Source organism: Chlorocebus sabaeus, chromosome 21 (genome assembly GCF_047675955.1).
Source record: "Chlorocebus sabaeus isolate Y175 chromosome 21, mChlSab1.0.hap1, whole genome shotgun sequence".
Classification (NCBI taxonomy): Eukaryota; Metazoa; Chordata; class Mammalia; order Primates; family Cercopithecidae; genus Chlorocebus; species Chlorocebus sabaeus.
Window position 1 is genome coordinate 15,467,953 of NC_132924.1, and position 144,179 is coordinate 15,612,131.

Consider the following 144,179-nt stretch of genomic DNA (forward strand, 5'->3'; position numbering starts at 1 on the left):
TGTTGTAGTCACAGAAATTATGATAACAGTTTAAACAAGGTTAATCATAGAAGAATGAATATGAGATGGATTTGGGGGAACTGTTAGAAGGCATAATGGACAAAGTTGGTGAAAGAGAAAGGGCATAGTCAGGCAAGGTCCCCAAGGAGCTGGTGTGAGAGAGTGAGCAACTGGTGCTCTCGCAGGAAAACTGTGTGTCCGGGAGAAGACAGGAGTTGAGAGAGACAGAACAACTTCTACTTTGGACAAAGCAATTCCAAGAAGCCCATGGGACTCTGAAGCAGACTGTCCACACACAAATAGCCTTGGAGGATTAGTTCTTTGAAGAGGGTTGGAAAGTATGTGTTGAACATTGAGAGCCATGAGCAGGTGGTAGCCCAAACCAGCCCGGCTCTATGAGGTCTTTGTTAAGAGTCCATCTCTGAGGGGCACATCTGCTTTAGCACACAGAGAAAATTAGAGTTTGAGTCTGAAGAGTCCTGGCACAGATTGTAACCTAGGTTAATTTGACCTAAGTACTGCCTGCTGCTGACATCTTAGTAGGCAATTTGCTAGTGTCTTCGGGAAACACCTAGATTCATAATTTTGTTCCAAATTTGTCTTCCAGATTTTGCAAGTGTCATCTGCTCGTCATCAAAGGCTTGTAAGCAAATATATTTAAGAAACATTACCTTTCTTTACATATCCCTAATAGATAGTAGTTATGTTTCTGATAGGTTACGTGCAAATTAAATACCTATGAATGGGAGAATTCAAATACACTAAGGAAATCTCTAGATAATAGGTATGGTGTTATTTTTGGAAATGTAAAAGCAGTCACAAATTGTACGAGTTACTACTAATTGGTACAGAAATTTAATGAAACTGTTTTTTTTTTTTTTTTTTTTTTTTTTTTTTTTTTTTTTTTTGGAGTACCGCAAATAGGGGAACTGAGTTTTAAGTTTGGATTTTTTGGATCACAATCACTAAATATGAACTCAATTCAAATTGGAGAAATTTAAGTTTTAGAATTAAAAGATTTCTTTCTACTTTTGTGTAAGAAAGTAGAATTCTTTCATCATTACTGTGCTTTTTTATTATTATTCTTTAAGTTCTGGGGCACATGTGTAGAACGTGCAGGTTTGTTACATAGGTATACATGTGCCATGGTGGTTTGCTGCACCCATCAACACGTCACCTACATTAGGTATTTCTCCCGTAACCCCCCAGCCCCCAACAGGCCCCAGTGTGTGATGTTCCCCTCCCTGTGTCCATGTGTTCTCATTGTTCAACTCTCATTTATGAGTGAGAACACGCAGTGTTTGATTTTCTGTTCTTCTGATAGTTTGCTGAGAATGATGGTTTCCAGTTTCATCCATGTCCCTGCAAAGGACATGAACTCATCCGTTTTTGTGGCTGCATAGTATTCCATGGTGTATATGTACCACATTTTCTTTAACCAGTCTATCATTGATGGACATTTGAGTTGGTTCCAAGTCTTTGCTATTGTGAATAGTGCTGCAATAAACACACGTGTGTATGTGTCTTTATAATAGAATGATTTATAATCCTTTGGGTATATATCCAGTAATGGGATTGCTGGGTCAAATGATATTTCTAGTTCTAGATCCTTGAGGAATCACCACACTTCTTCCACAATGGTTGAACTAATTTACACTCCCACCAACAGTGTAAAAGTGTTCCTATTTCTCCACATCCTCTCCAGCATCTGTTGTTTCCTGACTTAATGATCACCTTTCTAACTGGTGTGAATTGGTATCTCATTGTGGTTTTGATTTGCATTTCTCTAATGACCAGTGATGATGAGCATTTTTTCATGTGTCTGTTGGTTGCATAAATGTTTTCTTTATAAGCAGAAACTGAAACTGATCCCCTTCCTTACACCTTATACAAAAATCAAGTCAAGATGGATTAAAGACTTAAACGTAAGACCTAAAATCATAAAAATCCTAGAAGAAAACCTGGGCAATGCCATTCAGGACATAGTCATGGGCCAAGACTTCATGTCTAAAACATCAAAAGCAATGGCAACAAAAGCCAAAATTGACAAACAAGATCTAATTAAACTAAAAAGCTTCTGCACAGTAAAAGAAACTATCACCAGAGTGAACAGGCAACTTGCAGAATGGAAGATTTTTGCAATGTATCCATCTGACAAAGGGCTAATATCCAGAATCTACAAAGAACTTAAACAAATTTATAAGAAGAAAACAAACAACCCCATCAAAAAGTGGGCAAAGGATATGAACAAATACTGTACTACTGTTAATAAGAATCATATGTAATAATCCAAAAACATTTCATTAAAGGGCTGGTTAGGGTAGCCTTTCCTTTATGAGTTCCTCTTCTTTAAAGGGCAGAAATGGCAGTGGATTGCAAGTCTCTGGTAGGAGACAGCCCAGGTGCTCACTCTGGGGACACAATTGATGACACAATGACCCAAATCAAACAAAGTGAAACATCATAGAGGCAGGAAAGTTCTGCCCCAAACCCTACAAGAACAGGGACTTAGAAAAGCTTAGACATTCATAGGAGTAAGACCTCCAGCTATTTATTGATTGATTACAAGCTTGGTATGATTCAATTGATAATTAGGTAGTAAACATCACCTGTAACAGTTGGAGCCCTGCAGCCAAGCGGACGCCTGTGAACGATTTCAGCTGATTAGGCTAGCGCTGGGCTTTTGTGCTTGGGTAAGAGGTCATGCTTCTCCAGGACACGGGCGGCAGCCTGCTGAGAGGAGTCTCAGAGGGTAATCCTGCTCTTCTCAAATATGGAGAGCTCCTATGTGGAAGGGCAGTGGGTAGGATTTATCTTTTTCTGGGGATTCCAGATGGCAGAGAAGCGAGTTACAAATAAGCAGTGGTCAAGGATTTGAATTGAGAAAGAGGAGCACATGTACTTCCCAGTTCTTCCCATGAAAACTTTTGGGCATGACACATAGTGCTTCTCTACCTGCCAGTGTCTCTCATGACCCCCCCCATAAAAAGACACTGACAGGCAGAGAGAAGGCAGTCCAGCGAGGGACCTTCAGACCCAAGGCCTGGTGTGGTGGTGAGTGCCTTGGGTGTTTCCTTTTGCCTTACATGTTACAGACTTGGATCTGAAGAAGTGAGCAATGAGGAAAGGCCAACAGGCACAGACAAAATGAATAAATGCAATCCCCCAAGAAAAAAACTCGTTCTGTCTAGCCAAAGCACCAGGAAAGGGGCAGTCTAGCAAGACAGGAAAGTTTTAGACAATAATATCCCCACTCCAGCCAAATACCAGAGAAAAACTGTGACCCCACCCCCACTCAGGCTGGGAAAAGCCAGGTCGGGACCCCAGACTTCCACCCTCACTGGCCAGAACAATAGGCTGCAGGGAAGTGTCCCAACCCCAACCTGCAGCTGAGGAGGTGTCAGGGAACACAGAATAGGGACATGAGACTCACATCCTCACCTAGTGGATGCCATCCCTGTTCCCCAGTGTAACAGAAACCACACAGATGTGGGGCAGGGCTTCCACCACTACTAGGCTGTCCTCATGCTCCACCAGAGAAATGTGAGAACTTTCACCTCTGCCCAGCAGTAAGCAGGCCAAGCCCCCTTGCCGGGTGTCTGTGAAGGCCTCTGGGGAAGCACTAAAAGGCAGAACCACTTCTCCTGCCCAGGGTGGTAATAGCAGAGGCCTCATGGATTTTAGGAACCCCGGCCTCTACCCAGAAAAACTAGGAATCTCTCCCCACACTCAGTGTAAATAGACCCAGGTGGAGAATCTTGACTTCTACCCCATCTGGCAAGGTAGAGGCAGTGGGCCATTTCCCCAGCTGGAGAAGTGTCAGAGGAAGCCACTAAAACAGGCACAGAGTTCAGTAAAATCCAGAGTTTTAGAACATAATGCCCCAAATGCTCAGGTTTTAATAGAAACTCACACATAATACCAACAACCAGGGTATGTTGGACAAAGTTGCCAAGAAAATTCCTTTTGTTCAGTGATATGTGAAGCAGAGGTGGAACTGGCTTCTTGAAGTTACATTGTGAAAAACCCTCACAGGGTTTGGGGTTCGTATAAAATTTAGATTGGGACATCCCTTATGACTTGTGATAGTACTGTAAGAAATAGCTTTTCTATAGTTGGACTGGGATATGTCACTTCTAATTGGATGGTTATGGTGACCCTGGTATTAACTTCGGCTAAATTATCTGATGATAATGGTAGTACTTCCGTCAATAGTGATTCCAAAGTCCAAATGTAGCAAGAGGTTAAGGTGGTTACTTTCACTCGTGTCCGTGTGAAGAGACCACCAAAAAGATTTTGTGTGAGCAACAAGGCTGTTTATTTCACCTGGGTGCAGGTGGGCGGAGTCTGAAAACAGTCAGCAAAGGGAGATAGGGGTGGGGCCGTTTTATAAGATTTGGGTAGGTAAAGGAAAATTACAGTCAAAAGAGGCTTGTTCTCTGGCTGGCAGGGGTGGGGGTCACAAGGTGCTCAGTGGGGGAGCTTTTGAGTCATGATGAGCCAAGAGAAGGAGTTTCACAAGGTAATGTCATCAGTTAAGGCAAGAACAGACCATTTTCACTTCTTTTGTGGTGGAATGTCATTAGTTAAGGCAGGAACCGGCCATCTGGATGTGTACGTGCAGGTCACAGGGGATATGATGGCTTAGCTTGGGCTCAGAGACCTGACAGTTACTGAGGCTGTGTTGGATTTAAATAAATTTAATATTTATAGTTTTCTGCCTTTTAAAACATATTTCATATTACATGTAGCTAATTAATTACATAATTAATGGTAAATGGCCATGTAAATTGCATCCAGTTAGGCTCACACTGCTGAGTGGGATTTGAGTGTGAGAATCCAAGCACAGAAGCTGAATTTGGGAAGATAGTCTTGCTAAAGAAAGGTAACCAAAACGGATATTCATCTTGAATCTAATAAGGATCTTTCTTTAACTATACAATTATTTAAACTTTTGTATTTTATCTTTATTAGGCATTGTTGTTTTTTTGAGATATGTTTTAACAGTTTTTCTTTCTGCAAAAAACGTCATTTGCAGATTTCAAGTAATACAGTATTCATGAGAAATCCTTGCTATTCTAATTTGTGTGAATAAATTCAGTGAGTCTAGGAGGAAATTTCTCACTTAAGTGTCCATTTGTTTGAACAGCAAAACAAAACTTTTAATGGAAAGAGAATCCGTTTGTTGAAATATAGGAAATAAAACATAATAATAAAAATCCGTGGCCGGGCACAGTGGCTCACGCCTGTAATCCCAGCATTTTGGGAGGCCAAGGTGGGCAGATCACCTGAGGTCAGGAGTACAAGACCAGCCTGGCCAACATGGTGAAACCCTATCTCCACTAAAAAAAAAAAAAAAAAAAAAAAAAATTAGCTGGGAGTGGTGATGGACACCTGTCATCCCAGTTACTCAGGAGGCTGAGGCAGGAGAATTGCTTGAACCCAGGAGGTGAAAACTGCACTGATGCACTGAGCCAAGATTGTGCCACTGCACTCCAGCCTGGGCGACAGAGTGAGACTCTGTCTAAACAAGACTAATAATAATAATAACAATAATGATAATGTGGAAAGGGGTTCCAATATAACTTATTTATTTATTTATTTATTTATTTTTGCAAACAGAGTGCCATTTAATACATGTAGTGATCACATGCTTTTTTAAAGTTGCCATTTTTATTGAAACATTATAAAAAATATAGAAATATAAAAATAATTTTCATAAGAATAATAAGTAATTATCTATAAGCTGATTATGCTGTCAGATCAACTTTCAAAGTTCCCAATTATTTTTATATGCACACAACTTTTTATATAATTATGATATGCATAAAATTTTGTTGTGTTTTCACTTAACATTGCCTAAAGATTTTTTTGTATTTTGCTGAGTCATTAAAAGTTTAATATTTTATTATTTATTTATGTATTTATTATTATTATTATACTTTAAGTTCTAGGGTACATGTGCATAATGTGCAGGTTTGTGACATATGGATACTTGTGCCATGTTGGTGTGCTGCACCCATCTACTCGTCAGCACCCATCAACTCGTCATTTACATCAGGTATAACTCCCAATGCAATCCCTCCCCCCTCCCCCCTCCCCATGATAGGCCCTGGTGTGTGATGTCCCCCTTCCTGAGTCCAAGTGATCTCATTGTTCAGTTCCCACCTACGAGTGAGAACATGCGGTGTTTGGTTTTCTGTTCTTGTGATAGTTTGCTGAGAATGATGGTTTCCAGCTGCATCCATGTCCCTACAAAGGACACAAACTCATCCTTTTTTATGGCTACATAGTATTCCATGGTGTATATGTGCCACATTTTCTTAATCCAGTCTGTCACTGATGGACATTTGGGTTGATTACAAGTCTTTGCTATTGTGAATAGTGCCACAATAAACATACGTGTGCATGTGTCTTTATAGCAGCATGATTTATAATCCTTTGGGTATATACCCAGTAATGGGATGGCTGGGTCATATGGTACTTCTAGTTCTAGATCCTTGAGGAATCACCATACTGTTTTCCATAATGGTTGAACTAGTTTACAATCCCACAAACAGTGTAAAAGTGTTCCTATTGCTCCACATCCTCTCCAGCACCTGTTGTTTCCTGACTTTTGAATGATCGCCATTCTAACTGGTGTGAGATGGTATCTCATTGTGGTTTTGATTTGCATTTCTCTGATGGCCAGTGATGATGAGCATTTTTTCATGTGTCTGTTGGCTGTATGAATGTCTTCTTTTGAGAACTGTCTGTTCATATCCTTTGCCCACTTTTTGATGGGGTTGTTTGTTTTTTTCTTGTAAATTTGTATGAGTTCTTTGTAGGTTCTGGATATTAGCCCTTTGTCAGATGAGTAGATTGCAAAAATTTTCTCCCATTCTGTAGGTTGCCTGTTCACTCTGATGGTAGTTTCGTGCAGAAGCTCTTTAGTTTAATGAGATCCCATTTGTCAATTTTGGCTTTTGCTGCCGTTGCTTTTGGTGTTTTAGACATGAAGTCTTTGCCCATGCCTATGTCCTGAATGGTACTACCTAGGTTTTCCTCTAGGGTTTTTATGGTATTAGGTCTAACATTTAAGTCTCTAATCCATCTTGAATTAATTTTCATATACGGAGTAAGGAAAGGATCCAGTTTCAGCTTTCTACTTATGGCTAGCCAATTTTCCCATCACCATTTATTAAATAGGGAATCCTTTCCCCATTTCTTGTTTTTCTGAGGTTTGTCAAAGATCAGATGGCTGTAGATGTGTGGTATTATTTCTGAGGACTCGGTTCTGTTCCATTGGTCTATATCTCTGTTTTGGTACCAGTACCATGCTGTTTTGGTTACTGTAGCCTTGTAGTATAGTTTGAAGTCAGGTAGCGTGATGCCTCCAGCTTTGTTCTTTTGACTTAGGATTGTCTTGGCGATGCGGGCTCTTTTTTGGTTCCATATGAACTTTAAAGCAGTTTTTTTCCAATTCTGTGAAGAAACTCATTGGTAGCTTGATGGGGATGGCATTGAATCTATAAATAACCTTGGGCAGTATGGCCATTTTCACGATATTGATTCTTCCTATCCATGAGCATGGTATGTTCTTCCATTTGTTTGTGTCCTCTTTTATTTCACTGAGCAGTGGTTTGTAGTTTTCCTTGAAGAGGTCCTTTACATCTCTTGTAAGTTGGATTCCTAGGTATTTTATTCTCTTTGAAGCAATTGTGAATGGAAGTGCATTCATGATTTGGCTCTCTGTTGGTCTATTACTGGTGTATAAGAATGCTTGTGATTTTTGCACATTAATTTTGTATCCTGAGACTTTGCTGAAGTTGCTTATCAGCTTCAGGAGATTTTGGGCTGAGATAATGGGGTTTTCTAAATATACAATCATGTCATCTGCAAACAGGGACAATTTGACTTCTTCTTTTCCTAACTGAATCCCCTTGATTTCTTTCTCTTGCCTGATTGCCCTAGCCAGAACTTCCAACACTATGTTGAATAGGAGTGGTGAGAGAGGGCATCCCTGTCTTGTGCCAGCTTTCAAAGGGAATTTTTCCAGTTTTTGCCCATTCAGTATGATATTGGCTGTGGGTTTGTCATAAATAGCTCTTATTATTTTGAGGTGCGTTCCATCAGTACCGAATTTATTGAGCGTTTTTAGCATGAAGGGCTGTTGAATTTTGTCAAAAGCCTTTTCTGCATCTATTGAGATAATCATGTGGTTCTTGTCTTTGGTTCTGTTTATATGCTGGATTATGTTTATTGATTTGCGAATGTTGAACCAGCCTTGCATCCCAGGGATGAAGCCCACTTGATCATGGTGGATAAGCTTTGTGATGTGCTGCTGAATCTGGTTTGCCAGTATTTTATTGAGGATTTTTGCATCGATGTTCATCAGGGATATTGGTCTAAAATTCTCTTTTTTTGTTGTGTCTCTGCCAGGCTTTGGTATCAGGATGATGTTGGCCTCATAAAATGAGTTAGGGAGGATTCCCTCTTTTTCTATTGATTGGAATAGTTTCAGAAGGAATGGTACCAGCTCCTCCTTGTACCTCTGGTAGAATTCAGCTGTGAATCCATCTGGTCCTGGACTTTTTTGGTTGGTAGGCTATTAATTATTGCCTCAATTTCAGAGCCTGCTATTGGCCTATTCAGGGATCCAATATAACTTTTTTAAAACAAAACAACTGTAACAACATGACAGTACAACTTTTCAGCATTTCCCAAGGGCAGACATTAACATGTTATTTAAGTTGTAACTTCAGTAGAATAACAATTTTAGGAAATGCTAGATCAAAGTTAAGGTGATTTCCTTCCGGGAAAAACTTGTCAGTTTTTACTGTGGCAGTGGTCATAGGCATCTCAGGAGGAGGACATGGTATTGCAGGAACCAGCACTTCTCAAACTCATACAACATGGAACCACCCCTGCCCTTCCTTCCTCCCCTTTCTCTGCAAAGCAAATTGCACCCTTGTTCCCATTTTTCACACAGTGACTAGTGACTGGGGGGATGTGCTAGACTTCAAATTAGCGTCCTGGGTTCAGGTAGGTGTCACCGATGAGTTGGTTTGGAGAATTTGACACACTAAATTTCTTTTGGCATCCATTTCCTCATTGTTAAACAGGTGATATTACACCTTCCTTGCAGAGTATTTTGAGAGAGTGACTTGTGATATATGGGGACATATTTTGGAACTTTCATATGAAAAATAATCCTTAATGCCTGGTGTACATAACTGGGTCATGACCTACTGGTCTCTGTTGGCACTGGCTTCGGTGATTACTTTCTTTTCGCATTCATGCACACATGGCCTTGCAGAAAGCTCAGGTCAAAGTGAGTCACATGCTGTCCAATGAAATGCTTTTAAATGCCCTGCTGGGTCCGCATGTGGTTAACCACAAGAGAGCATACAGTAACTTGTAGTGAATGGCAGCAGGGAGTGAACATGACTTAACTCATTTATTTCTTTCAAAGCACATGCATTGTGATTATCTCTGTTTTTCAGATAAGGAAACTGAGGCTTACATAATTGAGAATAAGTAACTCTCTCTATCAGTCAATGACATGATATAGGTAGGTTTCAAGTCAGGTTTCTCTCTCCCCATTCTGTGAGCTGTCATTTTAAATTATCCTATTTTTATTCTTTAACTCCTCTCTTTTAGTGGCAGATTTTCCTGATTCCACATTTTGGAAGTATCAAGAGCTGTTTCAAGAGACAAACTGGCAAGAGGAAATAGACTACTCTTGTAGGAAACTAGAGCAGCTGGGCAGGAGTGACTTTCCTCTTCTCTTCCTGTTCCTCATACCCACCAGACCCAAGATCCCCTACCCCTCTGCTCTCTGCAGCCCCTGCTAAAGTCTCAAAGTCCTTGCAAAAGTTGCAATATCCTACCTTCCTTCTTCTTTCTTAAAGGCTCCAGCTTTCCTGGGCCATACCTTTCCATCTCCCCTATCCCATCCCCACCTCCTCTATAAGGTTCTTCCACTCAGGGCTGCTATTGGCCTTTCTTCGTTACCCTGGGACCAGGTGACAAACAAAAGCCGCAGTCAATACTCCAGACCCTGCTGATATTACTCAAACTAGCTAATCCTAAGCCCCTTGTGGTATGTCATGCCTCCTGCTTCCAGGGAACTGTGAGTCTGAACTTCTTCCATTATGATAGTCATTTCCGTGTCTGTGTGTTGTAAACAAATCTTGGGTATAATTAAAACAGCATGCATCTCTCCTCTGACAGACCTTCCACAAACTCCAAGAAAAACCAGGATTCATCCTCTTCTGTGCTTTTTCTGAGCACTGGTCAGACCCTAGTTTGCACTTCCTTGGTATGATCTAAGCTTCCATATCTATTTCTCCTGCTAATCTGCCTGCAAACTCCTCACCGGAGGTGATACTGTTTTATACACCTCACTCTTAATATACTCTCAGCACAAGGGGATGTTTGATAAGTGTTTACTGAATCTGAGATGAGATTTATTTTGGAGGAGGTGCTCAGAAATTTATTTCACCTCTGATCATTATATCATTCCCTGTTTGTACTAACAACTTAACTAAATTATTACAAAGAAGTTAAGTATTTGTTGGGCACTTCCTGTATCCCAGAACCTCAAATTTCCTTTACACCAAAAAAAAAAAAAAAAAGCAAACTATGATTTGCTTCCAAGTGGTGTCCTATCAGGCCCTCAATCCTCCAAAACGGGAATAAGGCCCATCCTATTTCTGTATTTGCAAGTTCATCCAGACCCATCTGCAGTGATTCCCAGCAGAAACTAGAATATGAGTGTAGAAAACGATCTTTTATTTATTTCATATGTAACATCTGAAAAGTTACTTGTTTTCCCCACAAACAATGCCCAGCAGCAGAATGAAGTTTGAGATCATCCCAAAAGATGTATGTCTGCACCACATTTTTCTTGACAGAAGAAAAAGTGAGAGGAGCTAATTAAAGGAAAATAAAATGTTCTTTTTTGATGGCCCAACAGATAATTCTTTTCAGTCACACTTTATTATTATCAGTTTATCACTACCCTATTTCTTTTAGGTGTACTCAAGGCAGCATTCTCCCTACTTCCTGGTCTACTAGCTCAAGAAAAATGTTTGTTTTGAGTGCCACATGGCGAACCCGTTTTAGAAGTGTTTGTATTACTAATAAATCATTGGCATATTTGGATAGTAATATGTGTCATTCACGGCTTACTTTAAAATGATTATTTCACCATCACATTTGTAAAAGCTTTCCAGTTAACAATTCCTGTTTGCACTCGTGTCTCCTTTTATCCAGAGAGATAGTCACCTTGTAAGTAGGTTGGGATTGTTTTCTGGGATTTTCTTTAAGGACACCTGAGTCCCTGAGACATTCAGTGGGCCCTCCAACAGCAAACATGAGACAGTGGGCTGGACTCCAGGGCTGTTGCCATCAAATTCCACCTTCTTTCCTCTCTGTTAATTTATTGCAAATAATTCATATTTTGTCCTTCACACTTTGAATATTTGAACTGTCATTATGTGTTCAATTTGAGAAAAACTGTGACTAGGAAACAAATATTGCTGGCTTCTAGTGACCTTGAGGTTCATCCTCTACTTGCTTTTTGTGGTTAGTTTGCCTTTATTTAAATTTATTCAGTTCCTGACTTGCTACTTGTTTTATTTATTAATATTTACCTTCATTGAAGTACCCAACCATCATAGACACATTTACTCATTTCATTCAATGAACTGCACTTAAGCAGCTACCACTTTTCTAGGGCCTGGGACCATGTGAAGGGCATTAGGTTGAATTACAATACCAATGTACTCCTGCATGGAACTTCATGTAGACCAAGGGGGTCAACGTGTAAGGAGGGTGAGTGGACCCAGGGGATCAGCCTGTTACCACACAACAATAGCAACACACCCTCTTGCCTTGACCTCCTTGCTCTGTGTGGCCAGCAGTGAAATCTGTTTAAGGCTGTTACCTGGTTGCGGGTCTTTACTGATTTTCCATCATGCACTCGGTCTGTTAATCTTGTAATCTTCTGAGAATCTCATAAAAGTTATGATCTTTTAACCAAGGAAATACACACCAGGATATATACCCAGTATTTTGCAAACACTTCTCAGGAGCTTCATGGCCCCAACAGACATCCACTGAGCCCTAAATATCCCCTGCCTAAAGCTAAAGGTCCAAATTCCTAAAATCAGCTTGTCGCCCCATCGTGACTTGCAAAGCCAACTCACATCCCTATTTTCTCCGACAAAAGAAACTTATTCTCCCTGTTGCTCAGACAGACTCATGCCTCCCTGGTCCCCACTGGAGCCCAAATTGTTGACTTACGTGGTATGTCTTTCTCTTCCTGAGTGCACATCTTCCTTGCTGTGTCATCTTACCTGAGTCAGTATCCTCATTTGTAAAATTAAAATAAGAGAACCTACTCGAAAGGTTTATTGTAAGAAGGACATTAGCTTATGATCTTTAAATGTCTCTAACCCACATAAATGCTACACAATAAATACTCTCGTTGTCCCTTAATGCATCCTTAACAGTCTCACTGGGTTGCCACCTTCTCTACAAAGTGTTCTCTGATTCTTATCCCTAAGATGTGAATTGGATGAGCCCCTCAATGCTTCCCCACATCCTGCACCCATTGGTATTACCAGACACCAGTGTAGAAATAATTCCAATTAGAAATTTCAACATCTCAAGTTCAGAAGTGCAGTCTCCCTCAACCTAGTGCCCAGAGTACGCACGGATACACAGTCCTCACTCAGTAAATGAATATTGACCGAAGGAATGACATGGAAGATGCACATGCTTTGCCAATAATAAAGAGCTCTTTGCAGTAAGCAACTATGAATGTCAGAACAGGTGACTTGCCAACCTAAGATATTCCTGCCAGTGATGATTTCTCCCTAACCATTTTTATTCTAGTTTATATGTAATCTAGCAAACAAAGAATGGCAAATGTTAAAAGTTATTGACAAATCCAAAAGTGAATTTTGCTTTAATGACCCTGTTTGGTTACAAATATTAAAATTTAAATACAAACAAGCAATGGGTATTACATATATTACAGGAATAATCCTATTACATGAATATACTTTACATTATGAATATAATGGACACAGATTAACTTTGGCCTGAGCTCTCTTAACTCTGTTACATATATGGGGACTATTTATGGGCTTGAGGTTGGTATAAAGAGAACTGTGTTTGCATCATCATTGTCACTATCTAGTTGAGGGATGAGGCATTTGCTACTCCAAGTCTCTGTGTCCCTATGAATAAAATGAGGATAATTCCATAATCCCATAGTTCTCAGAGATTTTGTTCATTCTGTTTTGTTCTTTTTTCTGTAATCATGTCTGCCTGCCTTATTTCAGCAAGATAAAATACAACACATATACACCATGGAATACTCTGCAGCCATAAAAAGGAGTGAAATCATGTCCTTTGCAGGGACATGGATGGAGCTGGAAGTCATTATCCTCAGCAAACAAAGGAACAGAAAACCAAACACCACGTGTTCTCACTTATAAGTGGGAGCTGAACAATGAGAACACATGGACATAGGGAGAGGAATAACACACAGTGGGGCCTGTCAGAGGGTGGGGTGGGGTAGGGAGAACATTAGAAAAAATAGCTAATGCATGCTGGGCTTAATACCTAGGTGATGAGTTTATAGGTACAGCAAACCACACACCACATGTTGTTACATATGAAACAAATCTGCAAGTCCTGTACATGTACTCCACAACTTCAAAATTAAAATTTAAAAAATGAGGGTGATAATAACACTGAAGTTAAAACATGCTATCTTAATTCCAAAGATGGCTATGATTTAAAAAAAAATTAAGCTGGATCCCTATCTTATTCCATATATGAAAATTAACTGAAAATTGATCAAAGAAAAAAAAGTAGAATCTAAAACTAAAAATCTTAAAGGGGAAAAGTTTCATGACATTAAATTTTGCAATTATCTCTTGGATAGGACACCAAAAGCACAGGTGACAAAAGGAAAAAATATATATAAAGTAGACTTCATCAAAATTCAAAACTATAACACTCTCATCAGAGTAATAAGCAACTCACAGAATGACAGAATATATTTACAAATCATATCTGATAAGAGATTAATATCCAAAATATACAAATAACTCCTATAGTTTGACAACAGAAAGCCTGATTCAAAAATGAGAAAAGGCATTAAGACAGTTCTTCAAAGATATAAAGATAGTGAATGATCATATGGAAAGACACTGAATCTCACCAATCATCATGAGAATGCAAATCACATCATAATCAGATGCCACTTCGTGCTCATTAGAATTGTTGTTATTAAAAAAAGAAGAAGAAAATAACAGATGTTGATGAGCATGTGGAGAAATTGAAACCGTTGTGCATTGCTGGTGGAAATGTAAAAATAATACAAACACAGTAAAAAATAGTTAGGTGATTCCTCAAAAGTGAAAATAGAATTACCATATAATCCAGCAATTTCACTTTTAGGCACGTACCCAAAGGAACTGAAAGGAGAGATAAAAACACATGCTTGCACACCAATGTTTATTGTAGCATTATTCATAATGGGCAAAAAATGGACCATTGGTGAGTAAATGAGTAAGCAAAATGTGGTATGTACATGTAGTGGAATACTATTCAGCCTTAAAAAGGAATGAAATTCTAATACATGTTACAACATGGATGAAACTTGAGGACATCATGCTCAATGATATTAGTTACAAAAAATACTGTATGATTTAACTCATAGGAGGTACTTAGAGTAGTTAAAGTCATAGAGACGAGAGGCAGAATAGTGGCTGCCAGACGCCAATGGGGAGAGCAAAATAGGGAATTATTGTTTAAATAATAAATATACTACAGAGTTTCATTTAGGGAAAATGAAAAAATTCTGGAGACGGATGGTGGTGACGTTTGCACAACAATGTGAATGTACTTAATGCCACTGTATACTTAATAATGGTTAAAATGGTAAATTTTAGGTTTTGCATACTTTATTATAATATTTAAAAATATGGACATGCAATTTGTAAATGTTTTAAAAAAAGGGAAACATAATTTATCTGCCTCTCACAGGAGTGTAAATATAATGAGTCAAAGTAACATGTTACATAAAAGATATATCATTAATCCCAGGCTCAAACATTTATTGCCCTGTATCTGGATGGTGACTAACCTTTTTCCAAACTTAGAACAAATTCTGGATTCACTATAGTTTTCAATATCATAAATATCTGTCCTCTTCCTTTTATGGTCACAAAAAGAATTACTATGGCCCATATATGTTTATATTTGAAGACCCTAGTAGATGGCATTAATTAATACATGAGGGACTGAAACAGAGGCAGGCACCCAGGGCACATCCATCCCAAAAGACTATGCCATTTTATCACACCAAGAGCTGTTTTACTTTTACTGAAGAGTATAACAAATCATGGAGTTGTGAAATCTTGTAGATGTTCAGGCTATGAAATCTTTTGGGGCTAATCAATTTCCAGTACTTCATATCCACCATCATAAAGGCTCCTTTCCAGCTTTTCTGTTTACATCCTTTGGTGGCTGAACCTAGTTAGAGAATGGTAGAGAAGGAGAAGCCTATGCAGTTTCCAAATAGGAACAGTTCTGCATCGGGCAACTGCTAGGTGATGATGGTGCCCCAGGGGGCTTCACATGATGCTGCAGCCTTTAAAAGAAATGACAAACCACGGTTAGGCCAAGGGAGTTTTGGGAGAGGTGGTGGAGTCAGGCTGAGAGACCTATTATTTAGATACTGTTTCCTCCAGTTAAGGGGCTGGTGATAGAACTGGAAATGGTGAAACAATCATTCAAGTGGGCAATTGCATCCTGAGTTAGGTGATGATAGAGAGGGATCGACAGCTGAATATTCAATTCAGATTTGCAGGTCTGGTTGGCTTTTGCTAAGAAAAAGTAAGGAACCAGTTAGGCAGATAGTTAGAGCAAGGTCCCCCATAAAAGTCTTTCTAATAAAAAAGCAGCCTGAAAACTCAAACTGCAAGCATAGATAAGGAAGTAAGGTCCAACATAAAACATCTTTGTCTTTTGTAACTGGCAAGTGTCACGTACATACAATGGGCTTCAATGAGTACATTCTTTTTCTTTTTTGGACGTACTCAGATAAAATAACGTACATAGGGTACTTACCTAAGACACGTTTGCAGCTGCACAGATAAGAAGCGTTACACAGAACCAGACTTGTCTGCAAGGGAAAATTCCATCTCCCAAAACATGCTCAGTAAGGGAAATAAAACAATATGGAGTGACTCAGGCTAAGGGCCTGTATGCGCACTAGAGGGACAAGGTGGAGCTGCCAAAAATGTAAGCTTTATGCAAATAAGACACCAGCCCTAACCGTTTCTTTGTGCCTTATGCTAATGAAACACCCCACCCCACTAGCTTGTTCATAAAAGCCTTTGTGTTCAACTGTAAAATGACAATCATCTTTTGGGATGTCTCTCCACAGTGGAGAACTTTCTTCTGTCACTCATTAAACTTTTGCTACAACCTCACCGTTGGTGTCCACACTCCTTAATTTTATTGGTCATCAGACAAAGAACTCTGGGTAATACCTTAGACAATGAGATTTCTACATCTGGGGTTCAGTGGAGGGGTGAGTAAGAGAAGACCTCCAACACTGTGCTTTAATTTTTGAAGCTTCTTGTTCTCAGTTTTCTTTCTCTAGATCAAACAATACACTAGGCTCCTGTCAGTCCAAAAGTGGGAACCACAGCTGCCAGCCTTACAAGAGTCAGGAGACAGCCTTACTGGAAAGGAGTTTGTCAATCCCCCATTGCCCTTGGGTGTTGGACATGTTGGCTCTGTTACAATCTGGTTTCCTTTCATGGTGGACCTAACCATCGCATTGGACTGGAAAGAGGTCCTGGGGCAACTGAAGGTTTCTGGCTGAGGCCCCTGTACTAACTCTGGCCATTGACCACCTGTCAAGGCTTTGACACCGGGACTGCCAGTCTTTCATATTTCCTTCCTTTCTTTCCCCTGTGGCAATCATGTCTCTTATCCCTTTGTTGTAGGCCATGTAGTGGGTGTTTTTACAACCTGGGGATATCATCTTGTTGGGTAAAGTCAGAAAGTGCTTTAGTAATCAGGAATGTAACTCAAAGAATTGTTGTCTCTGTAATTTCCTAGAAACATGAGCACTTCAAGATTTCAGTCTAAACTTTCACCAAGTAAGAGCCTTTTTGTCCCCCTGTAGTGAGAGACATTCATGGCACTACTTCACCCAAGTAGAAGTGAATACCCTCCACTCCATTTTTTTTTTTTAATGTAAAAGATCAGCACTGCTCAATGAATCTGGAGAGTTTGTCATGAGACCAGTTAATTTTCTTTTTCTTTCTTTTTTTTTTTTTTTTTCAGTTGGGATTTGCTTTTTTTTTTTTTTTAAATTCATTTTTTATTATTATACTTTAAGTTCTAGGGTACATGTGCATAACGTGCAGGCTTGTTACATATGGATACTTGTGCCATGTTGGCATGCTGCACCCATCAACTCATCATTTACATCAGGTATAACTCCCAATGCAATCCCTTCCCACTCCCCGCTCCCCATGATAGGCCCCGGTGTGTGATATTCCCCTTCCCAAGTCCAAGTGATCTCATTGTTCAGTTCCCACCTATGAGTGAGAACATGCGGTGTTTGGTTTTCTGTTCTTGTGATAGTTTGCTAAGAATGATGGTTTCCAGCTGCATCCATGTCCCTACAAAGGACACAAACTCATCCTTTTTTATGGCTACATAGTATTCCATGGTGTATATGTGCCACATTTTCTTAATCCAGTCTGTCACTGATGGACATTTGGGTTGATTCCAAGTCTGCTATTGTGAATAGTGCTGCAATAAACATACGTGTGCATGTGTCTTTATAGCAGCATGATTTATAATCCTTTGGGTATATACCCAGTAATGGGATGGCTGGGTCATATGGTACTTCTAGTTCTAGATCCTTGAGGAATCGCCATACTGTTTTCCATAATGGTTGAACTAGTTTATAATCCCACAAACAGTGTAAAAGTGTTCCTATTTCTCCACATCCTCTCCAGCACCTGTCGTTTCCTGACTTTTTAATGATTGCCATTCTAACTGGTGTGAGATGGTATCTCATTGTAGTTTTGATTTGCATTTCTCTGATGGCCAGTGATGATGAGCATTTTTTCATGTGTCTGTTGTCTGTATGAATGTCTTCTTTTGAGAACTGTCTGTTCATATCCTTTGCCCGCTTTTTGATGGAGTTGTTTGTTTTCTTCTTGTAAATTTGTATGAGTTCTTTGTAGGTTCTGGATATTAGCCCTTTGTCAGATGAGTAGATTGTAAAAATTTTCTCCCATTCTGTAGGTTGCCTGTTCACTCTGATGGTAGTTTCTTTTGCTGTGCAGAAGCTCTTTAGTTTAATTAGATCCCATTTGTCAGTTTTGACTTTTGTTGCCGTTGCTTTTGGTGTTTTAGACATGAAGTCCTTGCCCATGCCTATGTCCTGAATGGTATTACCTAGGTTTTCTTCTAGAGTTTTTATGGTATTAGGTCTAACATTTAAGTCTCTAATCCATCTTGAATTAATTTTCATATAAGGAGTAAGGAAAGGATCCAGTTTCAGCTTTCTACTTATAGCTAGCCAATTTTCCTAGCACCATTTATTAAATAGGGAATCCTTTCCCCATTTCTTGTTTTTCTGAGGTTTGTCAAAGATCAGATGGCTGTAGATGTGTGGTATTATTTCTGAGGACTCTGTTCTGTTCCATTGGAGACCAGTTAATTTTCTTCTGTTGGGTGGCATACTATGAGCATAGCCTTTTAAGCCCCAAACCTCTTCTTTCCTTCCTTCCTTCCTTCCTTCCTTCCTTCCTTCCTTCCTTCCTTCCTTCCTTCCTTCCTTCCTTCCTTCCTTCCTCCCTTCCTTCCTTCTTTACTTCCTTCCTTTTTTTTTTCTTAAATGGAGACAGACTCTCACTGTATTTCCCAGACTGAGTGCAGTGGCACGATCTTGGCTCACTGCAACCTCCACCTCCCAGGGTCAAGCAGTTCTCATGCCTCAGCCGCCTAAGTAGCTGGGACTACAGGTTCCCACCACCATGCCTGGCTAATTTTTTGTATTTTAGTAGAGACAGGGTTCACCATATTGCTCAGGGTGGTCTTGAACTCCTGAGCTCAGGCAAGCTGCCTGCCTTGGCCTCCCAAATTGTTAGGATTACAGGTGTTAGCCACTGCACCCAGTCCCCAAAACCTCTCTTTCTAACCTCTGCCTGGAAAGAATTTGGAGCCATGGTGTTTACCTAATGCTTAAGGTCTTACCAATCCACCTAGTGAAGTGGGATTCTTTCTCTGTGGTGGGCCCTATCAGCCTTTTGCCATAACCTCTAATTCCCCAATTTATTTCTCTCCTACACCCCTCTATCAGCAATCAGGCCCTGTGCCCTATTTGTAGACAGATGAACTCCATTTTCAACAGCCAGAAGAAGTCATCCTGGCAAGACAGATTCTAGTCTCAGTACTGTTCCTGTCAAAGGGAGGACAGCCATTCGACCCATATGTTATTTTGAGACATTTGTTCTGCATCCAGCTACATTGGTATTTAAACAAAAAGGATTTTATGTTTAGAAGTCAATCAGTTCCACTCTCTGGAAATCCAATGCTTTGCCAGGGCCGTAGCTACTGAAGGTAAAGATAGAATTAATATACCCTCCACTCCAAGTACTGTACAATCTCTCCTGGGCCCCTGTGGTACCTTGGGAGCCTTTTTGGTCAATTGGGTCTAGGAGAGCAATAGGTAATCCCCAATGGAGAGCAAGAGCATTGCAGAGGTTAGAATAACTAGGTAAGCATGACTATTGCCAACTAGCTCCTTGGGATCCATGGATGAAGGTCATGCTTGCAATCCATGGACAGCACCTATGGCAGTTGCTGGGACCCAGAGAATACAGGGAGGGAAGGAGGAGAAGGGGGATGCCCTTTCTATCTTTCCCTGCACCCTGGGTCACTCCAAGAGAAGGAAGGTGACAAAGGGATGCATTTTCTCCCTTCTCTTTCTAGATGGGTAACAAACCATCTTCAGCCTGCTCTCCTCTCAAGTGCATTCTGAAAAACTGGAACTCCTTTGACCCTCAGATTCTGAAGAAAAAGCATCTCATATTCTTTTACACTCAGGCATGGCTGACTTACCTACTGCAGGATGGGGAGGCCTGGCCTCCTCAGGGAAGTGTTAATTTCAATACTCTATGACAACTAGATATTTTCTGTAGACAGGAGGTCAAATGGTCTGAGGTTCCTTATGTGCAAGCCTCCATTGCCCTGGGAGATAATCCAGATCTTTTCCAACATTGTAAAATCAGCCTGGCCTTCTTAGCAGTTATATCGGACAAACCCACGGTAGACAATTCCCCAAAATCAGAGAAACAAGCCCCTGGGGAAGCCTCACATGCAGCTTGTTGATTCCCCAGCCCTTCCTGTTCTCTCTATTCAGGACCCTCTCTAGCCACATCATCAGTTCCTCCAGTTTTACCACCCCTCTCCAACTTCACTCTTACCCCTAAAGGAAATACTGATGGCCTGGTGCTACTGGGGTCCAGGTTCCTTTTTCCCTTCAGGATCTTAGACAGATAACGGGTGACTAGACAACTTCTCTGATGACCCCAATGAATATCTAGAGGCTTTCCAAAACCTGACCCAAGTGTTTTACCTTACATAGTGAGATGTTATGTTGCTCCTAAATCAGACCCTAACTGCTGCTGAAAATCAAGCAGCTCTGCAGGCAGCAGAAAAATTTGAGGATGATCAACATGTCTCCTATAACCAGTCAAGAAGAAAAGAAAATGAGAACGAACCATAATTCCAACACCCCATAGGAAGAGAGGCAGTGCCCCTTGTAAGCCCTAGTAGGGACCCCAGTGATCCCTTAGATGAATGGAAATGAAAACATTTTTAAATGTGCATATTAGAGAGCTTATGGAGGACCAAAGTCAGACCATTCAATCTATGCTTTTCGTGATAAATCAAAAACTAGATGCAAATTCCTCCACTATTTTGGAAAGGTTAAGAAATTTAGTAAAACACATCTCTCTATCTCCTCACTCAGTTGAGGGACAGCTAATTTCAAAGGACAAGTTTATTATACAGGCAGCTCCTGTTATTAGAAGGAAGTTACAGAAAGAGGGCATAGGACCACATAGCACCTTAGAAAACCTCAGCCTTTTACAATAGGGACCAGGAGGAAGCCCAGGAAAAGTAAAGGAAACACAAGAAAAGGGCAGTGGCCCTGGTGGCTGCATTGCAGGCCAATAAAATCCAGGATCTTTGACATGAACCTGCCAACTGCTACCATTACAGCAAGCCAGGACACTTTAAAAAGTACAGCCAAGGCACCAAAAGAAAGTTACCTCAACCCTGTCCTGCCTGTGGTGGGGACCACTGGATGGCAGACTGCCCCCAGGGGCACAGGCCCAGTGAGTCCAAGAGCAGTCTCCCACATGGTCCAGCAGGACTTATGGGTCCCAGGGCTCAGTTCCCCAGTTCCAATGGCTCAGACTGCCATCACCATCCAGGAGCCTGAGTGATTCTGGAGTTTGAAGGGAGGAAAAAAGACTTCTTTCTGGACACTGGATCTGGTCTCTCTGTACTCTTCTCCAATCTAGACTTTCTCTCCTCCCATAGTACCACTGTCATGGGTGTCTCAGGAGAGACTTTAACCCAATGTTTCCTTCAATTCCTTAGTTATACTTGTGGAGACCTATTGTTTACTCATCTCTTTAATCATATCCGAAAGTCCTACTCATTTACTAGGTGGAGATATTCTAGCCCATATGGGGGCCATCATGCTTACAGATCCAGAACAAACCCTTTGCCTCCCCTTAGTGGAAACCAACATTAAATCAGAGGTTTGGACAACCCAAGGAAGAATTGGCCAAGCTGTAACTGCTGTATCAATCCAAATCCACATTAAGGATCCTATTTTCTTCCCTAACCAGAAGCAATATCCCCTAAAACCAGAATCTAGAAAAGGGATAGAAGCTATTATTAATAACTTAAGAACACAAGCCTTCCTCAGATCATGCAAGAGTCCCTGTAACACTCCAATTTTAGTGGTGCAATTTTAGGGAACCCAATGGGGAATGGAGACTAGCTCAAGACCTCTGCTTCATTAATGAAGCTGTGGTTTTAATTCATCCAATAGTTCCCAATCCCTATACCCTGCTAACTCAAATACCTGAGAGAACCAAATGTTCACCATTATGGGCATGAAGGATGCTTTTTTCTGTATACCACTGCACGCTGACTCCCAATCTTTGTTTTTATTTGAAGATCCCTCCAATCAGACCACCAAGTTATCCTGGACAATACTGCTTCAGTGCTTCTGAGACAACTCTCACCTGTTCAGACAGGCCCTGTTGAAAAATCTATTTGATGTCTCTCACCCTCAGGTTGAAATTTTATGATATGTAGATGACATCCTCCTCTGTGCCTTAACTGAGGAAGCCTCTTTGGAAGTCACTAAGGCTATTCTTAATTTCCTACCTAACAGAGGATATAAGATTTCAAAGTCTAAGGCTTAGCTCTGTCAGAATTCAGTAAAGTACCTAGGTCTAGTCTAGTCAGTAGGGACCAGAGAAATAGGAGAGGATTAAGCCCATTTACCCCTTCCCCTTCCCCAAATCCTCAAAGAGCTGACAGGATTATTGGGCATTACAAGTTTCTGCAGGCTATGAATACCCGGTTATGGTGAGATAGCACTTTCTTTATATCACCTTATGAGAGATACTCGGGCAGCTAAAACTTACCTCCTGATCTGGGAACTTGAAGCTCCAAAAGGCTTTAACTAGCTAAAACAAGACCTCAGTCTTCCCATAGAAAATATATTTAATCTTTATGTCTTGGAAAGGAAAAAAAAAAATAGCCTTGGAAGTTTTAACCCAGGCTCAAGATCCAACTCAACAACCAATTAGTTACCTAAAAAAGGAGTTCAACTTGTTGGCTAAAGGATGCCCAGCTTTCCTCCAAGCAGTTGCAACAGTAGCCTTGATGGAGCCAGAAGCCACTAAGTTAACCGTGGAGAATGACATAACTGTATATACACCACATAATGGGGCAGGACTGTTATCCTCTAAGGGTAACAGGTAATCCTCTGGCTAACAGATAATTGCCTCCTCAAATATCAAGCTTGGGTGTCAGAAGGATCTGTAGTTCAGTTAAAACCCTGTCCCTGCCTGAACCCAGCCACTTTCTTCTGGGAGAAAGCTGGAGAACCTGAACATAACTGTGAATATGTAGTGGTGTAAACCTATGCAGTCAGGGAGGACCTCAAACTCCCCTGGAAGTCACAGACTAGACTTTATTTACCAATGGGAGCTCTTTTGTAGAACAGGAAATCCATGAAGCAGGATATGCAGTGGTCACTGAAAATAACTTTATTGAGGGTGCACTTCAGCTCAACTAGCTGAGCTAATCGCCTGAGAAGCACTTGAATTGAGCAAAGGAAAGTAAGCTAACATTTATATGGATTCCAAATATGCCTTCCTATTTCTCCATGCCTGTGCCACTATCTGGAAGGAAAGACACTGCTAATGAATCTCCCATCAAATATCATCAGAAAATCAACAGGCTACTACTCTCTGTTTTTCTCCCACAGGAAGTGGCAGTAATACATTGCAGGGGACATCCGAGGGGGATAGAAAGAGACCAGATGGCTAAGTCAGCCAAAAGAAGACCCCAACGTTCCAATACATTTGAAGTCCCTCTAATCTGGGAGGGCTCCATAAGAAGAATAAAGCCTTAGTATTCCCCTGCAGAAATAGAATGAACCACCTCTTGAGGATACATTTTTCAGCCCTCTGGATGGTTACAATCAGAGGACAGTAAACCACTTTCAAGCTTCCTGTCAATGGAAGATTCTTAAGCTCCTTCACCAAGCCTTTTACCTAGGAGAGGATGAGACATCAATGCACCTAGAAATTGCTCTCAGAGGAAAATCTGCTAAAAATGGTCAAACAGTTTGTCAATGAGTGTGAAATCTGTCTTAAGAATAATCCCTTCAACAGGCAGCTCCTCCCACCATGAGCTCAAAGATAGGAAGTTTTCCAATGAAAGACTGGCAAATGGAATTCACCCATATGCCAAAAGTAAAGGGCATTCAATATCTTTTAGTATGGGTAGATACCTTCACTAACTGGGTAGAGGCATTTCCATGCCAGACAGAAAAGACCTCTGAGGTAATGAAAGTATTAATTAATGAAATAATTCCTTGTTTTGGACTCCCCAAGTATCTCCAAAGTGACAATGGCCTCTCATTTAAAGTGGCTGTTACACAGGAGGTCTCAAAAGTGGTAGACATATAGTACCACCTTCACTGTGCCTGGAAACCACAATCCTCAGGAAAGGCAGAGAAAACAAATGATATGATCAAAAGACACCTAAGAAAATGTTCCAAAGTAACTCACCTGCCTTGGGTTACCCTTCTTCCTGTAGCTTCACTAAGGATAAGGGAACACCCCTTCAAAGTTATTTTTAAGCCTGTTGGAAATTATGTATGGGTGGCCTTTCCTCACCAATAACCTTTTACTAGACCAGGAAACTTCTGAACTAGTTAAACATATAACTTGCTGACTCAGTTCCAACAAGAATTAACGTAGCCAACAGAAGCTCAACCCCAGAAAATAGGACCACCTTTATTTAACCCAGGAGACAGTACTGTTGAATTCTCTCCCCTCACTTTCCCCATCTCTAGGCCCCAATTGGGAGGGACTTTACATTGTTCCCCTCTCCACCCCTTCAGTGGTAAAAATTGCAGGAATCGACTCCTGGATTCATCACATTCAAGTCAAAGCTTGGAAAGCAGAGGGAGCAATCTCTAACAGCCGAGAAAAGCAACCCAGACATCAATGTGAAAAAGGAGAGGACCTTAAACTGAAAATTACACGAGATAAGTAGATGAGTGAGGACTACTTGTCCAGCTCAGTCCCACATTTACCCAACCAAACTGTTTCATCTATTTCCACATTTCCTTTCAAAATCTGCCATCAAGTATTGCAACTTCTTTGTGATGCACATTTACAGGGAGACTTTGTTATCCATGGGACCAAGTTTGTAACTTCATAGACCCCCAGAGGGAAATTCAAAACTTTAATGGATAAAACCTCAGATGGAATCATTCACTGTACCATATTACAAGGATTATTTCGTTCAGTCTACTTATTGCAGTAGGGTCATCCACCATGTAGCAACTTCTGAGTGGAGTACCAAAGAACCTTAATTTCTGTAGTATTTTGCTTAGGTACTATCCTAATAGCAGGGATAGTAGTTGCTGATGAAAGACAAACATGAGGATTTTGTTACCAAAGTACTTTTTTTCCCTTCCTAATAAGATGGTTTGATCCCCTAAGCCCCGTTATACAACAAATATGACACTTGACCTCAATAACCAACTTAACCTCTTGCTACATTTGGACTTCGGAATCGCTATTGGCTGAAGTACTACCATCATCATTAGATAATTAGCCAAAGTTAATACCAGGGTCACCATAACCATCCAATTAGAAGTGACATATCCCAGTCCAACTATAGAAAAGCTACTTCTTGCAGTACTATCACAAGTCATAAGGAATGTCCCAATCTAAATTTTATATGAACCCCAAACCCTGTGAGGGTTTTTCACAATGTAACTTCAAGAAGCCAGTTTCCCCTCTGCTTCACATATCACTGAACAAAAGAAATTTTCTTGGAAGCTTTATCTAAATTTTCGTATGAAGCTTTTCTTAGACAACCCAAGAAATACCTTGTAACTCCTCAGAAACAAAAATCAATTTATACCTCTACCAAGAAAAACAACACCAATTCCTTCTCATTAAATATCTAAACCCAAGAAGACCTCAATATACCAGCAATGAGATCACTTCAAATATTTTCACAGATTGGTCCACAACATTAATAAATAACTCATCTTTGCTCTTAGCTCAAATGTTGCCCAAGGGGTACAAAAGATGTTTTTAAAATTTTACCCTGGCACAGCTTTTCATTCCAACCTCCAGGCACAACTAGCTGCAGACAGGTCTCTTATCTCAGAAAGACTCACTGGAACCTCTGGGAGCTCACAGAATCTCCCTTTGGAACTAGCCTCCTTGTGGTATGAGGTATCTTTAGACCCCAAACAAGGGCTAGACTTCAAGTGTGGAGTCTCAGGATCTATGAGTCTTTCAAGCCAATGGAGGGGGACTTGTGGCAGTGTTGGAATACTTCCAAAATTGTCTTATGCCAATGCCACTGCAGCATTCCTGTTTCTTATAAAACATATCTATGCCATGGTAAAGACAGCAAGCCCCACAGTATTACTTCCTTTGCTGCTGTTGTGTCTGAACTTTTGGGGATCACTCCTGGGTCCATTTCTCTTAATCTTTCCTTCCAACAAACTCAGGTCCTAGCTGAAATAATGGCTGCCATTCACAAACTACAACAATTAGATTTACTTGCAGGTGTTACCTTACAAAACTGTAGAGGATTAGATCTCCTTACAGCAAATCAAAGAGGAATATGTGCTTTTCTCAAAGAAGGATATTGTTTTTACATTAACTCCTCTGTTAGGGTACAGCAACATCTAGTAGAAGCAACCAATATTATAACTCATCTACAGAAATCCAACCTATCAGAATGGCTGGCAGCTATCAAACAAACCTTACTGTCATAGCTATGGCCAATAATACCTCCATTAATAGCGATGATCTTAATACTCATATTTAGGCTCTACGTACTAAATCTTCTTGCAAAACTTACCTCTTCCTGCCTAGAGACTATCAAACTCCAGATGTTACTACAAATGAAGCCCAAGATGGAGACGCTTTTCTTCCAAAGACTTTTCAATCATTCCCATGAGAAACCCTGACTACTTTCCCCACACAACGTCCCTCTCCAGCAGGAAGTAGCCAGAAAGATCATCACCCAACCTCCCTAACAGCAGTTTGGGTCTCCATTTCTGAAGGGGAAATGAAAGGGGAGAAAGTAAGAAAACAGTTAGGCATATATTTAGAGCAAAGTGCTTGACATAATTCTTTCTAACAAAAGAGCTGCCTGAAAACTCAAGCTGCAAGCATAGATAAATAAGCAAGGTCCAACATAAAACATTTTTGTCTGTTATAATCAGCAAGTCTCACATACACATAGTGGGCTTCAGTGAGTACATTTCTTTTCTTTTTTTGGACATGCTCAGATAAAAGAACTTACACAGGGGGCTTGCCTAGGATATGCCTGTAGCTGCACAGATAAGAAGAGTTACACAGAACCAGACACGTGCACAATTAAAATTTTCCTCTTCCAATAGATGTACAGTAGGGGAAAGAAAACAATATGGAGTGACTCAGGCCGAAGGCCCACATGTGCACTAGAGGGATGGGGTGGAGCTGCTAAAAATGTATGCCTTATCCAAATAAGAAACCCAGCCCTAACTGGTTTTTTGCACCTTATGCTAATAAAACACCCTGCTTGACTAGCTTGTCCATAAAAAGCCTCTGTATTCAACTGTGAAACAGCAACTCTCTTTTGGTCCTCCTCTCCTCATAAGAGCATTTTCTTCTTTCACTCGTTAAACTTTTGCTCCAACCTCACCCTTGTTGTCCAGGCTCCTTAATTTTCTTGGTCATGAGACAAAGAGCTGCAGGTAATACCCCAGACAATAAGACTGCTACATTGCCATGGCATTCCAGAAAGTTCTGTGAGATGACAGTGAATAGTGGGTGAAAAATCATGGAAAATGAAAGTGTTTTAAAATGGGAAACTGAGTTTTCAAGACAGATGACTATAGATTTCTGAAATTATAAACAACAATGAATGAATATCAATATCACTACACCAATATATGATTACTACTTAGAAAAAAAATATAGCTATCTTCAATCCTGGGCCATACTAAGATAACTTACTAAGATAACCATTATCTTATAGGGCATGTGTATTTGAGGGCTCCTTTACTTTGCAGGTGCTTCACTTCATCCCTCTTGGTTTAGAGATGCAAATGTGTCGGGTGAAGAAGTAGTTCATCTTAGTGGATTTCAATGGCACATGGTCCATTTTCTATCTGCTCTAAAATATACTGCATTAATAGAAAAGAGAAGTATAGTGAAGCTAACAGATCAGGAGATAATTGCCATTGAAAAGATAGTTTGTTACCCAGTTCCCATGAGGAGAGGCACCACACACCATTTAGGGACCTGGCAATACCAGGGTGAGTTAGGAGGCAGAGGGAGAGAAGGCCCACATGGGTACAGCCTTTGTTGTGGTTTCTGCAGGAACAATTAGGCAATACCAATGAAGCAGGCTTAGGATAGGCTAGTTTGAATAATTTCCAGGCTCTGGGGCAGGGGAGCTGTCCCTAGTTGCCTGGTACTTGGTCCTGGAGTGATCAGGGCAGGTGGACAGTAGCCCTGACTGTGAGAGTCCCACAGTGGAGGTTCCTAAAAGTGTGGGTTTGGATTGACAGATTTGTATTTGAAGGTGTGTTCCTGGGCAAGCTGTTATCTATCTTTAGGAATTAGCTATCCTTAAGGGTCAGCAAGGCCCCAGAAGTCAAAGCATCAGATCATAAAAAATAAAAGACATACTTAATACACATCTGATCTTGTCAGAGACAGTCAAACTAGAGAGATTCCATATTGAAAAGGGGCTGGGTAAAATTACGCTGCGGTCTACTGGCTGCATTCACAGGAAGTTTGACATTCTTAGCTACAGGATGAGATAGGAGGCTGGCACAAGTTAGAGGTCATAAAGACCCCACTGATAAAACAAGATGCAGTACAGAAGCTGGCTAAATGCCCCTGAAGCCAAGATGGCAAGAAAAGTGACTTCTGGTCATCTTCATTGCTAATTGTATACTACTTATAAAACATTAGCATGCTAACAGACACTCCCACCAGTGCCATGGTAGTTTACAAATGCCATGGCAATGCTCGGAAGTTAACCTATATGATCTAAAAGGAAGAGATGACCTCCACTGAGGGAATTCCCTGCCTTTTTCCCAGAAACTCATGCATAACTCATGCTTCATTTAGCATATGAGCAAGAAATAATCATTAAAATAGCCAGCCCAAAGCCCTCAAAGGTGCTCTGCCTATGGGGTAGCCATTCTTTTCTTTCTTTACTCCTCTAATAAACTTGCTTTCAACTTACTCTGTGGAGTTGCCCCAAATTCTTACATGAGATCCAAGAACCTTCTCTTGGGGTCTGGATTAAGACTGCTTTCCAGTAACAACTGGACAGCAGATGTACTGTTAAATTAAATTTAACCTAATACTGTCTTTTTACATATTTGAAGTTCAGCCTAAAGGTTTCTCCATACATGGTTACACCTAACTAGATGTATAAATAGACTGGAATCTACTCTCTTAACAAATAGCTAAGTCACAATCACAGTGACTGCATTGCATCCATTCACAGTTGACCGATTTTTCAAACCATGCTCAACTAAGACAAACACCGAGATATCACCAGTCCAGCTGTTTCTGTACCTCACTTCCATTTTCTGTAATGTCTCTTTCCTTTTCTGTCCATAAATGTTATCTGATCACTTGGCAGCCCTGGAGATGCTCTGAACCTATTCTAGTTCTAGGAGCTGCCCAATTTGATAATAGTTCTTTGTTCAATTAAACTCTGTTAAATTTAATGTATCCAAAGTTTTTCTTTTAACAATGCAAACTGAGGACCTTTGCCAGGCCAAGAAGGCAAGATCAATACAATCTATGCTGACTCTCATGGCTGCAAGTCAACCCTCTCCCATAGAGCAGGCGAATTCAGATTTTATTATAAAAACTCAATTTTGTTTCTTTCACTTTTCTCCACGGGTGTGGAGCACAACAGTGCATATACACACTTTTATTTATTTATTTTTTGCCCCACAAACTTCTTCATTAAAAGTCATCTAACCAGTTTTTGCCCACATGTTTTGTAAATCTTGTCTAACACATTACTTTGGAAATCGGTATCTTTCTATTTCAGCCAGAAATTCCATTTTAACATCTTATTACACTCATTCTAGGGCAATTTTTGCCTTTTCATAAAGTATCAAGAATAATATTTGGCTACAATTCCCATATCTGCAAAGATCAAGCAAACTTCTCTGTAAGTTAGTAACTATTATTATTATTACTGCTGCTACTACTAGTCTAGGAGTTTTTAATGGTCCTAAAGGAAACCAAAACTATTTAACCCCAAAATATACTTCTTTGACATATTTTGAGATGGCTGTTCAGAGGTCCTGCAGATAAAAGTAGCCTTGCAAAGCTGTCTTTTGTGGGGGAGATTTACATCAGCAGAGGAAATAAAGTGAAATAAACAACGGATGCAAGTAGGCTTTCTCTGAAGGCCCCCTTGTCTGGATCTAGAAAAGATTAACTGAGAATCTGATACTCTTAATGGTCTAATGGAAACCATTACCACCGATTACCATCTGCTCTCTCTGAGGGCTGCTACCTGAGGTTTCATCTGCATGAAGTTTCCAACTGCTTTTGTCCTTTGACTTTCCTTTCTTCCCTCTCCCATAAACTGTCTTGCCCCGCTCCAAGTCCCTCTTCTTTCTGTAACCTCAGGATGGATGAAACTTGTACCGTCTGGTCTTTTCTTTGAGTTTTCTTATTTTTTATGACTTCCATTTACACATGTGCATGTAATATATTTGTATGCCATTTTTCCTGTTAATCTGTCTATTATCAGTTTGTTTTATATATTCAAATTATCCAGACTTTGAGAGGAAAATTTAAACTTTCCTACAGTCTCAACACACATCCGTGAGCATTTTTAAAGCTCCTGGGATGAAACTACCTTTGCCAAAATTATAACAGTGAGAAAATTATGACAGTGAAAGAGATCTGATCTAGCAAAGCTCTGTCTTGCCTTTAACCTCTTAACTACCCTTAATCATTCCTGGGTTTAGGCCAAGATAACTTTGGAAGACATTTAGTTTATGGTTTAAATAATAATACTAGTCCTTCCCTAAAACTAAACTGACTTTGTAAAGCTAGTGAAAAACGATCAGGTTAGGTGGATAAGGAGCCTGAATTCTGCCAAGGTATAGACTTAAAAACAATTACCAGTCATTATTTCGGAGGTCACAAGATACGAAATTTCACCAATTACTCCTGCAGATAAGATCAGTGTTATGGAACTGAACCTTTGAGATGTCTTTTCCAGTTTTTGCATTTCTAATGATGATGGCTCCACCTGGACCCACCAGCCATCCTGTGACCCCACCCAGAAGAGAACCACTTTCCACACCCCCATTCCCCTGCCCGCCAAACTCTTCTCAAAAAACCCTAGCCCCCAAGTTTTTGGGGAGTTCATTTGAGTAATAACTTTGTCTCCCAGTGGCATGGCTGGCCTCATGTCAATTAAAGTCTTTATCGAAGTGCTGTGGTCTTAGTCAATTGGATTTGTTTGTGCAACAGTCAGTAAGAACTCATTGGGTGTTTACAGGGAGAGCACCAACTAATACAATAGTTACAATGAACACTCAAGATGTGAGATATAATAATAAATATTTTATTTGTGCTTCTCTGCCTTCCCCTGCGAGTCACCATTGTATAAGTCTCTTTATGTCTTTGAATTTTCTGTTTTTCTACTTTTTACTGTATATTTTTCTTGATTTATTGAGATAATACATGCTCTTTAAACAAAACTCAAATATTATATAACTAAGAAAAATAAATGTTTCCATAATTTTATCTGAGTTAATAATATTGATGCAAATTATTTCACATTTTTCTTTTACATATGTCTCCCTTTAAGAATTAGCTATTTTATTATTATTAGCTCCTTTGTACTAAATAATGGAATCACTGAATATCTAGAAATCAACAAATCCTTTCTAGATACCATGGCTAAGCATAGCTTGGCTTGGTAAGCAAAACACATATTCTGAATACTTAAAACCAAAACCTTTAGGATGTTTTTTTCTCTTGGCTTATGTGCAATTCCATAACCCTGAAACATAACATTCCATTAAGTTAGATGCCACTGGGAAAGTCTCACGTGACTATGCTGCAAGTTCTTTCTCTAGATACACTCTGTCCATGTCTGCAGCTGAGCCCTTCCCTTAAGTGTTTTTCTGACCCTGGACACATCTGGTCTCCTGCCAAGTTGTGAGCATCTCACAGGCCCTGCCCTTGTTCAGTCTATGTCTGTACCTCTAACTCCAGGCACAGTGCCTGGGCTCAACTGAATAGATTCTCGTGAATTCTTGTGAAGCACAGTAATAAGTACATTTTACAAGGAAAGCCAAGAAGAAATGCAAGCTGATATATATCATAAGCCAAAATTTAGGTGTGCAGATTGGATCCAAGAAGTGTGTGAGTCAAATGGACTACAACAACTGGCTTCACTCCAGCAGCTTGATTAGAGCCCTGGGCAAAGAAGTATCTGGTACTCTCTGCCACACCACACACCTTGGCATGCTTAGGTTCCAGGGCACCGTGGGTAGTCCTTGGCACTATTTTTTTTTTTTTTTTTTTGAGACAGAGTTTCACTCTGTCACCCAGGCTGGCTGCTCACTGCAAGCTCTGCTTCCCGGGTTCACGCCATTCTCCTGCCTCAGCCTCCCGAGTAGCTGGGACTACAGGTGCCCACCACCACACCTGGCTAATTTTTTCTATTTTTAGTAGAGACGGGGTTTCACCGTGTTAGTCCTTGGCACTATTTTTATATGGTACAGCCATAAAATGGAATGAGTTTGTAAAAGTGAGACCCTATGATGAAGCGTTTGTGGCTGTCAAAACTGTGGATGATGTTAGGGTTAAAGGGAGAGATACTATTTTCCAGTATCTAAATAGGGGTCATATAGAATTGAAGACCCCACTCGTTTGGACTGACTTCAAAAGATAAATTTATAACATGTGACAAAATAAGATTTAGTGTATTATGAGGAATGTTCTATGTGATTCTTCAGGTGCGCCCTGTCCAGTTGAATCCCAGTTGCCTAGAGGGATGACCCACTGATTAGTACACTTTACAGCTTTCCTTCCTCCCATGCCTCACCTCCCTATTCTCTCTCTTGTGCTTCTTGTGGAATCACCTCCAAACGGAACCTCTTGCACTTAAGATCTTGCTTCAGGATCTACTTTTAGGTAGAATCCACACTAAGACATCTATTCCTGCAGGTGTGGGGCTAGGTAATGGAGTATATCCTAGTTCTCACTGTGGAAGAGCATGGTCTATTTGGAACACATGGATGTTAAAACGAAACAGGACTGTGATAGCGTTTGCATAAGGTCATAAGACACATGAAGCAGGTGGTAATCAATTCCACTCAGGATGCTGAAAGAAGACTCGTAGAAGTGTCCCCTTGAGTGGGAACTTGAAGAATGAGCAGAAACTGACTAGGCTTATAATAGATTAGCAGTGTTTCTGGCACAGAAAATGCCATGTGCATAGAGAAGGAGGCTGCAGGCAACCACAACACAATCAGGAGTGACTCCAGGAAGACAGAATAGCAGTCTGGGAAGCCACAGGAGAACAGAAGGAGATGGAACCGCAGAGCTTGAGCTTGTCAGGAGCAGAATGTAGAAAGCCAAGCTCTGGACTATGGGAATTTGGTTGCTATAGTATGAGAAGTGGGGGGACTTTTGAAGATTGAAATTAATATAATAAAACAAATACAAAGAGAGTAACATAATCAAATGTCATTTTATAGAGAGAGAACTTTATTTGCAATGTGAAGAATATGAATTTTCAGTAGGGAGTTCAGAGAATAATGTATTAAAATTTTACCCCTCAGAAATTATTAGTGTCTTGTCCAGATTAGGGACTGTAGAGGGAGAGAAGAAAGAAGGGTTATGAAGAATGTATTGGAGATACAATCAACACCACGTAGGATGGATTGAAGGAGTGTGTGTATAAGTGCATGCACATCTGTGTGCAGTGATGCATTGATAAGAACTATTAAGGCAGACACCTCGATTTTGCTCTTGGGTGATTGCAGCAGTTGGGAGATGTGAGTAAGTAAACATGTAAGATGAGATAACTCTTCTGTCATCTGTTAACTCTGAACTGGAAATGTCCAGGAGACAGTTGGGAACATCTCTGCAGCCCAAGGGAGAAGTCCAATCTGTGCACATGGATTTCTTCATCCTCTGTACAAAGAATAACCCTAGAAGAATAGAAGAGGAAAAAAATGCCAACTATGAAGAACATAATTAAAATAAATTTGAGATTTTATTTTAATGACTCCATGATTTTCTATTACATGGCTATTAACCAGTCCTTAGGAAATGGACATTTGTTGTCAAGTATTTCAATTATATAAAGAACACAGAAATTAACACACTTGTTTATATGTCTTTTTCAACTTGTAAAATTAGTTTCTTGAGATAAATTTATAAAATAGAGCTGTACATGTTAAATTCTTATATGTAGAGTAATATCAATCAGGATTTTCCAGAGAAACAGGAACAGGATGTATATATTTTTTCAGTGAGAAAGAGGTTTTGTGTTTTATTTATTTATTTATTTTTTTGGAGGGAGGGAGATTTAAGGAGTTGACTCATAGGATTGTGGCAATCCAAAACCTCACAAGTCTGAAACTTATAAGGCAGGACAACAAACTGGCAACTCAGGCAGAAATTGATGCTCGAGTCTTGAAGCAGAATTTCTTCTTCCCCAGGAAACCTCAGTTTTTGCTCCTAAGATCTTCAAATGATTGGATGAGGTTCGTTGACATTATAGAGGGTAATCTCCTTCACTTAAAGTCAACTGATTGTAGATGCTAACCACATCTATAAAATGCCTTCACAGCAACCGCTAGATTGGTGTAGGATTAAACAGTTGTCTACTGTAGTCTAGCCAAGTTGACACATGAGACTAACCATTACAAGTGCCAGCATGCTCACTATAAATTTCTACCAATTTTACACCCCCACTATTACTATTGTTTGTGCATTTCTGCAAAACTTCAAAACTAAGATTGTCTTTTGAAGTTTTAATCTTGCCAATTTGATACATCTTCATGTTTTTGTTTTATCTGGTTGCATTTTATATTTATTGCCAACTTTGACTCTTCGTTTGTAAGATGCCTTATTTCATACTTTCTTGTGGCATTTTTATGACTTTTTCTTGCCCATTTACATTTCTGAATCATATAAAAGTAATGATATAATGAGGGGAATAAGGATCCGGCTTTTTGCCCTAAACATCTAGCCAATTGTTCTAATGATTATTCAGTAATCCATCCCTTCCTTGTTGTTTATTATAAGTCAACTTCCTAAGATACTCTGTAACGTGTTTCTTTTCTTCAATCGGTTTGGACATAGTAACAATTTTATCAGCACCATATCCCATGAAATAGATGTCATAATTAATGTAAGTATTTTTCCATAATAAAGCTTAAGATTTAACTTCTATAAATTTTATATATAATGATATCCTTTGTTAAACATTTTAAAAAAATTTAATTTTTTAAAAATTATAGTCTTGTTGTAATATAGTCTTGGTATGTTGCCCAGGCTGGCCTCAAACTAGTTGACTCAAAAATCCTCCCATCTCAGTTTTCCAAGCAGATGGAACTAAAGATGCATCCCACCACAGTAAATAGTGATATTCCAAAAAGATTTTTTTATATAACTTTTTCTTAGTCATTTAAATTGGGTCAGTAGTGAGTACCTGTGTTTAGATTTATATAGCAATACTAAAATTTCCTTAAGTCATGATAGTTTCTTATGGGTGAACATAGTGTGCATTTGGGGAATTTCAGAGCATTGTAATCGCTACCAATTATTACAATACCTGCTTACTCCCTGCCCTGCTGATGGCTAAATTCACATTAACAGGGTCAGAAATGATACTGACCCTGTTATTTCTGGGGTCAAGTTGTATACTGCAGTGGCCAAGTTGTATCCATTTGTCACATATGTAATGAAAATCCTACACATATCCCCTGTCAATGCTCCCTGATAATGTAAGAGTTTCCTATATTCTTTCATTTTCATTTCACATTCATTTACCTGGAAAGTCTTTCTGAGCTCTGACCTCAACATGTTCCTGTTCTGGAGCCTCTCATGACTCTCTACTGCTCACCTAATAACGAAGTCCCTAGCAGCTCTTTAGGTTATCCATCTACCTTTCCGAACTTACTTTCCACTATTTATTTCCCTTCATATATTCTTGCTCCAATCAAACTGGCCTATTCTTCACTGCCTGAGCAAGCTCCTTTCCTTTCCTTTAGAGAAAGCTCATGCTCTTGCTTCAGGTATTTTCCCCTGTCTAATGGTCTAATATGTCTAACCGTCACACGTCCATCTTCACTCCAAAGTCACCATGTAACCCCACCTCTTCATTTAATCTGCTTAGGCTTTTTCACCAACTGGCTCAAACTAGGTCTCTCCAGGTCTTCTAAACTCCCAGTGTGCTTGCTTTACACATTTCTTGTGGACTTCATCTTGCCATCATAAGATCAAAGAGATTTGTGGATTTCTGATATTTTCCACCAAGTATCTTGGATACTTCTTGAATGCAGTGACTAAAACTTAGTCATGATTTCTTCCTTTTTTAATGACAAACACAGATGCTAGTATAACTATTGAACTGAGTTTTAAAATTCAGTAATCTTCAGGATAGTATTTGTTCACAATAAGACTTAAATGACTTTATCTAAAAAAAGTTATAATAAGAAGAATGAAAAATAACACGCAAAATGTAAGCAAGTAAAGGAAAAAAGAATGGGAATTAAAAATGAAGTGCCTCAGTTCTTCTGTTGACTATGTTAGGTAGACAGACAATCTCCCATTAAATTGACTATCAGAAACCAGCTTCTCCATAGCTGATATTGCCATCTTGTTGGAAGAGATAATGTGAAAATTGTGGACCTCAAAAAAGCATTCTAGGATGTGTATCCTTTCACACTGTCTGATTTTGGAAGGTCAAAGTGTGAACTCTACCTACTAGCATGCCTGGCTTCTAGAGTGCACTAAATATGTTACTTTCGTATTTAGAGAGAGAAGATAAACATCTGCTTACATCAATGTGTTTATAAACCAGGGAAATTGTACAGTGCCATATTTATGATCAAGTCTTATAATGATCACATATAGCTACTCGGGAGGCTGAGGCAGGAGAATGGCGTAAACCCGGGAGGCGGAGCTTGCAGTGAGCCGAGATTGCGCCACTGCACTCCAGCCTGGGCGACAGAGCGAGACTCCGTCTCAAAAAAAAAAAAAAAAAAAAAAAAAGAATAATAGTCATCATTGGTTCAATCTGCTTGACTAATGAATAGTTTAAAGCTAATTTTATGATCATTTACTAATAGCATAATTATTTAAAAGTGAAATAAGCTACTAGTCCTTCTCTTAATATTTGTTTTCCTTAAAGTCTTTAAATGATTATGATCATCAGTAAGTTAGAAAAGATGATTTGTTCTAACACTTTCCTTTTGGTTTTGGATTTTGGAAGGTCACATGATTCAGTGTCACACTAAATCAAATTGACACAATATTAAAAACACATTTTCTAAATGGATTTTTTTAGCTAACATTTTACTTGGATGAAGATTATCAATATTACCTTGAACTTCTCAGAGCCAGGAAAAGAGGCAAAATAGAGTGTTTTATTTCTCCCTTTATACTTGTAGGACTGTTGCCCAGTCCACCTCCAAAAGTCAAGCCTTTCTTGGTGGAGTCTTATTTACTGTGTCAAAAGGCATAAATATTGCATCTCATCCTGAATTTGAGGGATTTGACACCTCTTAACCAATACCAGCCCTTAGAATCATGACTAACACGTAATGGGCACATTTTGTGCTCACTGCATGTCTTAACTCGCTTAACTTTCATGAATATCTCGAGAGGCAGGTACTATCATTATACCCAACTCACAGATGAGTGAAGCAAGCCACAGAAGATGAAGTTAATGCCTGGCCTGGAAGGCTGCCTTAAGGAATTTGGTTTATATTCTGGGGGAAATAAGAAGCTACTGTAGGATTCTGAGTCTGAAAGGAGCACAACATGATTTAAGCATCATATGCCCACTCCAGATGCTTCGTTGAGTCTGGACTGTGGTGAGCTGAAGAAAAAGGTAGGAAGACTAGCCAGGAGATCATCAAAGCCTGAAAGAATGATAACTCTGATCAGTATGTAGGTGGTAGGGCTGACAACAAGAGGTTGTCTTCTGAATATATCCTGAAGCTAGAGCCAAAACGACTTTCTGAAAGATTGGATGTGGGATATGTAAAACAAGATAAAAATGTGACTGACTCCCAGGACTCACCAATGCTTCTGAAAACAAAGAGTTTCCAGAACCTAAATAAGAGTAGACTGTGATTGCCACAAGTGTGGGTGGGTTCTGAAGGGAACATGTTCAGTGGGAAGCACAGATTATGTATCCAATCAGATATGTTAAATGAGTGATTGGACATATGAGTGGATTTCAAGAGAGGGCTGAACTGGAGATTAAAGTCTGGGAATCTTTTCCATAGGAATAATATTTCTAGTCAAGAAGCCAGGAGAGATTTTCAAATGAGCATTAGAGATAGAGACATGAAAAGCACAAGTCAAACCCTGGGGTGCTCCAATGAGCAGGTGTTTCTATGACAAGGAAGTGATGAGATCTACCAGCTGCTTCAGACAGGGAGATTATGGCACAAAGGGATCCTAACTCAGATGTATGCATGTTCTTCCACACCTTCTCCCCCAACCCCACTCCCAGAAGCTACCTTGGTGTTGGTGGCCTGAGCTCAGTGATATGAGGAAGTGAAACTGGACAGGCTGACTCCAGAGCAGGTTCCAGTCTAAGTGCAGGTCAGTTTAATAGAATGGAAGGCAAAAGGTGTTCTTTGTCTTCCCGAAATGGCATTGATACAACCCTGCCTACTTTATCTCCCAGTGAAATTTGCCTATTCCCTTAGTGATCAATTAAGTCTTATTGTGACTTTTCAAGAACTTAGGCCTCTAGGGAGGATACATTTTGGGGAAAAGACCCTAGTCACATGGGTCATACGGTTCACAGCTCACATAGCCAAAGAGCCTGAGTGTCATTGCATGAAGGAAAAGATGCATTGAACAGATTGGGCCTGCAAAGATGCCTGAGATGGGATTCAGGAATTAGGAGATCAGATGTTCATGATGAGAAGAGGCGTACCACAGTTGTAAGTTTGTTATTGTCATATGCCTAACTCAAATTCACGAGAATACGTATTTGAAAAAAAAAACTATAATAAGCTGATTTGCCAGTGTTCAGAGGAAAAAAGCTTGGATTTTGTTAGACTAAATTCCATGATGATCCAAATTCCAGAGATACTAGTACACTGTGTGCTCATCTGTCCTAAGACTCAGATTTATCACCTCTGAAATGATAACCTGTTCACCTTAGGAAATCTCCACTGTTCTGGGTCAGAAAAGAAAGGGACAGTGTTGTAAGATCTTGTATTTTAGTTACTCATTAAACTAAGATTGCATTTAAACTTGCCACTTTGACGCTTCAGATTACACTGTAAAAGAAAGACCTTCTTAACCTGAAAGACAACAATTCTGTATTTGATGGATTAGGACAGGTACAGATGCATATGTGTGGCCAGCAGAGGACATCTGGCCTGGGGGGATCCTGAATCTTAGGGGAACCAGAAACATGAGGGCTTTAAAGTATAACAGTGAGACCTTAGAGGAAACTTCCACGGTGTGGCAAGAGCCTGGAAAATATACTTGTCCTTACAACATTGTATGCCACAGAATTTTTCCTCTTCTGAAGACATAGACAAGGCACAAAGTAACTCTTGAAGTGTCCTAAAAAGAAACTATAAAAACCCAAGTAATTATCTCATGTGGTTACCATGGGCCCTTTCTTGTTTGCTATTTTAAAGAGTAACTTCAAATCAATGGTATCACTTCCAAAGAACTGTTTAATATATGATTGGATTAATATGTTTTTTCTTTCTCAACTTATAATTTGATTAAAGTGGATTTCGATTTTGCAATTTTTATTTAAAAGACTGAATACCTGCTGCTCTGAAACAACATGTTGACTCTCAGTTCAAAAGCTATTAATTGCAACATTTTATTTGCTTGTTTTTCCAGGAAGCATCCATGATGCCCAAACCTTAAGATGTGAATAGAATATTCGCCAAGGTGAAGAACTAGGTACTCAGTGGTAAAATGACGTTGGTACCGCCTGAAGTTTGCCTTTAATCAAGTCCATTGAATGACACGTGAGAATTTTTTTTTTTTTTTTTTTTTTGCAATTTCTTAGCATCAGAAAAACTATTTTCTGCCAAAAAGATTTGAAAACTCAGAGCCATGGAGAAAGGCAAGCACTTTAATCCAGTGCCGACTTGGCCCCTTTATTGAAGAGTGACGGGAAGAGAGATGACAGACCTACTGCAGATCACCAGATTGAAAGCCCAAGGGGAGATTCATTCTTTCCCAACCTAGTGGACTCCTCTGAAAGCATTTAAACTTGCCACTTTGAAAGCAAAAAGTCAGCCCAGTGTGGGTTATTTTTGATCTGCATAAAGTACTGAAAGTACACGCTTGCTCTCCCACACTCTCATTTTTGTAAATACCAGATCACTTACCTGTGGAACACTATTTCTAAAGGCGTCAGCTAATAGTATTATGAGGTTATTCCTGTACTTGGAAAGTTAAGAAGCAAGGTTAGCCCACCCAACGGTGAGGTACTCAAGTTATGCATTGAGTTTTTTTAGTATATTTTTAAAAACTTCAAATGTGCCTACAAAAAATATTATTGGTGACACCCACGTATTCTTTGTTGGGTTTTTAAAATTATCCTTTTTCTTCCTTACCCAACCTCATACCATGTTTATGATCATTTATAGGGACGTAACAAATAACTAACATGCTCTCTCTCCTTAAACTGGTTAGAGTTTTGGGAGCTCTTCTATGTTCCATGTCACTCACTTTCTGTCCACCTCTCCAGCCCACTGAGCTCTCTGGTCCCCTCCATCGTACACACCACCATTCATAATGCCACTCATTCATCTAGAATGTGATGAAAGCCTGCCTCATGCCAGAAACTGCATTAGGCACTCAGGAGACCCAAGGGACAACCATCCCTGCATGCACTTGCTGAGATTGTACAGATCAGGGAGGCAAACAATGGCCAACAAATACAACTCACCATATTATTTACTATCTAGGTCAGAGGTATGTGCTGTGCAGATAAAATAGAGAAGGGTAATTTCTTCTGAGTCAATCCAGGGCCAGGAGGGGTGGCCAGGAGAGGCCTCACTGTGAAGCAAAGGACGGATCTGGTAAAAAGGATACACATCGTGGGACAGCAGAGCAAAGCTCTTACCCAGAGGGTCCGGACTGTCCAGAAGCAGCAGGCAGGCCAGTGTTGTTGGAGCCCATGGACAGGAGGAATCACTGTAGGCAAGGGGTAAGGAAGGGAGGTAAGAGCAGCCAAAAGAGAAATACTGAGAATGGAAGGTCGAACAGAGTAGCACGGAAATCTTCCCTTAGCCTAAGGGAAGAAGAGTTTCTGCAGACTTGTGGGGACAAGAGCGTGGGAGGAGTGGGCTCGACAGCAAATTGGAGAGGAGACAGGAATAGTGGGCAGAGAGGCCTCAGAGGTAATTCCGCTGTGAAAGGGGGCTAAGAAATGGGTCCTCAGTGAAGACAATGGGGCCAAGTTAGTTCTTCATGGAAAACTGAGGGATTTCAGGGGTATGCCATTAATTAAAACCAGCACAGAGGAATAAACTTGTCCCAATTTAATGACAAAGGGCTTAGAAAGCATGCCATCTGTGTGGTTGAAACAATAGAGATGTGAAGATCCAGTTGCCTTTAAATGTTAAAGCTTACCTGCCTATAATTTTAGAAGGCTTATCATTTGAAGGAGGGATTAGGCTTTTTCTGCTGGCAAATCAAGGGAAATAATATAGTGAGAAACAGATTTTGGCTCCATTCAGTGGAGACTCTTTGATAAACAAGCCCTACTGATTCATGCTCTGGGAGGGACTCCCTGTCTCCATCACGCTTGAAGGCAGTTGTAAATGGTGTTTCTGCACAGTGTCAAGGGATAAAGCAGTGATTCTGCAGGTGACCTCCAACTTTAAGTTTCTAAAGAGGAAGTGATATTTGAAGAATGTGCTCTCTGTGTAAATCTATTCTGTTCCACGATGAAGGGTCAGAGTTGGCTACTTTCTCCCAATGGGAGAAGTGAGACTGCACGGGTTTCATTTAGTCCCTGCCTCCTGCTGTGCCACCTTAATCAAATGCTTATCCTCCCCAGGACCTCAACAGATGTGTGTTACTAAAACACTTACAGAAATTGTAAGTCAAATAAAGTAATTTACAGAAAATTAACTCTCTGGGCCATGTATATTTCCACAAGACAAGATGGAGAACTCTATACATAGTCTTTCATAATCAAGGACATGGCTTAGAAAGAATCCCTAATTAGGATCAAGGAGATGAACTGTTTTGAACAAGGATAAGTACCATGCAAATATCAGACAGAATCAGAAAACAGGAGTGTGAAACTAATTCCTGCTCTGCCCCTTCCTGTCTAGTGGAGCCATTGCCGTAAGGATACAGATGAAAATGCTCAGGCTACACCATGGCATGTGCTGTTCTCAGAATATGGACTATAACAATAGTGCTTCAGGAACACAGAAGACAGAGCCAGCTCCTGACTGCCAAGGTTATGTCAGGGAAGGATTTGGAAAAAACAGGACAAAGGAAAGATGGGTGAGAGTTCCTTAGCAAAGGAAAGAGGGTGTTTTCACCCAGAAAGAAATCCATGGGCAGTGTACAAAGACCACCTTGGGCTTTTGGTATGGCTCAACCTCAGGATCTGTTTTTGGGAAAAGATGACAGATTTGACTGGAAGGAAATTAAGACCAGGTCTTGAAGAGCTAAGCTATTTGGACTTTCTTCTGGAGTCATCGAAGGATAATCCCATCTTCAGGTCACATAGATGATCCAGATGGCATGACTCAGACACACTTAGTCACCACCTCGCCCTGAGGACACTCCACCACACTGTACCATCATCTCTCACCTCCATTTCTATAATTGTCCTTTACTTGGTGGCCCTGCTTTTCCCTGACTGTGCTCTGTGATGCATTCTCAACACAACAGCCAAAGTGGTCCAATCAAACACTAAGCAGAACTGCTCCTGATCCTGCCACACATCCATCTCATTCAGAGAAAAAATTCTAGTCCCTACAATGGCTAACATTGGAGGAATTTTTCTGAGCTCAGAAATTACCACGTCTCTGCTCTAGAAGCTCTCATGGCTCCCTATGGCTCACCTAATAAGGAGAAGCTTCTGCCAGCCCTTTAGACTCACCATCTACCTTTCCAAACTTACTCTCTACTATTTACTACTTTTTGTATATTCTTGCTCCAATCAAACTGGCCTGCTTTATGGCTTGAGCATGATCCCTTTCCTGTCTTTTGTTCATGCCATTGCTTCAGGAACTGTTTCTCTCCTCAAACTGCCATACACCCACTATAATGCCAAAGTCACCATGGAAGTCTCCACGTCTTTAACGAATCTGCTTTGCTTTTTACCAACCAGCCCAAACCAGGCCTCTTCAGATCTTCTAAACTGAGGACAAGGATCTTCTAAAACTCCCAGCTCTGAACATTTCTTCTAATCTAAACTTCCTTCTCTGAACATTTCTCATGAATCTCCTCTTGCCACAGCAAGGATGCTATAAGCTAGTTGTAGATGGGACTTGCACACATATTTGTGACAATATAGCAAAACCACTACAGTGATTAATACATGTTTCTGGGGAGATACTTTGGGGCTATGCAAATATTCTCCTCCTTAAAATGTCACTCAATAATGTTACTGTTGTTTGGTGGATCTCGCCTGCAGAAAATGTTACCATGGTTTGCTAATGGCAATTTTGTATTTCCCTCACTTCTACATTTATTATTTGGGATTATCCTCTAAGGACCATTGCCCGCTTTCCCTTATTTATGTATTCAATCATTTATTTTTATTAGTATAAATTTATGGATATTTATTTTATTCTTAGAGTTATAATCCAATACATTCATAATTTTTCTTGTTCTTATTAAAATAGTTTCAGCTTTGGCCATTGGGAACTCCTTCAGGATGTTTCTGTGAGGTTTTTGTTTGTTTGTTTTGTTTTTTTGACATGTTCTCATTCTCTCTCTCTTCCTTGCTCCTTTCTCCTTCCTTCCCTTTCTATCTGCTATCTTTTCTCTCTCTTCTTTTTCTTCTTTCTCTCTCCCTTCCTTCTTTCCTTCCTTCCTTCCTTCCTCCCTCCCTCCCTCTCTCCTTCCTTCCTTTCTTTCTTCTTTGTTTCTTTTTCTTTCTCTCTTTCTTTCTTTCTTTTTCTTTCTTTCTTTTCTTTCTTTCTTTTTCTTTCTTTCTTTTCTTTCTTTCTTTCTTTTTCTTTCTTTCTTTCTTCCTTGCTTCCTTCCTTCTTTCTTTTCTTCTTTCTTTCTTTCTTCCTTGCTTCCTTCCTTCTTTCTTTTCTTCTTTCTTTCTTTCTCTCTCTTTCTTTCTTTTTCTTTCTTTCTTTCTTTCTTTCTTTCTTTCTTTCTTTCTTTCTTTCTTTCTTTCTTTCTTTCCTTCCTTCCTTCCTTCCTTCCTTCCTTCCTTCCTTCCTTCCTTCCTTCCTTTCCTTTCTTCTTTCTCTCTCTTTCTTTTCTTTCTTTCCACTTCTTTACTAGGCCTATAAGATACTTCAGGCTCTTCTTGTATTTTCTATTCTTCAAACCCATACTAAAGTTATTCAGGAAACTTTGTTTTTTAGTATAGGTAAATGGCACCAAAAAAGATCTGGGTAATAGGTATTTTAATTGCTTCAGGAATATTAGTGCTTCTAGGGTCCTCAGCAGACAGAGATAAGAAATTATATATATATATATATATATATATATGTATATATTTATAGTGTTAAATACTTTAAAATTCTCAAACTATTTTTCTTGCAAATAATATCACATTAGGAGACAGAAGGAATCAATGGTTCTGGTATTTTCTACTCCTAATTTTATTGAGAAGTGGCAAAGTCTTCAGAAGTTTACTGGATACTCTGCACATTTCCTGCTTAAAGGAAAGAAAAGATAAGATGATAAGATGACATTTCCTGCCTAAAGGAGATGACACACACTCCCCATGGGATATCTTCACTGTGACTAAGGAAGATATTTTTCTCTTCAGTGTGAGAGAGGTGAACCTAATATATATTATATATAATAATATATAATATATATTTTATATATAACAATATGTAATATATATTATATATATTTATATATAATAATCCATGAATATCCACATATCTATATTTCTATAACAATTATCCTGTGTATATATATCTTGATATCTCTGACTGTAATCTAGCTGTAATTTCAATAGAACATCACCTGTGTGTTTATTTTATCATCATCATGGTTTCATCTTGCTTAGAAGAATGTAGGCCAGATTTAGGAACGTTTTGAAGTAAGCTTGATTCTCTCTTTAATAATGGCTTATTTTGTATGTTGTTAAATTATATCTGCCACTATAGAGGAGATTTTGTTAAGTTAATGGATAACCCTAAAATCACATTAGCTTAAAAAAATAAAAGTTTTATTTCAGGCTAAAACAAAGGCTTTTGTGTGGCCAGAGAACATGCTAGTAGAGCTTTTTTTCTTTCTCTTTTCTTTTTTTTTTTTTTTTTTTTTTTGTTATTATACTTTAAGTTCTGGGATACATACATAGAATGTGCAGGTTTGTTACATAGGTATACACCTGCCATGGTAGTTTGCTGCACCCATCAACCCATCATCTACATTAGTTATTTTTCCTAATGCTATCTCCCTCCCCTGGCTCCCCACTCCTCAACAGGCTGTAGTGTGTGATGTTCCCCTCCCTGTGTCCATGTGTTCTCATTGTTCAACTCTCACTTATGAATGAGAATATGTGGTCTTTGGTTTTCTGTTCCTGTGTTAGTTTACTGAGAATGATGGTTTCCAGCTTCGTCCATGTCCTTGCAAAGGACATGAACTCAACTTTTTTATGAGTGCATAGTATTCCATGGTGTATATGTGCCACATTTTCTTTATCCAGTCTATCATTGATGGACATTTGGGTGGGTTCCAAGTCTTTGCTATTGTGAATAGTGCCACAATAAATATACGTGTGCATGTGTCTTTATAGTAGAATGACTTATAATCCTTTGGGTATATACCCAGTAATGGGATTGCTGGGTCAAATGGTATTTCTGATTCTAGATCCTTGAGGAATCACTACACTGTCTTCAACAATGGTTGAACTAATCTACACTCCCACCAACAGTGTAAAAGCTTTCCTATTTCTCCACATCCTCTCCAGCATCTGTTGTTACCTGACTTTTTAATGGTCGCCATTCTAACTGACATGAGATGGTACGATCTTTGACACACTTAACAGAAGCAATGGGGAAAGGATTCCCTATTTAATAAAGGGTGTTGGGAAAACTGGTTAGCCATATGGAGAAAACTGAAACCAGACCCTTTTCTTATCCCTTATACAGAAATTAACTCATGATGGATTGAATACTTAAAAGCAAGACCTAAAACCATAAAAACCCTAGAATGATACCTAGGCAATACCATTCAGGACATAAGCATGGGCAAAGACTTCAGGACTAAAATACCAAAAGCAATGGTAACAAAACCCAAAATTGACAAATGGGATCTAACTAAATGAAAGAGCTTCTGTACAGCAAAAGAAACTATTATCAGACTGAACAGGCAACCTACGGAATGGGAGAAAATTTCACAATGTATCCATCTGTCAAAGGGTTAATATCCAGAATCTACAAGGAACTTAAACAAATTTACAAGAAAAAAAAAACCACCAAAAAATGGAGCTTGCTTTCTTAAGATTCTCAGCATCATTTTTCCTTGATATGATGTATGTAAATCATGACATACAAAGAAAGAGAGAAGTGAAGAGCTCAACACCTGCAATTAAATGCTTTAAAGCAGAAGAGACACAGGGTCCTGTTGCTCACACTTTATTGTCAAAGCATATCTTATGACCATAATGAACTTCACACAGGGGCTGAGGAAATGTAGCTTTTCCACATGTCCACAAAGCCAACATTGCAAATATTGATGGACAATAGAAAAATTTGCCCAAAACACTAAGTGAGGTATTTTTTAAATTATTCTTAATATTACTACTTACCTTTCTATTTTAACTTGTTTTTTTATTATTTCCCTTACATGGTTTTATGTAATATTGTGATGTTCATAAACGTTTGAGAAAATTATCATTTTCTTATATAACCTACATTTGTTGAAAAAAGGATGAAAAACTTGCTCCTTTAATGGTATTTCCATGGAATGGAAGGATATATATGTATGAGGAAGGATGGCACCAAGTGAAAAGCACAGTAATGGAATTACAATCCACACTGAAGTTTTCTGCTACTGAGTGAGATGGAGGATCCACTCAGCCCCACTTTTCACTGAAAACAATCTGAAAGCTGGACAAATTCCCAAATATATGACCTGTCCACATATAGGTATCAATATAGATGTAGCAACAAAAACTAAAAGAAGAAAATTCTGGATGAGAAGGCATGGTTGTAGGAGAGTCCCAGGGTCCCTGGAAACCCTAGTAGCATATGTTGGTTTTGGGAAGGAGCCAGAGCTGCAATATTGGGCTTGAGTGGAGCCAAGGGCAGCTGCTGAGGGGCAGAAAGGTTAGACAAGCAGAAGGGGCTCAAACACAAGGCAGTTTCTCCCTTCAGGTATTTGGTAAACTCCAAAGCTGTGTAGGCTGAAAGCCAAAGAGCTAAATCACAAAATCTGAAAAGCAGCAGGGAATGTCCTTCTACCTCCCAGTGTTTGGATGCTCACAAGACAAGGACCCAAGAGAAGAGGAGGTACTGGACGCACTGGTGAGAGCTGCAAGCCTGGAGTGGGTGAGGAAGTGAAGTGATATGGAAAATCTGCCACCCAGATTCTCTCTGGCCAATCTGGGCAAAGCTGAAGGCTAAGTAGCTTTTTATTTTTATTTTTTGAAACTGTGGTTGGCATTCTACCAAAATTTACTAGCCATGAAAATAGATGGGATTATCTGAAAACCAAAATAAAAATCAAGGCAGACCTACAGGTGATTATAATTACAGCTAGCAGTAGACTTTAAAATATTATGACTATTTTAAGAAAATAAGAAAAGAAGAAGCATAAAATAGGTGAAAAGCTATGAACATTTAATAGAACATTTTATTATATGAAGTAAGATAAAATTCATATTTAACAACTGAAGAATAATGACTGAAATTAGGAACTCAATGTATGCATTGAACAAAAGGCTGCAGAAAAACACATAACTGATGACATAGAAATTAGATTCATAGGAACTACACAAATAGAAATACAGAGAGAGGAAAAAATTTTTTAAATATCACAAAACAGATTAGAAGTGATATATAGTACGTCATCAGAAGGCCTAATATTCATGTAATTGCTGTCCCAGAATAATACGGGAAAATGGTTAAAAATAATGTTTTTTACAATGGTAAAGAATTTCCCTGAAACTGATGAATAACATTGAACTGTACATTTGAGAAGCTCAGCCAGCTCAAGCAGAATTTTTTAAACAAAGAAAAGAAAAAGAAAAAAAAAAACACACACCCAGAACCCAGACACACAAAGTTCAACTATTGCAAACCAAAGCAAGGAAAAAATGATAAAACATCTAGAGAAAAAAGGGCACATTGTTTATAAATTTACAAGTAATATATGCACAGCTGACTTCTCAGAACAATGGGAGAGGTTAATACTTGAGAAAATACAAAAGAAAACTTACTACACAGGCATTAACAGTAGCACCCTATGGATTTAAAATGATAATAATTAAAACTTATGATTAACATAAAGCCAGAGTTGGCAGTAGGAGATATATCTATCTATCTATCTATCTATATATCCATTGCAGGTGTAGACCTATGTAACAAACCTGCATGTGTGTGTGTGTGTGTGTGTGTGTATATATATGTATTTCCAACTCCAAAGTCCTGAGATTATTAGAAAATAGTAAAAGTAATACTTTGGTTCATACTTTATATTTTGTAATATCCAAGATGACAACAAAAGTATACTCAAAGATGAAAGATAGTGTGGGCAGAGCAAGATGGCCGAATAGGAACTGCTCCAGTCTCCAGCTCCCAGCGTGAGTGACACAGAAGATGGGTGATTTCTGCATTTTCAACTGAGGTACCAGGTTCATCTCACTAGGGAGTGCCGGACAATCGGTGCTGGTCAACTGCTGCAGACTGACCAGTGAGAGCTGAAGCAGGGCAAGGCATTGCCTCACCTGGGAAGCACAAGGGGAAGGGGAATCCCTTTTCCTAGCCAGGGGAACTGAGACACATAACACCTGGAAAATCAGGTAACTCCCACCTCAATACTGTGCTTTACCAAGGATCTTGGCAAACGGCACAGCAGGAGATTATATCCCACACCTGGCCCAGAGGGTCCGACGCCCAGGGAGCCTCCCTCATTGCTACCACAGCAGTCTGCCATCTAATGGCAAGGCAGCAGCAAGCCTGGGGGAGGGGTGCCCACCATTGCTGAGGCTTGAGTAGGTAAATGAAGCCACTGGGAAGCTCGAACTGGGTGGAGCCCACAGCAGCTCAAGGAGGCCTGCCTGTCTCTGTAGACTCCACCTCTGGGGACACGGCACAGCTAAACAACAAAAAAAAAGGCAGCAGAAACCTCTGCAGACACAAATGACCCAGTCTAACAGCTTTGAAGAGAGCAGTAGATCTCCCAACATGGAGGTTGAGATCTGAGAAGGACAGACTGCCTGCTCAAGTGGGTCCCTGACCCCTGAGTAGCCTAACTGGGAAACATCTTCCACTAGGGGCAGAATGACACCCCACACCTCACACGGTGGGGTACACCCCTGAGATGAAGCTTCCAAAGCAAGAATCAGACAGGTACACTCGCTATTCAGTAATATTCTATCTTCTGCAGCCTCTGCTGCTGATACCCAGGCAAACAGCGTCTGGAGTGGACCTCAAGCAAACTCCAACAGACCTACAGCTGAAGATCCTGACTGTTAGAAGGAAAACTAACAAACAGGAAGGACACCCACACCAAAACCCCATCAGTACGTCACCATCATCAAAGACCAAAGGCAGATAAAACCACAAAGATGGGGAAAAAGCAGGGCAGAAAAGCTGGAAATTCAAAAAATAAGAGCGCATCTCCCCCTCCAAAGGAACGCAGCTCATCGCCAGCAATGGATCACAGCTGGACGGAGAATGACTTTGATGAGTTGAGAGAAGAAGTCTTCAGTCCATCAAAATTCTGAGAGCTAAAAGAGGAATTATGTGTCCAGCATGAAGAAATTAAAAATATTGAAAAAAGAATGCAAGAATGGATAACTCGAATAATGAATGCAGAGAAGGCCATGAATGAACTGACAGAGATAAAAACCATGACACGAGAAATACGTGAAAAATGTACAAGCTTCAGTAACTGACTCGATCAACTGGAAGAAAGAGTATCAGCAATTGAGGATCAAATGAATGAAATGAAGTGAGAAGAGAAGTCTAAAGAAAAAAGAGGAAAAAGAAATGAACAAAACCTTCAAGAAGTATGGGATTATGTGAAAAGACTAAATCTATGTCTGATTGGGTTGCCTGAAAGTGAGGGGGAAAATGGAAACAAGTTGGAAAACACTCTTCAGGATATCATCCAGGAGAACTTCCCCAACCTAGTAAGGCAGGCCAACATTCAAATTCAGGAAATACAGAGAACACCACAAAGATACTCCTCGAGAAGAGCAACTCCAAGACACATAATTGTCAGATTCACCAAAGTTGAAATGAAGGAAAAAATGTTAAGGGCAGCCAGAGAGAAAGGTCAGGTTACCCACAAAGGGAAGCCCATCAGACTAACAGCAGATCTCTTGGCAGAAACTATATGAGCCAGAAGAGAGTGGGGGCTAATATTCAACATACTTAAAGAAAAGAATTTTCAACCTAGAATTTCATATCCAGCCAAACTAAGTTTCATAAGTGAAGGAGAAATAAAATCCTTTACAGATAAGCAAATGCTTAGAGATTTTGTCACCACCAGGCCTGCCTTACAAGAGACCTTGAAGGAAGCACTAAACATGGAAAGGAACAACTGGTACCAGCCATTGCAAAAACATGCCAAAATGTAAAGACCATCGATGCTAGGAAGAAACTGCATCAACTAATGAGCAAAATAAACAGTTAATATCATAATGACAGGATCAAGTTCAGACATAACAATATTAACCTTAAATGCAAATGGAATAAATGGTCCAATTAAAAGACACAGACTGGCAAATTGGATAAAGAGTCAAGACCCATCAGTTTGCTGTATTCAGGAGACCCAACTCACATGCAGAGACACACATAGGCTCAAAATAAAGGGATAGAGGAAGATCTACCAAGCAAATGGAGAACAAAAAAAAAGCAGGGGTTGCAATCCTAGCCTCTGATAAAATAGACTTTAAACCATCAAAGGTCAAAAGAGACAAAGAAGGCCATTACATAATGGTAAAGGGATTAATTCATCAGGAAGAGCTAACTATCCTAAATATATATGCACCCAGTACAGGAGCACCCAGATTCATAAAGCAAGTCCTTAGAGACTTACAAAGAGACTTAGACTCCCATACAATAATAATGGGAGACTTCAACACCCCACTGTAAACATTAGACAGATCAACGAGACAGAAAGTTAACAAGGATATCCAGGAATTGAACTCATCTCTACACCAAGTGGACCTAATAGACATCTACAGAACTCTCCACCCCAAATCAACAGAATATACGTTTTTCTCAGCACCACATCGCACTTATTCTAAAATTGACCACATAATTGGAAGTAAAGCACTCCTCAGCAAATGTAAAAGAACATAAATTATAACAAACTGTCTCTCAGACCACAGTGCAATCAAACTAGAACTCAGGATGAAGAAACTCAATCAAAACCACTCAACTACATGGAAACTGAACAACCTGCTCCTGAATGACTACTGGGTACATAACAAAATGAAGGCAGAAATAAAGATGTTCTTTAAAACCAATGAGAACAAAGATACAACATACCAGAATCTCTGGGACACATTTAAAGCAGTGTGTTGAGGGAAATTTATAGCACTAAATGCCCACAAGAGAAAGCTGGAAAGATCTAAAATTGACATTCTAACGTCACAATTAAAACAACTAGAGAAGCAAGAGCCAACACATTCAAAAGCTAGCAGAAGGCAAGAAATAACTAAGATCAGAGCATAACTGAAGGAGATAGAGACACAAAAAGCCCACAAAAAAATCAATGAATCCAGAAGCAGGTTCTTTGAAAAGATCAACAAAATTGATAGACCGCTAGCAAGACTGATAAAGAAGAAAAGAGAGAAGAATCAAATAGATGCAATAAAAAATGATGAAGGGGATATCACCACCGACCCCACAGAAATACAAACTACCATCAGAGAATACTATAACACCCCTACACAAATAAACTAGAAAACCTAGAAGTAATGGATAATTTCCTGGACACTTACACTCTCCCAAGACTAAACCAGGAAGAAGTTGAATCCCTGAATAGACCAATAGCAGGCTCTGAAGTTGAGGCAATAATTAATAGCCTCCCAACCAAAAAACGTCCAGGACCAGATGGATTCACAGCTGAATTCTACCAGAGGTACAAGGAGGAGTTGGTACCATTCCTTCTGAAACTATTCCAATCAATAGAAAAAGAAGGGATGCTCCCTAACTCATTTTATGAGGCCAGCATCATCCTGATACCAGAGCCTGGCAGAGACACAACAAAAAAAGAGAATTTTAGACCAATATCCCTGATGAACATCGATGCAAAAATCCTCAATAAAATACTGGCAAACCGAATCCAGCAGCATATCAAAAAGCTTATTGACCATGATCAAGTGGGCTTCATCCCTGGGATGCAAGGCTGGTTCAACATTTGCAAAACAATAAATGTAATCCAGCATATAAACAGAACCAAAGACAAAAACCACATGATTATCTCAATAGATGCAGAAAAGGCCTTTGACAAAATTCAACAGCCCTTCATGCTAAAAACGCTCAATAAATTTGGTATTGATGGAATGTATCTAAAAATCATAAGAGCTATTTATGACAAACCCACAGCCAATATCATACCGAATGGGCAAAAACTGGAAGCATTTCCTTTGAAAACTGGCACAAGACAGGAATGCCCTCTCTCACCACTCCTATTCAACATAGTGTTGGAAGTTCTGGCTAGGGCAATCAGGCACGAGAAAGAAATAAAGGGTATTCAGTTAGGAAAAGAAAAAGTCAAATTGTCCCTGTTTGCAGATGACATGATTATATATTTAGAAAACTCCATTATCTCAGCCCAAAATCTCCTTAAGCTGATAAGCAACTTCAGCAAAGTCTCAGGATACAAAATTAATGTGCAAGAATCACAAGCATTCTTATACACCAGTAACAGACTAACAGAGAGCCAAATCATGAATGAACTTCCATTCACAATTGCTTCAAAGAGAATAAAATACCTAGGAATCCAACTTACAAGGGATGTAAAGGACTTCTTCAAGGAGAACAACAAACCACTGCTCAGTGAAATAAAAGAGGACACAAACAAATGGAAGAACATACCATGCTCATGGATAGGAAGAATCAATATCGTGAAAATGCCATACTGCCCAAGGTAATGTATAGATTCAATGCCATCCCCATTAAGCTACCAATGAGTTTCTTCACAGAATTGGAAAAAACTGCTTTAAAGTTCATATGGAACCAAAAAAGAGCCCGCATTGCCAAGACAATCCTAAGTCAAAAGAACAACACTGGAGGCATCATGTTACCTGACTTCAAACTATACCACAAGGCTACAGTAATCAAAACAGCATGGTACTGGTACCAAAACAGATATCTAGACCAATGGAACAGAACAGAGTCCTCAGAAATAATACCACACATCTACAGCCATCTGATCTTTGACAAACCTCAGAAAAACAAGAAATGGGGAAAGGATTCCCTATTTAATAAATGGTGCTGGGAAAATTGGCTAGCTGTAAGTAGAAAGCTGAAACTGGATCCTTTCCTTACTTCTTATACAAAAATTAATTCAAGATGGATTAGAGACTTAAATGTTAGACCTAATACCATAAAAACCCTAGAAGAAAACCTAGGAAATACCATTCAGGACATAGGCATGGGCAAGGACTTCATATCTAAAACACCAAAAGCAATGCCAACAAAAGTCAAAATTGAAATGGGATCTAATTAAACTAAAGAGCTTCTGCACAGCAAAAGAAACTACCATCAGAGTGAACAGGCAACCTACAGAATGGGAGAAAATTTTTGCAATCTACTCATCTGACAAAGGGCTAATATCCAGAACCTACAAAGAACTCAAACAAATTTACAAGAAAACAACAAACCCTATCAAAAGGTGGGCAAAGGATATGAACAGACACTTCTCAAAAGAAGACATTCATACAGCCAACAGACACATGAAAAAATCCTCTTCTTCACTGGCCATCAGAGAAATGCAAATCAAAACCACAATGAGATACCATCTCACACCAGTTAGAATGGCAATCATTAAAATGTCAGGAAACAACAAGTGCTGGAGAGGATGTGGAGAAATAGGAACACTTTTACACTGTTGGTGGGATTGTAAACTAGTTCAACCATTATGGAAAACAGTATGGCGATTCCTCAAGGATCTAGAACTAGAAGTACCATATGACCCAGCCATCCCATTACTGGGTATATACCCAAAGGATCATAAATCATACTGCTATAAAGACACATGCACACGTATGTTCATTGTGGCACTATTCACAATAGCAAAGACTTGGAATCAACCCAAATTTCCATCAGTGACAGACTGGATTAAGAAAATGTGGCACATATACACCATGGAATACTATGCAGCCAGAAAAAAGAATGAGTTTGTGTCCTTTGTAGGGACATGGATGCAGCTGGAAACCATCATTCTTAGCAAACTATCGCAAGAACAGAAAACCAAACACCGTATGTTCTCACTCATAGGTGGGAACCGAACAATGAGATCACTTGGACTCGGGAAGGGGAATATCACACACCAGGGCCTATTATGGGAAGAGGGGAGCGGGGAGGAATTGCACTGGGAGTTATACCTGATGTAAATGACGAGTTGATGAGTGCTGATGAGTTGATGCGTGCAGCACACCAACATGGCACAAGTATGCATATGTAACAAACCTGAACGTTATGCACATGTACCCTAGAACTTAAAGTATAATAAATAAATAAATAAATAAATAAATAAATAAATAAATAATAAAAAGATGAAAGATAAAATGCAACTACAGCAGTAATTCAATTAAATGCAGAAGGTCTATGTACAATTTCAAACAAAAATCCCAGCAGATATTTTAGTGGAAATTGGCATGCTGATTCTAAAAATGTATATGGAAATGCAAAGGTAAATATATATTTAAGAAAATATTGAAATAGAACAAACTTGCATGACTGGCAGTTCCAGATAATAATGTTCATTGAAATTTGGTAGTAATCAAGACAATGTGGTAGTAGAGCAAATATAGACACATATACCTAAGGTGTATCTCTTTTCTATTTCAAGACAACATTTAAAGCCCATATTGGAGGTATAAAAGAGATGGAATTCAAACTGTGGAAAATCCAATTAACAGATTTGGATGAAATACCTGAAAACCTCTACCCAGACTTCAGGGATAAAAGAGAGACATTAGAAAAAGTGTAAAGTGGATACATCTTTGAAATAAAAAAAAAAAAATGAAGATTGCCACATTGTAGGCAAATTCCCTGAAGAGGAGCAAAACCTGACCACACTCTTACAAAACATTTAAACTAGGGAAATAAAGAAAAAAGTATTCTACCATTCAAGTAGGAGAAAATACCAATTTTGACCCAAAGAAATAAACATCTGCCTAGCATTAAGCTATTCCTAGCAATGCTAAAAATAGAGCAATAAACAAAGATTTTAGAAGGCAAAAGTGGTAGACATATTCACTTTTATTATTATATATGTGCATGTATGAGTGTGTGTGTATATAAATGTATATGTACTTGTGTGCATGTATGCATTTATATCTATCTATGAAGAAATATTACCCCATCAAATGAGGAATGAAGAAAAGTTAGATATTAAGATATGGAATAACCAATAGTGAATTACAAAATCATTTTAACAAGAAAAGGCCAAATAAATATTGCCAATTATTTTAGACCACCAATGACCAGGGAGTTCTCCTGCCACATGAACTGTTTCAAGAATACAAAAACAGAAAAAGTTTCCTTTTTCCTTGTATGTTAGCATGCTCCTAATTCTTCATTCATTCCATTTTCTGACTCCCCAAAAAAGTTTTAAATTAAAACTGCAAGCATAAATTATTTAAAACTAGAGATGAAACATGAAAAACCAAGCAAGTATAATTCTCGAATATAAAATCCAAAACTAAGCTATGAGCTGGCAATGTATATTCATGGATGAAAGAAAAATTTCATTTTGAAAGTATGCATGAAATAATAAGCCCTAAAAACAGAAGGAAAGATGTAGACAACTAGTAGGCATTTGAAAACATACAAATTTCACAGGTGGTTAAACTAACAATTATGAAATGGAATAGCAGAATCCTTCTTTAGCATGACAAACAACATCCATCTTAAATCAAAGGGACTTCCCGTTTCCAGTTTGACATATAAAGAGCTTGGAAGTCATCAACTCTATCCTCACAACAAGAAAAAAGATAAACAAGATGAAAATCAGCACTTCTATCTGTCTTGGAAGAAGTTGAGGGATGGGAAGAACACCTTACTTACAGAGAAGTGAGGATTGGAATTACACTGGACTTCAGAAACAAGACCAACAAGAAGACAGTGTAGTAACATTTTTAAAGCTTTGAAAAAAACTAAGCTAGTATTTTATGTCTAGAGAAATTATCTGTAGAAAGTGAAGAAATAGTTTTTTCAAACAAAAATTGAGAGAATTTGTCACCAGTAAGTTCACCATGCAATAAATTTTGAAAAAAAAAATTAATTTCAGAAAAAAGGAAAAATGTGCTAAGTCAGAAACTTGGATATAGATACAGAAAGGAAGAGTGATAGAGAAGGAACAAATGAAGGTAAAGCATTATTTTCATTTTTCTAATTCTTAATTGATGTAACAAATAGAAGTTTGTTCAAATTAATAACAGCAACAATGTGTTCAGTGATTATAACGTAGATAAGCATTGAAATGAATGAAGGAATGTTATTAGGGATAGGTGGAAGATACTGAAAATATTCATTTATAAGGTAACTGCACTACTTGTGAAATGATAACTGTTTTTCAAAAGTGGACTTGGATTAATTGTAAATGTATATTGCAAACTCTAGGACAATCACCAAATAAAAGAGAAATATAATTGATATAAGAGAAGAGATAAAATGGAGTACATCATCTGATGATAAAATAGCAAATAAAAAATAGCTCAACTAAGTACAGGAAAAGCAGAAAAGAAAGAAAAAGGGAAGACAAACAATAAATATAAAACAGTTATAATTATATGCATGTTAATACTATATCACATTAAATGTGAATGGCCTAAATACACCAATTAAAAGACAGAGCTTGTCAGAGTGGACTAAAAAGAAACAGGAGCTAAGTATAATTGTCCACAGAAAACTCATTTTAAATATGAAGACCCAGGAAAATTAAAAGTAAAGGGATGGGAGAGTACATACCATGATAGTATTAATTGAGAGAAAGCTAGACTAGCTATATTAATTTCAGAAGAGCAGATTTCAGGGCAAGCTAGTTTATTAGGGGAGACATTACAAAATGACAAGGGAGTCAGTTCTCCAAGAAGATATAACAGTCCTTAAAATGTATGTACCTAACAACAAAGCATCAAAATACATGAGGCAAAACAGGTAGAACTGCACATCGAAATAGATGAATCCACTATCATAGCTGGAGACTCCAACACTGTCTATTAGAAATGAACAGACCTAGTAGGCAGAAAATCAGTGAAGACATAGTAGAACTCAACAGCACCATTAACAAATTTAAAGGAGTAGAAAAACACCTTAATAAATTTGAAGAGTAGAAGTCATATGAAGTATGCACTCAGACCACAATGGAATTGTACTACAAATTAATAACAGAAAGATAAATGGAAAATCTCCACATATTTTAAGTTTAAACAACTCAGTTCTGAATAATACATGGATCAAAGAAGTCTCAAGAAAAGTTGAGAAAAGATCTTGAACTAAATGAAAATGAAAATATAAACTCTCAGGCTTGGCCTGGGGGCTCACATCTGTAATCCCAGCACTTTGGAAGGCTCAGGCAGGTGGGTCACTTGAGGCCAGGAGTTTGGGATCAGCCTGGCCAATATGGTGAAACCCCATCTCTACTAAAAATACAAAAATTCCCCAGGTGTAGTGGTGTGTGCCTGTAATCCCAGCTACTCTGACATGAGAATCACTTACACCCAGGAGATAGAGGTTACAGTAAGCCGAAATTGCACCACTGCACTCCAGTCTGGGCAACAGAGCAAGACTCTGCCTCCAAAAAAATTTTTTAAATACATAACTTATCAAAATTGCAGAATATAAGAAAATAAGCACTTAGATGGAAACTCATAGCATAAAATACATATATTAGAAAAGAATAAAAATCTAAAATTAAACCAATTGTCTGAGATGCTCAAGTGGTATGATACAATTATTTTAACACCTGTCCCAAGTATCTTAGAATCCCAACTCACTATTGTCAGAACAAGGAATCATACGTACAAAAAATGAACAAGGACTAAAATTTTTAAAAACTGTAAAGGACAAAAAATTATCCTAATTTAATTGTCATTTTGGAAGGAAAAAATAAAGAGAAACAACTACAGTCAATAACAAAATTAAATAAAGTAGGTGATTAGAAAATAGTATACACTTACCAGTAATAACTCACTATATAATAGATTGATATTGATATTTTCAAAAGCAATAAAAAATATAGAAATAATTTAACATGATTTTCAAAAAAATTCTTTTCTAACATCTATAAACAGTTTGAATAAATAAAAGTCAGTAGAAATAGTGTTTGTAAATAATATGAATCAATGGTTTAAAATTGAAAACTATTTCCAAATCAGCTCATATATTGAGGTTTCATTTTGTTTTGTTTGTTTCTGTTCTTGTTTGTGACAACATCCCAATGAGATATTTTTGTAACTTTATAAATTCATATTTACCTTCCTGTAGAATCAAATTCATAAACGGAAAACAAAGGAACATCTGAAAAAGAAGTTTCCTTAGGGAGAAAATGCCATGTGTAGGCTTTATGTTATAAATCTGTATGTGATAAACGATATTGAGCTAGATTGATAAAATCAAACTAATCAATGATAGAGACTAACACTATAGTGTACTATAAGATAAATTATAAAAAGGTGAATGCCAACAAATTTTGCTCAAAATGTGATACTCTTACATGCATGCATAGATGCACATATGTATTTAGATGTATGTATTTAGACACCCATCAACCCATCTAACACCATTAAGCAATTTTCACATATGCCTTATCTGTGCATTTGTATTACTTTCTAGCTTTCTACCAAAAATAGATATGATAATGGGCAACATTGTTAGACTCATCTACTAAAGTAAAAATCTACAGGTCAAAGATAATTTAAAATTAAAATAATATAATGAATATTTGGACCACTTTTTTTTCTATATGAAGTGGAGATCTTACCCATTATGAATTAAGAAGAAACCCGACAAATACACAAAGGGCACATTGCAAAACAGTGTATGCCATATATGTTCATCTGTTTTCACACTGCTATAAAGAGCTGCCAGAGACTAGGTAATTTACAAAGGAAAGAGGTTTAACTGACTCACAGTTCTGCATGGTTGGGGAAGCCTCAGGAAACTTACAATCATGATAGAAGGCGAAGGGAAAGCAAAGCTACCTTTACAAGGTAGCAAGAGGGAGAATGGCCGAGCACAGGGGGAAGAGCTCCTTATAAAACCATCGGACATTTGATGAGAACAGATATTTGATATGAGAACAGATATTTGATATCTCACTCTCATGAGAACAGCATTGGGAAAACCACCGCCATAATTCAATTACTTCCACCTGGTCTCTTCCTTGATACACAGGTATTATGAGGATTATGGGGATTACAATTCAAGATGAGATTTTGATGGGGACACAAAGTCTAACCATATCACCATATAATCTCTTTTATGTATGTACATTTACAAGTATGTGGAAATTAAATGTTAAACATTTCATGTAATAGTATGTATATTAATGTGTTATACATATATGTAAGCATACGCAAATAGCAAATAAACTTTGTTGTTATCTTTGGGTGGTGGAATTACTCATGATTTTTATATTTATACATGAAATGGTATCAGTTCAGTAATAAGAGAAGTAGATAAAGACTACAATTAAGGTCAATATATTTTGTAGTGAAAATATTTAGCTTTTATTCTTCATCAGTGTGTTTACTCAAAGATGTTAAGATCTTTCTGGCCTACGTCTGCTCCAAGAGCATCATTTTGCATAGATCTTTATGGGGATTATTTCCAACCTTTTGGGCAATATTTTATGTCTACTGCTGAGAAAATCAATAATTTTATACACAAGGCTGTATTTTTGTTTTTGTTTCCGAAATTGTTTATTTGCTTAAGATCTAACCTAGCCTTGGTTACCCTTACAGCTTGTGCTATGTTTAAAGAACACCTTCCAAGTCAAGGTCAGCCCCTGTGGAAGACTCCTCAACAGTCATGGACGGGATGGAGGAGGGAAGTCACAACATGTTTCTTGCTAAAAGAAACTGTAAACCGTAAATCACTTTCTCACAGAAATTTGTTCATGTTTATTTCCTAAGAGGATATTGAGCAATGTTGCCCCCTGAGCCTGGTAAATATGTTAATTTAAGATGTATATCTAATAGTTCCATGATGCATTTGACCACAGTGGTTACCTGAAGGGTGGAATGAGGGAGCTGTCTCCAAAGGAGGGATGAGGAGAGGAGTGTCCTCTGACATGATAACTGGACGTCACCTGAGAATGAAAGGCAGGCATGAAGCAGACACCCAGAGCTGAGTCAAAGATGGGATGGTGAGGGGAGCAGAGAAATGCGTTACATGGTCATCAGCATTATCAGTTGCCTATAGGGTGCCTGGCACTATATTAAGCATTAAAGCATAATTTCTCAGCAAGCCAGGCATAGTTCTGGAATCTAAATTACCTCCCAACCAGAGCGTCTACTCCATTCTCTTTTCTAGCACTCAATAAACCTTAACATTCTAGCACTCAATAAACCTTGACATTCAAGGTGGAAAGACTGCACAAAGTAAAATTAGACAGATCCAAAGCCACTGTTTTGTTCTGTGTTTGTTCTGTGAATCTGTTCCCCATCTACATACTTAGGCTGTTGATGCAAAGATCAGTGTAAGCCCTTGATGAGTTTATGCAAAAGAGAGTATCTCAGCATCAGGCCCATTTAGCACCTTCAGATACCAGTATCTTTTATTCCTCTCTTTTCAGGATACTAGATCAACTTCAATGAATTGTAGCAATGTGAAATATAACATTCTTTGAACACTGCTAAAGTTAAAGGAAATTAGGATAATATCATTATGTAGTTTGGCTTGAGAAATTGCTGAAACAGAAAGAATCAGAAAACTGTATGAGTATGATACAATGTGGAATGATAAATTGGAACAATGCTCAGATGGTTCTAGAGAAGCAGTGTGAAGCTTAGGGTGACAGCTTTTGCGTGTGGCATAGGGAAAATGACAGCATGGCAGATGACCAAGGACCTTGCATACTAAGGTCAAGGGCTTTGGTAAATACTTTCTCTAATGCTCTCCTGAAACATCAAAAATTCAAGCAAAAGAGTGGTTTTCAATTTGCATTTGGAAGGTACTTTAGGTAGAACTTTTACTTTGTTCAGCTACTAAAATAATGGATCACACTGGTTAGTTTTAAATATTGAACCACACTTGCATTCCTGGAATAAGCCCCATGTATATAATTCTTTTTATATATTGGTGAATTCTGTTGACTAATATCTGGTTAAGAATTTTTGTCCAAATTTATGAATGATATAACTTATAATTTCATTTTCTTTCTCTTTTTCTTTCATACTATCTTTGGTTTTAGTATTGGGGAAATACCACCTTCATAAAAATAATTCAGAATTTTTTCTCGTAATTTCAGGAGGGGATTATGTACAGTTAGTGTTAATTCTTCTTTAAATGTTTTGTAGACTTCTCCAGTGAAATCATCTTGGCTTGGACATTTTGGAGGTACAGGGTGTAGTTATTAAATCATACATTATAATTTTCCTAATAAAGTGTTATTCAGATTATCTATTTCATATTAGATGAGTTATTATACTTTTGAATTGGTCTATGTCATCTAAATTGTCGAATAGATATGTATAGAGTTGTTGATTGTATATCCTTATTATTCTTTTGATGTCTTCAGTGTTTATAGTAATATTCCCTCTTTCATGCCTGAGATTAATAATTTATGCCTTCTCTTTTTTTTCCTCTGTCAGTCTTGTGATATGGTTTGTTTCCCCACCCAAATCACACCTTGAATTGTATCTCCCAGAATTCCCATGTGTTGTGGGAGGGACCCAGGGGGAGGTAATTGAATCTTGGGGGCTGGACTTTCCGGTGCTATTCTCCTGATAGTAAACGAGTCTCACAAGATCTGATGGGTTAATCAGGGGTTTCCGCTTTTGCTTCTTCCTCATTTTTCTCTTGCCACCATCATGTAAGAAGTGCCTTTCACTTCCCACCATGATTCTGAGGCCTTCCCAGCCACGTGGAACTGTAAGTCAAATTAAACCTGTTTTTGTTTCCAGTTTTGGGTATGTCTTTATCAGCAGCGAGAAAATGAATTAACACAGTAAATTGGTACTGGTAGAGTGGGGCGTTGCTGAAAAGATACCCAAAACTTTGGAAGCTCCATAAAGGCAGAGGCTGGAACAGTTTGGAGGGCTCAGAAGAAGAAAAGAAAATGTGGGAAAGTTTGGAACCTCCTAGAGACTTGTTGAATGGCTTTGAAAAAAATGTTGGTAGGTCTCAGATGGAGATGAGGAACTTGTTGTGAACAGTAGCAAAGGTGACTCTTGTTGTGTTTTAGCAAAGAGACTGGCAGCATTTTGCCCCTGTCCTAGAGATTTGTGGAACGTTGAACTTGAGAGAGATGATTTAGGGTATCTGGAGGAAGAAATTTCTAAGCATCAAAGCATTCAAAAGGTGAGTTGGGTGCTGTTAAAAGCATTCCATTTTAAAAGGGAAACAGAGCATAAAAGTTCAGAAAATTTGCAGCCTGATGATGCTGTAGAAAAGAAAAACCCATTTTTTGAGGAGAAATTCAAGCCGGCTGCAGAAATTTGCATAGTAGCAAGGAGCCTAATGTTAATCCCCAGGATCATGGGGAAAATGTCTCCAGGTCATGTCAGAGGTCTTCATGGCAGACTCTCCCATCACAGGCCCTGACGCCCAGGAGGAAAAAGTGGTTCAGTGGGCCAGGCCCAGGGTCCCCATGCTGTGTGCAGCCTAGAGATTTGGTGCCCTGTGTCCCAGCCATTACAGTCATGGCTGAAAGGGGCCAACATAGAGCTCAGTCTGTGGCTTCAGAGGGTGGAAGCCCCAAGCCTTTCAGCTTCCATGTGGTGTTGAGCCTGCAGGTGCATGAAAGTCAAGAATTGAGGTTTGGAAACCTCTGTCTAGTTATCAGAAGATGTATGGTAATGCCTAGACGCCCAGGCAAAAGTTTACTGCAGGGATGGGGTCCTCAAGCAGAACCTCTGCTAGGGAAGTGTGGAAGGGAAATGTGGGGTCAGAGCCCCCACACAGAGTCCCTACTGGGACACTGCCTACTGGAACTGTGAGAAGAAGACCACCATCCTCCAGACTCTAGAATGGTAGATCCACTGACAGCTTGCACCGACCGTGCGCCCGGAAAAGCTGCAGACACTCAACACCAGCCTTAAAAGCAGCCAGGAGGGAGGCTGTACCCTGCAAAGCCACAGGGGCAGAGCTGCCCAAGACCATGGGAATGCACCTCTTGCATCAGTGTGACCTGGATATGAGACCTGGAGTCAACAGAAATCATTTTGGAGCTTTAAAATTTGACTGCCTTGCTGGAGTTCAGACTTGCGTGGGGCCTGTAACCCCTTTGTTTTGGACTATTTTTCCCATTTGGAATGGCTATATTTACCCAATATCTGTACCCCACCCCTTACCTAGGAAGTAACTAGCTTATTTTTTATTTTACAGGCTCATAGGCGGAAGGGACTTGCCCTGTCTCAGATGAGACTTTGGACTGTGGACCTTTGGGTTAATGCTGAAATGAGTTATGAGTTCAGGAGACTATCGGGAAGGCATGATTGGTTTTGAAATGTGAGGACATGAGACTTGGAGGGACCATGGGCAGATGATACGGTTTGGCTGTGTCCCCACCCAAATCTCAACTTGAATTGTATCTCCCAGAATTCCCACATGTTGTGGGAGGGACCCAGGAAGAGGTAATTGAATAATGGGAGCCGATCTTTTCTGTGCTATTTTTGTGATAGTGAAAAAGGTTCACAAGAGCTGATGAGTTTATCAGGGGTTTTTGCTTTTGTTTCTTCCTCATTTTTCTCTTGCCACTGCCACGTGAGAAGTGCCTTTTGCCTCCTGCCATGATTCTGAGACCTCCCCAGCCATGTAGAACTGCAAGTCCAATTAAACCTCCTTTTGTTCCCATTTTTGGGTATGTCTTTAACAGCAGTGTGAAAATGAACTAATACATCTTGCTAGGGTTTTTCTAAAATCTTTAAAAAGAACCAGTTACTTGTTTCTGGTTTCCTGTTTTCTAATGATTTTCAGTTTTCAATTTCATTGATTTATGTTCTTGTTTTTATTACTTCCTTCCTTCTGCTTGCATTGGATTTATTTTGCCCTTCTTTTTCTAGGTTCTCGGAAGGAGACTAGAGTAAGACTCCTTGCTCTCTTCAAAATGCATACATTCAGTGCTATAAATTTCCTCCCCAGTACTGCTTCAACTGTGACTCACAACCACTGACAAATTGTATTTTCATTTTGACTCAATTCAACCCTTTTAGACTTCATTTTTGACCTGTGAACTATATGAAAATGTATCATTTTTAGTTGTTAGAAAATCTATTTCATTTTTGCTATTGATTTCTACTTTGATTCCATTGTAATCATAGTGTACACTCTGTATGCTTTCAATTATTTTAAATTTGTTGAGATATTTTAATTGTACTTGAAGTGAGTTTTTTCATACATTGCATATAGTTTGCCCATGTTCATTATTCTGTCAATCTCTGTCTTGTACTTGATGTTTTAAGACCATTTACAGTAAATGTAATTACTGCTGTTAGAACTTAAATCTGCCATTCTATTTTTTGTTTTCTTTTTGTTCTGTTTTCATTTTGTTAACTTTTATCTGCCTTACTGGAGCAGTTTTAGAATTTCATTTTGATTTATCTACAGGGTTTTTGAATGTATCTCTTTGTCTAGCTTTTTCAGTAGTTACTCCATTTATTATATTACATATACATTAATTTGCCATCACAGAGTGCTCATGCCATCATTTTGCCAGTACAAAGGAAGTATAGAAATCTCATCTGCAATTACTATCTGCCCTCTCCTGTTTATAATGTAATTGTACATTTATGATTGTTGCATTTACCCATTCACTTATTTATTTTGTTGTTTCCCTGTTCTTTCTTCACTCTTGACATTCCTATATTCTGTGTTTTGTCTTGTCTTTCTTGTTTAGAGAATTTCCTTTAGCCTTTCCTTTATGGTAGATCTGCTGGCAAAGCATTTTCTCTTTTTTTTCTGACTTCAGAATGTTTTGCCTTCCCCTTCATTCCTGAGGGGTATTTTTGCTTGACAAGTGATATTGGTTGACAGTTTCTTCTTTTAGCACATGAACAATGCTTTGCCCCACTTCATCTTTCCTCCATGGTTTCTGATAGAAAATCTGCTGTCATATGAATTCTTTTCCACCCATAGGTAAGGTGGTGTTTCTCTTCGAATACTTTAATGATTTTCATTTGCCATTAGTTTACAGCAGTTTAACTGCGGTTTGTCTTGGTGCTATTTTATTTGGGTTTATTCTGTTTAGTGTTTGGCCCACTTCTCAAATCTGTAGTCTTACATCTTTTGCCGAGTTTAGAGAGTTTCAGCCCTTTTTTCTTCAAGTACTTTTATAGTATTATTTTTTATTTCCTCTCCTTCTGAGACTCTGATAACAAGATCAATATACCTTTTGTGACAGTTCCACAGGTCCCTGAAGTTTCTTCTATTTTGAGACAGAGTCTCACTCTGTCACCCAGGTTGGAGTGCCGCAGCACTATCTTGACTCACTGAAACCTCCACCTCCTGGGTTCAAGTGATCCTCCTGCCTCAGCCTCCTGAGTAGCTAGGATTACAGGCATGTGCCACCACATCCAGCTAATATTTGTACTTTTATTAGAGATGGGGTTTTACCATGTTAGCCAGGCTTGTTGTGAACTCCTGACCTGAGGTGATCTGCCCACCTTGGCCTCCCAAAGTACCGGGATTATAGGCATGAGCCACCATACCTAGCCCCTGAGGCTTTTCATTTTTATTTTTTTCCAGTCTATCTCTCTGTGGTTTAGAATGAGTATTTCCTATTGTTATACTTTCAGATTCACTAATTCTTTCATCTGTTCCCTCCATTCTGCTGCTGAGCCCATCCATTGAGTATTTTTAAATCGTTGTTTGTTATATTTTTCAGTTCGAACATTTCCATTTGGTTCTTCCTTATAATGCCAATTTACTTACTGAGGTTTTCTTTGCTTTTCTTTTCTTTTTTCATTTGTCTCAATCACATTTGGTATTGTTCATTGAAGCATTTTTACAAAAGTTGCTTCAAAATCTTTGTCAGGGACTCTAAAACCCATCTGTCACTCAGCATTGACATCTACAGATTTTTTTTTTTTCATTCGAGTGGAGACTTTCCTGGTTTTTGTATGACAAGTAATTTTTTATTGAAACCTGAATATTTTGTCTATTATATTCTGGGACTTTGGATTTTCTGGAACCTTCTGTTTCACTTGGCTTCCTTTGACACCACTCTGGCAGGGGAAGGGAGGGAACTACTTCATTATTTCCAAGTGAATTGGACGTGTAGGTTTCCTTCTTGGTCTCTGCTGACCCCTGAGGAGTATGTGCTCCTCATTACTGCTAGATGGGTGTGGAAGTTCTGCCTCCCCACTTGTCCCCCATTCAAACATCCTTGGCTGACGTGAATATGAGTTCCTTTTTATTGTTCCCCACACAGCCTCTACCGACACCCCTGGGGTGGTCTAACTACTGCTGGGGGTGGTGAAAGTCCTGACTCTCTATGAAGCCTCCTTTGACACCATCCCAGTGAAGAAGTAGACTGGCATTTTGTTACTGTCAGGTGAGGCAGAAATCCATGTTCCCTATGTGGTCTCCACTGAGACCACTCAGGGGGTCAGGATCATTACTTCTTGGCAGGGATGAAAGTCCTGGCTCTTGTCTCAAGTTGGCATCACTCTGTTGAGAGTTGTGGGTGGGGACTATTGCCTGGAGAGTGTGAAAGCTTCTTACTTGGCCTTTCATGGCCTGGGTGGGAGTGAGACCACTGTTTTTTTCTGTGGCATTTGATTTGAGTAGATCATGTTTTGCTTAAAAGTATTATTTCTGTTATGCCACCCCTTTCCTGGTTCTTTGACTAGACAGAGTAGGGTTTGGGTGGAGGAAGAGATTTTGTTTGTGCCAGTTGATATTTCTGGGTTTCTGGCTTCTTCATCTCCAAGTCTTAGATACATGAAGCAAAATGAAAACCAGGAAACTCACCACCCTATTGTTTCTAGGTCCCAGGGTCCCTGGCCTATCTGCCTTCTCCTTTCAAACTTTCAGAGTTTTCATACGTTTGTTTTATATATAATGACAGTTATAGTTAGCAGGAAGGGTAGACACAAGAAAGTCCACTCAATCTTCCTGAAAATAGAAGTAAAATGTGATTTTAAAATGTGAAGTATGACAAAATGTACATGATAGTGCAGATTTGAAGGTCCCTCATCCATGGGAAAAGACAGATTGTTTTATAGCCATGGTAACAAGTAAATGCCAGAACTGGTTTTAATCCTGCCTGATCCATCAGTGACAACACACCTTAATCCAATCAATTAATAACTGAACACACCACAGAAAGTTGGCCAGTTAGTGACACCATGCCTAAAGACAGTGGCAGCCTCACTCCAGTGAACGCACTTCTGTACCCAGCCAGTTCATCACAGTTGTGCCTGATAATCTGTTTGTAATGCTGTTGACAACCCACTGCTATCACTGTAACCAACACAACTCTAACCAACACTAACCTGATATGGTTTCTAAGACTAGCATGCAGCTCTGTTCAGTGAGACTGTCCCTAATAAGCACAGCGCTTTTTAATTAAGCCTTAAACTCATCTTTTTTTTCTGTTTTGAAGTTGTTTATTCTGCCTTGGACAAAAGGTAGTCTGTAATGAGGATGAGGTATGTATCCTTTTGATTTAGCAAATGAAAGTTCACCCAGGTGACCCAGAACTCCTCTTCTCTGTGTTAGGCTCTTTGCTGTCTACCCTTTGCCTAGCTTCCTTTTACTCCCAACAGAGGTTAAACTGCCAAGAAAAGGTCACTAATTGGAGGAATGAATGAACTCGATGCAGTATTTTTTAAATTGATTTTTAAACTTTCACTTCTACTTCATTTGGCAGAAACATTCTCCTCTTCCTGGTTCCATATGGTTGTGTGAGTCAATAAATTCAGAGCCCTTTACGGAATCTCTCTCTCTCTCACACTCTCTCTCTGCCCCCACCCCCTGCATCTCTGTCTCTCAGTTTCTCTTGCTCTGTCTCTCTGTGTGTGTGTGTGTGTGTGTGTGTGTGTGTGTGTATCGCTAGTCACATCTAGGCATTCTTTCTAAGGAAATGAAATTAAATTAGAATTAGTGAGTCATTTGCTCCTCTCTAATTTTTGCCAAAATTTCATGTCAGGAACTATGGAAGAGTTGAAGAGTTAATACATTTTTACATTGGCATTGATTGGCAGGCAGGTTAGTGCATTAATGTGACTCTGGAATAATATCTTCTAAAGCCCTTCAAACTCTCTGTATCTCCCTCTAAGACAAACCAGCACTACACTGCCCACTTCTGTCAGGAAGGGATTAGAAAAGATAAAGGGACATAAAATAAGCAACAGATGTATTGATTTATCAGCAGTAGACAGACCATGCATGGACAAATGAAGGAACTTGTGGACTTCTCTTACTAGAGCATACAGCAGAAATGGGTTAGATGTATTGAGCTAGGTCCATGCTATCTATTTCAATCCAAACATGTAGTTATTACTTCCCCTTGGCTGAACATTGAAAATATATGAAGATCCATACATTAAGGCTGTGTTGTTAATACAGTATCACATCAAATGTGGTAAGCGCCATATTGACATTCATGGTCTTTTGAAAGTGCAAAATAAGAAAATATAATTCTAAAGGGGTACAAACCAGAAGGCTGCATAGATGAAGTAATATTTGTGGCCTTGAAGCATGCATAGAACTTTAACAGCAAAATATACAAGAAAGTTGAGCGGGCAAGAGTGATGTGTGATTGTGGAGTGAAGTGTAGTTCTGCTGGTTGGGCCCCTTTAATTCTAAATCAGGATCCAGGCAAGAGATAACACTGGACAGGCAGGTTGCAGCCATATTATGACCTGCTTTGCATAAAAAGATAAAGAAATTTGACTTGATCTGTAGGCAATGAGAAGTCATGGAAGAGAAGCGGGCATGAGAAATATGGTCATGCTCTAGTGTAGAAACTGGAGAGGAACAAATAGATTCCGGAGGTGGGGAACCCACTGGGGGACCAATAGTGCAAGTGAAAAATGAGCTGTGAAAGCTGAAGTGGGTGTGAGAGAGATTTCAGAGATGGGATCAAGGAGATTTCATTCATTTGGGATTTAGAGGGAAGGATCAAGTGGTGGTTCATGGTAGAAGGCCAATTAAGTTATTTAGGATTAAAGGGGAGGAGTCAGATTTCCAGCCTTGACAGCTGGATGAACACTATTCAATTAATCAAGCAAGAATAGTTCCACTGAAAAGCAACTGAGTAAAAACAGCGGGATAGAGTGCTTCCTATTTTCACCTCACTTATCAAAAAATTATTGTTCTACACTTGACATGTCCTTTCTGAATGCATAGGCTTTCAAACTCTAACATTCACTCCGCTTTTGCCTTGCCCGACTTTGGGCAAAGATGCTACTCTGCTGCTGTGCTGTCAAGGCCACTCTGCTGCAGACAGATGGGGCTCAGAGTTCATTGTGCTGGTCATCATTATTTTTTTTAAGTAAGCTAAGATTTCAAAAGACTAAATGTTTTGGCCATAGTTCCACGGTTTGAGTGGCTAAAACAGAGCTGAATCCATTTGTTTTGATGGAAAAACATCTTTAATATCCAATTTCTCAATATGAGTACTTATTATCCTTTGTAAAATACATTTGCATTACTCCCTTTTCATACAGCTGTAAAAAACTATCTGAGACCTGGTAATTTATGAAGAAAAGAGGTTTAATTGACTCACAGTTCCCCATGGCTAGGGAGACCTCAGGAAACTTACAATCATGATGGAAGATGAAAGAAAAGCAAGGCACATCTTTCCACAGTGAAGCAGGAGAGAGAGAGAGAGCACGCACGGGGAAGTGCCACACAGTTTTAAACCATCAGATCATGTGAGAACTCACTCACTATCACGAGAACAACGGAGAAATCTGCCCCATAATCCAATCACCTCCCACCAGGCCCCTCCTCTGACTTGTGGGGATTATAATTAGAGATGAGATTTGGGTAGGGACACAGAGCCATACCATATCAACATTATTATTTAATATCCATGTAATTACAACATTTCAGAAATAAGAGGTAAAATCGTAATAAATAATCTTTGAATTTTCCTGTTTTCCTGTTGAATATATAAACGTTCATAACAATGCAAACCTGAAGGCTACTATTTGTTAAAAATAAGATTATATTAAAATTGAATTTTCCCCTTAAGAGTCACATAATGAAAAGTTTTGCTACCTTTCTTCTCCGCAGCCACGTACCAGGCTCCTGTCTTTTAGAGAACTTGACTGCCTGACTCATGTTCCTCTTAATTGCCTTAATCTTTTACATTCTAGGCACTCGCTTGTGCTGGGAAACGTGACATTTTGGGGGATGGTTATTCCCTCCGCATTTTCAGCCCAGATTGGTGTTCAGGTCCTGGTTCAGCATCTGGGCTCCATCTTCAGAACCTTTCACAACACAACACAGTTTTTCTCCTAAAACGACTTTGTTATCATCTCAAATGACAATGTCCCAAGGCTTCTCTAGACCTTTACAGGGGATTTAAAAGTAACTGCTGTTGAAAGTCTCAGAAAGTGCCAAAGAAATCATTAACTCACTGCAGTGAGTTGCCAAACAAACAGAATTGCTGGTGTCCCACAGACTTCAAAGTGCTTTTTAGCTTATGACTAAAGGTACTAAGAGAAATATTGGATGGGATTTTATGCCTTTTTTTTCTTTAGTTGTTGCTGCAATTACACTTACATTTCCAGAGCAGCTCTATGAGAAAATCCAAATTCTCAGGAAATTTAAAATTTAACCAAAAGGAAAAAAAGCGAGTATATTGGATGTTTTTGTTAGAAAAGTCCACCTCCCAGCGACATTCTAAAAAGTATCAAAAGAGAATGTTTTGTATATGATTAAGTAGGTTGTGTATGTAAATCCACAGACATTTCAGAAGGGAGGATTTTTGGATATTGGTCAAGTTACTTGACCTCTTTGAACCTCAATTTCCTCACCTTTATAATGTAAACAATAATTACTTGTTGTAAGATACTATGTAAGTTTCTTTGACAGTTTCCAGGAAGTATTTGATAAGAACAAAGTGACAAGCAAAGACTAAAGCTAAAAGCATTCATGAAAAAGTAAGCATCATGCAATAGGCCTATGGCACCCTGGCTTGGTGCAGCTGCCCCTTCATTACAGCAACATCAGTATGTTCAAATTAACATCCAGCTCTGACCTGCTCACTGAAGAGGAAATCCATGGACAAGAAGTAGAACATCTTCTAGGATATAATTCAACTGCCAGCATTCCTATCTCAACCCTTTTATCAATTCTGTGACCTTGGGCATGTTAATTAATCTCTCTGGGCTTCACTTTCCTTGTCTGTAAATCAGTATATTAGTAGTAACTGACTTATAAGACTGTTGTAAACATCAATAAAGAGCCTACTAAGCATAGTCCCTGGCACTTTTTAAATATGCAGTTATTTATTGTCAAGTTGACATTCATGTCCTTCCACTGCAGTTATTTTGAGGGACCTCACTATTTTCCCCAAACAGTGGTCTTACTGTGCCGGCATCTCATTTCATAGGAGGAAAAGAACACTTACTGCAATGACAGATCACCTGGGTCTAAATCGATGCCACTTGTATATGTTTTATTGGACCAGAATTGCCCAAATAACAAGAAAATATATGATAAGTATGTGTGTGCATAGGTAATTGACAGATAGACAGAAAGATAAAGAGAGAGTAGAAAAGGGGAAACCAAGGAGGCATTCTTGTTTTATAAATATAAGAAAATACATACATTTTTTACACCAAATAATTACAAAACAAAAAAAGAAAATGACTAAATCCACATTCCTATATATATCTCATGCAGAATATCAATATCCATTGCTTTAAATCAGTGATGCATAAATTGTGAGAGTGATTTATAGGAAATAGAATTTGAATATGAGCAGACAAACTAAAATACATATGCTGGTCAGGTCATAATGTTATACATTTCAAATATTTAAGGAGACATTTACATCCATTTTATTTGTAGTTACTGTCATTTATTAACATTGACCTAAATGTCTTCCTTAGATTTCTCTTTAAATTTCATCCTACATTCATAGTTTGCTTTCATTTTACACACACACACACGCACACACAAATAGATACACAAAGCCGGAATTAAATATATAATCCATATTATTTGTCTGAAAGTTGTTTTGTCTCCTGGAACTTTTAATCTATATTGTAGTTTTGGAATAATGAGTTTGTATGTGTATAGGCACGGAAGTATCTGTCTGGATACTCCAAATTTTGGAGCCATCTTGCCCCAGCAGAAGATGAAGTCAGCACAGAGAAGAGGCCACAGAACCACACGCAGACCTGGGTCCCTAATCACTAAACAAAATCTCCTTGAGCTTTCTTAATTGACATAATGTAAAATCATTTCAGCCAATTTCTGTTTGGATTTTTACTATGCACACCATTGCAACTAAAGAAGGCAACCTAAGTGATCTAGAGAAGGCCCTTTGCGCACGCGCGCGCACACACACACACACACACACACTCTACACTGGATTTACACAGAGTCATGTCCAAATTAAAATTCTACTGTAACAGGATGAAGTAATGTTGAAATTCTAGAACCCACTTTGATGAATGTGATAATGTTATGCCAGCAGGTATTAGCAAAATTCTAGGTTGACTGATGAGAAAACAGTCATATAAAACCCTCCATAAGAAAACTGAGTCTAGCTCATGAGTTACCTTCTATCTCCTGATTCCAGACCTCACCTTCCTCAGATGCACAACTGGTTCCCAACCCCAACAGACCAGATGCTTGGCCATTCACACGATTCTTATTTGAGTCCATATGACCCATCCCATATTTTTCACTATTTAGTCAAGAACTCCCAGTTATTGTTGTGTCTCCAATATGAGTGTTTTGCCATCAAGATCTTACAGAACCTGGCCTAATGTGCTAAAGAGGCAGGAAGCCCTGCACCATGCCCATGGTCTAAAATATTGTCAGAATTGAGATGACAACCGGGTTCATACTTTGGAGAGCATTTGTCCAGGCCAAATGAACTAGTTCAAGAAAATGCATATTTGTTTCATCAGTCACAGAGATCTGACCCAGGACATCAAAGCCAAAAGGTATATCAAAACCAATTACTTGTTCTTCTATGTTCTGTTAATGACAGTGGTGGTGGAGTAGGTGCAAGGTGTTTGATATTGTGCTCAGAAACTTAATTGTTTTAGCAACAACTAATGTTGATATGGTGGCTCAATACTGATGCATGATGCCCACCTCCTAAATCTAGCACAGTAGGCTGGAAGCATACCCATACTCTCAGGAATTGCCTCCAAGATGAAGGGCATAAATCAATCAACACACTGGTACATTGACTATGTATATTTCTCCTCCATCCTTCAACAACAAGAAAACTCAAAGTCTCTTTCCAAGCGGCATTACCATAGAGAATCTGAACAAGAAGTCAGTCTTCTGAGGAGGAGCTTTCTGGTGCTGTGCTGCTGTTTCTGAAATGAGGATGAAATAGCTGTATGGGAGAGTTAACTTGTCGCTTCCCTTACTCTGCCACACTCTTAGCTTTCTTCCATAAGCTTTTTTTTTTTTTCCCCTGAAGCAAGAACAGATTCTTCAAAATCTCAGGAGTTACTCTGAGACAGAAAATTTCATAGAAACTTTAAAAGATTTACAGAAAATTTTTAAAAATGGAAGTGACTGAAAACCAAAACATAATATTTTAAAATATGTAGAATGCTGCTGAAGCAGCTCTGAGAGGAAAATTTATAGCACCAAATTATTACATTTTGAATGAGAAAAGGCCTTAAACCAATAATGTAAGTTCTTACCTTAAGAATCTAAAAAATAAAGACCAACAAGCAAATAAGCAAGCAGGAGAGAAAATAAGGAAAAGATCAGAAATCAATAAACTGAAGATAGAAAAATAATAGAGAAAATAAATAAAATGAAAAGCTGGTTATTGTAAAAATATCATTGAAATTGATTATTATTATTATCTTTTTTTTGAAATAGGGTCTCGCACTGTCACCCAGGCTGGAGTGCAGTGACGTGATCTCGGCTCACTGCAACCTCCATCTCCCAGGTTCAAGTGATTCTCCTGCCTCAGCCTCCCAAATAGCTGAGATTACAGGTGCCCACCATCATGCCTACCTAATTTTTTGTATTTTTAGTAAAGATAGGGTTTCATTGTATTGGTCCGAGATCCACCCATCTCGGCCTCCCAAAGTGCTGGGATTACAGGCAACAGCCACCGCACCCAGTCCAAAATTATTAATATGTAATAATATAAAAAGAAAAAAGAAGTCAACAATAAGTGAAATTGGAGATATCACTAAAAATCCTGCAGCCACTAAAAAGATAATAAGGGACAACTATGATAAAAATAGATGCTCGTAAACTTGGGAACTTAGAAAAAAATAAATAGTTCCTCAAAGCCCACAAACAACAAAAACTAAATCAAGATGAAACAGATAATCTGAATATCATCATAAGTATTACATATTTCTTTTAAAATAATTCTTTGTCTAATTGGCACTTCCCTTTTTATATCCAGGCTGGTTAAAACCAAGCAAAACAACGCAGCTAAACTCAGACGCTCTACTTTGACACACCTTACATTTTCACATGACTTAGTAGAACAGCTTGCAGAGTATACCTATAGAGGTGATATTGTTGTGTAATCTGTTACCTATTATTTCAGAATAACTTGCAGAATACCTGTAAATTTAAGGAGAATCTATCAGTCCGTCATACTTTCATCATTCTGTACAAAGGCCCCTTTATATTTTCATCATTCTTCTCGTAGAAGTAGACAAAGAGCTCAGATCACACCTCCTACTGAAAACACAACCTCAACTGTGTGTGGAGTGTGCTGCAGAATCCAGCTCAGTGTTCAAAAGCCACATCAGCCCTACGAGTTTTTTTCTAATCATTAAGAAAGACCTGTATAACAGAGTTATGGTAGAGGCTTCATGCTGGTACTCACACAAGTGAGATCCAGTCTGCCTGATAAAGCCTGCTCACTTCCAGGGGTGTTAAAAGTCTGTATCTTCTCTCAAGAAAAAAACTGGTCACAAACAAGTCAACAAACTGCCCTGCAATCCACCTTTGTAAAATTGAAAAGTCTAGTTTGAAAGCAAAGTAGAACTTTGCCCAGACTTCTAGCAGAAACAAACCAACCAAAAGACATCTTTACAGGAGGATGAAAACATGAGCCTAGACTCCAATTATTTCTAGGACACCTCTATCTAGATTCTAGATTCCAATATCTAGAAAATAGCAAAAGGCAAATTGTCATGCAAGAAGGCAAGAAACATGACCAGGAGCCCATGAGTAGGTTGGGAGGTGGGGAACAGAGAACAGAAATGGACTGCATCCACTTAGAAACTAAAATTTAAAAATTCTGATTATAAAACAAGTCAACTTACTATTTACAAAAGAATATGAGCCAAGCTTTTAATATGTGAATTAGAAACCAGAACAAAGTGACATTGCAGATTTGGGGAAGAACCAAGCAAAAATTCTGGAACTGAAAATACTAAGAATAAAATTAAGAACACAAAGGAAGCTAATAAACACAGCTGAAGAGATAAGTAGTAAAACTGAATGTGGAACAAAAGTCCATAGAGAGACAGAAATTTAGAAGCTAGGAATAAAAGGCAAAATATAGAGAAGGAATTCAGCGGGCCAATCTGACCTATATTTAATTGACATCCCAGAAGGAGCAAATGGGGTGATTTTTTCTCCTGAAGTGGTAATGGCAGCAAATATTCAAGAACTAATAAAAGATAATTCAAGAATCCCCAGAAACCACCAGGATGTAAACACAATTCCCACATAGACACACTATGTTATTGAAGGAACTAGGGCAGTAAGACCGGATATCCACACTGAGGTTTGCAGCAGAGGAAGGCATTTACTTGCAGGCACCAAACAAGAAGGACCAGGCAGCTCATGCTTAAGCTTTGACCTCCCTGATTCGTTGAAGGTAAGGGTTTTCAAAGGCAGTATAACTGCCCAGCGGGTTCACCTTGCTTGCTACTTAGAGCCAATTTATCAAGATAGGGTAACTGCAACGGAGAAAGAGCAATTCACGCAGAGTCAGCTGTGCAGGAGACAGGAGGAGTTTTATTATTACTCCAGTCAGTCTCACTGAGCATTTTGGGAGCAGAGCTTTTAAAGACAACTTGGTGGGTTGGGGGAAGCCAGTGAGCTAAGAATGCTAAGATTCTTCTGCCTCAGCCTCCCAAATAGCTGAGATTACAGGTCCCCACCACCACACCTAGCTGGTTGGGTCAGAGATTAAATCACAGGAAGTCCAAGCTGTCTTCTTACCCTGAGTCTGTTTCTGGGTGGGGGCCACAAGATCAGATGAGCCAGTTTAACAAGCTGGGTGATGCCAGCTGATCCATCAAGTTCAGGGTCTGCCAGATATCTCAAGCACTGATCTTAGGCTTTACAATAGTGATTTATCTCTAGAAGCAACTTGAGGAGGGCCAGAATCTTGTAGCCTTTAGCTGCATGACTCCTAAACCATAATTTCTAATCTTTTGGCCAATCTGTTAGTCCTACAAAGGCAGTCTAAAACGGAGGAAAGAAGGTGGTTTGTTTTGGGAAAGGGCTGTTATCATCTTTGTTTCCAACTATAGACTATAATCTAAGTTTCTCTCAAAGTTAGTTTGGCCTATGCCCAGGAATGAACAAGGACAGCTTTGAGGTTAGATACAAGATGGAGTTGGTTAAGTCAGATCTCTTTCGCCATCTGTTATAATTTTGCAATGATGGTTTCAGCAGGGGTAAGTTTCAGGAAAGCAGAAGGAAAAGTGGTAAATCATTACATGGAGGTCACACATTAGTTTTAGCCTAAAAGGGCAGGATACCTAGACGTGGGGGCTTACAGGTCATAGGTAGTGTTAAAAGAAAAGCTTCAGCCAAATTAAATTTAAAGGAATTTAATTGCGAATGAATGATTTGCGAATTAGGCAGCCCTAGCCCCCAGAATCACAACAGATTCAGAGAGACTCCAGGGATACTTCGTGGTCAGAACACATTTATAGACAAAAAAAAGAAAAAAAAAAAAAAAAGGGAAGTGATGTACAGAAATTGGAAGTGAGGTACAGAAACAGCTGGATAGGTTACAGGTTGGTGTTTGCCTCATTTGAACACAGTTTGAACACTTAGCAGTCTATGAGTGGCTGAAGTATGGCCGCTGGGATGGGCCAAGGCTCAGCTGTTGTTAAAGGCCCCTACTCCTAATTTAGGTTTCCAGTCTTGTCTGCCTATTAAGCTAGGTTACAGCTCACCCACAATGACTCAAAGATGGAAGCAGGGAGTCCTTCTCAGGCCATATTTAGTTTGCTTTAGTAGCAGATTTAAAGATTTTACAATTTGCAATTGGTTAAGGAATAGAAGCTTTGTTTTTAAAAATTTGGGGTCAGCAGAGAAGAATGTCAGTCCTGGCTCATGGATGTGACTTCCTCCAGGCCTGTCAGGAAAAAATTTAGAACAAAGAACATAGGTCAGTCAGAGTTCAGTCCTCAGTCCCCCCTTATCTGAGGTCTACATGGCAGTGGATTGGATCCCACTGGTGGGGTGGGGGTGGTCTGGGTTTCTGAAAAACAACTCAGGGATATATGTTAAGATGTTATCTTAGTTTCTATACAGAAGCAAACATATTGTGATTCTAGCTGCCTTGGCTATTGTTTTGAGCTACTGTTGCCCTTTTGCTTATTGTGTTGCTTATTTACTTCTCAGCGCTAGCAAGGTGCCTGGTATTTCCCTTGAAGGAACTCAAGATTTTCCTTTATTGCCATGCCTGGAGGGGCCCACAGGCTCCTAAGTTTGGTGGGTGGGTGCGGGGTCCCTGTTCTGTCTTATTGTATTGGATATACTGAAAACAAAAGGCAAACAGAAACACCTCAGAAGCACCCAGCCAGGAACAAAAGAAAGAATTCCCTTAAAGAAGTAAGAGATGATGAAAGTTGACATCCCAAGAAAAAAAGGCAGGTGGTGGGGATGATACCTTCAGGCTGCTGAAAAGAATAAATGACTGTCGTGGTAAAATACAGGATATATTATTATTAACTATAGTCACCACGCTGTGCAATAGATCTCAAAGAATGTATTCCTTCTGTCTAACTGAATATATGTCCCCCTTAATCATCATTTTCTTGTTTCCCCCATCCCCCTATTCTCTACTTCCAAAAGTTTGACTTTTTTAGATTCTGCATAAAAGTCAAAAGATAACATGTCGGTGAGGATGTGGAGTAAAGGAAACCCTTTTATGCTGTTGGTGGGAATGAATGTAAAACAGTACAGCCATTAAGGAAAACAGTATGGAAGTTTCCTAAAAAACTAAAAATAGAATTACCTCATGATCCAGCAATTCCACTTCTGGGTATGCATTCAAATAAACTGAAATCCGTATGTTGAACAGATATCTGCACTCCCATGTTTATTGCAATACTATTCACAATAGCCAAGATATGGCATCTACCTAAGTGTCTACCAAGAGATGAATAAAGAAAATGTGGTAGACACACACACACACACACACACACACACCACATGCATACAATGGAATACTATTCAGCCTTAGAAAAGAAAGAAATTCTGTCATTTGTAACAACATCAGTGAACCTGGAAAACATTACTCTCAGTGATATTTCACTTAGAATGTCCAAATTTGTGTTTAACTTATGCTTGTATTAGTTTAATAGCCTTGTTTTATTTTTATTTGATATGTATCCTATGCTGACACTAAATGCATCTATTTTAAAGCTGTTTTAGAAAATTTTTATATTTGTATTTGTCCTTTGTCAAATTATCTTTTAAATATTAAATTTCTTCATTTCTGTTGTAATTTTGACTTCTATATTCAATTCAAATGGGTAGGATTTTTCTGAAGCTCTTTCTTTAAATAGTGACACATATCCTATTTCAGTGAATTTTTCACAGTTGTCTACCTGACACATCAACTACCACTCTATCATCAATTAGAGACTGATCTTTCTTATGCTACTGGAGGTAACAGAGACTCTATCATTGGCCATCTGGAGAAGGGAAGGACCTGGTCTGTGGACTCACTGATACATGATTTTCCATTCCTAAATGTGTCTCTCCACTAATGTCCAGAGCTTAGTAACAATCACCAAGATGGGAGTCCAAGGATCTTTCTAATTCTTCCTTGTTCGTCATTCATCCATCACACAGGGGGGAAGCTAGTTAAGTCCTCCACTTCAAACTTCACACCACCAGTGGGGCTGTTCTCGGCCATCCCAGCAATGTCCCTCCCTCCCTATTCATAGCCGTCATAATGATACAACGATAAAGGCAGGAGGCAGAGAAATTCTACGCAGCTGGGGCGGGTCCCTGGAGAGGATCCCACCCTCAAGCAGAAAAGCCTGAGATTAGGGCCCAAAGTGAGATCTTGTATCCCTGCTTTCTCACTTGAATGTTGCCTTTTCAGAAACCACACATGCTATCTGCCCCATGCCCATCCTGTGCCTATAAAAACCCCATACTCAGCGGGAGAAGGGAGAAGCAGTTGGACGTTGGAGAGTGTGGCTGGACTTTGGAGAGAAGTGGCTTGATTTGAGAGGGACAGCTTGATGGCACAACTTCAGAGAAGAATCCAGCTAGAAATGGCTCTGCTTCAGGGGCAGGTGACCTTCCTGCCCCATCCCCTTTTCAGCGCTCTTTATTCACTGAGAACCACTTTCATCATCAATACAATCTCCAGCATGTACCATCCTTCAGTTTGCTCATGTGACCTCATTTCTCCTGGATGCTGCAGAAGAACTTGAGAACCATGAGTGCAAATGCAAAAGGTTGTCACACTTGTCCTTTGCCCTTGAGGGAAGAGAGAGACCCTCTCATGTTGTTTTATATTGTTTTATACTCGGAAAAGGAAAGAGAAGCAAAACTAAAGGCAGGTAGCCCGGTGCATAGGAACCAGACCCAAAACCAGGGAACCAGACCCAAAACCGGGCCTAGGTCTGCCAGACCTAAGCCTGGTAGTTAAAATTCGACCCCTGACCTAGCAACTGTTGTTATCTATAGATTCCAGACATTGTATGGAAGGACATTGGGAAACCTCCTGTTCTGTTCTGTTTCACTTTGACCACCGATGCTCGCAGCCCCTGTCATGTACCCCCTGGCTTGCTCAATTGATTACGAGCCTCTCAGGTGGACCCCCTCAGAGTTGTGAGCCCTTAAAAGGGACAGAAGCTGAGCACCTGACGAGCTCGGATTTTAAGACACTAGCCTGCCAATGCTCCCAGCTGATTAAAGTCACTCCCTTCACTATCTCGGTGTCTGAGGGGTTTTGTCCATGGCTCGTCCTGCTATATTTCTTGATTCCCTGACCAGGAAGCGAGGTGATTAACAGACAGTCAAGGCAGCTCCTTAGGCGGCTTTAGCCTGCCCTGTGGAACATCCCTGCGGGAGACTCCAACCAGCTGGAGCAACGTGGGTCCTGAGGGTGCTCCCGGGTAGGCATTTGCCCTAGTGGGATGCCTCGCCAGAGCAGTGTGTGGCAGGCCCCCATGGAGGATCCAATGCAGTGGCTGAACACCTGGAAGGAACTGGCACTTGGAGTCCAGACATCTAAAACTTGGTAAGACTAGTCTTTAGAACTTGCCCACTCCATTTGAGTGGAAGTGTGACCTGAGCACCCATGGTGTGCCTTTATTTGCACTTTGGTTTTGTTTTTGGTTTTGACTTGGTTTGAATTGCTTGACAGGACTGGTCTTGGGAACTTGCCCACTCCATTTGAGTGGAAGCGTGGCCTGACCACCCACGGCCTGCCTGTACCGGCACTTTCGTTTTTGTTTTTGACTTGACTTGGATTGCTTTATACTTTGGTTTTGGTTGTGACCTGGCTTGGATCTCTTGATACTCTGATTTTGGTTTTCATTTTTGTTTGGCGTAAACTGCAAAAGTGTGTATGTGCCCTTTTTACCCGTTGTTTGTTTTGTGGTGTGCATGTGGTGTGAGCATGGTGTTTTGTCTCAAAGAAGCATGGGTCAGGCACAAGTAAGCCCACCCCACTAGGAACTGTGTTGAAAAATTTCAAGAAAGGATTTAAGGGAGATTACGGTATTACTATGACACCAGGAAAACTTAGAACTTTGTGTGAAATAGACTGGCCAGCATTAGAGGTGGGTTGGCCATCAGAAGGAAACCTAGACAGGTCCCTTATTTCAAAGGTCTTGCACAAGGTAACCTGTAAGCCAAGGCACCAAGACCAGTTTCCGTACATAGACTGTTACAGCTGGTTTTAGACTCCCTTCCCCCCAATAGTAGTTAAGAGAACAGCAGCATAAGCAGCTGGCAGAGGCAAGGAAAGACCAGCAGAGAAAGAAAGAAGAAAGAGACAGAGAGAAAAAGAGTCAAAGAGAGATGAAAAGACAGAGAGACAAAGAAGGAGTCAAGAAAAGAGAGAGAGACAGAAAAAGAGAGAGGCAGAAAGAGAGGAAGAGACAGAGGCAAAAGGAAAGTCAAAGAGAGACAGAGAGAGAGACAGAAAGTCAAAGAGAGAAAGAACAAAAGAGAGAAATATACAAGTAGTTAAGAAAAAAAAAAGTATACCCTGTTCCTTTAAAAGCCAAGGTAAATTTAAAACTTATAATTGATAATTAAGGGTATTCTCCATAACCCTGTAACACTCTAATACCACTTTGTTGTCAGTGTAAACAAGGGCATATCCTGAAAACACTGAGGCCTTCCTATCAAAAATCCTTAACCCAGTAACCCGCGTATGGCCCAGATGCATTCAATCTGTAGTGGCAGCTGCTTTGCTAACAGAAAGAAAAAAAAAAAAAAAAGAATGATTATCTTCCAAAAGAAAAAAAAAAAAGGAGGAGGCAGAATTTATGTAACAAGAGTGTTATATGGTAAATTCTTGTCCTGAAATAAATTAACTGGTTGTTTAAAGAAAGAAATGTTTGTAATAAGTCAAAAAGTTGAGACATGTCGAAGAATTGTCTGCAAACGTCATGAAAGAAAAAAGTTATAAAAAAATTTTATGCAAAAAATGTATAATTTAAAAGTAATAAGGCTTCCTGAGTACTATTGAAGAAGCAGTGTATGTGCAAGGTGTATAAGAAAAGTAAAATATACCTTTAGTAAAAGGATTATAAGGAAGCATAAGAATGTCGACTTTTACCTACATTAAAAGGTTAAAAAAATTATTGTTTTGAAAGTTTAAGCAAGTTTTAAAACGTTAATTGTAAAGAAAATTCTGTGTGTAAACATATTAGCTAAAGTTAAAAAGGTATCATCCATTTTTTCTGTGAACTTGACATTAAAATGAAAACGCAACAGGTTTTTCTTAAAGCACCAACCTGTTGGTGCTTTATACAACCTGCTACAGTCCTATTATTTTACGGTTATTCTAAGTGTTCCGGGACTCTAAAAACTTGTTTTTATAATGCTATTCTATCCAAGGTATGTAGCCCAGTCTCTAAATGTTACCTTTGTGGAAGAACTGTAATAGGAGATCAATGGCCATAGGAAACCTGAGAATTAGTACCCACAGACCCAGTTCCCAGCCCAAAAGAATCACCCTGATCACTTGTAGGTCCTAGAAGTCTCAATCACTAGACGATACTGTATAGCAAGAGTGGGAAAGGACTTCACACTTCCTGTAGGAAGACTACATGGTGGAATTCAAACCACACAGAAAAAAAAAATCCATTCAGTAAATTTCCAAAGTTGCAGACCATTGGGGCCCACCCAGAATCCCACTGGGACTAGACGGCCCCCACTGGGCTATACTGGATATGTAGACATACAGCCTATGCTAAGCAGCCTGACCAGTGGACACGTAGTTGTGTTATTGGCACTGTTAAACCATCTTTCTTCCTACTGCCCATAAAAACAGGTGAACTCCTGGGCTTCCCTGTCTAGGCTTCCCGCAAAAAAAAAAAAAAAAAAAAAAAAAAAAAAAAAAAATCATAGCTATAAAAAAATTGAAAAATAATGAATAACTCCCTAAGAGAATCATACAATATTATAGGCCTGCTACTTAGGCACAAGACGACTCATGGGGATACCGGACCCCCATTTGCATGGTCAACCAAATCACACGGTTGCAAGCTGTTTTAGAAATCATCACTAATAAAAGTGGTCAAGCCTTGACTATTCTGGCCCAGCAAAAAACTCAGACAAAAAATGCTATCTATCAAAATAGATTGGTTCTCGACTACTTGCTAGCAGCTGAAAGAGAGGTCTATAAGAAATTTAACCTTACTAATTACTGTCTACACATAGATAATCAAAGGCAAGCAGTTAAAGACATAGTTAGAAATTCAGCAAAACTGGCACATGTGCCCATACAAGTGTAGCATGGATTCGACCCTGAAGTCATGTTTAGAAGGTGGTTGCCAGCACTAGGAAGATTTAAAACTCTTATAATGGGAGTTATAATAGTAATAGAAACCTGCTTACTGCTCCCTTGTTTGCTACCTGTACTTCTTTAAATGATAAAAAGCTTCGTCGCTACCTTAGTTCACCAAAATGCTTCAGCACAAGTGTACTATATGAATCACTATCAATCTATTGCACAAGAAGACATAAGTAGCAAAAATAAGAGTGAGAACTCCCATTAATAAAAAGTAAGAGTCTCAAAGGGAGGAAATGAGGGAAGAGAGAGACCCTCTCATATTGTTTTATACTCAGAAAAGGAAAGAGAAGCAAAACTAAAGACAGGTAGCCTGGCGCCTAGGAACCAGACCCAAAACCAAGGAACCAGACCCAAAACCAAGGAACAAGACCCGAAACCAGGCCTGGGCCTGCCTGACCTAAGCCTGGTAGTTAAAATTCGACCCCTGACCGCTTAGCAACTGTTATCTATAGATTCTGGACATTGCATGGAAGGACATTGTGAAACCTCCTGTTCTGTTCTGTTTCACTTTGACCACCAGTGCTCACAGTCCCTGTCACGTACCCCCTGGCTTGCTCAATCAATCATGACCCTCTCACGCAGACCCCCTTAGAGTTGTGAGCCCTTAAAAGGGACAGAAGTTGAGCACCTGATGAGCTCGGATTTTAAGACGCTAGCCTGCCAATGCTCCCAGCGGATTAAAGCCACTCCCTTCACTATCTCGGTGTCTGAGGGGTTTTGTCTGCAGCTCCTCCTGCTACACTCTCACTGGCAGAAGGTAGCCACCTCATACAAAAAGGGCAGAGGGTCCACTGAGATGTTAACACTTAAGCCATTCACGGACAACAGAGTTAAAAGAGCACTGTAACACTTTCTTTGGGGCTTCAAGGATCTTGGGCACCCCATGCCAAGATGCTACTGCAGGGCCTGCATGAAGTTCGCTCCCACCAGCACCCAAAAACGCTAGCCCTGGCTCCTGCATCCACTCACCTGCACACCCCCTTCTTTGATGGGTGGAATGCAGCAGGTCCAAGTGAGTGGAGTGCCCCTGCTGGTGCCAAAGTGGCCAGCTAGTTTCAGCACCTGTGCGCTCCAGTTCCTACTTCTTTTGCTAGCGTATTCCCTCTCACAGTAGTTGAGAGCTGCGGGCTGAGTAAAAAGGGCACCTACTTTTCGAGTCCCAAGAAGGGGTCAGCGAAATATCCTGCTTCAATAGCATTCCACAACAGTCCACATGGAAGTCTTAGCCACTACCAGTCCCCAAATTCTGTTCCTGAAATTTTTCAATACATAGAACTGCTTACCTTTAAACTCCTGGATCCCCTGGTGAGATGATCATATATGCAGGTTTTGTACCTGGCTCCTGGCTCATGACTCCCGCAGGCCTTTGTTAGAATGTGAGACACTTTAGGCCTCTGGATCAGGCCTCAGAAAACAGCCTCTGACTTTCTCTGTCCTCCTTTCACCTGCTCCTTTTCTCCCCAAGGCAGGAATCTTCTCCTACTTTTCTGTCGCAGAGCTGGTCATAAAGCAATTCTCTGGCCTACTATGTTTGATTGTAGGTCACAAGACCCTTATTTCAGAAGGGGTCCTGCATCATACTGGAGAGGAGGGAATGCTGCCCAGAGAGGTGACCAAGAAGAATCTGGGCAGACAGGCTTGTTAGGTTTCCTCATTTAGTCTATTAGTATTGAATTATATCTTTTCTGTTCAATCATATTTCTATATGGTTGTCAGTCATGTTTGCCCAAAGAAGTCTCCATAAAAGGCCCAGGAGGACAGGGTTTGGAGACCTTCTGGGTCACTGAACACATGGAGGTTCCTGGAGGGTGACATACCCAAGGAGGGCACAGGAGCTCCCCACTCCTTTCCCTATACTTTGTCCTCTGCCTCTCTTCATCTGCATCCTTTATAATAACCTTTGTAATAAGCCAGCAAATATAAATGTTTTCTTAAGTTCTGTGAGTTCTGCAACAAATTAGTGGAACCCAAAGAGGGAGTCGTGGGAACCCCAACTTGACAGTGGGTTAGAAATTCCAGAAGCCTGGACTTGAGACTGGTGTCTGAAAGGGAAGCCGTCTTGAAGGCTGAGCCCGGTGAGATCTGATGCTAGCTCCAGGGAGGTGGTGTCACTAGAACTAAATTAGAGGACACCCAGCAGGGGCCCACTGCAGAATTGAAAGCTTGTTTGTTGGTGGGAAGAAATTCTTTGGTGCTGATTGCTGTGGTGTGAGAACAGAGGATAAAAACAGTTTGCATTTTTTTTCTCCTCACATATACCATGTCAGATGTATTCAACTAAAATAATTTAAGCTCCTTTTGTTTTCTGCCTAGAACATAGATGCAGAACTTCTAAATCAAAGTTTAGCCAACTGAGTTGAACAATATACCAAAAGGAACATTTTTCATGATCAAAGTGCTTTTATCCCAGAACTATAACATAGGTGTAGAAGCATTTGACAATCCAGTTCTGGTAAAAACTCTCAGCAAGGTAGGATCAGAAGGGAACTTCCGAATGTGAAAAAGTCATCTATGAAATACTACAAATAATATCATATGTAATTACTGAAGGCTGAATGTTTTCCTCCTAAATTCAGGAACGCAGGGACATGCCAGTACAGTAAGGAAAGGAAAATAACCTAGAATACCAAAATCAACGTCCAAAACCAAAACTGAGCAACTAACACTACTTGATTTCAAAACATATAAAACTAAACGAATCAAGATTTTAGTATTGACATAAAGATACAGACATGGATCAGTGGAAAGGATTGGAGATTTCAGAAATAGACCTACAATGATATGCCCTGATTTTTTACAAAGGTGCAAAGGAAAGCAAATCACATTTTAAACCAATGGTGGTGGAACAATTGAATGTGCATGTAAAAATGAAATCCCTACTTTGCAGCACATACAGTAATTAGCACAAAACAGGATATACACCTATATGTGCAACTTAAACTATGAGATTTGTAGAAGAAACCATAGGAGAAACCTTTCTAACTGTGAATTAAGGAAATATTATTTAGATATGACCAAAAACATGACTCATAAATTGAATAAATTGTGAAGTTGGTCTTCATCTAAAGATAAAATGACTTCTCTTCAAAAGACACTGTTAAGAGAATGAAAAAGCATGTTACAGATGGGGATAATATATTTTCAAGTATTTATCTTTCCAGAGACTTGAATCCAGAATATACAAAGAACTCTTAAAACTCAGTAAGGAGCAGTCACATTTTTAAAAACTTGGCAAACCTTTTAACAGGTGCTTCCCCACAGAAGATATATGAATGGCAAATGAGCACATGGATGATACTTAGCATCATTTTTCATTAGGGAAACACAAATGAAAATTATTCCATAATATTACTACACAGCTATAAAAATGGCTGAATTTAAGAAGGATGTGGAGGAATTAGAACTCATACATTGCTGGTCAGAATGGATGGTACAATCACTTTGGTAAACAGTTTGGTAGTTTCTTAAAAAAAGTTAAACATCTACCCTATGATCTAGCTATTCCACTACTAGGTTTTACTCAATAAAAAATAAAGGATGGATTTATATATGAAGATTTGTCCATGCATGAATGATTATAGCACTTTTGCTTGTAGCAAAACCAGAAGTTCTTTGTGTGACCTACAAATGTCTATCAATAGGCAAATGAATAAACACACTGTAGTATATTTAAACATTGGTTCATTCCATGACATGGATGAATCTCAACATAATTACACTGAGTGAAAGAAAGCAGAAAAAAAGGGCACATGCTCTATGATTCTATTTATATAAAATTCTAGAAAATTAAAACAAATCCATATTGACAGAAGTTAGATCAGTATTTGTTTGGGAACAGATGGGGAAGAGCTGGCTTAGAAAGAAGGCTTACCAAGGCCCATGAAAAACCTTGAGGTGGTAACAAATATGTTTACTATTTTGATGTGGTGATGATCCTACTTGTGCATGTGTGTCAAAACTTATCAACCTGTATACAGTAAGTCCTCATTTAACATCATAGATAGGTTCTTGGAAACTGCAACTTTAAGCAAAACAACATATAATGAAGCCAATTATTTTTCTTCATCAACACTATAATAAAATGATATGGAAGACAGTATTTCTCAGGACCTGTGGAAATGTTGTTATACAGTTTATTATTTGTCAATTATACCTCAATTAAGCTCTGAAAAAACCCCACCAAAACCAGATTTTGATACACCAATGCAAACACAAACATGGAAGTTCAAAAATGCAGACCTCCATGTTTGGGAGTAATCGAAAATTCCTTTTAGTGCTATGCCACCACTGTTTGAATGTCTCAGGTCAGAATCCTACTGATAAAAGAGTATATAATTTTTCCTCTGTTTTATTTTCTGCTGACTTAGATATAAAATATTTTGAAGAGCAGAAAATAACCAAAATTTTTTGACGAAGAAGTGGTCAGTTTCATTTGGAAAATTATAACTTTTCTTTATTTTTGTTTATAAGTGTGGCATTTTTTAAAATGTTAAAATGTTCAAAAGTCTATCTGTTGAAAACCTAACTACGTATTTGGGAGTAATAAACAATATCTTGGTAAGAGCCTTCTGATTTTTTATCTACTCTTCATTTTTGTTTTAGTCTTAATGTGATTTGTTTTAATTTATCCTTTGATTAATAAGGTGTTGTTTTACAATGACTTGAATTCCAAGAAGTAACTTGCCTACTTTGTTGAATCTCCTTGGATAAACTTCCCTAAAAAGAGAAAAGAGCCATTTTGCATTGACCCCAAAGCTATACATTTGCTGCTTTCTGAAATTTTGCTATAACAAATTTTAAACATACACAATAGTAAAAAGGATAGTGTAATGAACCTTCAGGTAGCCATATCCAGCTTTACCATTTATCAACATTTTACCAATCTTACCAATTGTTACCTATCCTTCTATTTTCATTTTTAATGATTCACTTTATTATTTTAATCAAAGTTATATATGTAACTCCTGACAGATTTATAACTTTGAACTTAGATTCAATTAATCAAAAAGTTAATTTGATATTTGTATTTCTTTACTCAACTTGTTAAAATTAAAAGTCAAGTTTTATCCTAAATATACACTTACCTTGCAGGTGATAAGTGTTGGCAGTTAAAATTATTAATTTTTTTAAATTTCATTTTTACATTTATGGATTTTCTTGAAAGAGAACTATTGATTTTATTGGTACATTGTCGTGAAAAGAAATCCTAACATTTTCCTCTTCTGTCTTCCCATCCTGATTTACCTAATAATTCTGGTGTTCTGCAACATGTCTATCAATATCCACCATCAAGGTTCAGTCACTTATGCAATGACATTTTGTTACACTGCAGTCCTGCAATCATGGCCACAGACTCTATCACTTGAAGGGAGAAGCTAATGTATTAAGTTTTTTTCTTTTTTTCTCTCCTTTCTTTCTTTTTTTTTTTTTTTGACAGAGTCTTGCTCTATTGCCCAGGCTGGAGTGCCGTGGCACAATCTCGGCTCACCACAATCTCTACCTCCTGGGTTCAAGCCATTCTCCTGCCTCAGCCTCCTGAGTAGCTGGGATTACAGGTGCACGCCACCACACCTGGCTAATTTTTGTATTTTTAGTATAGACGGGGTTTCACCATGTTGGCCAGGCTGCTCTTGAACTCCTGACCTAAAGTGATCTGTCCACCTTGGCCTCCCAAAGTGCTGGGATTACAGGCATGAGCCACCACACCCAGCCTAATATTTTTCTTTAAACAAACATGTTTGATTACCTACTATTCCTTATAATATTACGTATTTTGATTATCCTATAACTTCCATTTATTAGTGTTATAATCACTAAATGATTAAATAAAACTCTAAAAATTCATATTAGAAATAGCTTGTTACATTAATCATAGTCTATCTTTTTGTTTTTTCCAAGAGGCATTGTTGTCTTTATTTTTTGGTGCACATGTTTATACTCAGTAATTATAGTATGTGTATATGATTTCAGTTTGTAGATAGGCTATAATAATGGCATGAACTTTGTAATTAAAAAAAAAAAATTTTAGAAGTGTAGCCTGTGATCATTTTCAAGATATATATTTATAAACACATCAATATATGTGCCACCAATTCTAGAATGTTCAAAGGAGTTTACATAACCTCTTTATCAGTTATTTATGATGTGTGCCAAATATATCATTTTTTTAATCTGCTTAAATTACTGTGAAAGCCAAAGGCTAAGTGAATACCCAGGAAATATACATACATCTCCCTTGGCTCTCCTCCAGCCTGATCCTCTCCATCTAGGAACACTCTCCTGGAACAGGCCATCAAAGAAATCCTACAGAAACTATTCTCAGTTATCTATTTAATCTCACACCAATGATGTCTCACTGATCTACCTGGTAGATAATAAGCTACTTCTTCAAATGAAAGGGTTCTCTACTATTTGAGAAGTTCTGTTGTCCTTGCTGCTCTGCTCCACATAAGGCAGCTCCTAGGTCACCTGTCCTGCCCAGGCTCCCTCTGTTTTAGGAGAAGCCCCATGCTCTTCTCTTCTTGTTGGGCTCAGTTCCCTTTCCAGATATGATGAGTATCACATGGTGCCCTGTAGCTTCACCTTACATATTTGTTGCTCCACATAATTTACAAACTGATGCGGGAATTTTGTTTTAGGTGTTGCCCTGTTCCCTCTTCTTTGTAAGTGCTTGGTAAACAGAAAGGATTCAATAGATGTGCATCAATCAAGGTCCTGGCAGGAAATAAATAGCATTTTTGAAGAGCTAATTGAAAAGAGATTATGGAAGAGACTAGAGAAAACCATCAAGGCTTAAAGCCCCTAGGGGTTTGCAACAACAAGGTGTCCATTCCCCTTCCGAAGTCTGCAAGGCTCAGTCAATAAATGGAGTGAGTATCAGCTGGTGCAGCAGTAGGACAGCCCAGCAGGGACTGCAGCCAAACCGTGATGATGGGGACAGTGGGGATGAGGAAGGAACAGTATTCTTTCCCTTCTATCTTCTGATATCATTTCGGAGTCTCCCATAGGTCAAACACAATCAGAAGTTGGAGGGCAGAGACCAAAAAAAAAAAAAAAAAAAAAAAAATCCATAGGGATCATCTACACCATGGAGGAGATCAGAGAAGGGTGGAGGGTGGATGGGGTTGGGGGCCAGCAGAGGGAGAGTCATCAACAAAAGATAATTGTGAAAGAAATGACAGAATATAATGAATACCAGGCTCATTCACTGTTCATGGTGCCATATGGCAATCGCGGGACCCAAAAGATGGCCATGAATCAGGTTTGCTAGCTAATTCAGGGGGTTGCAAGCCACAATTTCAGTGAAAATGTAATTCAGTTAACCTTTATATTCATAGTTTTAAATTTATTCATTCCAATGAATTTTAATTTAACTTCAAACATTTTAGTAAGCATTATTAAACAGTTACAATGTACTCATTATAATGAAGTATTCTGTATGAGTTAACTTAGTCGATTAGAAGCATAGTCATTCTCTTTTGTAGACAAGTATGCTAAAACTCAGGAGGTCAAGTAACTAACCCAAGGAGATAAGGTGAACTCAGGCTCAGAACCAAAGTGTGCCCCAATGCAACTCAAATACAGACTCAGCTGGAAGCATGCAATTGCCAGAAGACATTTTCCCAAAGCCAGTGTTGTCTTTTACTCTTTCCTTTCATCCACCCTGATGTTTGGTCAACCTGAAGTTTCCTTGACATTATGATTTTCCTTCTGTGGTTCCTGTGACATTTAAAATCCTTTCTCCCAGGAAAACTAGCCCTAAACTCATCTTTCATTATCCAGTTCTAGCAATGGTCCCGTGACACCTTGTGCTGTAAAGCCATTGACAACTTTCCAAGAGAAATGTGGCTCACTAGAATCATTTGGAGTCCCTTCAACTGGTCACAATGTGAAGAGTTGAAAAAAACTTGAGGAAAAGGGAAAGAAGGTCCCCAACGTAAGTGTTAATGAGGAACCCTAGGCCTGCTTGCTCTGAAGATTACAAGAAAAGGACTTGCTACTGGACTTTCCAGAGAGAAAGAGAGAGAGAGAGAGAGAGAGAGAGACAAAGGATGGAAGCAGGAAAAGGAAACTGGAATTTATTAAAGATATAATGGATATAATGAACACTCTTTTCATTGAGGACATGCTTTGTGCCAGGCATTTTCAGAGCAACTTTGCCTTATATACATTTTCAAAACCTTCCAAGCAGGCACAGCCATTGACAATTTACAAACTAAGAACCACCACAGAGAAGTGAAGCAACTTTGCATTCCTGATATTACAAAGAATAAGTAGTGGGCTTCTAGTTGTTTAAGGTGACTATAGACCTGATTGCTGTTTTGACCAAATATTTTGAGGGGAAGTCAAAAGTTAAATGGGGAATTATCCTAGAAGACACTTAAGCTAAATCTAGTCCTGAGATTGCACAGTTATATATGACATCTATTTAAGGACCTATGAAAGCAAAGCAGAAGCGGTGTCATGGAGTGTCTAACATTATGAACTCTTGGAGCTGAATTGCCTAAGTTCAAATTCTACTCTGACATTTCCACCTGTGACCTTGGTGAAATAATTGACTTGCTCTCTGCTCATTTCATATAGTTGTTTTGACAACTGAGTGAGGCCGAATAGGTGTAAACAGTCTTTAGGACATTATATAACACAATATCAGACATCTGAATAAGCGTATACTGACATTCATTAACATTTGGATGCAGCCAGCAAAAGTGAACAAATAATGGTAGATGATGAGGTTTTATTGTCCATTGCTACCCCCATCAACCTTTTAGTTTATCAGCTGACTCATTGTTTTTCTATGATGATACATCATAATTGTACATATTTATGGGATACATGTAATATTTTGATACATGTGTGTAATGATCAGATAAGGGTAATTGCGATATCTATCACCTCAACTATTTATCATTTCTTTGTGTTGAGAAAAATTTCAAATATTCTAGCCATTTTGAAATATACAATAACTTAATGGTAACAATAGTCTCCCTACTGTGCTATGAAATACTAGAACTTACTGCTTCTAACTGTATTTTTGTATCCATTAATCAGCCTCCCTTCATCCCTCTTCTCCCTACCTTTCCCAACCTCTGGTAACTACCATTCTACTCTCTACTTTCATGCGATCGTCATAGCTGACCCATGGTTAAGGCATATTTAGAAATTCACTTGGAAGAAAATATGGCTAAGTTCCAAAAACTATCGCCCTGAATTTGGACAAATTTTGAGAAAAGGTTTTCCAAATTTTCAGTCTAAAATGAAGAATAGTGCAATTTTATTACTTGATGGTAAATTATGTGACAGTAATAAAATCCACTGGACAAACAGATATGCCCACTTTTAAATCACTGAGTGCTCTAAAATCTTGCCCTTTGTTGGGAACAGCCAACCAGCAGAAGAAGCAAACACAGTTTGAGGTCACCTGCATTCTAAGACCCTAAATTCTGTTGTTCTGATCACTCCCCTTTGAAAGCAAATGATAATTTTTTGTACAGAAATGAAGGTTTTTGCAAGGATTGAAAAGGAAAGATTTAAATGTAACTTACTCTTTTAGAAATCTGAGATTAGTTCAGTGGTAAGAGTGCAGAGGGTGAGAGGAACCGGATGGTATCCTGTCTCTGTTGTTCCCTAACCCGAGTTCTCCCTGATACAGTATCTGAGCCATGAAGAAGAGGCACTGGTGGCCTGACCTAACCACCAAAGGACTCACTGTTTAGCAGTTGAGATCAATTTTCTGGCAAGCATAGACATTGAGAGTGTGCAGATCCTTCTTATTAGTGCCCACTTGAGGCAGTCCGGAAAAGTAGTTAAATATGGGCTATTTTGTAACAAGTAAAATTCTTAAACTTCTTAACTCACTGTTCTTAACAGCTGATAATTAAAAGAACAGGGTAAGATGTTGAATAAGAAACCCCCAGTGGTGCTTATTAGCAGATGAAGGTATTGAAGCAACAAACAAACAAACAAAAACACCAAAAAACAAACAGTAAAAATTAGATAAAGTAGAATATAGCCAAAAAATATTTCAGAAATATGCTGGTAATTGTCAAATAGACTAAAGCAATTAATATTAAGAAGTGACACTGATATTCAGATGTTTCTTTTACACACATAGTCCCTACAAGTTTGAGAACATGTGTGTCATCGTAAGAAGAAATAACTGTCTGCTTACCATTATATTTTATGTATACCACTTAACTGCCTAAAACTAAGTGAACCATTAGAGCTTAAAGATACTGTTCCCTTAATGCCTGGTCCGTATATTCTAGATACCATTTCCACTAAACCTTGATTGAGGCAGGAAATGTACAGAGTGAGCCTGAAATATCTTGTGACACTAGAAGCCATGATGCATAAAAGACTGTCTGGGTTATGTCGGAGGAACTCTGAAGAAAACATAGAGGCCTCTACTGTCTAGGGTGGGACAGATTGAGTATTGACAAGGATCATGACTGTAACAGACAGAAAAGCATCATGTGCTCATACAAAACAGGCAACTCTGCAGGCCGTGTTGGGAGGATACTTATTATTAAGGTGAAAACTGGTAAAGCAGGGAGAAGATAAATTCTATATCTTGCCTTTCCTCTGCAATCTATCACTCAGGTTAACCAAACCATTAACCAAATGCAGGTGAAACCATTATAAAAATCTTTCAGGTAATAAATAACTAAGGAAAAATATCCTTAGAATATCATAATTTTACAACTTCTAATAAAATAATGGATATATACAATAATCATCAGTGGTGCTTATTTCACAAAAAAAGAGAGACAAACAGGCATATTTGCTCCTACAGAAGGACCCACTAACACCTATGCTGAAAACTTACTATACATTTCAATTCAATCTCTTCACATGTTTAGATGTCACTACCAAGTTGCAGAAAATATAGGGGCCAGAGAAATTTTTTTTTCTTTTTTTATCTACTGACATATGTGGTTTTTTGTTTTTTGTGTGTTTTTTTTTTGGTTTGGTTTAACTTTTATTTTAAGCTCAGAGGTACAAGTGCAGGTTTGTTACTTAGGTAAACTTGTGTCATGGGGGTTTATTGTATGGGTTATTTCATCATCCAGGTGTTAGTACCCATTAAATATTTTTCCTGATCCTCTCCCTCCTCCCATCCTCCACCCTTCAATAGGCCTCAGTGTGTGATGTTCCCTTCTACATGTCCATGTGTTCTCATCATTTAGCTCCCACTTATAAGTGAGAAAATGCGGTATTTGGTTTTCTGTTCCTGAGTTAGTTGGCTAGAGTGGCCTCCAGATCCATTCATGTCCATGCAAAAGACATGCTCTCATTTTCTTTCGGCTGTGTAGTATTCCAAGGAGTATATGGACCACATTTTCTTCATCCAGTCTATTACTGATGGGCATTTAGGTTGATTCCATGTCTTTGCTATTGTGAACAGTGCTGCAATGAACATATGCATACATGTGTCTTTATAACAGAATGATTTATAATCCTTTGGGTATATACCCAGTAATGCGATTGTTGGGGCAAATGGTATTTCTCTCTTTAGGTCTTTGAGGAATTGCCACACTGTCTTCCATAATGGTTGAACTAATTTCACTCCCACCAACAGTAAATAAACACTGACTTTTCCTGGCAACTTTGCCAGCATCTCTTATTTTTTTACTTTTTGATAATAGTCATTCTGCCTTAGGCAATTCATTTCTCTAATGATCAATGATGTTGAGCTTTTTCTCATTTGGTTGTTGGCTGCAGGTATGTCTTCTTTTGAAAAGTGTCTGTTCATGTCCTTTGCCCACTTTTTTTTTTTAATACTTTGTTCTAGGGTACATGTGAACAACATGCAGGTTTGTTACATATGTATACATGTGTCATGTTGGTGTGCTGCACCCATTAACTCGTCATTTACATTAGGTATATTTCCTAAGGGTATCCCTCCCCCCGCCCCCTCCCCACAACAGGCCCCGGTGTGTGATATTCCCCTTCCTGTGTCCAAGTGATCTCATTGTTCAATTCCAACCTATGAGTGAGAACATGCGGTGTTTGGTTTTCTGTTCTTCTAATAGTTTGCTGAGAATGATGGTTTCGAGCTGCATCCATGTCCCTACAAAGGACAAAAACTCATCCTTTTTTATGGCTGCATAGTATTCCATGGTGTATATGTGCCACATTTTCTTAATCCAGTCTGTCACTGATGGACATTTGGGTTGATTCCAAGTCTTTGCTATTGTGAATAGTGCTGCAATAAACATACATGTGCATGTGTCTTTATAGCAGCATGATTTATAATCCTTTGGGTATATACCCAGTAATGGGATGACTGGGTCATATGGTATTTCTAGTTCTAGATCCTTGAGGAATCGTCATACTGTTTTCCATAATGGTTGAACAAGTTTACAATCCCACCAACAGTGTAAAAGTGTTTCTATTTCTCCACATCCTCTCCAGCACCTGTTGTTTCCTGACTTTTTAATGATTGCCATTCTAACTGGTGTGAGACGGTATCTCATTGTGGTTTTGATTTGCATTTCTCTGACGGCAAGTGATGATGAACATTTTTTCATGTGTCTGTTGGCTGTATGAATGTCTTCTTTTGAGAAGTGTCTGTTCATACGCTTTGCCCACTTTTTGATGGGGTTGTTTGTTTTTTTCTTGTAAATTTGTTTGAGTTCTTTGTAGGTTCTGGATATTAACCCTTTGTCAGATGAGTAGACTGCAAAAATTTTCTCCCATTCTGTAGGTTGCCTGTTCACTCTGATGGTAGTTTCTTTTGCTGTGCCGAAGCTCTTTAGTTTAATTAGATCCAATTTGTCAATTTTGGCTTTTGTTGCCATTGTTTTTGGTGTTTTAGACATGAAGTCCTTGCCCATGCCTATGTCCTGTATAGTATTACCTAGGTTTTCTTCCAGGGTTTTTATGGTTTTAGGCCTAACATTTAAGTCTGTAATCCATCTTGAATTAAGTTTTGTAAAAGGAGTAAGGAAAGGATCCACTTTCAGCTTTCTACTTATGGCTAGCAAGTTTTCCCATTTTATTTATTTATTATATTATTTAATATATTTATTATATAATTTTTAATATATAACATTATATATTTAATATATAAATTTTAAAAATATATATATTAGATTATATTAAATATATAAATGTATTATATATAATATATAATACAATATATGTTAATATATAATATAAACATATAAATATATTAAATATACAAATATATTGAATATATAAATAAATATAGATTAAATATGTAATATTTAATATATGAAGTTTTATATATTTTAATATATAAAAATTATATATTTAATATAAAATTATATATTATTTAATATTTTTTTATTATATATATATAATTACCATTACCTATTTCTTAAATAGGGAATCCTTTCCCCATTTCTTGTTTTTGTCAGGTTTCTCAAAGATCAGATGGCTGTAGATGTGTGGTATTATTTCTGAGGGCTCTGTTCTGTTCCATTGGTCTATATCTCTGTTTTGGTACCAGTGCCATGCTGTTTTGGTTACTGTAGCCTTGTAGTATAGTTTGAAGTCAGGTAGCGTGATGCCTCCAGTGTTGTTCTTTTGACTAAGGATTGTCTTGGCAATGCGGGCTCTTTTTTGGTTCCATATGAACTTTAAAGCAGTTTTTTCCAATTCTGTGAAGAAAGTCATTGGTAACTTAATGGGGATGGCATTGAATCTATACATTACCTTGGGCAGTATGGCATTTTCACGATATTGATTCTTCCTATCCATGAGCATGGTATGTTCTTCCATTTGTTTGTGTCCTCTTTTATTTCACTGAGCAGTGGTTTGTAGTTCTCCTTGAAGAGGTCCTTTACATCCCTTGTAAGTTGGATTCCTAGGTATTTTATTCTCTTTGAAGCTATTGTAAATGGGACCTCATTCATGATTTGGCTCTCTGTTTGTCTGTTACTGGTGTATAAGAATGTTTGTGATTTTTGCACATTGATTTTGCATCCTGAGACTTTGCTGAAGTTGCTTATCAGCTTCAGGAGATTTTGGGCTGAGATAATGGGGTTTTCTAAATGTACAATCATGTCATCTGCAAACAGGGATAATTTGACTTCTTCTTTTCCTAACGGAATACCCTTGATTTCTTTCTCGTGCCTGATTGCCCTAGCCAGAACTTCCAACACTATGTTGAATAGGAGTGGTGAGAGAGGGCATCCCTGTCTTGTGCTAGTTTTCAAAGGGAATGCTTCCAGTTTTTGCCCATTCAGTATGATATTTGCTGTGGGTTTGTCATAAATAGCTCTTATGATTTTGAGATACGTTCCATCAATACCAAATTTATTGAGAGTTTTTAGCATGAAGGGCTGTTGAATTTTGTCAAAGACCTTTTCTGCATCTAATGAGGTAATCATGTGGTTTTTGTCTTTGGTTCTTTTTGTCTGTTTATATGCTGGATTATGTTTATTGATTTACATATGTTGAACCAGCCTAGCATCCCAGGGATGAAGCCCGCTTGATCATGGCGGATAAGCTTTTTGATGTGCTGCTGGATTCGGTTTGCCAGTATTTTATTGAGGATTTTTGCATTGATGTTCATCAGCGATATTTGTCTAAAATTCTCTTTTGTTGTTGTATCTCTGCCAGGCGTTGGTATCAGGATGATGTTGGCCTCATAAAATGAGTTAGGGAGGATTCCCTCTTTATCTATTGATTGAAATAGTTTCAGAAGGAATGATACCAGCTCCTCCTTGTACCTCTGGTAGAATTCACCTGTGAATCCATCTGGTCCTGGACTTTTTTTGGTAGGGAGGTTATTAATTATTGCCTCAATTTCAGAGCCTACTCTTAGTCTATTCAGGGATTCAACTTCTTCCTGGTTTAGTCTTGGGAGAGTGTAAGTGTCCAGGAAATTATTCATTTCTTCTAGGTTTTCTAGTTTATTTGTGTAGGGGTGTTATAGTATTCTCTGATGGTAGTTTGTATTTCTGTAGGGTCAGTGGTGATATCCCATTTATCATTTTTTATTGCATCTATTTGATTCTTCTCTCTTTTCTTCTTTATTAGTCTTGCTACCGGTCTATCAATTTTGTTGATCTTTTCAAAGAACCAGGTCCTGGAGTCATTGACTTTTTGGAGGGTTTTTGTGTCTCTGTCTCCTTCAGTTATGCTCTGATCTTAGTTTTTTCTTGCCTTCTGCCAACTTTTGAGTGTGTTGGCTCTTGCTTCTCTAGTTCTTTTCATTGTGATGTTAGAATGTCAATTTTAGATCTTTCCTCCTTTCTCTTGTGGGCATTTAGTGCTATAAATTTCCCTCTACACACTGCTTTAAATGTGTCCCAGAGATTCTTGTATGTTGTATCTTTGTCTCATTGGTTTCAAAGAACATCTTTATTTCTGCCTTCATTTCGTTATGTACCCAGTAGTCATTCAGGAGCAGGTTGTTCAGTTTCCATGTAGTTGAGCGGTTTTGATTGAGTTTCTTCATCCTGAGTTCTAGTTTGATTGTACTATGGTCTGGGAGACAGTTTGTTATAATTTCTGTTCTTGTACATTTGCTGAGGAGTGCTTTACTTCCAACTATGTGGTCAATTTTGGAATAAGTGTGATGTGGTGCTGAGAAGAATGTATATTCTGTTGATTTGGGGTGGAGAGTTCTGTAGATGTCTATTAGGTCCACTTGGTGCAGAGTTGAGTTCAATTCCTGGATATCCTTGTTAACTTTCTGTCTCTTTGACCTGTCTAATGTTGACAGTGGGGTGTTGAAGTCTCCCATTATTATTGTATGGGAGTCTAAGTCTCTTTGTAAGTCTCTGAGGACATGCTTTATGAATCTGGGTGCTCCTGTATTGGGTGCATATATATTTAGGATAGTTAGCTCTTCCTGATGAATTGATCCTTTTACCATTATGTAATGGCCTTCTTTGTCTCTTTTGATCTTTGATGGTTTAAAGTCTGTTTTATCAGAGACTAGGATTGCAACCCCAGCTTTTATTTTGTTTTCCATTTGCTTGGTAGATCTTCCTCCATCCCTTTATTTTGAGCCTATGTGTGTCTCTGCATGTGAGATGGATCTCCTGAATACAGCAAACTGATGGGTCTTGACTCTTTATCCAATTTGCCAGTCTGTGTCTTTTAATTGAACCATTTATTCCATTTACATTTAAGGTTAATATTGTTATGTATGAACTTGATCCTATCATTATTATATTTGCTGGTTATTTTGCTCATTAGTTGATGCAGTTTTTTCCTAGCATTGATAGACTTCACATTTTGACATGTTTTTGCAATGGCTGGTACCTGTTGTTCCTTTCCATGTTTAGTGCTTCCTTCAGGATCTCTTGTAGGGCAGGACTGGTGGTTACAAAATCTCTCATCATTTGCTTGTCTGTAAAGGATTTTATTTCTCCTTCACTGATGAAACAGTTTTGCTGGATATGAAATTCTGGGTTGAAAATTCTTTTTTTAAGAATGTTGAATATTGGCCCCCACTCTCTTCTGGCTTGGAGAGTTTCTGCCAAGAGATCTGCTGTTAATCTGATGGGCTTCCCTTTGTGGGTAACCCGACCTTTCTCTCTGGCTGCCCTTAATATTTTTTCCTTCATTTCAACTTTGGTGAATCTGACAATTACATGTCTTGGAGTTGCTCTTCTCGAGGAGTATCTTTGTGGTGTTCTCTGTACTTCCTGAATTTGAATGTTGGCCTGCCTTGCTAGGTTGGGGAAGTTCTCCTGGATGATATCCTGCAGAGTATTTTCCAACTTGGTTCCATTTTCCCCGTCACTTTCAGGCACACCAGTCAGATGTAGATTTGGTCTTTTCACATAATCCCGTATTTCTTGGAGGCTTTGTTAGTTTCTTTTTACTCTTTTTTCTCTAAACTTCTCTTCTCACTTCATTTCATTCATTTGATCTTCAATCGCTGATACTCTTTATTCCAGTTGATCGAGTTGGTTACTGAAGCTTGTGCATTTGTCACATAGTTCTCATATTACGGTTTTCATCTCTATCAGTTGTTTTAAGGACTTCTCTACATTGGTTATTCTAGTTAGCCATTCGTCAAATCTTTTTTCAAAGTTTTTAGTTACTTTGTGCTGATTATGTAGTTCCTCCTTTAACTCTGAGAAGGTTGATCGACTGAAGCCTTCTGCTCTCAAGTCATTAAAGTCATTCTCCATCCAGCTTTGTTCCATTGCTGGCGATGAGCTGCGTTTCTTTGGAGGAAGAGATGTGCTCTGATTTTTTGAATTTCCAGCTTTTTCTGCACTGCTTTTCCCCCATCTTTGTGGTTTTATCTGCCTTTGGTCCTTGATGATGGTGACGTACTGATGAGGTTTTGATGTTGGTGCCCCTTCTGTTTGTTAGTTTTGCTTCTAACAGTCAGGACCCTCAGCTGCAGGTTTGTTGGAGTTTGCTTGAGGTCCACTCCAGACCCTGTTTGCCTGGGTATCAGCAGCGGAGGCTGCCAAAGATAGAATATTGCTAAACAGCGAGTGTTGCTGTCTGATTCTTGCTCTGGAAGCTTCGTCTCAGGGGTGTACCCAGCTGTGTGAGGTGTGAAGTGTTCATCTGTACCTAGTGGGGGATGTCTCCCAGTTAGGCTACTCAGGGTCAGAGACTCATTTGAGCTGGCAGTCTGTCCATTCTCAGATCTCAACCTCCACTCTGGGAGATCCACTGCTCTCTTCAAAGCTGTCGGACAGGGACATTTACCTCTGCTGAGGTTTCTGCTGCTTTTTGTTTAGCTATGCCCTGTCTCAAGAGGTGGAGTCTACAGAGACAGGCAGGCCTCCTTGAGCTGTGGTGGACTTCACCCAATTTGAGCTTCCCAGCAGCTTTGTTTACCTACTTAAGCCTCAGCAATGGTGGGCGCCCTTCCCCCAGCCTCGCTGTGGCCTTGCAGTTAGATCTCAGACTGCTGTGCTAGCAATGAGAGGCTCCGTGGATGTGGAACCCTCCGGGCCAGGTGTGGGATATAATCTCCTGGTGTGCCATTTGCTAAGACCCTTGGTAAAATGCAGTATTAGGGTGGGAGTTACCTGATTTTCCAGGTGTTGTGTGTCTCAATTTCCTTTGGCTAGGAAAAGGAATTCCCCTCCCCTTTGTGCTTCCCAGGTGAAGCAATGCCTTGCCCTGCTTCACCTCTCACTGGTCGGGCTGCACTCTCGGACCAGCACCAACTGACAACATGCCCCAGTGAGATGAACCCGGTACCTCAGTTGAAAATGCAGAAATCACCCATCTTCTGTGTTGCTCACACTGGGAGCTGTAGGCTGGAGCCGTTCCTATTCAGCCATCTTGGGCGCACCCCCCCGAGGCTACCCTTTGCCCACTTTTTAATAAGGTTGTTTTATCTCATAAATTTGTGTAAGTTCCTTGTAGATGCTGAATATTAGACCTTTGTCAGATGCACAGTTTGCAAAAAAAATTCTCCCTTTTTGTAGGGTGTCTGTTTATGCTGTTGATAGTTTCTTTTGCTGTGCAGGAGCTCTTTAGTTTATTTCAATCCCATTTGTCAATTTTTGCTTTTGTTGCAATTGCTTTTGGCATCTTTGTCATGAAATTTTTGCCTGTGCGTATGTCCTGAATAGTATTGCCTACCTTATCTTTCAGGGTTTTTATAGTTTTGGGTTTTACATTTAAGTCTTTAATCCATCTTGAATTGATTTTTGTATATGGCATAAGGAAGGGGTCCAGCTTCAGTCTTCCGCATATGGGTAGTCAGTTATTTCAACACCATTTATTGAATAGGGAGTCCTTTCCCCATTGCTTTTTTTTTGTCAGGTTTGTCATAGATCAGATAATTGTAGGTGTGTGGCCCTATTTCTGGGTTCTCTATTCTGTTTCATTGGTCTATGTGTCTGTTTTTGTACCAGTACCATGCTGTTTTGGTTACTGTAGCCATGTAGTATAGTTTAGTCAGGTAGTATGATGTCTCCAGCTCTGTTCTTTCCTGCTTAGTATTACCTTGACTATTCAGGCTCTTTTTGATTCCATAAGAATTAAAAATTTTTTTTTTTTCTAATTCTACAAAGAATCTCAATGGTAATTTAATAAAAATAGCATTGAATCTATAAATTGCTTTGGACAGTATGGTCACCTTAACAATATTGATTCTTTCAATCAATGTGTATGAAATGTTTTTTCATTTCTTTGTTTTTATTATTATACTTTAAGTTCTAGGGTACATGTGCACAACATGCAGGTTTGGCACATTTGCATACGTGTGCCATGTTGGTTTGCTGCACTCATTAACTCATCATTTACATTAGGTATTTCTCCTAATGCTATCCCTCCACCATCCCCCTACCCCACAGCAGGCCCCAGTGTGTGATGTTCCCTGCTCTGTGTCCAAGTGTTCTCATCATTCAGTTCCCACTTATGAATGAGAACATGCAGTGTTTGGTTTTCTGTCCTTGTGAGAGTTTGCTCAGAATGATGGTTTCCAGCGTCATCCACGTCACGTTGCTACAAAGGACAAGAACTCATCCTTTTTTATGGCTGCATAGTATCCCATGTTGTATATATGCTACATTTTTTAAAATCCATTCTACCATTGATGGATATTTTGGTTGGTTCCAAGTCTTTGCTATTGTGAATAGTGCCGCCATAAACATTCGTGTGCATGTCTTTATAGTGGTATGATTTATAATCCTTTGGGTATATACGTAGTAATGGGATCGCTGGGTCACATGGTATTTCTTGTTCTAGATCCTTGAGGAAACTCCACACTGTCTTCCACAATGGTTGAACTAGTTTACACTCCCACCAACAGTGTCAAAGTGTTCCTATTCCTCCACATCCTCTCCAGAATCTGTTGTTTCCTGACTTTTTAATGATCACCATTCTAACTGGTGTGAGATGATATCTCATTGTGGTTTTGATTTGCATTTCTCTGATGACCAGTGATGAGCATTTTTTCATGTGTCTGTAGGCTGTATAAATGTCTTCTTTTGAAAAGTGCCTGCTCATATCCTTTGCCCACTTTTTGATGGGGTAGTTTGATATTTTCTTGTAAATTTAAGTTCTTTGTAGATTCTGAATATTAGCCCTTTGTCAGATGGGTAGAATGCAAAGATTTTCTCCCTTTCTATAGGTTGCCTGTTAACTCTGATGGTAGTTTCTTTTGCTGTGCACAGATCTTTAGTTTAATTAGATCCCATTTGTCTCTTTGACTTTTGTTGCCATTGCTTTTGGTGTTTTAGACGTGAAGTTCTTGCGCATGCCTATGTCCTTAATTGCATTGTCTAGGTTTTCTTTTAGGGTTTTTATGGTTTTAGGCCTAACATTTAAGTCTTTAATCCATCTTGAATTAATTTTTGTATAAGATGAAAAGAAGGGATCCAGTTTCAGCTTTCTACATATGGTTAGGCAGTTTTCCAGCACCATTTATTAAACAGGGAATCTTTTCCCCATTTCTTGTTTTTGTCAGATTTGTCAAAGGTCAGATGGTTGTAGGTGTGTGATGTTATTTCTGAGGACTCTGTTCTTTTCCATCAGTCTATATCTCTGTTTTGTTACCAGTACCATGCTGTTTTGGTTACTGTAGCCTTGTAGTATAATTTGAAGTCAGGTAACGTGATGCATTCAAATTTGTTCTTTTTGGTTAGGATTGTTTTTGCAATGTGGGCTCATTTTTGGTTCCAGGTGAACTTTAAAGTAGTTTTTTCCAATTCTGTGAAGAAAGTCATTGGTAGCTTCATGGGGATGGCATTGAATTTATAAATCACCTTGGGCAGTATGGCCATTTTCATGAAACTGATTCTTCCTATCCATGAGCATGGAATGTTCTTCCATCTTGTGTGTCCTCTTTTATTTCATTGAACAGTGGTTTGTAGTTCTCCTCGAAGAGGTCCTTTACATCCCTTGTAAGTTGGATTCCTAGGTATTTTATTCTCTTTGTAGCAATTGTTAATGGGAGTTCACTCATGATTTGGCTCTCTGTTTGGTTATGTCATCTCTGATTTCTTTGAGTAGTGGTTTGCAGTTTTCCTTGTAGAGATTTTTCCCCTCCCTAGTTAGTTTGTGGCCATTGTGAATGGGAATATGCCAGAGGAACATGTTAATTGACAATGCAATAATGCTGTAAGTAAAACTAGACTCTGGGAAACTATATGATAAACACTCTATGCTTAAGAACAAATGAATTGCAATTATTAAAAATAAAATAGAGGGGTCAGGTGTGGTGATGTGTGCCTATAGTCCCACCTACTCAGGAGGCTGAGGCAGGAGGATTACTTGAATCCAGGAATTCAAAACCAGCCTGAGTAACATAGCAAGACCGTGTCTCTAAAATAAATGAATAAATAAATAATAAATAAATAAATAGAGGAAGAAGAAAACTGTAGTTTTAAAGAGACCTAAGAAAGATATTAATTGATTGCAATGTACTCTTCTTATTCCCTTAGGTTTAATCAAAAATTTTCCTTTGAGTTTCAGCTTAATTCATGTACAAGTCATTTTCACTTTTGGAAATAGCTTGACATTTATTAGTAATCATGCAATGCCATAGTTCTGTTTTCAGTGTCTGGTTGGTTATGCTATTTGGTCCAAATCCATGTTGAAAGCATTTAAATTATACAGTGTGGGGCCCATCTTCCTCGCTGTGAACTGTGTAAAGAAACTCTCATAATCCAGAAATCATTTGAGTTCAATGCCTAGTGTGGAGCTCATTTTCTTCCTGCTGATTGATAAAGCCCAGGGCAACTTTGCTATGAATCTGTGTCTGAGTGGAGCTATCATGTCAGGAACTGTGTGAATGGGCAATAGCTCCCCAGGCAAAGTATAATTCAGAAATGTTTTAAGGAATATTCTTTGAATCACATTTTTTTCATTAATATTCAAAACAATCAAAAATTTTCTTCCATATTTTTCAGTGTTCATTTGTCTTTTCACTGAAACAGTTTTACTCTCTCTATATTGTTATTATTGTTGCATTTCTTCAGATTAACAATGCACAGGCCCAACACTCTAGTCATTATGCAGCTCTTAGTTTGGGTCACTCTCCAGAGACTCACAGCTGGATTTGGAAAATTTGCTACCATTTTTCCCTGGGGACACTCTTCCTAAGACAATGGCATCAACTGACCGATACCCTAAGTGTAATATCAGCATCCTCAGATTAATATTCAGGTAGTAGAAGGGGCAGGCAGCTCTCTGGGGTCTCTGTTGCAAGGGCACTAATCCCATTCACGAGGGTCAACCCTCATGACCTACGCAGCTACCAAAGACCCACTTTTTAATTCCATTGAAAAGCCCCCAAACTTGGGGACTGGAATTTCAGCAGATGAATTTGGGAGAGGTGGTACAAACACTCAGACATTGGCATAGAGACACAGACTTACTGGATTAGGGGCCACCCTACTCCAGTACGACCTCATCCACACTTAACTAATTACACCTGCAACAACCCTATTTCCAAATAAGGTCACATTCTTGGGTACTAGGATTAGGCTTCCTCTTATGAATTTGTTTCATATTCAACAATTCAACCTAAAACAAACACCATCCCTTCCCCTTCCCTTATTATTATTATTTTTTAAATAGAGGCTTGGCCTGTAAGATAACTTAGTTTTGGGTTTGAACATTACTAGTACGCCAGCGTTCCCTCTGTGTCTTCACAACAGACGTTCTCCCTTCTCTTTTGTTTTTCCCAACAGCCTAATACGGAATTTTGAATTCCATGTCCCCTAATCCATGGGCTTATTTTAATTACCCCAATCACGTGTATTGGGAAGCTATGAAGTGCTGATTCCTCAGCATTTCCTATTTCATCTGACCTCAGTACAAACTTGAAGCTTTAAAATTATCCCCAATTTACAGATGAGTAAACTGAACAGAAAGAGACATAAATGACCTGACTGAGATCAAAGAGACTGTAGGTATGCCAAAGTATAAAAATTGTATTCCAAAAATCTTAAGTGTTTTGAAGGTGATTAAAACAATGTCATCAAATGTTTATTGAGATTCTTTGAAACTTTCCTGTTTTCTTTTTCTAAAGAAAGTGAAGCTATATAATTCCAAATCCTAGTCCTAAATCTTATCTCCATTAACCTTTTGTTTTTGTTGTTGTTGTTGTTGTCGTTTGTTTGTTTCTACTCGTTTTGTATGTATAGAAGGGATAGTGTGGCCTAGTCATTCATGGTGGCTCTGGAATAAAAAAGGCCAGATTCTCGCTTCAGTTCTCCAACTTGTTAGAGCTGACCTGGGGGATCTGGTGTAACTTCTCTGTGCCTCACTTTTCTGATCTGTACAAGGGGACTAAAAATAGTATCCCTCTAAAAAGACTGCTAAGGGGTTAAAGGCGTTTGCATATTTAGGCCTTAAAACTGCCTGCCTGGAATATCTGTTACTCAACAACATGGGCTCTGATGGCTCACCTGGCATTTGTTTATATTGTTGAGCACATGTGACCAACTTTGCAGCAGGAATATGGGGAAGTGGGGATCACTAGATCAAGTCTGTTTGTTTCACATCTGCAACGCTGTCTGAAGTAAATCTTGGAAATCAGAATGTGTCAATCTGTCATGTGTCAATTATTTGGACTTTTGTGAAATTGATGACTTACAATAAGAGGACTTGAATTCTGTGGGGGAACTGGGAAGGTGGAGGTTCCTCTTTGTTCAAAAAAAAATTCAATTTCTAGCAAAACAGATCCATAGACATTTGGTTTTGAAAAAATATTCAATGTTTAAAAAAGTGTTTTTGATAACTGGTAGGACAATTCTTTTTACCAGCTTTTTATTTCCCCTTAATTTTCCTTATTGCAAAATACCTGCCTTAGAAACATTACCATTCCCTCCTAGGTTGTGATTTGGTAGTATCGTAGTTCTCACTGAGTCCTTGTCTTGATCATATTTCTATGTTCAGATAGTGTCCCATGCTTATCTCAAGCTGGATGTTCCATGTAGAATAAAACAGTTGGTACCTGAGGATTGTGTAACAGTATAAAACATTTCCACATGATTTATTTAAATCAGAATCCAATGCTGAGTCTACACTGTCTTAATTAATTATATTGTCATATAAGTGTGCCTATTATAACAGGTATACTTGTCTCACTGGCAATAGTATAGGGAGTTGGCTTTACCAGTGAAGAGAAACAACCATGTGTTTCCATATTTGTAAGGGATGGTTCTCAAAGTTGGCAAAGAAGGTCGCTCCTGGTCAATATGGATCTTCAGAAATGTTGTCTGACCAACCAGGCATGTGGAGCATCATGATGTGCCATCAAGGTTAAAGGAAAAGAGCAGTTGTGGGCTTCAGTCTTGGTTGTTCATAAAAGTCCCCCTTTCCCATCCATCTGTGCCAAACACACAGCTGGTCTCTGTATTCACACTGAGCTGGTGTTCTATCCTACTGCTCTAACTCAACCTTTCTTAAATCTGCTCCCTCCTTTATCACCCCTGATGTAAAGTTGCTCATCAACCAAAGGTCTGCAAGGTCACTGTGGTTACCTTACAACTAGGTTCTCCTCTTTTCAGTTTTCATGAAACAAGATTACTAGAATATTCCACCCAAAGCCTGACAGTACTAAACATTCAAGAACTCTCTTTTGCCTGTAGATGGAGTCGAAACCCCTTCCTCTGATAGTTAAGATTTTTCTCCAATGCCAGATAAGTCACTCCCAGGAGCACCTTTCCCACTGAAGCTCCAACCACCTGAGAGCAGTTACCACCCTCAGCCTTTCCATCCTTTGTGCATCTCACTGCCAACTCTGTTCTTTCAATTCAGAAAGCTCTTCACATCTGAAAGTTTGCTTTCTCCTTCTTCTCCAAGGCTTTTGTCTCGCAGCCCTTAGAGCAGGAGCCTGATCCACCACCACCCAGTAGGGTCCCATCACGTGCCCCTTCTTCAATAGTCTCTGCACTCTTGCTTTGCATATGCACACATTAATAAATTGCCTTTATTTCTTTTAAACAATTTTACCTCTTGCCAAAGGAAAATAAATGTTAAGTCTTGGTTTAAAATTCCCAAACCATAAATTTTGCATGGACTTAGGACTTGGTGGAACATTTTCACATTCCTTGTGACCAATTGAGAGAGAGAAGAAAAAAAAGAAAGAGGAAAGAAAAGAAAGGAAAGAAAGAAAGAAAGAAGGAAAGAAAGAAAGAAAGAAAGAAGAGAAAGAAAGAAAGAAAGAAAGAAAGAAAGAAAGAAAGAAAGAAAGAGAAAGAAAGAAAGAAAGAAAAGAAAGAAAGAAAGAAAGAAAGAAAGAAAGAAAGAAAGAAAGAAAGAAAGAAAGAAAGAAAAGAAAGAAAGAAAGAAAGAAAGAAGAAGGAAAGAAAGAAGAAGGAAAGGAAGGAAGGAAGGAAGGAAGGAAGGAAGGAGGGAAGGGAAGGGGGAAGGAAGGAAGGAAGGAAGGAAGGAAGGAAGGAAGGAAGGAAGGAAGGAAGAAGAAGAAGAAAGAAAAGAAAGAAAGAAAGAAAGAAAGAAAGAAAGAAAGAAAGAAAGAAAGAAAGAAAGAAAGAAAGAAAGAAAGAAAGAAAGATTAAAAGGTTTTCAACAGTCTCTGAGCACCTGAGCTGTGGGCTGCCAAGCCGATTCAATTTTAATGACTTCCCCATGTGTGGGAAGAGAGAGTGATGCATCCTTCGTGTGTTTTACTTTTGGCAAATGTTTCCCTTGGCAAATGTGGAAACTCTTGCAAAAGTCATGAATAAAATGAGGCTGCAAAGTTTCCATTTCAAATTGCAAGCCAATATTTCCTCGGAACGTGGAAGCTCTATAATGTCACGTGCGCCTCTCAGAATCCCATTTGCAATTCTTCTGCACCTCCACAATCTGTGGAAAGAGATGCTTTCCCTGGGTGCAGCCAAGATGGAAGGATTTTAAAGAGTTTTCCAAGTCTTACACAGTTCTCTAATTATCCTCTTTATGGAGATGAGCTGGGGACTTTGTTAGAAAAATTGATTCCTATCAGCTATGTGCAAAGAATCGAAGCATACAATTCTAGGGCTGAGGTTGGGAATTTTCACTTCAACAAGTACTTGAGTGAAACAGATGTCAGTTATCCATGAACTGCATGTTGAAAGACATTGGGTAGAGCCCAAGCTTCTCAGCATTGGTTCAAATGCCACCATCAGGGGATCTTTGTTCCGTTTCCAACCTCATTTGTCGTTGGCCTAACTCATGTAGTCAAATGGGGGTTGCTCTATGTTTGCAATTCCTACATGCGTGCCATGCCCCAGCTTCTCCCCATCTTGTCACTGCACTTCCCAACCCAGCTCCAACTTCCACTCATGCTGTCCCTCCTGCCTTGAAAGGTCACATCATTTACAATCATTTCGAGTGAAGTTTGATGGTATTGAGTACATTTACATTGCTGTGCAAACATCATCACCATCTATTTCCTGAACTCTTTTCAGCTTTCAAAACTAAAATTCTGTGTTCGTTAAACACTAACTCTTCACTCTCTCTTTCCCATTCCCTGGCATCCCTCATTCGACTTCCTATGTCTATGAATTTGACTTCTTCAGATACTTCCTATATGTGGAATCATACTGTATTTGTCTTTCAGTGACTGTCTTATTTTGGTTTGCATGTGAACTTCCAGGTTCATTCATGCTGTTGCATGTGTCAGAAGTTTCCTCCTATTTAAGACTGAATAATATTCCATTGTATATACAAACAGTGTTTTGTTTATCCATTTATCTGCCCAGGGACATTTGGGTTGCTTCCACCTCTTGGCTATTTTGAATAATGTGTGATAGAGGTGCACATTTTTAAAGGGAAGGGGGTAAAATATGTAGTTAGCATGGCACATGTGAAGTTGCAAAACAGGGAAATTATGACAAATAAATTGACGAAATTATCTGGAATCCTGAATTTTACATACAAAGGCACATCTATCATGGGGCTCATCAAGCTAAAACTTCAGGGCTCCTCATGTGTGGTCCCTTCCTCTCAGGTACCGATGCTCAGTTTGGGTTCAGAATTGTCTATTCTTTCACTTAGGGAAACTTCCCTGAAAGATGTCACTTTCAAGACCGCAAAACCTGGCTTTACTTTTGTGTGCGTGTATGTATCACACGTAGGCATTTCTTCTTATGTCTGTGTCCCCTACACGTGCCAGTTTCAGAGGAGATGCTTTGAAGAGAGTGGAGGACATGACAGCTGCAATTCCTATTTTCATTGTCACTTTAAGAGTATTTATGGCTATAATGTCAGAATTCTATGCAAGACATTTTTTAAGTGGTGATATGGTTAAGGTGCTAAAAAGGTTTGTGCATTTTTCTTTGTCTGCATATTGAAAACTTCACATTTATCATATATAAGAGATAATTTGGATAATTTTCTTCCTGAAAGCAGAAAGATATATTATTATTTCCTACAGGGGACAGAAAGGTACCTTTCTTCCCAGTACCTTTCCTGCGACACTTGATCTCACAATCCTACGATCCCATTGTATACTGTACCTTTTCTATTAAACATCATCCTTGAAGTTATAGTTTTTCTTTTTAATAAAATAACTACTACCACATTTTTATTAACCTCTCACACTTCCCAAGCCACTTTGTGGAAGACAAATATACAAAATAAGTCTCACATACGTGTTTGCTTTTCAGAAAAATATACACACTGGTGGGAAGCTTAGAACCAACATAGAAGTATGGCTACAAGTAAACACAGTTGAAGATTAAATTGAATGCCTATATCCAAGGGTTAATAGGATCAGATCCAAGTGTCTGAAACTGTCAGAATCTACCAATGCAAAGTTAGGATGTATCCTCACTGTATAATATATTTCAAAAACAATTCAGGATCCTGTGTTAGAAATAAAAGATTCAAATGCTGACTCAATAGCTTAAATGTGGAACTTTGATATCCCTGGGCTTTGGCATCTGTGTCCTCATTTGCAAAATAAAATTTATTTATTTCTATGGCACTTTTAGTTCTACTGTGATCAATGCTTAAGGCAGAGATTTATCACTCAGATCAAGTTCCAGGTAAGGGCCTCTTCCTTGATGCTAGGAAGCACCCACCTGTTGAACTTCGTCTTCTCCTTAGCGGAAAACTGCGAGACCACCTGCACCTTGTTAGTCTGTAGCACAGATGAGATATTTAGTTCAATGTTCCTCAGCTCTAAGGCCCAACCATTCCCCTTTACTCTTCTTCACTGCAAAGAGAGCCCAAGTAGATGGAGAAGAAGTGAGCTGGCTCTTGAAACGGCATCAGTTTTAGGATAAGTACCAAAGATTAAATACATTCAGGCTATATTTTGAAGCACTTCATATGGGCCATGTGTGGACCAGGTTCTCGGGGAGATGATACAGAGACAAATAAAATCCTAGTCCTTCCAGCTGAGTGCAGGACTCAGATACACAGAGGTGGGTGTAAGGAGAACACAGGAGAGGGAGAGTTAAGGGAGTCTCTGAGAGTTCTGGGTGGGTCATGAGATATCTGATTGAGAGAGAGACTAGGAGAAGAGCTAGGTTTGGAGAGGAAAATAGTGTATTTAGTCTCTCTTAGCTATCTCAGGTTTGAGTTTGAGAAAGTATCAATGAATTGAACAAACTGTAATATTATATAATAGAGGTTAATTTTTTCAAATTCTGGAGAGAAAGAAAGCTTTATTGAATAACTCCTTGATTCTGAACTTCACATTTATCTGGTGCTCAACATGTATTAACATGGTCAATACTGGGAGTTTAAATAATTTTGCTCTTAACCCTGATGTTTAGAGTTTAAACAAATATACCCAACAGCCAACTTTGGCAGAAGCATATAACCAAGGTAATAGCAAGTAGTATGAATTGGATTGCAGCGCCCCCCACCAGACACACACACAAAAAATGTTTTGAAGTCTTAACCCCTAGCACCTCAGAATATGACCTTATTTGCAAATGGGGTCACTGGTAGATGTAGTTAGTTTTAATATGTGGTCATACTGGAGTAGGATGGACCCCTTATTCAACATGACTGGTGTCTTTATGAGAAGACGGCCGTGTGGACAGAGGCACAGGAGGATAATGCCATGTGGTGCTGAGGGCAGAGATTGGAGTGATGCAACTTCAAGGCAATGAATGCCAAAGATTGTTGGCAACCACCAGAAGCTGGGAAGAGGGAAGGAAGATTCTCCCCTGTGGGTTTTCAAAAGGAGCTTGGCACTGCCAACAACTAAAATTTGGACTTCAGGCCTCTCGAGCTGTAAGATGATAAATGTCCGCTGTTAAGTCACGCAGTTTATGTCACTTATGACAGCCCTAGCAAACTAATATAGCAAGTAGGAGTAGGGGATGGAAAATTATCAGCATAAGGAAAACAGTCAAAAAACTAAAGTGAACCCTCTGTTAAATCCTTTATAGAGATGATCCTAACACTGGAAGTTACCCATGAAGAGATCACATCAGAAAGCTTCATGAAAGAACAACACAGAAACCAACCCTGAAGGACACCAATGGATGGGTAGAGTCTTTTGGGCTTTGGAGACAGCACAAATATAAGGGAAAAGGCAAAAATGCACAGGGTCTTTGAGGGAACAGTGTATGCTGGTTACTGGAGGTTGAAGGGACACTTACAATGAGAGAGGGGACTGGTCAGATGGGGCACAGGCAAACCAGGGCAGGACAAAGAGAATGCTGAAGAGAGTGGAGCTGGAGCACAACCTCCCCAGAGCTGAGCTTTGGAAAGGTGAGTTGTGTCTGGGTGAGGAGACTGGATTGGAGAAGAAGCTAATGGGAAAGGTCAGTTAGGAGATGGCTGTAACAATCTGGAGAAGATGCAGGAGAGCCTTCCTGGCGCAAGTTGGCTGCAGGAGTGGAAGGTTAACTTACAATTGGCCATAGGAAGGAATTGGTCATCAGTGAGGAGTGAGGAATAGAGAGCAGTTCCGAGTCGATGTCATAAGGAGGTCAGAGACAACTGAAAGCTGGCTTGGGGCATAAATGACGTGCTCCTGATATTCTCCTTTTGAAGAGCTAGTGGGCCATTGAGGGAGCAATGCTCAGCTAATGCTCAATGATGGAGTAAAGCTCAGAATTATAGGGAGAGGTTAGATATGCAAATTTTTACCACCCTAGATGTGGTCACTGGAAACATGGGAGAGACTGAGACCACCCAAAGAGAGAGGTTCAAAAGTTGAGGAATGACCACTTTGGAAAAGGGAATCAAGCTAATTGCAGTAGTACATGCCTGTAGACCCAGCTACTCAGGAGGCTGAGGCAGGAGGATCATGAGTCCAGGAGCTGGAGACCAGCCTGGGCAACATAGCAAGACCCTGTCTCTAAACAACAATGACAACAACAAAGGAATCAGAGGAAGCAGCTCTATAGCACAATTTTTCAAGAGGAGGTAGGGTTGAAGTGGCCCTGCTCATTTCTCTTTACAAAGTCATGGCAATGGATAAGATCTGAAAAATTCTTAGATGTATTTGGCCTTGCAGACAGCTCAATTGTGTTCACAAGCAGAAGCCAAATAAGAGCTCTCTCCATTTGCTCTGTAGGTTTTCTGGGCCTATTGAGAACATAAACATCACAAATCATTTGTCTCAGGAAGGCTCTTTTATTAGACTGGACAACCATAAGAATGGAAAATGCATCTGCCTTGGAGAGATGTCCTTGACAGTGGAACTGGATTTGATTTCTCCAAAGGAAATCCTTGCCAATGACCTCTTTTCCCTTCTATCCCATCCTTGCAAAGTTTTTAACTAACCTCCAGCCTATGGCTAACCCCACATGGGCTTGTGTGCTTCACAAAGTGTTTACTTCTGTTGATTTCAGGATGTGGTGGATCCTTTAAAATGCAAGTTATTTTTTGATATTTGACCCACTCAGTTGGGATGAGGATTAACCCCAGACGCTCACGAGGTTGTAAAAGATCCAATTAAGTGTTTTAGCTTCACTTTAATGCACTCTTTTTTTTTTTTTTTTTTTTTCTGTAGCTATGTAGCTAAGGAGAAAAGCCAGCAAATAAAGTTGGGAGATTAAGTACTCCCAGTATTTCCAACCTAAGGCAGAAGCACCATAAATCTCAGAAGGAAAGCTATGCTCAGCCTGCAGCCAGCTCCACTGTGCTCACAGGCCACAGAGTTCTCTGCAGTTCAGATAAGGTGAAGATTGCTGAGCCAAAAGCCTCATCTGACCTGATTTCCAGTTCCAGCTCCTGCAGTGACTGAAACATGGATTACTGGGAAGTGATTGCCTTGTGGGTACTGTTGGCTTTACTTTTAAATAGGTATGTATTTTACATAGTATTTAAACTTACGTTGGTTAAAGTGGACCGGGACAGAACATTGAAGATTTAATAAAACCTTAAACAGGTTAATAGCATCCAAGCAATGCTGTGAACCCTGGAAGCAATCTCTGAGGCATACTTGGGTTAGTGATGTTTTTACCTGAGCAAGAATTTTCCCATCAACACTTCACTCTAAGGCTCTCTTGTATGGATGACATTAGTTTATGATATCTTTGAAAAGCAGTTTTTTGTTTGTATGACTCTTCTTAGATACACTTGAAAAATGATCCCAGATCAATGTGGACTCTAATGTTGCCCCCAGTGTTCATGACCTTGTTCCCTCACCCTCCCATGGGGTCTTTTCTCCTACAGTCTCCATGAAGGAAGGCACTCTGCCCTGGTCTCGGCTCCTAGACCAGAGTTTTGCACAATGCCTGTGAGATTTCTTAAATACACTGTCATTCCAATATTCTAGAAACTCACTCACTCAATTTTGTCACAGAGAAAAGGTATGTTTCTGGTGCTTTTTTGCTTTGTTTTGCCAGGTAGAAAGCAAAGTCTCTTCCTTGCGCACTGAGGAGGGTCCCTGGTACATTCACCGCTTTCGCCCTGCACATTATCATCACAGGTAACTCTCATAAGAGCCCCAGGGAAGGCCTTCTCATCTCCACAGAATAGTAAACAAACAAATAAATGAACAACAACAAAAACCACCAGAAAACCAGATGTAGTGAAAGGCAATGCTAAGAAACCCTGCAGTTTTTCGTTGTGTCTGGTGTTTCCTGCTGGCGCCATGGCATGGAGGCTGGGTTTGCTCTGGGAAGCTGGACATGCCACCCAGGACCGCCTCTTGTTTCTACAGATGGGAATTAGATAAACAGTTAGACCCAGAATGGTCTTCCACTGGAGTGTCCACGACTTAATCTCCTTTTGTTTCAGTCATGAAAGAGTGCCATCCTCGGCCAGTGATGGGAATAACAAGAGGAATTTTGGAACACATACTAAATCTCAACCATGACTCTCAGCAATATGCACACAGAGGTAGAATGGGGGTGAAGAGGTTCATCACCTGCCATTCCGTTAGGGGTGGTGCAGCCAAAACCAAATCCACCTCTCTCCAACTCTTTCCCCAGCCAGTCAGGATGCAACTCCATGGAATAACACAGATGGAATTCTCAGGTCAGCCCAAAGCATGGAGTGGTGTCAGTAAGTGACAGCTCTTATGTTTTATTCCCACAGATCCCTGTTCATGAGGTGTAAGGACCAGAGAAGAGACTGGGAGTACCCATGAATATTTCATTTAACTTTTAGCTATTTGTAACCAAGCTGCTTCCAAATGATTGCCATTTTATTTATAAATGCTCAAAATGCCATCTTTTAAACATTTTACTTGGCCATGTCATCTGAGAAGCAGGTCAGTATCTGGTCCAAAGGTGACTCGATGCACGATCTTCCATTTTATGGTGTCTGTGACTCTACCTGGCCTCAGCAGCTCCAGCCTTCTCTGAGGTTCTAGGAAGAGAGTTAAGTTGACCTCTCCTGTCAGCAAGTGCTCTGGGGCCCTCTGGCTTCAACTCCAAAGGAACCTGGCACTCTACTCTGCACCAAGAAGCAGCAGGGTTATTAGAAGACTATGATTATGCCCATAAGAATAAGATGGAACTGGCTTTTCCTGTTTTATGAAGAAAAGTAACATTTAAGTTAGAAAGGGTCATAGGGAAGCTTCCTGAGTAGTTGGAAGGACTAGAGAAAGACTTTCCAGGAATGACACCAATTCCTGGCACAGATGAGAAGTCAGCCATCACACACAGCCACAGCTCAGCATTCAACATTAGGAACTCGGCTTGACTTGACTGATGCCGCCTTTAGCACTGACAGCTTCCTAAGCCTTGAATTTGACATGAAACTCCTGAGAAGTCATTACTGCGACTGCTGCCACTGTAAACAACCTGCTCCTCTGCCCCAGCCAGCACAGACTAGTCCATGTTGCCCACTTCAGAACCAAAGTTCAGGCCCTGGATGACTATCAGCCAACATCACAGGCTTGTGTCCCAGCTGCAAAGGGGGCTGCAAACATGAGTCACAAAGTCCACATGGAAGGGTCCCATCATCGGGGACACTGTGAAAAGTTAACGGAGAAATATGGATAAAGCACTAAAATATAAAAGGCAGTCAGGAGTACCACACATGACCAGAGCAGACTGGGGAATCCATAGAACTGGGCTGGTTCCTAACCCTGATTCCACACTTGGTGTTTGATAAATGGTAGTGAGTGTAACCCAATGGGTTCACTTTGCCCACTGCCCAGACAGAGCCGATTTATCAAGACAGGGTAATTGCAGTAGAGAAAGAGTAATTCACAAACAGCCTGTTGTGCAGAAGAAAAGGAGTTTTGTTATTACTCAAATCAGTCTCCCTGAACGTTTGAGGATCAGAGTTTTTAAGGACAGCTTGGTGGGTGGGTGGAAGCCAATAAGCCTGGAGTGCTGATTGGTCAGGTCAGAGATGAAATCTTAGGAAGTTGAAGCTGTCTTTGTGCTTTGAGTCTGTTCCTGGGTGGGGTCCACAAGATCAGATGAGCCAGTTTATCAATCTGGGTGGTGCCAGTTGATCCATCAAGTTCAGGGTCTGCAAAATATCTCAAGCACTGATCTTAGGAGCAGTTTAGGGAGAGTCAGAATCTTGTAACCTCCAGCTGCATGACACCTAAACCATAATTTCTAATATTGTGGCTAATTTGTTAGTCCTGCAAAGGTAGTCTAGTCTCCAGGCAAGAAGGGGATTTGTTTTGGTCTTGCCTTTGTTTTAAATGATAAACTATAAACTAATTTCTTCCCAAAGTTAGTTCAGCCTACGTCCAGGAATGAACAAGGACAGCTTGGAGGTGAAAAGCAAGATGGAGTTGGTTAGGTCAAAGCTCTTTCCACTGTCTCAGTTACACTTTTGCCATGGTAGTTTCACACGTATTAGTATTCAGAGTTCAGGGCTCTCTTACAATGCCTTTCCCCATCTTAGGATTCAGGGCTGCTCTACAACATATTATTCCCCTCTTTCAATCTGAAATTTATGGCTCAGCAGAGTAAAAGGGGCAAAGTAGACAGGAAGTCTTCTTTACTTTTTTAACTTTCTTTATTTTACTGTCATCCTTGATGCCACACCATACCCTCGGAGATGTTCCTTTAAACATCTCAGTCTTGTCTTGCATCAAGCACAACCACAAAACCCTTTTTTTGTTATTAAAAATTTCCTATATTCTGACCTCATTCCTTACTTCTATTAAGCAATCAACTCCCACTCAAAAAAACGATATTAGGCAAATGTGTGACACAATGTGTTTGAATTCTGTGCCTGGCATTATTAGCTACATGACCTTGACCAAGTCACCACCTTCTATTATGTCATCAGCAAAATTGCTGTAAGCTTGCCTGAAGATTTAAATGGGATAATTCATGTAGAAGTATCTAGTGCTTATTAGATTCTCAATAAAGACAGATTTCATTCCTCAATGTATGTAAAAATATCTGGTACAGTATGCGGCATACAACAGGCACTTAAAACATGTGTTTAATATTTTCTGTGTTTTAAACTAAAAACTTAAAAATATCATTTGAAAATATGTCCACTTCACTTGAAGTCTCGCTGAAAACAAGAAGCAATGCAACATCACATGTTCACATAAACCTGTGGATTTGGTCCTGTCTTAGTTCATTCAGGCTCTATAACAAAAGTACCATAGACTGGGTGGCTTTACCAACAAACATTTATTTCTCACAATTCTGCAGACTGAAAAGTTCAAGATCAAGGTGCCAGCAAATTTGGTATCTGGGGAGGGCCTGCTTTCTGGCTGCTAGAGGTCAACTTCTTGCTGTGTCACTACACAGTGGAAGAAGCAAAGAAGATCGCTTGGGCCTATTTTATAAGGGCACTAATCCCATTCATGAGGATCCACTCTCACAAGCTCATGTAACCCTAATCATCTCACAATGGCTCCACCTCCCATGATTATATGAATTTTGTGGGGACAAAATGTTCAGTCTATAGCAGTCCCCATTTGCAGGAAAGAGTTGAGGTTCTGAAAATGGAGAGAGAGTACCAAATTGGCCATGAATGAAAAATAAAAAAAAGAACAAACCAAACCCATGGTCTGTACTGACGTGAGTTGATGAATCACCTAGCAGTCTGAAGATGAACTGTCTGCAAAAGGTCAAGATAAGGTGGACTCCTACCAGGAGAAGATCGAGGAATGCAAATCTGCATTCCTTCAAAAACAAAAATAGGCCTGGGCTACAGCAAGATGTGATTCTATGGACTTCAAGATTAAATTGTAAAATCCCTTCTAGAGAAACTCTCTTCAACAGCTAGGGATAATAATATGTTCCTGAAGTCAAAACTGACTTGAAAATCTGTAGGCATTGCAAGGACTCCTCACTGAAATGAGAGACCCACACATTTTATTTCTATAGCTCCTGGATCATTATGCAATGTATGGGAACATAGCTCAGAACACTAAGCCAACACCAAGGGGGAAAATCAGCAGATTCAACCATGTGACCTTGAACCAGAGCATCAGTATAACCTCTGTATGTGGGATGGATCAGGACATTTATCATCAGAAAGGAAGCCATAGTATTTCATCGGTTTTGATATTGGTATCAATGAATGTGTAAATTGATTTATCAGGCCTATTACTTTTTGTCAGCTCTTTCTTTTTAATCTTGAAATAAATCTTAGTATATAACAATGTTCTAGGCTTCTGGCTATAATAGACCTTGTCCTTTTCCTATGTTACATACAAGAAAAGAGATACCTGATTATCAGAAAAAAAAATATTTTCTGATGATTCACAAAGTCACAAGTTCTGGGAAAGTGAAATAGTTTTGAAATAAGTAAAAATTTGGTGATGAGTACAGGATTTGGCCAAATGACAAGATAATTTGTGGGTGAAGAAGTTCTTGGATCTTGGATTGGAATAGAGTTAGGTTATGACTTAGTGGGCCCTTGTTGTGTTTAATATGTGACTCAGAGCCTGTTAATCTTGCTGTGTTGGGTTTCTCTGGGAGAAATAGCATTTGTGATTCATTGTGGACCTAAGAATTTTCTTATTTTTAATCATATTGGGAAAGTTTTTTCAATAACCATCTTGATGTTTTATTCCATGGCAACACTGTCTTACTACAGCCACAATGTTGGGACCTTCTTGTCTTATCTTTAAAACAAAAATAAAAATTCTTTACATTTGGTTTAGTCTAACATGAAGTGTTTACGTTTCCTGGAAGGAATTAGTGTATCTATGAACTTTGCATCACACATGAAACAAACTATGCCCCTTGTACAATAAGATTAGTATTGGCAAAATGAATTGATATAAAAAGATTTTTTAAAAACAAGAAATTAAAGTTTTTAAAAATAATTTACAACGAGACTTACAAAAAATTTAGGAATTTTGTTTTAAAATAATTCACAATGGAACTTGGAAAACTGTATACTTGAAATACCACATATGTAATTCCTGAGATAATATATGTATATTTGTACAAATCTTTTTGAAAGAGCAAAATCAATTTGAATTTAGTAATTTAAGATTATTGGACACAAAAGTGGCCTTGTTTTGATGGACTTTATTTTTGGGAGTAATGTAAAACTCATAGCAAAATTGAGTGAAAAATGTAGAGATTTTTCCATAAACCTCCTAATCCACACTCCCTACCCCCACAGACTCCCCACTACCAACATCTCCCATCAGCGTGGAACATTTGTTACACTTGATGAATCTACAATGACCCAACATTGTTAACCAAAGTTCACTCCTGATGTACATTCTGTGGATTTGGAGAAATGTATAATGACATGTATGCACCATTACAGCATCATACAGAAGAGTTTCACCGCTTTAATATTCCTCTGTATTCTGCCTATCTGAACTAGCTTTTATTTATTTATTTTGTTATTACCATATATGTATTTATTGTAAACTTCCAATAATATGGAAATAGCAAAAGTAGGAAGTCAAAGATCTGTACAGTCTCTCATGTTCCCATCACCCCAGCAAAGACAATCTCAACTGAAATTGAATCATACTTTCTCCAGCTTCATAATCTTTGGCCTTAAAAACATTTTGTGTGTACTGTACAAAAATATCTAACTATGGGATGTCATGAATATATTCTTCCACATTTTCTTTTATGAGCTTTTCCATTTCTCTTTTCTTTCTTCAGAGGAAAATAGAGATCAGGACCTATGTATTTCCACAGAGAGATTCAATTGTTCTAGTGCCATTAGTTAAAAAAGATTTCACCTTTTTTGCTGAGTTGATGTGGTACATTGATCAAAATTAAATAGACTGTTCTGATTTCACCTCAGGCTTTTAAATACTCAAAAGTTGGCATTCCCTTCTTCACAACAAAAAAAATTTAACAGATAAAAATGAACAATTTGACTTTAACCCATTAGAGAGTGAAGTCACAGGAAAAACCACCATCTAGAAACCTGAGAAGATAAGTGCCTGTAAAATATACAAAGTATGAAAAATAAATTTTATACGTGAAGAAAAATAAAAACAGATTCCTTTTTTTTTGAGATAGAGTTTTGCTCTTGTTGCCCAGGCTGGAGCGCAATGGCAGGATCTCAGCTCACCACAACCTCTGCCTCCTGGGTTCAAGCGATTCCCCAGCCTCAGGCTCCCAAGTAACTGGGATTACAGGCATGTGCCACCATACCCAGCTAATTTAGTATTTTTAGTAGAGACAGGGTTTCTCCATGTTGGTCAGGCTTGTCTCAGACTCCTGACCTCAGGTGATCCACCCTCCTCAGCCTCCCAAAGTGCTGAGATTACAGGCATGAGCCACCGCATCCAGCCCAGATTCCCTACTTTTCGCCACATTCCCTAGTGGATTCCAGCATATTAGAGGTTTGAATATAAAATATAACAGGGTAAAGTTAATATAATAAGTTAATAGAATAAATTATAGGATTATATTTTTGACTCCCAGATGAAAATCCATAAAGTAAAATATTTATTAATTTTATTATTGAAAATTAAATTTCTATTTAAAATTAAGGATGTAGACTTCCATTTTCAACTCTGACATGTGACAGATGGGAAGTCATCACCTCTGTCCTTAACAGCAAGAAAAAAGCTGGACAATGTAAAAATCAGTGACCTTTCCTGGACCCATCAAATAAACGAGATCACAGAGCAAACAACCACCTCAACATATGGAGCAGTACATGCATCTAAAAAGATAAAGCAAATGAGATCTGTTTATCTAAAGAGAAAACTGTGGTACCCCATAATCCTGTAGGAACATGAAACTAGAGGCTGAGTGTGGGCTGCATGAGGTCGAGAAGTTCCTGAGTCATCAGTCATAGGTGGGTCACACTTTCTTAAGTTTTTTCCATATACTCCACCAATCCACACTCTCATGAGAGGACTCCCCAACTCCTCTCTCCCCTCTCCACTTTCTCTCTTTTTTCCTTCCCTACCCTGGCCTCACCTCTCTCTGGCCTTGGCAGTAAAGGGGAAGAGTGAGCATCATGAAATCTTGTCTAACCTTTCTTCCTTACAATACAGAAGGCTTAATTCCAGTGATTCCCCAAGATAAGAGTGAAATTTAGTCCCAACTCGGGGGAGAGAACTCTACGTTGTTTCAATACTGCTCAAAATGCCCTTCCTCTGTCACCTGGGGCAAGAAAATAAACACACACACACAAACATAATTTATAAGGAGAAGGCTCCAAAGGCACAGATTTCAAAGGTTGTTAGCTACATGCAAGGAATGAATTAGATTGCAGGGAAGGTTTTAACCCTGAATGAGGGATCTTTGAAGGCCTGCACCCTCAAGGTAGCCCATTATGTACCCCAAAGGCTGTAAATTTATCAAAAGATTAGAGAATTCTTCTCTTCAAACACACATAGCCTAGAAATATGTTAGTAAACTTTTAGTAAAAATAACACTAGACTAGAGCTAGGAGAAGTGCAAGAAAGTCACTCTCTCTGAGGACTAGAACAAATGGAAGCCACAAAACCAAGAGAAGAGGAAAAACCAGGGACAATAGAGAAACTGCATGCCTCTACTGCCGGTAGGAATAAGAAACATCAAACAGCCCAACTCTTAAAGGCTTATTTAATCTCAGTATTTATCACCATACACAACCAAAAGTTTACAAACCATGCTAAAAAGGTAAACACAGTCTAAAGAGACAAAACAGTTATCAGAACCAAACAGCAGTATGGCATAGATGTTGGAATTATCAAACAAACATGGAATGTAATATGATGATTAATAACACATATAAAGAGGTTAAAGGAAAAATATAGATAACACACAGGATGAGATAGATAATGCCAGCAGAGATAGAAACTCAAAGGAGTCAAAAGAAAATGCTAAATATTAAAAACACAGTAACATAATAAAGAACAACTTTGATGGGCTGAATTATTCAGTAGAGCCAACTGTGACAAGGAAATAATAACTAAAAATTAAGGTTGGTTAATAGAAATTATCTCAACTTAAACACAAAGAAAAATTAGAAAGAAAAAGAACATCAAACACTGTGCTAAAATATTAAGTGGTTTTAATATTCATATAATTGAAATACTAGGAGAATATAAAAGAGAGAACAAGACACAGAACACATATTTGAAAAAAATGGCCAAATTTTTTCCAAATTGATGACAGATGGACACCAAACTACACATCCCAAAAGCTTACTAAGCAAGATAAATACACACACACAATCAGACATGTATTTGAAATTCAGAAAAGTTAGTTGACCACATATTTTATGTTTTTGGACTTTTTATTATGTTCCATTGTCTATTTGTCTATTATGTCAATATCTAATAGTAATGATTATTTTACCATTAAGATAAATATTGTATAATCACTTCAACTTTTTCTTTTGCAAGATGGTTTTGTCTATTCTACATTCTTTAACTGTTATCTATATACTTTAGAATTAGCTAGCTTGCCAAATTCTGCAAAAAAAAAGACTGCGAGAGTTTTATGTTTATGTTCAGTCTACAGATTGATTTAAGAATAGATATCCTAAAAACAGAGTTTTATAATCCATGAGCATGGTATATCCATCTATTTATGTCTTAATTTCTCTCAAAAATGTTTTATGTAGAGAGAACTGGCACATGCTCTGTTAGGCTTTTATTTTCCACATAGTTTGTACTACAAATGCAGAAGAGCTAAACTAACATTTAAAATAATAACTTTTATTCTTTTAACATTTTTAACTCTTTTAACAATAACTTTTAACATTACTCTTTAAATACATTAGATTCTTGTTTTTCCTTTTAGTTACATTTTTCTGATTATGCACGTGACCATATACAGGCATACCTCCAAGATAATTCAAGTTCAGTTTGAAACCACGGCCATAAAGTGAACACTCAAATACTGTGAATCAGATACATTTTTTTGTTTCCCAGTGCATATAAAATTTATATGTACACAGACTGTAGTCTATCAAGTATTCAATAACATAATATTTGAAAATCAAGGCATAATTAAAATATACTTTTTTTTTTTGAGACGGAGTCTCGCTCTGTCGCCCAGGCTGGAGTGCAGTGGCCGGATCTCAGCTCACTGCAAGCTCCGCCTCCCGGGTTCACGCCATTCTCCTGCCTCATCCTCCCGAGTAGCTGGGACTACAGGCGACCACCACCTCGCCCGGCTAGGTTTCTTTTGTATTTTTTAGTAGAGAGGGGGTTTCACCGTGTTAGCCAGGATGGTCTCGATCTCCTGACGTCGTGATCCACCCATCTCGGCCTCCCAAAGTGCTGGGATTACAGGCTTGAGCCACTGCGCCCGGCCAATTAAAATATACTTTATTACTAAAAATGTTAACAATTATCTGAGCCTTCAGTGAATTGTAATATTTTTGCTAGTGGAGGGTCTTGCCACAACTTTGATGCCTGCTGACTGATCAGGGTTGTGGTTGCTGAAGGTTGGAGGGGTTGTGGCAATTTCTTAAAATAAGACAACAGTAGAGTTTGTCACTTTCATGGACTCTTCCTTTTACAAAAGATTTCTCTGTGGCATGCTATGTTGTTTGATAGCATTTTACCCACAGTAGAATTGATTTCGAAATTTCGGTCAATATTCTAAAACCCTGCCACTACTTTACCAACTAAGTTTATGTAATATTCTAAATCCTTTGTTGTCATTTCAATGATGTTTACAGCATCTTTAACAGGAGTAGAGTCCATATCAATAAACCACTTTATCGGCTCATCCATGAGAAGCAACTCCTCAACCGTTCAATTTTATCATGAATTTGCAGCAATTTAGTCACATCTTTGGGCCCCACCGAATAACAGCATATCTGCTTATGTCATGGCTTATCGAATATTTTAAATTTTATATTTTAATATTTTTATGATTTTATAATTCTAGTTCTCTGACTATTTCCTTTACATCTGTAGTGACGTTCTCCACTGAAGTCTGGAAGCTCCCAAAGTCATCCATGAGGGTTAGAATCAACCTCTTCTGAACTCCTGTTAATATTAATATGATTTAACTCCTCCCATTAATCAAAAATGTTCTTAATGGCATCTAGAATGGTAAATCTTTTCCAGGAGGTTTTCGACTTATTTGGCCCAGATCCATCAGAGGAATCACTACCCATGGCAGATAGAGCCTCACAAATTTATTTCTTAAATAATAAGACTTGAAAGTCAAAACTATGCTTTGATCCATGGGCTGTGGAGGGTGTTGTATTAGCAGGCATGAAAGCAACATTCATCTCCTTATACATCACCATCAGAGCTCTTGGGAGACAAGGTGCATTGTCAGTGAGCAGTACTATTTTGAAAGGAATCTTTTTTCTTTTTTTTTTTTCTGAGCAGGAGTCCTCAACAGTGGGCTTACAATGTTCAGTAAAACATGCCATAAGCCCATATGCTGTTATTCATTCTTTGTTGTTCCATTCACTGAGCATAGACAGAGGAAATTTAGCATAATTCTTAAGGGTCCTGAGATTTTCCGAATGGTAAATGAGCATTCATTTAATGCTCAACTTGGCCTCAACCTAAAGTCACCAGCTGTTATCAATCAGTCCCTAATAAAACAGTCAGTCAGTCCTTTGAAACTTTTTTTTTTTTTTTTTTTTTTTTTTTTTTGACAGAGTTTTGCTCTTGTTACCCAGGCTGGAGTGCAATGGTGCGATCTCCGCTCACCGCGACCTCCGCCTCCCAGTCAAGCAATTATCCTGCCTCAGCCTCCCAAGTAGCTAGGATTACAGGCATACACTACCACGCCTGGCTAATTTTGTATTTTTAGTAGAGATGGGGTTTCTCTATGTTGGTCTGGCTGGTCTTTGAAGCTTTGAATCCAATCATTGACTTCTTCTCTCTAGCTATGACAAACCTGGATGGTATCTTCTTCTAATAGAGTGCTCTTTGTCTATACTGAAAATCTGCTTTTTTAATGTGGCCACCTTCATCGATGATCTCAGCTAGATCTTCCTGATAACTTGCTGCAGGTTCTACACCAGCGTTTGCTGCTTCATGTTGTATCATTATGTCATAGAGACAGATTATTTCCTGAAAACCTCGTGAACTAACCTCTGCTAGCTTCCAACTTTTTTTCTGCAACTTCCTCACCTCTCTCAGCCTTCACAGAGTTGAAGAGAGTTAGAACCTAGCTTTGGATTAGGCATTGGCTTGAGGGAATGTTGTGGCTGGTTTGATCTATTCAGATTACTCAAACTTTCTCCATATCAGCAATAAGGCTGTTTCACTTTCCTGTCATTCATGTATTGTCTTGAGTTTACTTTTAATTAACTTCAATAACTTTTTCCTTTGCACTCATGATTTGGCTCACTGTTAGGAAGAAGAGGCTTAGCTTTTGCCCTACCTCAACTCTCGATATGCCTTCCTAAGTTTAATCATTTCTAGCTTTTGATTTAAAGTGAGAGACATGCAACTCCTCCTGTCACTTAAACACTTCAAGGCCATAAGAAGGTTATTAGTTGGCTGAATCTCCATATTGTTTTTTGTCAGGGAATAGGGAAGCCCAAGGAGAGAGATAGAGATGGGGAATGGCCAATGGGTGGAGCAACTCAAACACACACAACAGTTATCAATTAAGTTGGTTATCTTATGTGGGCATGGCTTGCGGTATCCCAAAACAATTACAATTGTAACATTAGAGATCAGTGATCACAAGCCATCATAACAGATATAATAATGAAAAAGCCTGAAGTATTATGAGAATTACTAAAATGTGGCTCAGAGACACAAAGTGAGCGTATGTTGTTGTTAAAATGATGCTGATAGACTTGTTTGATGCAGGCTTGCCACAAACCTTCAATTTGTGAAAAACGCAATACTTGCTAAGTGCAATAAAATAATGGATGTCTGCACAGCTCTATCTCTCTGTTTTGAAAGATTACAAAATATTACTCCATATGAATGCATTACAATATATTTAACAGTCTAAGGAGCTGGTTGTGGGCTTTTTGTGGAAAAGGTAAAGGAGAAATTGCTGTGACTTTAGTGCAAGTGTTATAGCATGTGGCCACTCTCCTAGTGTGAAAAGGATTTGTGGAGACACAGTGATTTTGTGATCTTTCATATGGAGATAATCCATAGGAACTGGGCTTGGAGCAAACTATTCAGTTGCTGGCACACCTGGGTTCACAATTCATTGCTAGCACTTGCTGATTTGCTGATCCTTGAAAAATATCTCCTCATTTCAACTCAGTTTTTTATCCAGAAAACATGTCATTAGGTTTTCCCTAGAATGGGATGAAATTATGGGTTCAGGAACTGTACTCTCTACAACATGAATGAACTGCAGAAGTACAAGATTGTCATTATTTTAGTTGTGTTTTTGTTCTGAGGGGTTGTTATGTGATCTCAGCTTACTCAGAATCTACAGTTTATCACTTGATAAATGAAAAAGAGCTTTAAACCCAACTCATTCTTCACACTGATGCCTGCATGCTTTTCATACCTGTATCTGTGTGTCTGTATATATATGCATGTGTATAAAACCACATATATAGAAATATATATATATATATCTTTCCTATCTTTTCCTTTCTATGTTACCATTTTAACTGAAAAGGGCCAACTAACACAGAGAGGTAACACAGTGACTAAGAGTTGATTAGGTCCCTTGGTTATTCTTGTGTCTTAGAATTTGATTGCTTTCTTTCCACATCTGGTGCAAGTTTTGGTTCATTTGAAAAGTGTAGTCTCTGGAGGCTGCGATACTCTCACTTAGTCCTAGATGTAATGCAATTTCTTTCTACTCCTCTTGAACCTCCTGAGCTATCACTCATAGAGGGGCTGCTATAATTCTGTGCTCATGAGTCATTGCAGAAATACTGTAAATGGCATGGTAAGGACTGGTGGTATCCATGAATACTGTGTGTGTCTCCCCTGCCCTCAGCATGCTCCATTGTTCCACTGGCATCACTGAAAAAACACAAGTGCAAATGTAAAATTACAGGCAGCCTTTGCTTTGTACAGTTCTAATGTTCATGCCTATCAATTACTACCATTTAATTACACCAGCCCCACAAAACACACTTCAAGTTTCAGCTACCCTGGTACATTAACTGCGAATGATTTCAGTCTACAAATCACTGTGTAAATAACAGATGCGCATCGTGATCATTGACCAATCACATTGTTTCTTCCAAAGTCAGTCCGTTATTGGTCCCTGCAACTCTGCTTTCACATACAAACAGCAAAGTAAGCAGTTGTATTGGCACCTTATCGCCCCATGATGAACACGTGTGATATTTGAAAAAGTTGTCTCATGAAAAGAAGGAATTAGCCCACAACGATGCAAATGCAGCAAAGAAATCAAAAGTGGTAGTGCTGGAAGTGAAATTTGAATGGAAAGAAAATTGAGTTGCAGAACACATAGCTGTCCTTGGGAAAGTTGATCCTGCCACTGTTCAGGAGCCAATTTGTTAACAGACATGAAGAAAATGGTTATGATGACAAGGAGGGAGATGTAATAGAGGAAGTGATGCTGCCGTAAAGAAATTGACATTTAAGAATCTCTCAGAGATATCGAACAACACTAAAAATGTAACAGTATTGTTCAATCTACTCTTGATGAGTTTTGTATAAGGAGAAAAACATTTAAATTCTCAATGTTTTTAATATTTTAAATTACAGCGCACTAAGTAAATATTATTTTTACCGTTTATTTTCTGCTTACTACACATTTGTAACTGATGGGAAGGGAGTTTTTAGGATTTTGACAAAAAATGTAAAAAGTAAAGAATCATTTCCCCAAAGTTAGATGAAGATCACTTTACACAATTTCCACTTGCACAGTCATCTTTCAGATCCTGTATTACTGTACAATGTGAGGATTGTGTGGATGAAGGATTTCAAAGAGGCAACAGCAGAACATTGCACCACAAGCAGGACCCTTATGAGTGTAAGACCCATGCAACTGCTTCACCAAAGGCCTACCTTTGATCTTTCTGTGTATGGTACTTGAATTTTCCTTTGTTAGTATATAAAAAAGGCCTCCATGAATCTGGCCCTGCTCTGGCACTGCATTTCCCACTGCTCCCTTCCGTGCACTGTAGGCCAGACCACAGTGCAGCATAGCTTGCCTCTGGTCTTCATTGCTGTATGCATCAGTACACACCTTGCAAGGCTGGTACAAAGCAGATCAAGATAAACTATGTCAAGACTCTAAACTATGCACGGTGCTCTGGCAATCAGAGCACTGTGGCATGATTATGGCCTTATTAAAGTCATGAACTCCTCCATCTTCCCCATTCCACCTCACCTTTCCCACCCTTTAAACAACCCCTCAACCTCCAAAACCAAACATAAGGCTTTTCTCTTCTTAGAAATTTGCTCTGACTTCCTCCAGGTGAAGTGACCACTTCTTCTTTTGTACTACTACATACCAGCACTGCACATAATAGGGCCTAACCTCATACTGCAGCCTACAGATAAGCAGGAAAACAGACGTCTACTCATTATGATGAAAAGCCAATTTGGATGCAGAACACCAAAATTTACTGAGCTTTCTGCTCAACTTTCTGCCAGGCACCACAGTGAGCCACTTTGCTGTCGGTTTTGCATGTATGCTTAAAACCAGGCAAAGTAGATGCTATTAGCATTCTTATTTTTGACACGAGGAAAACAAAATCCAGATGGTTACATAACTTCCTGAGGGGGGGCGGTGGTCACATGGGTAGCAGTTCAGCTGGTTATAGGAAAGGGAAGAAGTAAAAAAGATTTCCATGGCAAACTTATGGGAAAGATACATGTTTTATTACCTGGATTTAAGAGTTTTCCAGGCCAAAATTCCTGCAACCAGTGTTTTTCAGACTGGAGGTTTAAAGCTTCCATTTAGAAAATTAGAAAATAAGATCACTTTAAATACATCTTATACAGACACTAAAAGACAGCAGACCTTCTGAGTTTGAGGCAGGACTCTGGAGGAGTCTTTAGGCTGTATGTACCCTCACTACCCACTGCCTATAGCCCCTCCCCAAAGTAAAACACACACATTCACACACCTCCACACACAATATTTTTGGCCTTGATTGCTAAAGAGAAAATTTTTGAAAATCTAATTTTGCCGTCCTAAAATAGAATGTGGACAATCATTGCACATTTACCTAGGTAGTGGAGAATATCCCAAAAGTACCTTGAAGGAAAATCATGTCCGTTTTTCTCAGCAACTGTGACATTGAACCATCTGCCACTATACTTATTCAGTTGAGATTAAATATATTAAAGATATTTTTAAGGAATACCTAAGAAATATCTATATATCCTTGAAGTACTACTTAAATTCAGACCATCAGAAAATTTTGTGTTGGGAATGTGTCTTTTCACCTTCCATACAATTGCATTTCCTGAGCTGCATTTAGGAGGTGAGGTAATATGACTCCTTATTTATTCCTGAATTTTTAGAATCTGAGAAATAATATAAGAAACAGCCCTATGAGACTCAATAATTTTATTAATGTTGTTGGGGATTCATTTGATTGTTTAACATGTACTGAGTTCCTGACCAGCCTGGCCAACATGGCGAACACCTGTCTCTACTAAAAAAAATACAAAAATTAGCTAGGCATGGTGGCATGTTTCTATAATCCCAGCTACGTGGGAGGCTAAGGCAGGAGAATCACTTGAACCCAGGAGACAGAGGTTGCAGTGAGCCAAGATCACACCACTGCACCACTACACTCCAGCCTGGGTGACAGAGCAAGACTTCATCAAAAAAACAAACAAACAAACAAACAAAAACATATATTGAGTTCCCACTATGTACTCAGCACTCTGCTAGGGTGTAGATAGAAAAAGAGAAAGTGGTAGACACACTCGTCCCTTGACTGGTGGTGTTAATTGCCTGACAATCACAACAGTGGCTCTAATAGTGACACTCAGTCTGTCTTGGTGAGCAGAGTAAAGGTCGCTATAAGGAAGTGGCATATAAGCCAAGTGCTGAAAGATGAGTAAGAAATAGCTGGATTTAAGGATCATGGAACTCATATGGGAATGCTTTTTTTTTTTAATGAGGATTTGATGATCTTTTTGAGAAATCTGTGGGAGAGAGTTCATTCCCCAAGATTAGGAATGGTGGCTAATTTGTTTGGATTGATATGGAAACACAGTAGTGAATGATTTTTTAGTGGAAGTTGGTTTTTCATTTTTGTGCCAGTAAATTAGCACAGAGACTTCCCACCGAAATAAATAAATAAATAAACTAGACTTCATAAATTTAAAAGTTGTGTACATGAAAGGACACTAAGACCCAGGACACGATAGTTTCACTACTGAATTTTACCAAACATTTAAAGAAGATATAATACCAATCCTACCCAAATTATTCCAAAAATTAGAGGGGAGGGAATACTTGCAAACCTATTCTATGAGGCCAGTATTATCCTGATACCTAAATCAGATAGAGTCACATAAAAAAAAAGAAAGAAAGAAAACTACAGGCCAATATCTTTGATGAACATTGATGCAAAAATCCTAGTAAATACTAGCAAACTAAATTCAACCACACATTAGAAAGATCATTCATTATGACTGAGCAGGATTTATGCAAGGGTAGCAAGGATGGTTCAACATATGCAAGTCAATCAATGTGATACATCATATCAACAGAATAAAGGATAAAAGATCATTTTAATTGATGCTAAAAAAGTTGATAAAATCCAACATCCCTTCATGATCAAAAAAAAAAAACCAAAAAACAAAAAACAAAAACAACGAAAACTTGACTGGGTGTGGTGTCTCACACCTGTAATCCCAGCACTTTGGGAGACCGAGACGGGCAGATCACGAGGTCAAGAGATCGAGACCATCCTGGCTAACACAGTGAAACCCCATCTCTACCAAAAATACAAAAAATTAGCTGGATGTGGTGGCGGGCACCTGTAGTCCCAGCTACTCGGGAGGCTGAGGCAGGAGAATGGCGTGAACCTGGGAGGTGGCGCTTGCAGTGAGCCTAGATCATGCCACTGCACTCCAGAGCCTGGGTGACTGAGCGAGACTCCATCTCAAAAAAACAGAACAAAACAAAAACAACAAAAACCTCTCAGAAACTGAATATAGAAGGAACATACCTCAACACAATAAAAGTCATATACAACTACTATCATACTAAATGGGGAAGAACTAAAGCCTTTCCTCTAAGATCTGGAACAAGACAAGGATGCCCATTGTCACCATTCTTATTCAACATAGTACTGGAAGTCTTACCCTGAGCAATCAAAAAAGAGAAAGAAATAAAGAGCATCTAAATTGGAAAAGAGGAAGTCAAGGTATATTTGCTTGCAGATGTATGATCTTATATTTAGAAAAACCTAAAGATTGCAAAAAAACTATTAAAAGTGATAAATTCTTTAAAGAAGCAGGATACAAAATCAACATACCAACATCAGTAGCATTTCTATATGTGAACAATCTGGAAAATAAATCATAAAGTAATCTCATTTACAATAGCTATGAATAAAATAAAATACCAAGGAATTAACTGAAGAAGTAAAAGATCTCTACTATGAAAACTATAAAACATTGTTGCCAGAAATTCGAAAGAGTGCACGAGAAATGGAAAGATATTCCATGTTCATGAATTGGAAGAATCAATATTGTTAAAATATTCATACTACCCAAAACAATCTACAGATTCAATGCAATCCCTATCAAAATACCAATGGTATTCTTCATAAAAACAGAAAAAAAAATCCTAAAATTTATATTGAAGTACCAAAGACCCAAAATAGCCAAAATTCTCCTGAGCAAAAAGAACAAAACTGAAGGAATCATATTACCTGACTTCAAATTATACTAGAGCTATAGTGACCAAAATAACATAGTACTGGCATAAAAGTAGACACATAGACCAATGAAACAGAATACAGAACCCAGAAATAAATCTATACATTTACAGTAAACTTATTTTTTAATAAAGGTGCCAAGAACATACGTTGGGCTTGGAAAGCTGGATGTTCATATGCAGAAGAATTAAACCAGATCCCTATCTCTCTCACACAAAAAAAACTTAAATCAAAATGAATAAAAGACTTAAATCAAGAGTGTCTAATCTTTTGGCTTCCCTGGGCCACACTGGAAGAAAAAGAAAGGTTTGGGTCCACACATAAAATGCACTAACACTAACAATAACTGATGAAGTAAAAATAAATAAAGTTTTAGGAAAGTTTACAAATTTGTGTTGGGCCTCATTCAATGCTGTCCTGCACTGCATGTGGCCCATGGGCCATGGGTTGGACAAGCTTGACTTAAATCTAAGACCCCAAATTGTAAGACTACTACAAGAAAACAGTGGAGAAGCTCTCTAAGACATTGGTCTAAGAGAAGTTTTTTGAGTAATACCCTACCAGCACAGGCAACCAAAGCAAAAATGGACTAATGGGATCATATCAAGTTTAAAAACTTCTGCACAGCAAAAGAAACAATCAACAAAGTGAAGAGACAACCCATCAAATGGGAGAAAATATTTGCAAACTATCCACCTGACAAGGGATTAATAACCAGAATATATAAGGGGCACAAACAACTCAATAGGAAAAAATCTAATAATTTTATTTTAAAATGAGCAAAAGCTCTGAATAGACATTTCTCAAAAGAAGACATACAAATGGCAAGCAGGTATATGAAAAGGTGTTCAGCATCATTGATTATCAGAGAAATGCAAATCAAAGCTATAATGAGGTCTCATCTCACCCCAGTTAAAATGGCTTTTATCCAAAATGCAGGCAATAACAAATGCTGGCAAGGATGTGGAGAAAAGAGAACACTCATATACTGTTAGTGGGAATGTAAGTTAGTACAACCACTATGGAGAACAATTTAGGGATTCCTCAAAACATTAAAAATAGAGCTACCATATAATCCAGCAATCTCACTGCTGGGTATATACTCAAAAGAAAAGAAATCAGTGTTATTGAAGAGATATTTGCACTCCCATGTTTATTGCAGCACTATTTAGCCAAAATTTGGAAGCAACCAAGTGTCCATCAACAGGTGAATGGATAAAGAAAATGTGGTACATATACACAATGGAGTACTATTCAGACATAAAAAAAGAATGAGACCCTATCATTTGCAACAACATTGATAGAACTGGAGGTCATTATGCTAAGTGAAATAAGCCAGTCACAGGAATACAAACTTAGCTTGTTCTTACTTATTTCTAGGAACCAAAAAAATTAAAACAATTGAACTCATGGAGAAGGAGAGTAGAAGAATGGTTACCAAAGGCTGGTAAGGATAGTGGGTGGGTAGAGGGGAAGCAGAGATTGTTAATGGGTACAAAAATATAGTTATATAGAAGGAATAAGATCTAGTATTTGATAGCACAACAGGGTAACTACAGTTAACAATAATTTATTGTGCATTTAAAAAAACTGAAAGAGTATAAGTTGATTGTTTGTAACATAAAGAAGGGATAAATGCTGAGGTGATGTATACCCCGTTAACCCTGATGTAATTATTACTCATTGCATGCTTATATCAAATATCTCATGTACCCCATAAGTATATACACGTACCATGTACCCATAAAACTTAAATTTAAAAATATATAAATAAATAAAATAAAATAAAATAAAACTTAAAAACTCCCAGAAGATCAGAAATATAATTCACCTCTACACACACACACAAAAGGACACTATCAAGAAAATGAAAATAATCTATGGACTAAGAAAGAATATTTGCAAGTCACATGTGATAATGAGCCTGTATCCAGAATAAATAAAGAATTCTTACAACTCAATAACAAGAAGATAAACAGCCCAACTAAACAAAATGGGCAGAGGATTTGAATAGACATTTATCCAAACAAAATAAACAAATGGCCAATAAGCACATGAAAAGATACTCAATATCATAGTCATCAGGCAAATGCAAATCAAAACACAATGAGCTATCACTTTACACCCACTAGGATAGCTATAATCAAAAAGACAAATACGAGTGTTGGTGAGGATGGAGAGAAATTGGAACACTCATACAGTGCTAGTGGGGATGTAATACAGTGCAGCCAATTTGGAAAACAATTTGGCAGTTTCTCAAAAAGTTAAACATCAAGTTTCCATATGACTCAGCAATTCCGCTCCTGGAATTTCTACTCAAGAGAATTAAAAACATATGTTCCCAAAATAACTTGGACATGAATACTTATAACAGCATTATTCATAGTCATCAAAAAGTGAAAACAACCTAAATGTCAATTAACTGATAAACGGATAAACAAAATATACTGTATTCATACAATAGAATATTATTAAACCAACGAAAGAAATAAAGTGCTGATTTCCACATTTCCACAAAAGTGCACACACTGCCTTTTGATTCACAGGCTCAGGCTTTGTCTAAAGAGCTGCAGAATAAAACACCTCAAGAGGGCTCTCTCCAGCTAGGTGATCCAGGTCCACAGACAGGTGAGGCTGTTTTGGGTCTGCTTCCCAGTCTTCAAAGGATTGATGCTCTGAAAAGTCTGACTCATGAGTATGATATTTCAGTTTTAATAGTGAGCTTTAATCGTCAATTCATTTTGCTTTCTGGATATTTCTTTAGGTAAGTTTACCAGGCTAAGGCACTTTATTCCCCAAGCAAAAAACTCTTTCTGGAGGAAGTGCTTAAAATCAACAGAATTACATAACAGAAGGCCACTAGCAAACACAACATGATTAAAGTAAGTTTTAGAGCAACATTCCACTACGGATTTTATTCCACAGAGTTATCTTCACTAGGAGAAATTTGATGTGGCCAAACCAGGTGCAGCTTTTCACATTTTAGTAGTCTACAATTAATCTTTAATTCTAAGGAGGTTTAGAGAAATGGCAAATCCGTTAACATCAGGCAGAATTTAGTTTGAATGTAGTCTCCACTGTTCTGAAGCTCTATAATTTTAACTGAGCCAAGTAAACTCTGTAAGCCTAGCTCATTTTTTAAATGAGCTATTCCTGCCTACTTCATTGTGTTATCATTTTATAGTGAGGAATAAATGAATTTTATACCTATGAAGTTTTTAGTATAGTGCCTGGTGCATAGTAAATGCTCAAGAAGTGATCATTTATTATTATTATCATTTAGTTCTCTAATAGTTGTCTATAACCAACATTTATGGACTGAGGTCTTCATTCAAAATTCATTTACAGTGCAAGGAACTGTGCTGAGAGTTCTAAGATGGCTTTGGTTAACAAGACAAACAGCTTCAAACATACAAACCTTCTGATAGAGTGAGGAAAAAAAAAATAGCCTTCACTGTTCAATGATAAATATAATACCATACCTCAGTAGTTCTGAAACATTAGCGTGCATGAGAATCACCTGGAGAATGTCTTGACACAGTTTGTTTCTGATTCAGGAAGTCTAGGTTGAGGTAGGAGAATTGCACTTCTAACAGTTCCCAGATGCCCATATGGCTGGTCTGAAAGTCACGTTAGGAGAACCACAGTTATAAAAATTGCCAAAATGACTTGGTAATATTTTTGGTATTGGGAGAAGTGTGCATGGAATTCCACAGAGATAGTGCTAAATCAGAAGATCTGGAGGAAAATCACTGTGGTATAGAAAGAATAGCAGCAGAGCAGAGATAAGAGTTAGGAACCGGCACAAAGGGGCCAAGGGTTTGGGCTGTCTCACACATTATTGGACATTTAAGCTTAATGGGGAGACTTTTAAGATAGTTAAACGCTGCATGATGGGATGCATTTGCCTTGTAGAAATGTGGCTCTAGGTCAGCCTTTTGTTACTAAACTAGGTAGTTTGCTGTTTCTCAAAATCTCGTTCTACCTGCTTTCCTGAGCTCATGCTGTTTCTTCAGACTAAAATACGCTTCTCTCATATCTCCACATGTTCACACCCAAAAGTTGTTCCTTCGATTACAGCTGATTGTCTTCTTGTTTTCCAGCAATATGATGTCATATTACTTTCCTTAAAATGATAGTGTCTTAAAATAATCATGGCTTCCAGGGAGGAAAAGTCTTATATGTCCCTTAACCAGGCTGTAGTGCAGCCAGCTTTCACTGAATCCTGATAACTGAAGTCTGCAGTTTTTGCCATTTTTTCTTTCTATTAATATGCTTGTCTTCTTTGAGTTTTAAATGTAAATATGAATATAAACACAAACATGTAGTTAGTAGACACCAATCCACTATGATTCAAACATATTTTATTATAAAGATTGCAAAAATATTTTCTTTTAAATTTATATATGGTGTGTAGATAGCCAAATAAAGAACAGTTTCTTCATTTTTATTTCATATATTATTTAAAATTCTTTTCCTATATAAAGAAAGGGGATATAATAATAAACATGCAAATGCTTATTTGTGCAAGTGAATACATGGAGTTCACGCAATAAACCAAAGAAAAAGATCTATGGGGGAGAGGGTAAAGAAGAGGTGAAAGAAACACAGACTGAAAATAGGGTAGGAGGGAGGAGGAGGAGGGAGTGGAACCTCTCTGTGTATACCGTTTTTTTGTAACATTGACTTTTAAAATCATAGTAATGTTTCACATACTCCCACAAAACAATTAAAATTAACAAGGATGAGGGGTGAACCCCAACTGAAATATAAACAGTAATAAATGAACCAAACTAGATTACAAATAAATAGCAAAATCACATTGAAAGAGGTAAGGGGTGGGAGGGAAAGAACTGACCTAAGCAACTCTGGAAAAAAGTATTTTGAGTAGATATTCTAAGATAAAGAGCAAAAAATAACTGTAGGCTAACATTGTACTCCAGTTAGTATACATTTTTCTCATATGGCAATGCATTAGTGAGTCTGAAACCACTTTCCATGTATACAAGAGTTGACTAAATAAGTAAATATATCATAGATAATGAGAGACAGGATTCTCATTGTAAGAGGAGAAGCAACAAATCAGGAAAGAGGAGGCTGGAATGAAGCTTGTGATACTGAATTGGAGTCAGAGATGCAATTATGAACTCGTGGACTTTCAGTAAAAATACCAGTAAAAATACATTTATATAGATACGGTAGAAAAACAGATATGAGTATGCATGGTTTAGTATACATATACATATTTCTTAGCTCTGTCCATAAAAAGGACCGTGAAGCAACAATGACCTGATAAGAATGAGCACACCCAGCACCCAGATCTTGATTTCTAAATACCACTCTCTAATAAAAGAAACCAGGACTCCTTTAAAAAGTAGTGATTTCAGCACTCAGGTAGAAGAAATATAAGCTGAACCCAAAGTGTCTCCTGGTACCAGCAATTAAAGAAGTGCTCAAAAACAAAAAACGAAAAAAGGAATATGCTGGAAGGACATGGGAGCCAACCTGAAAGAGCTCCCAGTGGCTAACGCAGGAACAATTTGAGCCACATAGTAAATAAAAATAGAATTGAACTATAATCCAAAGAATAAAATATGTTTTCATAAGTACATAGTGATATGTAATTGAATTAATAAATTGGGAGGATAATTCATTCTTACAAAGTAATTCAATTAATAAACATAGAACTTATGAGGTATATGAAAAATCACCAGGAAGCAAACACTACCGTGGTAGACAAAATCCACTAATGGATGTTAAAATTAATGGGTAAAATTTTCAGAGGAAATGGGATATTAATGTGGTCTCAACATACATTCTCCCAAGTATTTACTAACTGTAAGAGGAAATATAATGACTTTACCATGAGGTGGCCTGGCAGATACCCTCTTAACTAAGTGATCGATGTTAACATCAGTAATGAGATATAAACATCACACCACCTAACATGGTGTGCTGAGAAGGGCACATCATTGCTATGGTATCCCTGTCAAAAATTCATATCTTAGTCTAATCATGAAGACACAACAGATGAACCCAAACTGAGTGTCAAAATAATGAAACTGTACTCTCCAAAAGTCTCCAAGTGTAAGACAAGGAAAAAAAAAAATACAGGAGCTGATCCAGATGGGAGAGACTAAGAAGCCTAATGACCAAATGCAATGTTGAAAACTGAATTGAATCACGAAAAAGAAAAGGGACATTAGTGAGAAAAGTGCTGGAATTATAACAAAATCTGCAATTCAGCTAATAGTATTATATCAGTTTCAGTTTTCTAGTTGTGATAATTGGATATAACTATGTGTGTTGTTAACATTAAGAGAAGCTGGATGGGATACATATATAACAAATTATTATTGTAACTTAAATAAATCCAATTTTTCAAAATAAAAATTTTAAAGTAAAATTTTTTTCTCTTTTGAAAAAACATGCTAAAAAACCAGACATCTACGTGTCAGAAAGAAACGAAGGAAGGAAGGAAGAAAAGAGAAAAGAAGAAAAGAAAGAAAAGAGAAAAGAAGAAAAGAAAAGAAAGAAAGAAAGAAAGAAAGAAAGAAAGAAAGAAAGAAAGAAAGAAAGAGAGAGAGAAAGAAAGAAGGCTTTGTGCAGTGGCTCACACCTGTAATCCCAGCATGTTGGAAGGTCAAGGCAGGAGGAATGCCTGAGGTCGGAATTTGAGACCAGCCTGGGCAATACAGCAAGACCTCCATCTCTAAAAAGAAAAAATAAAGAATGAAAGAAAGAAAGAAATTGGATACTGACCTTACATTTTTCACAAAAGTAACTAAAATAAATTGTGCATATATATATACACATATATATACATATTTTATATATATATAAATAAATATATAAACAATATATGAATATAAACTCTAAAACTTCAAGAAGATAAGATAGGTGAAAAACTAGGTGACCTGAGGTTGTAAATGACTTTTTAGACACAACACAAAAGAACAACTGCTGAAAGAAAAATTGATGAACTTGACTATTAAAATTAAAAAGGCTATGCAAAGATGCTATTTAGAGAATGAAAAGATAAGTCACAGACCAAGAGCTAATATTTGCAAACCACATATCTGATACAGGACTTATATTCAAAATATACAAAGAACTCTTAAAACTCAGCCATAAGGAAACAAACAACCCAATTAGAATATAGGCGAAAGATTTGAACAGACACTCCACCAAAGATATTTGGGTAGCATAGGAAAATATATTTAACATCGTATGTCATTGGGAAAGTTCAAATTAAAACAACAATGAGATACCATTACACACCTATTAGAATGGCTAAAATCAAAGATACTAACAATATCCCAGTCTAGCAAGGATGTGGATAAACTTCTCATTCACTGCTGATGGACTTGCAAAATGGTACAGCTGCTTTGGAAGACAGTATATCCATTTCTTGAAAAATTTAACATACACTCCAGCAATAGTGTTCCCTGGTATTTATCCAAATGAGTTGAAAACTTATGTTCACACACAAGTCTGCACTCTAATGTTTACAGCAGCTTTATTCATAATTGCCCAAACTTGGAAGCAACCAAGAGATCCTTCAGTAGGCAAGTGGACAACGCATGGTATACTCAGACAATGGAATACTATTCAGCAATAACATTCCATTAAATATGGAAAGATATCAAGGATATTTGAAAGCATATTAATAAGTGAGATATACCAGTGTGAAAAAGCTATATACTGCATGATTCCAACTATATGACATTCTGGAAAAAGCAAAACTCTGGAGGCATTAGAAAGATTAGTGGTTGCTAGTGTTTTGGTGGAGGGAAGAAAGGAGGAATAGGTGAAGCACAAGATATTTGTGGAGAGGTGCAAATATTCTGCATGATCCTGTAATAGAAGATAAATGGCATCATACACTTGTCTAAATCTGAACAATTGTACCGCACAAAAATTGAAACAATAATATATAGACATGCCTGAGATATTGTGGGTTTGGTATGAGACCAATAAAATAAATCAAACAATATTTTTTGTTTCCCAGTGCATATAAAAGTTATATTTAAATTATCACATAGTATATTGTATGCTATACCATTATATCTAAAAAAAAGTACGTGCCTTAATTTAAAAATACTTTATTGCTAAAAAATGCATACAATCATCTGAGCCTTCTGTGAGTTGCAGTGTTTTTGCTGTGGAAGGTCTTGCATCAATATTGAGGGCTGCTGATCAAGGCGGCGGTTGCTGAAGGTTGGGGTGGCTGTGGCAGTTGCTTAAAGTAAGACAACAATGAAGTTTGCTTCGTTGATTGACTCTTCCTTTCACAAAAAGATTTCTCCATAGCATGCAATACTGTTTGCTAGCATATTTCCCATAGAAGAACTTCCTTCAAGATTGGAGACAAACCTCTCAAAACCTGCCACTGCTTTATCAACTGAGTGGAGTGGTGGAGGGAGAAGCCTCATTTCAAGACTCAAAAGTGGATAACGAGACAAGGCCACTGGCAGCGAACTATTTTTTTTTTTTTTTTTGAAACGGAGTCTGGCTCTGTCACCCAGGCTGGAGTGCAGTGGCCGGATCTCAGCTCACTGCAAGCTCCGCCTCCCAGGTTTACGCCATTCTCCTGCCTCAGCCTCCCGAGTAGCTGGGACTACAGGCGCCCGCCACTGCGCCCGGCTAGTTTTTTGTATTGTTTTAGTAGAGACGGGGTTTCACCGTGTTAGCCAGGATGGTCTCGATCTCCTGACCTCGTGATCCACCCGTCTCGGCCTCCTGATTAGAGGAAAGTGGGATAAAGATGGCAAATGGATACAGTAATGAGGGCTTCGAGGCACCCTGTCCTTGTGGATACATAATAAATACAGTGGAACCAGTAGTGGGTGACACAGAGCTGAGGCACTATTATGTCCATGAAGATGACAAGCAAAGCAAGCTCTTGTGAGAAAATGATGACAGCAGGAAGAATCCCCAGGTGACATGGCTACAGGTGACCATAGGAACTCCTGGCAGGGCATTGAGGAGGAATGGTGTGACTGAAGACCCCAGGCATGCTGAGCTCATGAACCTTAGGCTGGGCTCTTGGCTTTATTACCCATGCACATTGAAGGTTCAAGGCAAAAGTCAAAGGACAAAGGGTGTCAATGAGCCTATTCCCCATGGCACAAATCAGGACTCTGCTTTGCCTTCCACTAAAACAAAGAACTGCTGGACATGGCCCAAGGAGTTCAGAGTCCTTTATCGTTTTATTTTGTAAATAATCCCATAATTTTATCTGAATTGAGGAGAGTAAACATTAGAAATTCTTTCTCTTCCTGTCTTTTTTTGCTTGCTGTCTTTGGATGCTGAGTCTGTAAATGCAGCACTGATGATTACCTCACTTTCAAGCTTCCATTCTTCTCACTGTAAGCTAAATAGCTTTAGAATAAGTGTGCATCAAATTAAAGAGAAAATTAAACAGTTCCAGTTTTTCTAGTTAGTCTCCCCAGGGTACATTTTCCAAATCTACTCATTTAATGGACACATTGTAATGGAATTCATGATTTCTGAGCAGAAAATGCACAGCATGGGACACATGCAGACAGATGTGCATGTCTTTAGAAAAGCACCATGTCAGAAAGATATGCCTCACATGAGTCCCAGAGAGAAGCTAGGAAAACTATTGTCTTGTTTAGCAATGGCACAGTCTTAACTCCTATACTCTGCTGATTAGGGAGGCGATTAGATCGTGAGATTGAAGCCTTCAGGATGGGATTCATGCCCCTATAAACGAGGTCTCAGAGATCTCCCTCACCCTCCTTCTGCCATATGAGACGCAGTGAGGAGGTGGTTGTCTGTAAACCCAAAAGAGCACCCTCATCTGAACATGACCATGCTGGCACCTTGATCTTGGACTTCCAGCCTCCAGAACTACAAGAAATAACGTCTGCTGTTTATAACCCACGTAGTCTATGGTAATTTGTTATAGCAGCCCAAGCCAAGACAATAGTTTTCGTAGCTTCTCTCTGGGACTAGGCCTATAATATATAGACATGCCTAATCCCAGATAGACAAGGACAGCCTCAGAGGGAAACTAGGAAAATTATTGTCTTAGCTTGGGTTGCTATAACAAATTACCGTAGACTAGGTGGATTACAAACAGCAGACATTTATTTCTCATAGTTCTGGAGGATGGAAGTCCAAGATCAAGGTGTCAGCACGGTCATGTTCATACGAGGGTGCTCTTTTAGGTTTGTAGACAGCCACCTTCTCACTGTGTCCTCATATAGCAGAAGGAGGGTGAGGGAACTCTCTGTAATCTCGTTTATAAGGGAAGGAATCCCATCCTGAAGGCTCCGCTTTCATGACCTAGACACCTCCCTAAGCAGCAGGGTATAGGAGTTAAGGCTGTGCTATAACCTCTGTCTATTTTTATTTTATTTATTTATTCATTTAAAATGTACAATTTTGGCATTGTGCTTTGTACTAGAAGTGCAGTGAAAACATAAACTA